This window comes from Elgaria multicarinata, chromosome 6, assembly GCF_023053635.1.
Source record: "Elgaria multicarinata webbii isolate HBS135686 ecotype San Diego chromosome 6, rElgMul1.1.pri, whole genome shotgun sequence".
NCBI lineage: Eukaryota > Metazoa > Chordata > Lepidosauria > Squamata > Anguidae > Elgaria > Elgaria multicarinata.
In genome coordinates this window covers 93,075,926-93,214,000 of record NC_086176.1, presented here as the reverse complement: position 1 = coordinate 93,214,000, position 138,075 = coordinate 93,075,926, and the positions used below count along the sequence as shown (strand labels likewise).

Sequence of the window (138,075 nt, the reverse complement as noted above, 5' to 3'; positions counted from 1 at the left end):
TCGTTCCCTTTTGTTTGAAAGGCAGGCACGGCTCAGTCCTGAAGGGAGGTGAGTTGGTCACAGAACAGCTTTCCCCAAGCTGAAGCCCTCCCCAGATATTTTGGACTTCAGTTCCCATCCTCCCCAGCCAGCATAACTAATGGTCAGGAATGCTGGGAGTTGTAGTAAAAAATATATATCTGGAGGGCTACAGGTTGGGAAAGGTGGTCTTAGAACGACAAAGGTGGAAGGGAACCCAGGCCCATCCCCCTGAGTAATGTGGGAGACGCTTAGCATGCAGAAGGCCCTAGTTCAATTCCTGGCATCTCCAGGGTGACCATATGGAAAGGAGGACGGGGCTCCTATACCTTTAACAATTGTGTAGAAAAGGGAATTTCAGCAGGTGTCATTTGCATGCATGCAGCATCTGGTGAAATTCCCTCTTCATCACAACAGTTAAAAGCTGCTGCAGCCCTGCCCTCTTTTAAATCTGGTCACTCTAGTATAGCTCCTGCAGCTTGAACGGTTGTGATGAAGAAGGAATTTCACCAGGTACTACATGCATACAAATGACACCTGGCCCCCATCTTGATGCCACTGGTTTGGCACCATGAGGCCTCAGGCTCCCACATTTGCGTTCCTTCCCAGTATCAGCACGGGAAGGAACGCAAGTGCGGAGTTGCCACTGCTACTGCCGCCGTGCTGAGCACAGGGGTGGGGGGGAGGCAGCCAGAGGGGGACGAAGAGAGGAACGCATGGCGCCTAAACCACCTCTCCTCCTCTGACCAGTTTCTCCCCCCCCCCCCATGCAGCTTTTTTATTTGCAAAACGCATGGGGCCCATTCCTCTCCCCCCCCCCCCCGTTTTTATTTTATTTTATTTACAGTGATGCATAGGGCTCTGCTGAGCACCCGGAGGTCTGCCCCTTCCCTGTCCAGCCTCTGCAGCCAAAAAAAAAAGTCGGGGTAAGTGCCTGACTTGTTTTCAGCGGAGTTTCTGGGGTTTGCCCTTGCATGGCTTCACAATGGCAGCTGCATCGTGTAGTGAATCCATCCCCGGGGCAAACCCTTGGTCAAGATAAGCCCCTGCTGAAATCCACGTTTCTACACAACTGTTAAAGATATAAGAGTCCTGTCCTCCTTTTCCTATGGTCACCCTACAGGTAGCACCAGGAAGGAATCCTGCATGAAACCCTGGAGAGCCATTGCTGCTAGTCCATGTGGAGAAGACTGGGCTAGATAGACCAATGGTCTGACAGCTTCCTTGGGCATACAGCTACCTGCAACGGTTGAGAAACCTGTGGCCTCTAGATGTTGTAGAACCACAACTCCCATCATCCCCTGTTATTGGCCATGCTGGCTGGAGCTGATAGGAGCCAAGAGTCTAACAATATTCCAAAGGGTCACAGTTCCCCCATCCTTGAGCTACAGCGTTCTTGATGGATGGCTCTCCAGTCTCACCTTAAATACTTCCTTTTATTTTATTTATATTTATGTATTTAGTTCATTCTAATTAGCCCAATAACTAATGTTCTCTGGGCTGATTGCAATCAGTGCAAAAACTAAAACGTCACTTTAAAACACAGTTTAAACTATAAAATACAATACAAATATTTAAAAGACTAGAATGCAATATAAGGCCAAGCAAAAAAAAAAAACACCAGAATTAATAGAAGAGCCATTATAAACTAGACTATTTATTTATACCATCTGTAGAAGAAATCTGCTCTAGTAATAAAGGACGTTGTGCTGAATATGCTATAAGGTAATGATGGGCAATTTGTGGAACTCACGACAGTCATCGTAGCTTTAAGGGCAGTCCCACATTGCAGTAATCCAGTCTTGAGGTTACCAATGCCTGTACCACCATGGCCAAGCAATACCTGTCCAGGAGAGGCCGTAGCTGGCGAACCAGCCAAAGTGGCCACTTGAGCCCCCAGCGACAGATGGATCTAAGAGTACCCCCAAATTACGAACCTGATCTTTCAGAGGGAGTGCAACCCCATCCAGAACAGGCAATGAGCCTATCTCCTGGACTTGGGAACTGCTTACTCACAGGGCTTCCGTCTTGCCAGGATTTAGTTTCTATTTACTGACCCTCACCCAGCCCATTACAGAGTACAGGCACTGGTCCAGGACCTGCCCAGCCTCACCTGATTCATTTGTCACAGGGAGATAGAGCTGTGTATCATCAGCATATTGGTGGCATTTAGCTTCAAAACCCTTAATGACCACTCCCAGCAGCTTCATATAGATGTTAAGTAACTTTGGGGACAAGATGGTGCCCTGCGGCACCCCATAGCTCAATTGCCAAGGGGGCGAAGAATGGTCACCCAATGTTACTCTCTCAAAATGACCCCATAGGTAGGACCGGAACCACTGTAGCACAGTGCCTCTGATGCTCATCCCACGGAGTCAATCCAGGAGGCAACTATGGTTGATGGTATCAAAAGCCGATGAGAGATCAAACAGAATTTACAGGGTTGCACTCCCCCTGTCCCTCTCTCAATAAAGGTCATCCATTAGGGCAACCAAGGCTGATTCAGTCACGTAACCAGATTGAAACCTACACTGGAAAGGGTCTGGATAATTGCTTTTTATGCAAAAAAAACTCCCCCAAAAACCCAACCTGAAAAAGTTCCCGGATTTTGGGAACAACCCCCAGCTCAGATTGCAAATGGCAAGGGCATCACAGGAGCCCATAAAGGGCTTTATTTCCCAGCAGTGGGCATCCCTGGTTCCATTGCACCACTGCTTTTACCAGCTTGATATCTCAGTGCTGCCTACCTTGACCAGCATCTCAAGAGTACAAGCCCGGCTACCTGACCTTCTTTTAAGTAGACTTGCCAGGGATTGAAACTTCTGCGTACAATATACATGCCAACCTGGTGCACTCCAGATGTGTTGTACTACAAATCATATCATCCCCAGCTAGCAAGGCTGGTCATCCTGGCTGGAATTAAAATGTTGCATTCTGACACATCTGGATGGTCCCAGGAAGTTAGAGAAGGCTGGCAGATGCTGTGCCACTGAGTTCCAGCCTAATATGCAGAGTTCATTTCTAAAACGGGCAAGCAGTTTGCTGAATATTGAAAAATGCCCCTGGAAGCCTGTGAGCTGGAGGGCTGCATTTAATTTATGTATTTTATTTAGCAGAATATATTGAGTCTGAATACCAGGGAACTCCCTTCAATCGCAGCTGCAGTTTCTCCACCTGAGTATATGCCTTGTTTTGAGTCCTTATTTTCAAGTTCAGTAATAGGATATGATTCCTGTCATTGGCTGGCTGTTGTGTTTTTTTAAAGAAAACACTTTTTTAAAAAGAAGAAAATAATCAAATTCCTTGCCTTTCTGGAGAGACCGTGATTATCTCAGCTATTGGAATCTGCTGGATTTCTGTTCCTTATTATTTTCCGTTTATTTCATGATTTCATTGGTAGTAGTCTGTACTTAAGAAACAGCTTGAAGAAGCATTTGTCAACAGCTAGATAAAACACTCCTATTCTAAAACAAACCATGGAACAACAGCAGTAGAACAATAAAATATAAGCCAGAAAATGCTTTTAAAAATTAAAAGGATAATTACTTGCTGAAGAAACTGAATATTTTCTTTCCAAACAAACAAATACAAAAGCTGGTTTCATTATTTAAAAAACACGAGTCGTGTAAAGAGGCACCTGTAGTATATTATGGATCCACATGCTATATTATTATTGTTGTTGTTATTTATTGCATTTGTATACCGCCCCATAGTATAAGGAAGCTCTCTGGGTGGTTCACATGTTATATTAAGTGTAAACTGCTCTGAACATTTTCAGACTGACCAGTGGGGGTGGTGGGTGTATAAATCCATATGTTAAGTTTAGAAAGAAAGAAAGAAAGAAAGAAAGAAAGAAAGAAAGAAAGAAAGAAAGAAAGAAAGAAAGAAAGAAAGAAAGAAAGAAACCATGCTGAATTATTAACACATAACTAGTCTGTGTTAAGTAATCCTAAATATGCACTCCTGCTTAAAAGCATAAGGGAACACACCCTTAATAAAAGTTGTATCCCATTGCGGGGGCCCTCTCCACATGTGGCCTCCCCAATCTGCTGTGGAGGATTGGGGGACCCTCTGATTTTGAGAGGGTGAAGGAGAGGAATGGGGAGTCCTTTTGTGCAAGGGGGAGTCTTATGCATCGTTGATTGTAGTTGTGGGTTATTAAACTAAGGTTCACATGGTTAATAAAATAAGAAGAGCCCTGCTGGATCAAACCAAGGGTCCATCTAGTTCAGTGCTCTGTTCACACAGTGGTCAACCAGGACCCACAAGCAGGACACAGTGCAACAGCCCCCTCCCACCCATGTTCCACAGCAACTGGTGTATATAGGCTTAGTTCAGAATTCTTGAACTACAGTCTACCTTCTGTCCCTCCCTGTTCCGAAACATTTAAGAAGCACTAGAAGGGCAAATAAATTCAAATGTTATGTGGCAGCCATAACCTTCATACTTACTTTTACAGTGGCTTTATCCTCCATTATGCTTAAAGAACTGGATATTCTTCCAGTACTTTGCCTCTCTAATTCCATTCTTTCCCTTTTCAAATGTTAAAAATAGGACTGTCACCTGATTAAGTAAATCATAAGTGCTTGACTTGGTTAATGAATATATTAGATGAATATATATAGGCAAGCCAGTGAGGTGTAGCGATTAGAGTGTCCGACTTGGACCCAGGAGATCTAATCCCCACTTAGCCATGAAGTTCACTGGGTCACTTTGGGCCAGTCACTGACTCTCAGCCTAACCTACCTCACAGGGTTGTTGTGAGGATAAAAGGGAAATGAGGAGGACCATGTCAGCCACTATGCACTCTTTATAACAGGAAAAAAGGCAAATGTAATAATAAAATTTTAAAAATATATGCATGTGTTTTTGTGTATTTAAGAAGTTAAAAGTTTTGAAGAATAATGTTCATACTTTGTTTTCTAGATAATTGTTTTCTTGATATCTTTGATGAGGCATTTCCTGCTGTGTGGCGAGGCATGCCCCTGACACGTGCCATCCGTGATTTTCATAAGTACTCGTGTTATTTCTTCTATGCAGACTTCAGCCTGTTTAGAAGCCCTCAGTGCTAGCATGCATGTACACGAAATATAGATTCATAGCAGCATGGAAATCTGGATTCTATGTGCAAAGTCTCCAAGCAAGCTGTTACCTGCATGGTGAGGGTAATGCCCTCCCCTCCACCCCAGTTCAATGTTGTTGCTAAGGATGTTGATTTAGGCGGCTTAGGCTGTGGCCAATTCAGACGTCTGGGACCTGGGGCACCTGGTCTGAGCATATTGCCTATGCATATCAGGGCCTGTTCAGAGTTAACTTGGACCCCACACAGAGTTTGAGATTAATTGCTAATGAGAACTCGTAATTATTCTGGAAACTGAATTAATAACAGATTAGAACTGGCTGGTTCCACCCAGTCCTATTCTAGTTCTTGGTATTCAGAATATTGGTCCTACCTCATAGATAGATAGATAGATAGATAGATAGATAGATAGATAGATAAAATTAAGGTTGCAATCCTATACCTATGTATCTGTGAGTAAGCTCCATTGAACTGAGTGGGACTTACTTCTGAGTAGAAATGTATAAGGATGCACTTCTTTAGAGTATGCTGGAGATTTAATATCATTAGCTTGGATCCAGGTTTACAGGGACCTAGCAGACTGCAGCAGAAGGGCAGAAATTGGTGAAGATCAACTCCCCCATTCAGCAAGTGGAAATGCCCTGCTGGATCAAAAGCCTCTCAGGGACTGTCTGTACATGGGGAAAGCCCTGCAGTGGCTGTGGATCTGCACCACATCAGTTAGACAATGCAAACGTAGGTTCACAGCCACTGCAGTTCACGATGCTGCGTTTTGAAAAAGTCCGGGGTTTACCCCCTACTTTTTCAAAGGGAATGAAAGCAACACAGAGCTTCTGCTGTGTAATTCGCTCCGGGGCCAATCTGGGGACAACCTTGGGGGTGGAGCCTGGTGGAAGGTGACTGGAAATTGGTCACCTTCCACCAGGAAGAGGGTGGGGGAGGCCCAGAAACCTCACACTGCCTCCTTGGCATCGGGATTACCCGATGGCACTCTGGGAGCGGAAAAGCATGGGGTTGAAGAGGGAGGTGGCGCCAGGCTCCATGAAGACAGCCCCCAAGTGTTGGTAAGAAGCAGTACTTTATATGGGAGGTTTTTGCTGGATCCAACTCACTGTCAACTAACAGGATTTCCCACTCCTGTATTAAACCGTTTTCAGTCTTCACTTCCTACCTTACATACAGTCAATCAAAGTTTAAAGACTGGCCTTGCCAATAATCACCTTGATATCTAGGAAAAGTTGATGCTATGCATAAACATTCTCCTATGAGAAATGCAAGGGCAACGTTGGTCAAGAGTTAAAACCAATTCCCAGTGATATAGGGCAATATGACCACTGGAGGGCAACATAAGTCTGAAGACAAAGTTGCAGCATGAAATATTTCTCTGCTGGGGGAAGAAGAAAAAACGAATAGTATGGAAAAGTGCAGCCATGCCTGAATATGCTTTGGACAGCACAGTATTTTAGTTTTTTTTCTCTTTAAATAAGTGTATTTGTAGATTGTACTTGCTGTTTTTAACTTGTTTTATCATGTGAGCAACTCTGAGAATCTTCTGTTCTGGAGCAGCATATAAATGTCATAAATTAAGGGGAGTCAGTGTGGCGTAGTGGCTAAAGTGTCAGACTGGGAGTCGGGAGATCCGGGTTCTAGTCCCCACTCGGCTGTGGAAGCTCACTGGGTGACTTTGGGCCAGTCACAGACTCTCAGCCCAACCCACCTCACAGGGTGGGTGTTGTGAGGATAAAATGGAGAGGAGGATTATGTGTGCTGCCTTGGGTTCCTTAGAGGGGAAAAGGCAGGATATAAACGCAATAATAAATAAATCCCTTTTAGTTATATACAGTTTTCTGAAAAGCGTCGGGAGGGAAGCTTACAGTCCATAATTAATTTGTAGTTCATAATGACCTAGTTTGCACATAACACTAACCTATGGCTTATTTAACCCATGGCTGGTTGCCCTACCCAAGGTTGTCTGGCCGACAATTGAAAAAATTGTGGTTTGTTTCCTCAATCCTTGAGCTGTTTGTTTCCCTCTTCCTTCACCTGCTTTTTCCCTGTATCCAAAATTCCTTTGCAGCGCTGTACTGGCATGTAGAACCACTGTTGTTGTTGTTTTATCACTCCTGCCCACTGCCTTTTATCCCGTCCAATGTCCTTTACAATTCAATCAAATAAATCGTATGAAAAGTCCTCAACTTAACAATGCCTATGCTATATCATTCCTTCATAACTATAATGAAACATGCACAACAGTTTCTAAAGAGTTTTACTGAGTCTATTTTCTCTTAAGCAGTTGTATTCTGTCAATTCAGACATTTCTGCCAGTTCCCACACTTTTCCTATTCACTCCTTTAAAGAAGGTGCCTTAAAATTTCCATTTATTTCATTTCTTTTCCTTTTTCAATTAGGATCTTCAGTGCAATTAATAAATTCCATCTGAGTTTCTCATGGTTTTGTCTACCTTGATTAGTAAGTTGATTAGTAATTAAGGGAGCAATCCTATGGCATCTAGACAATGTCCATAGACAGAGTTCTGACCTCAGAGGAGACCTGGCTACAGATAGATCCCTCTGGCCCCTTCAAGCCCTTCCCATCCACCATAGAAAACTCCACTATGGCCATGGCTGGACCAGGCCTATATCCCGGGATCATCCCTGTACATCCAAATGACACACAGGATACCGGGAGCAAGCAGGGACAACCCCTCCATTTGCCTGGGATAATCCTTAGGTCTAGCTAAGGTCAGAGACTCCCTCTCCTGAGGTCGGATCTACTGCCTCAAGGAAGGCAGGGCAATTGGGAGGGGGTTGCTAGTGGGTGGGCAGATGGGCCTCCATGATCAGATTGCATTGTAAGGGATCTAAATAATTCAGGTATCTAAAGGGATAGTGTACTCAAACATTCAACTAATAGAGTACATAAATTTCCCACCAATACGCTGCTGTCTCTGAACATCTCCACCATATGTGGAGAAAATCCACTTTGCTTTGACTACACTTCAAGTGTTTATCATTATTACTAGTGGGCCTTTAAATGCACTTTGGACCAGGGCAATTTTTCCTTGCTGGTGTTCTTGCATGAATGAAGTTCCTGTTCCATTGGCCAATGGGCCAGAGCATTTTTTGTCCTTCCCTCTGCAGTCCCAGGGCAACTTGGGGCAAAAGGCAGAATACAAATAAATATCATCATCATCATCACAACTTTCACCTGGAGCTGAGTGTTCTTTGTGGCAGAGAGGAGAAAGCAAAAATTTTTTCCCCTCCTTGCCAGAAAGCTCTTTCTCTGGCCAGCTTGGTCTCACAGTTGGACATCCCTGGGAAGCAGTGGGTGCAGCCTCCCAGTTGGCCCAGGGCCCCCTGATAGATGGCAGAAGCCAGCATGCTTTCCTACTGCTCTCCAGTCTCAAAGTCAATTCATATCAATACTTCAACCCAACTTCTTCTGTTGCTGTGAAATGATACTGTGGTGTTCGTTTTTAACGTTCGGCGTGACCAATCCCATGCATTCTTTGGTGTGATATTTCTAACACAGTCATATAGAAACACAAGGCTTTTAAGGCCTATGGCAGTTTTGTACTCTATGTTTTTGAAGTGTAAACTGCATCGCTATTTTTGCTTTGTGTTTGTCTCGGGGGGAAATTTCAAAGCTAATAGTAGGTGTTTCCTCAGTCGAATTTAAACAGGTCTTTATTTCATTATTACAGGCATTTAGCCGTTATATCGTTATAAAAGACATTTTCTGTTTCATCCTATTAAAAAGGCTTTCTATTAGAATAAGTAAATTGCATTTGGCAGAAAACTGCTCATAAAAGAAAAATGAGTTCCTTGGGAAAGAAATCATGTGAATTGGATTGTCTCAATGATTTTATTAAATTACCTTTGATGTGTTCCTTGGTTTCATTTCAATGTACTTGCTGAGAAGATAAGATGGTTTTAGTAAGCTATTTATTTTTAAAATTAACATTGAATATGGTGATAATTAGAATTTGATGTGGGATTATGCAAAACCCACAGGAGAAATTTCATTGGGGAAGGACCACAACTCAGTGGTAGAGTGCCTGTTTTGCACGCAGAAGGTCCCAGGCTCAATTGTTGTTGAACCATTGGGTTGAATGTTGAACGGTGGGTTAGCATGTTGTCTGAATGCAGGGCATTTTCCACAGGGTGTCTTTTTAACCATGTACTGTGATTTTTTTTTACCATCTTGAACAACCCAGTAACAAACCATGGGCTCTCAAGGTAGCTTGCTTGAGAAAAATAAGCCATAGTGCTGGGTTAACAAGCCAACCTGCAGAAAGTGTCCGGGTTCAGACAATACATTAACCCATGGTTCAACAAACAATCCACAGTTTAACAACAACCTACACTCAACCATTATGAGTGGGTTAGCATGTTGTGCAAACCCAGTCAACATAGACAGCTAATCTAACTCTGTATAAAGCAGTTTCCTGTGACCTCAATCTTCTTTTCTAGCCCAGAACAGAAGATTTCTGCAGATAATTTATCTTGTTCAAATTCCACTTTTCTCTCTCTTTCTTTTCTTTTTCTTTTTTCTTTTTGCTCATGGTGACAGTCTGGGGTCCTGTAAGCAGGGCTGGCCTTAGGTGTGGGTGAGATGGGTGCTTGCCCTGGTTGCCAAACTGAAGGGAGTTACACTAAGATGGTGACTGGCCTAAGGATACCCAGTAATTTTCACAGCTGGGTGAGGATTAAAATCCAGGTCTCCCTAGTCCCAGTCCAACACTAACCACTATTATTATGTTTATATAGAAATTTAGTTCCCTTCCTACTAGTGCCTGTGCAGTTTAAAACCACAGTACATTGTAAAGCCATGCATTCAATAAAAACCATACAATACAATAAAGAAAAATACAGGAGGCAAAACACACACAGTTGTAGTGTATTGTGCATCATGTAGTCTTAAATTCTTGCTGGGTAAACAAACGTACACCTGAAGTATTAAAGTAACACAAGAATGAAAACACTAGAATCTTGTGTGACAGGTGAAGATTTCAGCAAATCTGACAGCTGTTTCAGAACATTATTCTACAACCCTCACATATTTCTTCAAAGCGTTGATAGACGTAAGAGGATGCCTTCTACTTTTTAGTCCACGACTGTCAACTCTGGCAGGAAGTGGAGATATTTCCTCTGACTTTTGAACGGTTCTGCATTTGCCTTAGCAAATCCAGGTGTTCACAGCCAATGTTCAGTATACATCCATGGCAAACCGGCTGAAAGTGTAGTGAGAAATTCAAGGACACTCAAGAATTTTTTGATAGACAATTGTAAATATTCCTTTGCAGGTCAGTATCAATTTGGGTAAATTAAGAGAAGTCATCTTTCAATTACTTAAATTGTAACTGAAAACCACTTAGGTGAATATTTGTTATGTGTTTTTCAGTTGCCAATATTTGGCATTCCTTCACAAAATGTTGACTCATTGCTTCAATAGTGATGTGGGGGTTAGGGAGGATGGATTCTGGACTTCTTTGTGTGTAAAACCTGTGAATAAAACAACTCTAATTGCTGACCTGACCCGAGCTTCAAAATCTGACAGCCCAGGCTGGGATTATTTTCTGCACAAGTTATTTTTTCCCAGATTTCTTCACAAAGACTGCATTGTTCCAAGTGGCCTTTACATAACTGCTTGCCTGATTATCTCCAAAATATTTTTGGGAGGGAAGCTGGATAAAGTGGTGATGCAAGTTATTTTTTTAATACTGTTTTTCATACAAACACTCTGGGAACAAAATGACACAGCATAATGCTTGAATGTGTCTTTATTTATTACATTGAGGAAAGGAGGTTTTACTACCTGATGAAGATGGTAATAGATCAACAATGTTTACAAATGACTAAACCTGTTCTTGGTGTTCGGGAAAATAAAATGGCTACCAGGAGGAGGGCCTTCTCTGCTGTGGCACCCCGGCTGTGGAATGAGCTCCCTAAAGAGGTTCGCTTGGCACCTACATTATATGCTTTTAGACGCCAGGTGAAGACCTTTTTATTCTCCCAGCATTTTAACAGTCTACAAATAAATTTTAACTTGGTGTTTTAAATTTGTAATTTTGCATTGTTGCTGTTTTTATCTGGTTGAGCTTTTATATTGTATTTTATATTATGGTTTTATACTGTTGTTTTATACTTTGAATGTTTTTAATTTTTGTGAACCGCCCAGAGAGCTCCGGCTATAGGGCAGTATAGAAATGTAATTAATAAATCAATAACAATAACAATAATAAATTTGTGTAGGGTTTTTGTTTTTTGAGTGCTGAGTGCTTTATGGCCCCTTACTAACACCTATATACCAATAGGCATCCTTATTTGACTTAATCACATAGAAAGCATGGTTGGAGTCCGATGTTTTTAGCAAAAGGGATATGAGGTCAAAGGTAATTTCCGTGGGGCCAGTGGAAGACATACATGGAACTCAACATCTGCACATTAGAGCAAATGTACCTATTTGTTGGAGGATCTCTTTTCCACAAGTGGTTGGGGGGGGGACAGGTGGGGGGGTCACTGCCCCATTTGCCCCCAATATAGAGCCACCTCTGGAATTGAACTCTTTCTGCAACCATGGCTTACCTCCCATACTCCTCTCCCTTAGGCCTCCTTCCTCCCAGCCTAGCTCAGTTCTGTATCATAGCTTGGGTGAGGAGAAAGGTACCTCAGTGACCAGACTCTGGGTAGATAAGGTGCAGGGAGGTGAATGTACCGCTTTTGCTATAAAAATCAGCCACACACAACTATAGACACATGCCACTGGCTTCTATACAGACTTGGATTTAAGCAAACAAATCTGCCACTCATACTGAGTTCATCCCTAACATCATACAGTGAGTCCATGACTGAGGGAGGGTCCGAGGCTGAATTCTCATCAGTTCAAATTTCACACTACGCCAACCACCAATCACTCCTAATAGCAACTCTGATGGGGAATGTCAACAAGGTTGCACTCAAACCAAGGCCACTGATAAACAAGAGGGACATGTTTGAGGGAAATCCAGTTTCTCAAACATATACGCACAAACTTTTCAAAAAACTAAGTGCAATTCTATGCATATTATGACGGGGGGGGGAATCCCAGCATTCCCCAGGGAGCTTTAAGACTTATTTTCTGTTTAAACATGCAAAGGATTGTGCCCTAAAGGTAAAAAAAAAATTGCAACTCAAAACTCCACACTAATCCAATGAGGTCTGAGCATGCTCAGTAGCTACACTATTGCCCCGCTCGTGCTCTTTGCTTCTCTGATGCCATGTTTCTTACCTGCCCAAGGGTCTCTACTTCCCTTGCTCGGCTTCGTCCATTTTCTTCCGCTGCCCCTTACGCCTGGAACACTCTTCCAGAACATTTGCAAACTACAGGTTCAATCGCAGTTTTTAAAGCTCAGCTAAAAACTTTTCTTTTTTCTAAAGCTTTTAAAACTTGATTTTGATCTGACTTTTTTACTGTTAGTTTTACTCTACCCTGTGCCTGTTTGGTGCATTCTCTTCCCCTTCTTATTGTTTTATTACGATTTTATTAGAATGTAAGCCTATGCGGCAAGGTTTTGCTATTTTATTGTTTTACTCTGTACAGCACCATGTACACTGATGGTGCTAGAAGAAGAAGAAGAAGAAGAAGAAGAAGAAGAAGAAGAAGAAGAAGAAGAAGAAGAAGAAGAAGAAGTGATAGTTGGAAAAGAAAAATGTGACGGGGAAGGGGTGAGGGGAAAATGCCCTGCTTGAAGGGAATAGCTACCTGGAACCCTGAACAGCAGTGCTTCTGCTAAGAGGGTTGATAGATGTCAACACTTTGTTGCAGGTTCCCCCTCTTTGTTCCTAAACCTGTCATCACAACTGAGGCCTATCGCCAAATCTCTGTATTTGTTCAGAGCCTGCTTTTCAATCCAGACCCATGACCTAGAAGTTGTTATAAGCATTTACCCTTTGCCCAACATCTTCCCCAGCAAACAAACCACAAGATTCCTACATTGCACTGGGCAGAAAACCAACTACAAGATGGTTATTGGGAAAAGTAGTGTACCAAATGTTAAAACAAACATGGTACATCTCTTGAGAGGGGGCGCTGCAATCTTGTCCATCCTGTCTATGCTTTCGTGCAGTTCAGTCCTTGTGTGCGCACACACAAAAAGATGACTGACCCTCTTCTTAACATTCTGACTTTCTACCATTGATCTTTCTGTTTGGATACATGTATAGCTATCTTGTTGATATGCTGATGGGTTACAATCTGTTTTCAGCAGCTGACCCCAGACATAACATCATCGTTTCCTGATTAGATTGATATGGGTTTCTATTATTTGCTTTTTTTGCGCCTTGAGAAACAATTCTTTTTTGTTGTTGTACGGTAAACAGCGTTGCAAGGCCCATATTAAATCATAATTATTTACCATGCTGTTCATGCACCTTTGTCCCCAAGGAGTGTGGTGACGTGAATTTACAGGAAGGTCGGGGTATTTCTCACCAACAGCTTCCTGTTATTGATATGCTTTTGTTTAGTTGTGATCTTTTTTTTTAGCCTTTCAGATTCTCCAGGGAAAAATAAACCAGCACATTCCATTAATCATAGTAATAGTTTGGTGTTTTAGCAAAAATAGTTTTAATTCACTGGATTCCACACAATGTTATGTCAAAGTTTAAAAATAAATTAGCCATATTTTAAATTGTTTATTTCACAATGTTCAAATCACATAGCTTGGGGTAATTCATCTGAAGTCATTGCAAATGCTCCAGAATAAGATGGATACAATGACTAAAAAGTGGATTGCTTTCATTCCATTGTCCCATTCATTGATGGAATCACTTATTTTTAAAGGAATGTGCAAGAATTTCATTCCTGTGTCCAAATGCGCGTTTGCGCAAATCCCCCCAAAAGTTAAAAAACAATCCAAATCCAAATAATGTTTTTATAGCTATAAACCAGCAGATTAAAAATAGCTACAAATACAGCAATTATAAAAACAACCCAATTAAAAACAGGGAGACATGAGTCACTGACCAACAGATTAAAATAGCTACAATTACAACTATTATAAAAACGATCCAGTTAAAAACGGGAACAAGAGTCACGTATCTGAGACACAAAATGTAAGAAACAATAGAAATGGTACCACTACAAAGGCTTGCTATCCTTGATTATCATAATTTTTCTGCAGGTGATATCATGCTACATTGTATGAAACCTGGGGGTTTCATACAATAAATATTGTATGATAATATTGTATTAAATTATTGTATGATAATATTGTATTAAATATTGTATTGTATACAATAAATATTGTATGATAATAAATATTCTAATCAAAATGTTTCAGATCTCCCTGATTTTTTAAAAAAATATTGGGGTAATGAGATTTTTGTGGAGGTCACATTAAAAAGGCAATGGAATAGTCTTAGTCTGGAAACAAAGCCCAATGAAGAGAGACTGAAAGAACTGGGCATGTTTAGCCTGGAGAAGAGAAGATTGAGGGGAGACATGATAGCACTCTTCAAATACTTAAAAGGTTGTCACACAGAGGAGGGCCAGGATCTCTTCTCGATCCTCCCAGAGTGCAGGACACGGAATAACGGGCTCAAGTTAAAGGAAGCCAGATTCCGGCTGGACATCAGGAAAAACTTCCTAACTGTTAGAGCAGTATGACAATGGAATCAGTTACCTAGGAAGGTTGTGGGCTCTCCCACACTAGAGGCATTCAAGAGGCAGCTGGACAACCATCTGTCAGGGATGCTTTAGGGTGGATTCCTGCATTGAGCAGGGGGTTGGACTCGATGGCCTTGTAGGCCCCTTCCAACTCTGCTATTCTATGACTCTATGTTAGTACATGGGCTTTAGTTTCCACACTTCCCATGTCACATGGGCATAATCGCTCTTGAACAGGGGTCTTATTATATCTGCCTTCCAAGAGTGCAGAGGGTATTATTATTATTATTATTTATTTATATAGCACCATCAATGTACATGGTGCTGTACAGAGTAGAACAGTAAATAGCAAGACCCTGCCGCATAGGCTTACATTCTAATAAAATCATAATGAAACAATAAGGAGGGGAAGAGAATACAAACATGCACAGGGTAGGGTAAACAGGCACTGGGTAGGGTAAAACTAACAGTATAAAGTCAGAACAAAATCAAGTTTTAAAAGCTTTACGAAAAAGAAAAGTTTTTAGCTGAGTTTTAAAAGCTGCAGTTGAACTTGTAGTTCTCAAATGTTCTGGAAGAGCAATCCAGGCATAAGGGGCAGCAGAAGAAAATGGATGAAGCCGAGTAAGGGAAGTAGAGACCCTTGGGCAGGCGAGAAACATGGCATCAGAGGAGCGAAGAGCACGAGCGGGGCAATAGTGTGAGATGAGAGAGGAGAGATAGGGTAGGGCATTTAATCTGGTTAACAAAAGCTTTCTTGTAATTGGGGATTGATAGGTTTGACATATAATTTGGCATTATAAATGCTCCTACATAGTGCTGACAGTTGGATGGCATGCAGTCAGTCTCAGGTGGTTTTGGAAAAACAATCCACGTGACTCAGAAAAAGATGGTCTGCTGCAGAAACTGCAGGTTGGATTAATAAACATCCAAACTCATTTGATTCTGTTGTGGATTTCTCCCCAGTTCCAATACACCAGAATAAACATTAGTATACTTTAGTCAGAGCTACTGTATGCTCAAACAGGAGCAGAATCAGCAGCACAGCAATAGGTCCAGAAGCACACACCCTCGTGTGTCTCTAAAAACTGCTGCTGTGTGCCTGCCAATGATAACATTATGCACTGATGATGCCACCATATTAGCCATGCATGGAAGACACCAGTCAATGGAGGGTGATGGCTGAACAACTCCACTGATGTCACCCAACCCAACAGACACACCTACTAAATGCACTGCACAACCTGGCACCTAGAAAGAGACAACAGTGCATCGTTCTGCACAACACCCCCCACCCCAATGTCTTGTGGCTAGGAGGCCTGCATGAACTTCTGAGCGGAGTCTTTACAGAAACATTGGGTTCTTACAGTGGGACCAGTGCTTCCACACAGACAACCTGTCTAACAAAACGAGTGTGTTTGTATGTGTGAAGCCAGTGCCCATGGGTAGGAAGTTTGGATGCTCTACACATCCATCTCTTGGAGAGTGTAGAGGGAAATTGATGGAGGATGCTAGGAGATATTCTTGGAAAGATGATCTCCACCTTCTTCCCTGGCTTACCTGTGTCATATGCCTTGTCCTTGCAGCCTCCAAGGCAGAAGTAGAGTTTAGAAGATTATAGGAGAGTCTTGGGCTGCAAACTTATACACATTTACCTGGAAATAGGTGCCACTGAACTCAATCAGAGTTATGACTGATATGGACTGGAGGATGCCATCATAAGAAGAGCCATGCTGGATCAGACAAACGGACCATTCAGTCCAGCCCCCTGCCCACACTGTGGCCAACCAGCTGCTGACCAGGGACCCACAAACAGGACAAGGTGCAACAGCACACACGTGCCCCACCCATGTTCCCCAGCAACTGGTGCATACAGGCTCTCTACCTCTGATAATGGAAGACAGCCTTCTGGCAACTCTTCAAATAGAGAACTGCCCTCTGTAAAAGAGGACAAATGGTCAGACGGAAAACACACTGCAGTCCCCATACTAAAGGAGTAGGGTGGGGGGGAAGCCTCTACTAATCCTGCCATCTAGTGTTTGTGGCTGAAGGGACATTTGAACTAGAGACTTCCCAGGTAAAATGCACCAGAGCCAGCCAGATCAAACCCTGTTCCCCAAATCCAGTATGGGTGACTTTTTTTTTTTTTTACATGTTTAGATGTCCTGCTGCTCTTAAAGGTTTATATTTCCCAGGTAGAAGAAGTGAACAAAGTAGGAATGTGTTCGCATTACTGCAAAAGCAAAACATTATCGGTTACAGCTTCAGGTCACACCATTTTCATGTGTAATCAATGCTACATCTGTCATCTTCCTCATTTGGATGGCTATTCATAGGACCTTTGGCTCCATTCTCTTTGAAGGTCACATTGTTTACAGAAGTTGTGGATCAGTTGCGCTTTTCCTGAAGAGAACACATTAAAAAAACACTTCACCCTACATAACGTTGTTGACAAATTACATATTATCAGGCACAACTAGAGTTCATAAGTTCATAAAAATGGGGAAATGGTGCATACATCGCATAAGTATTGTTAAAAAAAAGTAATCATGAGTATGATTTGCTTCTGATTTCCTGCTTCTGAGTGTATTAATTATTAGAATCATAGACTAGAATGTCCATCTAATCATCCTGTCCACTGCTGATGTGGGAAATTACGGTTGTTTTTATCCTAGGTAATGTGATATTTGGTGATAATTCTCAGTCATGTCAATGCTGCATTACTGTACCTTCCTCTCTTGTGACCACTGCCAAGTGTCTCTATAAACAGGAATATATTCCAAACCTAAGGAAAGACTTCTCATACAATGTAGAATGTACAATTCACCTCTAGAGTCTACACTGTAGATAGAAGTTCCCTGATCATCCAAGGTGTATAGCTGCTGCTGCTGCTGCTGCTGCTGCTGCTGCTGTTGCTTCTTCTTCTTCTTCTTCTTCTTCTTCAGCGGGTGACAGGGATGTCATTGTCCTTTTGCTTTTTGGGCGACTGGCAAAAAAACCCAGCCAAGTCAGTATGTTTTTCCTGGTTGCCTGGTAAATCTAAGGGAGAGGAAAAGCGTAATACCTTGAGACCTAGTATGGTGTAGTTGACAAGGTGCCAGACTAGCAGTGGTAAGACATGGGTTCAAATCCCATGTAGCCATAGAGCTCACTGGGTAATGATTTGGCCAGTTGTGCTCTCTCAGCCTAACCCAACTCACAGGATTGTTGCGATGATAAAATGGAGCAGACACCCTGTGTGGTGCCCTGAGCTCCTTAGAGGTAGAGCGATAAAACTGGTGAAAATATATGGATAGTAGCCTTCATTCAAAACACATTTTACAGCTATTCTGACCCTGTTCAGATGTCATGCTAAACCATGGTGGTTAAGCATCTTGAGCTAAACATTATGGCTTAGTGAGTCATGTTATCCATGACTTAGTGTGTCATGTGAACCATTCCTAACCATGATGACTACATAAGCACAGTTTAAACACGCTCACTAACCATTTGTTGCAAAAGGGTTAGTGTCCTAACCATGGTTTAGCATGTTGTCTGAACAGGCTCTCTGTGTCTACAGGAAGAGGAAGCGCAGCGCTCTTGCAATGGCCCTTTGCTTTTAATGGGATAGGTTTAAGCAGGCAGTCCTAGTCCACGAGATGACAATACTGTATAGGCCCTGCCTAAAAAGAAGAGAAGAAGGCAGCACTCTGGTTAGGGTGGCCATCTGCATGTCACCAACAAAGAGAGCATGGATTTGAACAAAATTTGTACATGCTGATGTCTATGTAAAGATGCAAATTTAGAAGTATTCACTACACTTTAAATAGCAATACAGTCTCTCACACCATAGTGTGTCTGGGGGTAGGGCATCTACATGAGTCTGCTTTGCTAGCTGATTCCTCCAAAACCCCACAGCATTCTGCTGTGAAGCAGAATTGATACAGTTACACGGCAAGAGTGAGCACGGGCATCCAGGCAGCAAAAATTGCAGTGCCGTTGTCAGACAGTGGGACCAAATATTGAGACACCCGAAAACTGGGGGGGGGGGAAAAACCCCATAAACTTTCTTCTTCTTCTTCTGGCAACTCTGTACAACTCTGAAAGCCTGTAGCAGCCCAGATGCACTGCTACAGTTCATTTGATTTCTGCATTCATGGTGGCCCTTACTAGGCTTGTCAAGCTCGCCCCCTGCCCTGCATTCTTGTGCCTACCCTGCACTGAAATCTGCCCCTAGCTATGCCCACTTTCTTACACCGAATTGAAGCCACAACTGACAAAGAAACAATGGAAGCAATGGGGAAAGTCGTGGTAAAACAACACTTTGAAAAAGCGCAGTTTCATGGGGGGAAGTCGATGTGGCTGTGAGTTGGCAGCTGCGTCATATAAATAATGGGGCGTAACTGCGCAGTCATGACGGGGTATATAGAGCATATAGACAAGTCCCAGGTAACTTCTGTAACTCGTCAATCTGTTGTCTAGGTGCCAACATTTGATGGGCTACCTCAAAGCCCCTGCACGCTGTTCCCCCCCACCCCAATTCTTTCTCTTTTAAATGCCCTTGGACTGAACAGTCCTTCAGATAGAGGACTACGCTCTGTAAAGTAGTACACATGGCCCCTTCAAATTCTAATATAGAGTAGGAGTCTCTCCTGAGTATAATTTTAGCAGTATCCTTGTGAAGCTCTAGTTATACATGGAAAAGCCAAATATTTTGTTGGTACTGGCATCCAACTCTAAACTCCTCTGGTTTCTTCTGTTGGAACACTATCTATGCTGTGTATAATTTCTGGCCTGAAAGTCTTCTCTAGGCCTCCTTATGGCTATAAAGCCATGAACATTAGAAAGCTGAAACATATAAACAGATTTCCCAAGTAGAATTGACCAAGGATTTCAACTTTGCCAAGACAAACATGTACTTCTAAAGCTGGCAATGAGTGGATGGGTTTCCTCTGGAGGAAAGGAAAGAATGTTTGAAATGCCTTCTATAAGGAAGAGCTATAAAGGAGCTAGGGGAAGCGGCAGGGGAAGCCAAGTGAAATCCAAAATAAAAATCAGGAATAGAAAACTAAAAATAGCCAGGAGGAAAATGTGTCACAGCTGCAAGGACCCTCTTGCATTCTCTTATTCCATTGTACTTCAGACTCCAGGAACATGCTAATATTGTTTTTGGATTTCAATAGCTTTTCATTTGGGTTTGTTGTTGTTGTTATTGTTGTTCTTCAAAAATAGACCTTTCTCTTGTGAGAGTACAGAATGCATTGATATTAATTTCATTCCTGTTGTCCATTTTGAAAGTTCATTTCCTATGTTTGAAGAACACAGAGCTTTTCAAGACTTACATCAGTTTGAAAATAAAAAGGAAATCAAAGTTTATTTCTCTCGTGTTCGTATTGATTGTCAACGAAATGAAGATTCTTAACTTCGATAGAGGCTTCCATAGGTCCTGCTTCTTTAATTAAGAATTCCTTGTTGTTTCTGCACATAACCTCTAAGGTGACTTACAACAAGACTTACAACAAGGGGACCAAAACAACTGACAAATAAATGATATTACTCCCAGTGGATTCTGGTGGCTCTGGTGCAAAACACCTTGGAGAGCTCTTTTAGACTGGTTCTGACTGGTTCTGACTGAAACCCAGAGCGGATTCACCACCTCACTGATATCAAAGCCACCAGTCTTCATAGATTACTCCTAAAAAGTATCAGTGTACAATTCTACGAATTTCACACACACATCACAACGAATGGAGCTGGATCCAGTTTTAAATATGTACAACTGGACTGGCTAAAGCAGACAGAAGGTGACAAAGGAAGGTAGGTAGCTACCAGGAGGAGGGCCTTCTCTGCTGTGGCACCCGGCTGTGGAATGAGCTCCCTAAGGAGGTTCGCCTGGCACCTACACTATATTCTTTTAGATGCCACCTTTTTATTCTCTCAGTATTTTAACAGTCTATAAATTAATTTTAACTTTTCTGTTTTAAATTTATTTATTTATTTATTTATTTATTTATTTATTTATTTATTTATTTATTACATTTCTAAACCACCCAATAGCCGGAGCTTAAAATTTGTATTTTAAATTTGTATTTCTGCACTGCTGCTGATTTTATCCTGGTTGTGCTTTTATACTGTATTTTATAACATGTTTTATACTGTTTGTTTTATACCTTGAATGGTTTTAAATTTTGTGAACCACCCAGAGAGCTTTGGCTATTGGGCAGTATAGAAATGCAATAAATAAATAAATAAATAAATAAATAAATAAATAAATAAATAGTTTTCAGGGACACTCCCCTTCTCTCTCCACCACAGCCTAACCCATTCAGCAGGGTCCTCCAACTCTCTGTGTAGCATTCAGGGGTTGGGGGGGTGGGGGTGGTAGAGTGGCCACTTATGAATCGCCAAAGAAGAGGAAGCGCATCACCAAAAAGAGGACACAAATTTGCACATGTCAATCTATATGTGCAGATGCAAATTTGGAAATAGTTTAATTTAAATAGAAATACAGTACATCCCAGCACAGCGTGGAGACCAGGTGACCTGCCTGTTCAATCTGCTGTCTAGGGGGCTGTCTATACAGGGGAAAACCTCCTCAGTGGCTGTGGATCTGCACCTCATCGGTTAGATGATGCAAGCACAGTTTCTCAGCCATTGGGGGCTTCCCTGTGATAATACGTTTGAAAAAGTCAGGGATTTACCCTGACTTTTTCAAAGGGAGTGATGTCAACATGGCGCTTCCACCGTGTAACGTCACTCCAGGGCCAATCAGGGGTCAACCCGGGGGCAAAGCCTGGTGGAAGGCGACCAGCGATTGGTCGCCTTCCACCAGGAAGAGGACGGGGTGGCTCCGGGACCCAGATGGCCACCAACCCCACATTCCCTCCTCGGCATCGGGATTACCTGACACTGCCCTGGGAGAGGGAAAGTATGGCGTTGAAGAGGGAAATGGCACCAACTCGGTGCCATGCAGACAGCCCCCAGGCACTAACTATTGATGGGCAGCAGTTCTTATAGCTCTTTATCTTTAAACTGGAACTAGATAGTGGCATGGACTTCCAAGTGAGTGTGTTGTAGCCATAGAGAATTAAGAGTTTCAGAGGGGGTGGGGTTGTAGTTTTCCTGTATGAATAGTTAATGGGAACAACACATTCCATACTTTAAAAAGTGTTTCAGTTGTTACAAGTTTCCACTTGTAAACATTTTTAATTACCCTCAAAGTTTAAAACTAATATTCAGTTAGCATAATCATGTTATTCAGTTTCCATTTTGCTGCAGCAGATCATTTAGTCGGAGGATCCAATGGCTTCCTTTTGACATCTGATGGCAAACAAAAAACATTAATAAACACCCAACTTCAGATCATCCAAGAGTCTGTCAAGGAACCAGTTTCAACTTGGTAAAATCCTGTTTTCTCCAGACACAATAAAAACAGGAAATATTTACCAAATTCCCAGGTGTCAGGAAATACTTTCAAAACATCATGGGGATCAAAACAGAGCACTTAGAGAGATACTGATGCTGTGTGCAGGTGTTAATAATAGTATTTTCATTCAAAATATATGCTTTGGCACCACCGGGATGGATTAATCCATCCATGCTCTTTAGCACCCTATAAAAGTGCTATTCATGCTGAACTTCTGATGACAGCAATAAATCTATGAGGTTTTCGTACTTGTTTCATGAACTTTGAGCTATTTGTATTCAGGTTGAACTGCAATTGCTATATTCTTGTAACTTAAAACTTCTTTAGAGTAGCTTTATTAATGTATTTTTATCCTTTCCTTGTGTGGTGCTTCAGTTTGAGGGATTAAACCGAAAGGAGGAACAGCTGAGCCTGGGAGTGTTTGGAGAGTAGCCCTTCACAGTGTCAGTGTACACAGTGTACTCACCATTCCTTACAGTTGTTTACAATGTTATGACCCTTCAGTTTCACTTCTGTTTTTAAAACATCACTCTTGGGAGTTTCCTTTCTTTTTTTAGAGCAGGGAAAATGTGGTATTGTTTAAAGAAATGCTTTTTGTCACTTCTGTAATTGTGCAATTCTGCTATACCTCAGTGCCACCTAAAGATTATATAGGAGAAAAGCAGGAAAGGATATGCTCTTCATGTAGTACTTGAATCTCTGTACTGTGATGAACCTGAAAGTAGGTACAGTGGATTAACAGCCTTGTGTAGAAAAGCTCTACACCGGGGGGGGGGGGGGGGGGAAGGTAGGTGTGATGGAGCTCAAAGCTGCAGGAGCCCTGAGAGTGACCAGATACAAAAGAAGGCAGGGCTACTGCAGCTTTAATTGTTGTGACGAAGTGGGAATTTCACCAGGTGCTACATGCATACAAATGACACCTGCTGAAATTCCCTTTTCTATACAACTGTTAAAGATACAGGAGCCCTGTTCTCCTTTTCATACGGTCACCCTATTATGTGACAATTGCTTACAATGCTTCACTAACACAGAGATATTTTCTCCTGGTTCCTCTCTCCAAATAGATTGCATTAGGTTCTAGGAATACAAAAAAGCATACAGTTCCTCTTGCAGGCCCCACTGTTAGAGCTATGTGGTGTATAATGTCACATCAATTACACTTTGATCCATTCTGCCTAATCATGAATCCCTGTTTTGGCGTCTATACCTATTGCGCCCAGGGCCGGTGCCAGGCTATTTTGCGCCCTAGGCAAGGTGAGCTGTTTTCACCCCCACCCCCCAATGTACCCGCACCCCCACCCCCGGTAGGTGGAGACAGGCGGGGATGGAGGCCACATTACCTTTCCTTTGCCCGAAGTCAGAATGTGCGTCCCGGCTTGGTGGGATACTGGGGTGGGGGTGGGCAGGCAGGTGAACGGCTCCACGTTCTGACGTCCAGCGTGCCCAGACGCCAGAATCTGGAGCTGTCCGTTTGCCCCCCCACCCACCCCAGTGTCCCAGCATGGCTTCGGCTGGGCGCCTGCCCAGCCAAAGCCAAGCCGGGATGCTAGGGGGGCAGGGGGGCAGATGGCTCAACGTTCTGACATCCGGCGCACGCTGGAAGTCAGAACGTGGAGCCATCCGTCCACCTGCCCCCCACCCCCACCCCAGCATCCCGGCTTGGTTTTGGCTAGGCGGGCGCCCAGCCGAAGCCAAGCCAGGGACACTGGGGTGGGGGTGCGGCGGAAGGGCGGCTTCGGAACGGCGTGCTTGGAAGCTGCCCTTGCTTGGCTAGAGCAGCTCTGGGATTGGGAGGATGACTTCCGGGCGCAGCGTTCGGCGTCCCCCTTACCTTGGCGCTCTAGGTGACCGCCTGACTGGCCTCTATGGCAGCGCCGGCCCTGATCGCGCCTTAGGCTACGTATTATTCAGCAAAAATGTTTGTTTTGCATTTATTGGACACTGCAACATCTCTTTAATATGGGATTGTTTAATTCAGCTAATTGCTGGTGGTGCGATGCAGCTAGTGCTTCTTTTAAATATATATTTTGGCAATGTGTATTAGTTGTTTCTTTTGGGGAGGAAGTTATTATATGGATAAAATGTTGTATTGGAATTGTCTTTAACATTCCCCTTTAAGAAATAATATTAATTTATCTGTTCCATGGAAAGTAATAAATAGTTAGCATAAATGGATTCTCCATGCCTTCCTGACAGCTAAAAGGCTATTACAACAATGGAAGGATAAATGTTCACCACCTATAATGCAACGGATCGAGGATCTTCTAACACTTTCAACATTTGAACAGGTGGCATATAGATGCCACCTTCAAATGGATTCTTATTTGGATATCTGGTCCTCTTTTGTTGAAGCCTACGTATACTTCCTATTAAGTTGTGTTTTCCATATATATATATATATATATATATATATATATATATGCATTTCACATATGTACATATGTATATATATTTTTTAAAAAACTCAAAAAGATAAAAAGAAAAGAAATGCCATCTCCTAATTCTACACATGTATGGCTGGGTGTCCTATTTTACAGAGCTCAGTCCTCTGTTTGAAGGGCTGCCAGAAGACTATCCTCTATTTGCAGGCATTGTCTGTTTGAAGGGGTGTCCTGTCCAATTCCAGTGTAAAGACAATGGACCATAAGAACTGTTGCCATCAAGAGTTAGCACCTGGAGAGCAGACTGAAGAGCCAGGCACACACGCCACCTGCTTAAGTCCTCCGCAACATGTACTGTATGTCTATTTAAATTATAATAATTATTTCTAAATATGTATGGGGTTTTTTTTGTTTATTCGTTCAGTCGTTTCCGACTCTTCGTGACTTATACCTGTAAATTAGCATATACAAATTACTCCTCTTTTGTCCTCTTTTTTTTGGGGGGGGGGGGGTGGCGGTGATTCTTAAGTGGCCTGCTTAGTACATCTCAAAGGATTGAAAGACTTTCTAATGTGAAATGATAGGGTTACCTTTTAAGTCTTCACTATGTTGGGTTGGCGGTAAAGGCTCTGCCTTCAAACTGTTCTTGTGCTTTGCTTTCATTTTTCCTATTCAATTCTATTTGCTTTTTCTTTAATAAGCAGCATGTGATTCATACCTATTAAAATGAGTAGATTCTGCTTTCTTTAAAAGTGAGGAATATAGCAGAAGTGGTCATCTTTTCCATTTAAAGTGTTATGTTACTTGTGATTGCCACATCTGCATGGCCGAGGCCTAATATGCCAAGTTCTGTTTGAAACAGTCAGCTATATCGAGTAAGTGAATGAAGCTATTACTCATGTGGGTGCCACATTTCCCTGTAGGCCAGTGGCAAAGGTGTGGGACCGATCATTACTGGTGCGGAGGAGGGCCTAACCATATGGAACTGGCAATCATCCTACAGGGCTAATGAAAGAAATGAATTGGCCCTAAGAAAACATGACATGGGAGTCAGGGTGGGAGGGAGAAGAATGGCAACGTGATCTGGAGGGTGCTGCATTCACCCTGCTGTGTTCTGAAATCCAGTTGAGTCCCCAGGACAGGACATCTGCATTTGCAACGAGCAAAGGACTGGAAATGATTAAGGGATGTTTCCATTGGCTTACATGCATTTTGGATTTTCTCTCATGTTTCTAGTGTCTGTTTGACTCATAAAGGGGAGTACCCCAGAAATGCCCAAAGTGTTAAAAACATGACACACCCAATTTACAGAACTATAGCCTTTCTTATTTTTCTCTGTGAATATGTTATGCAACAAAACTTTGCACAGGTTTGGATTGGGGAGAGAGTGAAGATCCTTGGATCCCATTATTTCAGTGAGAGTCTGAGAGGATTTCTTCTATTCTACCTCAATAAGACCTAAAGGATTTTCTGATCAATTAATTGTATAAAAGACGGATATCTCCACAGCAATAAGGAGTATGACAGAAGAATAAAGCTGCAGCTACTCTCTGGCATCTTGAGCACAGCTGTTCATCAGGTGCAAAATCTTGCAGTTGTTCAGCATTCTCCCCAAAGAAGTATCTTTCCATATCTGTTATGGGACTTCCTTACTTAAACTAGTTTTGTGCTCCCCCCTCCATCCAAGCAAATCTCTATGCTTTCATGTCGGAAGATCTGAACAAACAGAGGGGTAGGATGACAACAAATGGACATTGGTAGGCCCGGCCCTACCATTAGGCAGATGTTGAGGGTCAGGGGTGGTGCTGATGTGGAGGACAGACCTGTATGTGCCATGCTGCCTGCTTCCACCTTCCTAAGCTTCCCTACTGCCATCAGGTGCAGTGGGAGATGCTGTCTCACATTACCAGTGCTCAAGGTTCAACTGCCAGTTCGGTTGGCTTTTGTACATTGAATGGAGAGAGGTGCCATTTTATCTTTGGCCTCAGGCAGCAAAATATCTAGGCTCAGCCCTGTGAACATAACACTGGCTTAATTATATAAAGCAAATTGTGCTTATAGCATTCTTTCCCTTCCTCCAAGGCCTAATCTACACCAAGCAGGATGAAAGTGTTAGGAAAGCAGTATATAAAAGGCAGGAGCCACACCAAGCAGGATATAGCACTATGAAAGTGGCATACGGTATGTGTCAAGGGGCCCCAACAGTTGTCAGTGCACTTCAATACCGCTATAAAGCAGTAGTGTGGCTCCTGCCTTTTATATACCACTTTCATAGTGCAATATCCTGCTTGGTGTAGATTAGGCCCAACTCTGAAGGAAAATGGGCCACTGTTCAAAGTGAAACTGGGTCCCCCAATAATGAGAAGCAGGGAGCTAAAGAAAAGAAATTGATTTTTGAATGCATGTTAAATCCTGTCAAAAAAATAATTGCATTCGATAATCCTTCACCATAGGTAAGGAACATCACTCATGTTTTGAACATAGGAGGTCCCAGATTCAGTCTGTGGTATTTCTAGTTGTTGTTGGGGTTTTTCAAAGATTTCCGCAAATTGACATCATATATTGCTAAGCAGGAGAACAATTATTTAAAGTCTGGTTCAAGTAGCACCTTTGGCACTAATAGCAGCTTAGATCCAGAGAAATTCTGGCAGAAAGAAGTGACTTTCCCACCCTTTCCTTCTCTGGCAGCCCCCTAAGTCCCCCCCCCCCAAAGTTTTCAATGAAGGTCAATTTTCAGAATGGTCCGCTGTCCATTTGAAGAGACTTATCAGGTACCCACTGGAGACAAGAGGGAGTCGGGCAAGTGACCTTCCATCCACCCCTTTGGCCAGATTTTCTTTGTTCATAGCTTATGGTCTACTGCTACATTCTGTTTTTCACACAGCCATCAAATATATATATTTGCTGACTGTGCAAAAATCAGAGTACAGAAGGAAGCCAAACCTACAAAAGTGCAAGGTGCTTGTACGTTACATTAAATTTGATTATCCGAACAAAAATCAGGATGCAGAAACAATATGTTTTAACTGTTTTAATGAGCAATAATAATAATAATAATAATAATAATAATAATAATAATAATATTCTCTTACAATAACTGTTAGTTTATTACATGCACATTCAAGAAGGATCCAGCATGGTCATGAATATTTGGCAAAGAACAAAACGAAAGAGTTAAATTCATGTAAATATTCACAGCGCTATTTAAATAAACTCTCTCATCCTGCCTGTGCCAAACCACATGCCTTTTTATTCAACTTAAAATTTCTTGGAGGGGCATCAGATCTTACTTGCTGCTTTTAAATGATCCATTTACTTATAGAGCAATTGTTTGCACTTCTGTAATGGTGATTGTGTTGGCACTTTCATTGTGAACTCCAGTCTTCAGATTCTCAACTCAACCTTGCAAATTGAAGCAAGCCTAAATTTTGGTCTACTGCAGGAGTGAAAAATTGGTTTAACACCAATAAATACATTATGAGACCCAGGGCCACCCCTAATTTAATTTCCACTCTTTAGTTACCTACAAAGAGAAAAATGGGGGGAATAAAACTGAACCATTTTTAGCATTTAAATTCCATTGATTTCAACAGAAGCAAATTATTCCTCATGTTTCTTAATTTCAACAGAAGAGAATTAATCCTCATCCCATTGTGGTAAAATGGTATGCAGAGACTATGGCCTTAGCTAGACCTAAGGATTATCCCAGGCAAATGGAGGGGTTGTCCCTGCCTGCTCCCTGTGTGGCATTTGGATGCACAGGGATGATCCTGGGACAATCCCGGGATATAGGCCTGGTCTAGCCATGGCCTATCAGGCAACATCTCTGTATTTGCATAGGAATGGCTGAATTTGGGCGGATTATTATCAGTGCTTTTTACCATGTAAGAACTACCCATCTCAGATGAGCCTACCCTCTTGGGCCTTAGCTAGACAGAGCGAAATCCTGGGGCAATCCACTTTAGGCCTGGTTTAGGCCCACTGGGTGCCGCAGTTTGTCCTGGCTCCTCGTGGTTCCTCGTGAGGAGCTGGGACATGCGCACAGGGCACAGAGCTCCTCAGGAGTACTGCGTCCATCAGGGGTGGGGTGGGGGGAGCGGGGGAAATAATTATTTTTTAAAAACACCTACCTTTTGCACACAAGCACTTGTGTGCTGCTGCCTCTTTAAAAAAATGGCGGGCACAACGCCTCTCCCTCTGAGGTCATTGCATGCCATGTGAGATAAAAATATCATAAGATCTTCACCCCTCCTCCCCGCTATGCCAGGTAGGTCTAGCTGAGGCCTTGGTTTCTGCATAAACCACTAATCTGGCCATGCCTCTTGATTGGAAACAATCCCAGGATAAAAACTCATGCAGAGCTGCAACACTCAGCCTCCTCTGAGATCTCTGTCTCTGCATCAAGAAGGAGTGACTGCCCCAATCACATGCAATGCAGAGACAGCCCAAAATTTCCTATTGCTAATGGAGGACTAATTGGAAGGAGACATGCCCAGGGACTTTAATTCAAGCGGAGATGCATGGGTAGTTTGGGCTGATTGTTATTTTGGCCTTTGATTATATAATTAATTGATTTCTTGCAGCACACACTGCCCAGGTACAATACATGCATTAAAAAGTAAGAGTTGGGGAACAACCATTTAAAAGCAACTTTAAAAACAAAACGAAAAACTTGTTTAAGAGTGATCAGATATCTCTGCCCCCTCTCATTTATCCATGTTTTTCTACTGCTGTCGCCCTGATTTTTTCTCCCAGTCACTCAAGTCTACTGGAAAAGTTCCTCCAGCTTCCTTCCTTCAGTTCCCTTGGATGGAAGCATGTATTATTTGCAGCGAGTGTTTGTTATAATGCTTCTACAAAAATCATTGGCCACTACAGACTGTTTCCCCGTGAGAATCTCTCTTTAAAAGCCAGCTGCAATTCTACCTGTGTTTGTTACATTTGAGATGAGTATTATAAACTGTAGACAGTTTGATATAAAGGATACGTTTGTTTATTTAGCTTAACAGAAGTCTGAGGCTGTAATTCTGCACAGGAGACATTTCAATCATATTGATGGGATTTAAGCAGCCCAACTGTAGAAAGGATTGCAGCTTTAGGCTACGATTTGATAACTTTTCAACTGGTTCAAGGCAACAATCCTATGTGTGCTTACCAGAGAGTAAGGCCCATTGGACATAGTAGCACTAACCTTCATATAAACATGCATAGTGTGTTTAGCTTGCATGTTTAGCTATGTGTTGGATTATGGCCATGCATGCACATGCTTAGACAAAAGTAAATCCCATTGACTTACTCCCAAGTAAATATGCATCGGATTGTAATCTTCATTTGCAACGTTAAGAATAATTTTAGTCCTTTATATTATACCCACCTGTTCTGTATATTATTATAAATGCATTGCAGATGTTAGCCAGGGATATCAGATATAAACTTCATATTTCCTATCACCATCCATTTCTTTTTAGGTGAATGAATATTTTGTGTAGGACTTGCAGAAGTGAGATGGTTAACTGTTTGTTTGAAATCCTTGCATTTTTAGAAGTTCCAATAGTATTTTACATTCAACAATTCATAACGCATCCAGTATTCAAATGATTATCAAAACATGTTCCAAAAATCATGTACACTGTACACAAGTCTCATACTGAAAGTTCACGGTTTTCTTGAAGGTACACAGATTGGGTTGGGTTTTTTTTTACACATTACCATTCCCGTTGCTGGAGACTGACTGCCTTTAAAATGGGTTGTTGAACATTCATAAATCTGAAGAAAGCATCGGTTTGAAAGTCCTATACATATAGGCTAATATCAGCGAGGGTTTAGCCATTTCGTTATCGGGGAATGAATGGCTTTTTCTTTGGCAAAATCCTCTTTTACAGAATTACCGTCACCAGATCCCATATAATTCTCTGAAAGTTTAAAAGAGAGAGAGAGAGAGAGAGAGGTTTTTATTACATTGTTTTCTCCCTATACCTGTGCCTTGGTCTATAACAGCCTTCTCCAACACAATGCCATCCAGATGGTTTGGACCAACTCCCATCAACTCCAACAAGCAGGGCCAGTGGTCAGGAAAATGCTGGAAAAGCAAGCCAGGTGGGCCTGTGTGCTCTGCAACCTGGTGCCCCTCACCCAATATTTTCTCGAAGAAATGGCTACCCTTCTGGACTGAGTAAGAGCCAAAGATCATCACTGGAGCTTTTCAGTTTTGTTCTGTTGGAATTTCAGGAATCATTCCTGAGGCGAGGTAAGTTGGTCATAGCACAGCCTTCCCAAGCCAGGTGCCCTTCAGATGTTGTGGACGTCAACTCCCATCAGCCTCAGCCCCATTCATAGGAGTATGGATCATGCCCCAGATTTGCAAGCACACCGACATACCCGTTTCCCAACTAATAGCTATTTTGTTGTGCATTTATCTCTTTGAATTATGTGAAACTGGACCCATATACATCTCACATTAGACCGGGATACAGGTGAACGAATGCACTTTGAAAATGCATTACATGAAGAGCCTGCAAGGAGTGGAGGTTGATGTCAGTGAGTCCATTCCAGGTTACAGGCAGAATCAGTAGGAACTCTAATGGTGCACCTTGGATAGCTCCTTCGGCGTTCCGGCTGAAACCAGGAGCAGATTAACTACCCCACTGTCATCAGAGCCACCAGTCTCCACTCCTTGCACGTCATTGCTGTGTAAGATGGGGAAAGAAGCTAGTTGGTTTCATTTCTCATTTCTGATCCAGATCTCCTAACTTATCATGAGCAAGTTACCTAACCTCTCATGCATTGATGATATTCACCAAGTCATGCCAGATGGCAGAGGTAGGTCTGCTCCCATTTTTGCCTGCCTTAGAGACACCTGTAGTAAACCTCCCATTCCCCCATGGACCTTCCTCCATTGCTGGGCTGCCTGAGTCCAATAATAATAATAATAATAATAATAATAATAATAATAATAATAATAATATTTCTTACCCGCCTCTCCATTTTGATCGAGGCAGGGAACAACAATAAATGATAAAATAGATAATACTCAATTAAAACATAATATGCATTGTTAAAAACATTTTTAAAACATCATAAAATTAGTTTCTTTCCTCAGGGTTGATGGCTGCTGTTGCACCTCATCATCACCATAAGAAGAACATCATAAGAACCATGCTAGATCAGAGCAAAGCAAGATCAGGATAAAGTGTATTAAATTCACCACTTATGTGAAAATGGAGAAAGCTAAATTCTAAGGGTTGAATCCAGCTTTGTTGTTGCTCCTGTGGAAAGATACCACTTGCAGAATTGGACCTCCATGTCCTCTCCATCCCCCAGCATGTCCTTCATATCTGTTCGAGAGGGTCCCTGACCCTCCGGATCAGGTTTGGAGGGCATACGGGGAGTTGCAGAGGGGAGGAAAGGACACAGGAGTCCCATTCCACCAGTGGTATCCATTCCATGGGTACAAAGACAAAGCTGGATCCAACCCTAAATATTTTAAACAAGCTCTCGTCTCTGCTTTTACATTTAAATTATTTATAAAGGTTTTATAAACTGCTTCTCAGCCTTAAAAAGGGGCCCAAAGTGGTTCAAGCTTTCATCTACAATAAGTGTGATCACACTTGCATTAGAAACAAGAATAAAACCCCAGATGTCTACAACGTTATGAAAATATATAACATTATAGTCAGACTATGGCCTAATCTACACTACCAAGCAGGATATTGCACTATGAAAGCAGTATATAAAAGGCAGGAGCCACACTGCTGCTTTGTAGCGGTATTGAAGTGCACTGACAACTGTTGGGGCCCATTGACACAGACCACATACCGCTTTTATACTGCTTTCATAGTGCAATATCCTGCTTGATGTAGATTAGGCCTAAATTAGCTGAACTTTATTCACACTGAAACCAATAGGAGCAAAGTCAGAATAACTTGTCCTGTTGATTTCAATACAAATAAAGTCCCACTAAGTTAGTTTGGCTCCAATCCACGGTGTATCAATTCGGAAACAACCCCAAGCTTGTCTCTTTCAATAGTCTAGTCATTTAATTTGCAAAGTGGTTGTGTAGTGTAATATCTGATCATTATTGACTCCAGAGGGGTAGCCACGTTATGAAAGCAATGAAGACCAACTTAAAAGTTGGCACTTAAAAGACCAACAGATTTATTCTGTCATGACAGTTTTATGGATTAAAGCCTACTTCATCAGCATCACTTCATGCATATGATGAAGAGGACTTTTCGTTCATTAAAACATATGCCACAATAAATCTCTTTGCCACAAGTCTCTCTTATTTTTAATGACGATAATCAATCCACAGGTGCTATATCTGGATGCTTCGGTGAAGAATTTAAATAATGAGCTTCTTTAGACAACCGTTTTATAGCACGTTCATGACTGGCCACTCATGGATGTTCATGGGTCATTTTGATGACACAGTGATCCTCCTGCATGTCTCCCGCTGCTTCTGCTGATTTTTCTTTTCCAAAATAAGACTCCAAAAACCCAACTCTTCTGAACTACAATGATATTTGTTGCAATTTCCTGCCGTGTGCAGGAGAAGTTGCACTATAAAACAACCACTAGAAGGCACTGTCCCACTAAACTGCATGGGCCACGTGATCAATGCTTTCTTCCCCTTGTTATTCTGCTCCTTCCTATTGTGGAAGAGAAGCAGGAAGCAGAGCGACAGTAAGGAAATTACGTTTCCTTAAATCCTCAATTTAAATAGGCACATAGGTAGTTCTTTGATTCCAGTCACTGTAACTACCTTTGCCAATAAAGGAATAACACTATGGGTTACTAGCAATTTTCAGCAGTCCTCTGTGTATACAGATCTAGTTTATAGCATGGTGTTGCTAGCTCAAAATCAATAAAGTATCTGCTCAAATCAAAACCCCTTGAAGTAAGACCCATGGCACAACCCATCAGAAAGTTATCTTGTACAAATATAATAGCATTGAAATGCTCGTGCGTCACTCACATTCAATCAATGCGCAGAATCCCAATGCAGTGTGCATTTTAGAAACGCTATCAGATTTACCTGTATGTGAAATTAATTTTCGCCTGTTGGGGTTTTTTGATGCAGCCAGCTGGAAAAAAGAAAACTTTAAGCACTTTCCAGTTATTCTGTCACAGATGCCGGACGGACAGTTGCATGTTCTTCGGCATTCTAATCCATAGGTACCATATGGGCACTCTGCAAGACAACAAATGAAATAGCACTATATGTTATGAATGTCGTTTCCAAGTACAGAAGTCAGAAAATTCACATTTAACTTACTTAACTTAAGTTGAGTTGAACATGTTAATCCTACACACATGTTCCTAGAAGTAATGTCTTACTATGATTTTAATTTTTGTGAACCGCCCAGAGAGCTTCGGCTATTGGGCGGGATAGAAATGTAATAAATAAAAATAAATAAAATAAAATAAAGCACCATTAACACAGTGGAGGTTACATCTGAGTAAACATGCATAGGATTGCATGGTTAGTAAAAACAAACAAAACCCAGGATAATCCTATCCAGCAGGTTTACTCAGATATAAGTTCCGATATAACTTCAATGCCAAAGGTCTTCCCAATGAAAGAAATTGAAAGCCAATGATATCAGTTACCTAGGGAGGTTGTGGGCTCTCCCACACTAGAGGCATTCAAGAGGCAGCTGGACAACCATCTGTCAGGGATGCTTTAGGTGGATTCCTGCATTGAGCAGGGGGTTGGACTCGATGGCCTTATAGGCCCCTTCCAACTCTGCTATTCTATGATTCTATGATCAGCATTCATATGTATATTGTCATATATTTTCCACAGTTGAAAAGAAATTGAGGGCACAATCCTGTGCATGTTAAGACAGAAAAAATGTCCTAAAACTCCCAGCATTCCCCAGCCAGCATGGCTTTGTGGGCCATGCCGGGAATTGTAAGACTTTTTTCTTTGAAAAAAATGTTTTAATCTGCTGCTGCTACTACTACTACTCTCCATCATCATCATCATCATCATCATCATCATCTTTTTGAATCTTTTTAAATGTTTTAAATATTTAAATATTTTAAATATTCTTAAATATTTAAATATTTTAAATATTTTTAAATACTTAAATATTTTAAATGTTTTGGCTGTTTTAATTTTATTATTTTAATATTTGGTGGGTTTTGTTTTAATTTTTTCAGGATGTTTTTATTTTTAAGCTTATGGTTTTTTATGTTGGCTGTCTTGAGTGGCCAGGTGAGGGTATGAAGGTGTACATATTATGCAGTTAAAATGAAATAATTATTTTCATATATTCCATTTCCTAGAAACTAACAGCTCACAGTCTTTTAAAATATAAAATCAGGAGGAACCAATAGTATTGGCTAGAGATAAAAATCACTGAAAACAGGCATCCTCTTCTTCATTATGAGGGGTGTAAAGATAAATAATATTTCCAAGTTGGTTTATGTCCACAGAGTGATCTTTGTCAGTTCAGTTAGGTACTGGAGTTATTAGAGGTGAGCATAAGTGTGTGGGGTGGGTGGGGATGATACACTAATTCATAGAATCATGGATTTGGAAGGGACCCACAAGGTCCTCTAGTCTAACCCCTTGTTGCTGATGCAGGTAATCTGCTGCTACAGCATTCCTATAAGCAAAAACATCTAATGAAGGAGAATCAGGGGCAACCACTGTGATAAGCAAAACCCTGCACTTTTGCTGCATCAGGGTGGCAGCAGCTAATCCCGACACAGCAGCAAAAGTGCAGGGTTTCCAGCTGTCGGGCCCGCACCCTTCCTTCTGCTCGGACTGATGGTGACCAATCAGGGGTCACCATCCACCTAGCCATGCCTCCGCCACGACTCTGGAGCAAGGATTGATGACGGATACACCACACTCGCCTTGCTTCAGAAAAAAAAAGTCAAGGTAAGTCCCCAACTTTTTTTCTTTGCCGCTTTGCGGAAAAGCCCTACAAGGACCGTGTGGTGGCTGCAGTGTCGTATAATCAATGCAGTGCCACCACATGCTCACCCTAGGGCTTTCCATGTGTATTTGCAGCCCCTCAGACTGTTCTAATATCTTGGACCATCAAGAGGTTCTTCCTAAGGTTTAGCCTGGGGAGGCTGGTGACTCCGATGTCATTGGGGTGTTGAATCCATTTGGGTTTCAGTCAGAAACAGTCAGAATTCTAAAAGAGCTATCCAAGACAGTACAGGGCTCCCCACCTCATTTTATCCTCCCAACAACCCAATAATAATAATAATAATAATAATAATAATAATAATAATAATAATATAATATCTAACCTGCCTCTCCATCCTGATCGAGGCGGGGAACAAAAACAAAGTATACATTGTTAAAACTTCCTAAAAACATACTAAGAACATACTAAAAGCATCCTAAAATTCCACTGGATAGGCCTGCCGGAAGAGATATGACTTTATAGCTTTCTTAAATGCTATGCAGCAGGTTAGGCCAAGAGAGATAGTGAATGGCCCATTGTTACCCAGTAAGCTTCAGAGCTGAGTGGAGTTGGAACCCAAAAGCAGACTGTAAAACGACTGTTCACACTCTGGAGCTTTAAAATTGGATTTATACCGCTGTGCAATGCAAACGTAAAATCTGCAGTGATCAAAATGCCTATTTGAATGGCAGAAACATCTCTTCCATTTGCTATTCATTAGCAATGACCACACAGTCATTTAAACCGTGCAAGGGAGACGCAAAGGCAATTCAAGTGCCTTAATCCAGCTAGGAAGCCAAATACCTGCAGAGGCAGGCTTCTGTTGTATACATATCCTAGCTGGATGGGGAATGATGTATGTGAAGGGAACCTTCATAGTTCCCCAGCCCATTCCAAACCTGCTCATAGGTACTTCAATAAATGAACTGCAATTCAAGCTGTTTGGAGAGAAGTGTGCAAAATTGCATTTATCCATCCACATGCATGCATACATACACACACACACACCTCCTTGTCTCCTCCAAGACAGTCAATTAATAAGATTGCAGCTTTTTTTGCAAGCCCCCGTCTTGACGGCAGTGTTTTGGCGCCGCGAGGTGCCTGGCTCCTGCACTTGCGTTCCTTCCCGGCAGCTGCATGGGAAGGAACCAAGTGCAAACTTTCCCCGCTAAACAATCCCAGCTGTTGTAACCTTCCCTCATAGGGAAAATGCTCCCTTCGATCCTTTTAGTTGCACTTTTCTGCAACTCTGTTGGGCCATCAGGATCCCATTGATATTAATGTCTTTTTTGATGACCAGAAACTGTAAGGATATGTAGAGTGTTGAATTTGAGGAGCCTAAAAAGCCTATATACGCATTATGCAGAATAAGCTGGAAAAATGGATTGGACTGTACCACTTTAGACTGCTAATGGAAGATGACTTGTTTATTTATTTTGGAATACTGGAAAAGCATTCAAAAAGATAAAGATCCTGCCTACATGTGGCATACTAGTTTATCGTAAAAGAAACATACCCTTCTATCTGATGTGCTAGTTTATTATGTGCAGGGGGTGGGGTTATATGGGACAGCATAACAAAATATGGCACTCACCCCACCTGCAGCCTGAAGCGGTACAGCCTAGAATTCCACCACCTTGGTCTGCCATGTTCCACTTAATATGTAAATGGCTTCTCGCAATGCCAGTTCTAATGAAGCCCAACATCAATACCAACATATGTTAGGTGTCAGAGTGGGGGGAAGGCGTAAGGGGACGCTTGCAGAGAATCTGACTCAGAAGTCTCACAACGGTGCAGGGCGTGAAAGGAGCAACTGAAGCTGTGTCTCTGAGATACCATGCCTGGTGTAAGAACACACTATCTGCACCGATGGATGTGTGGGCTTCTTTCCACACCAATCTATTGTACAGCTCTTGCAGATGCAAAATGCAGACTGCATTCTCTTCATTGAAGCAGCTATCATAATATCTATTACACACCTGATCAGAAATGTTAGCCTAAGACCACCCTTCCAGGATTTTTTCCATGAACCTCACAGTCAACAGCGATATTATTATTATTATTATTATTATTATTATTATTTATTTATTTATATAGCACCATCAATGTACATGGTGCTGTACAGAGTAAAACAGTAAATAGCAAGACCCTGCCGCATAGGCTTACAATCTAATAAAATCATAGTAAAACAATAAGGAGGGGAAGAGAATGCAAACAGGTACAGGGAAGGGTAAGCAGGCACAGGGTAGGGAAAAACTAACAGTAGAAAGTAACAGTAGATTTACAGCGATACACTGTTTCTACATTGCGGCAGGGTCTCGCTATTTACTGTTTTACTCTGTACAGCACCATGTACATTGATGGTGCTATATAAATAAATAAATAAATAATAATAATAATAATAATAATAATAATAATAATACATAAAGGCTAGGTTCACACAACACACTAACACACCATGGGTTAGTGTGTTGTCTAAGCACCTCATATTTTCCACAAGGTGGCTTGCTAACCATACCGTGTGGTTTATTTTTCTCCAAAAAGCCACTTTGAGAACCCATGGCTTGTTGTTAGGCTGTTCAGAGTGGTTAACAAGACACACTACATGGTTAACGAGCAACCCTGCAGGAAAACGTGCTGCGTTCAGACAACACGATAATCCACCTTGCAGAAAAAAAACCCACGGCATTCAGAAAACACAATAACCCATGGTTCAACAACAACCCATACTGAGTGGATTAGCATGTTGTGTGACCACGGCCAAAGTGTCCTTTTCCACATGGATAAAGTGGAGGTGGTCTCCAGAAGATACAGTGTTGGCAGAGTTAGGTTTCAGTCCTCAGGCATTGGTTTTCTGGCAGCCTTGGGGGATCCTCTGACTCAGCCTCTGTTCTCCATTTGCAAAACATAAAAAATAGAACCTGCCTTTAAAAATTGTGTAAATTTAAGACACTACTCATATTAATGACATAAATAATAAGAACATAGGAAGAGCCATGCTGTATCAGACCAAGGGTCCATCTTGTCCAGCATTCTCCTCACAAAGTGGCCAACCAGCTGCCCATGGGAAACCCACAAGCAGAACATGAGTGCAACAGCACCCTCCTGTCCATGTTCCCCAGCAACTGGTGTTCAGAGGCATACTGCCTTTGATAGCAGAGGTAGCATATAGCCATCAGGACTAATAGCCATTGATAGCCTTATCCTCTATGAATTTTTCTAATTCCCTTCAAGTCGGTGGCCATCACTACATTTTGTGGTAGCGAATTTCATAGTTTAACTATGCACTGTGTGAAGAAGTACTTCCTTTTACCTGTCCTGAATCTCCCACCAATCATATGTATTTCCACTACCCCCACCACCCACTTTTCAGAGTAATTTCCACCATGCCTGTATGAATCAAATGCTGGAAGGTGTCTAAAACAAGAAATTCTAACAATATATTTTGGGTGCAATCCCCAACCGCTCTACATGGAATATCATCATAACGGTCATAACAGGCATTTTATTCACTGCCCATTTCTTTACCTTTGCAGATACCAAACTCATCACCAAAATCATCCTCTTCGGAAAAAAACTGGCACTTCAGTCCGGGGCCGCATTTGACTCCGTCCATACCTGCGACTGTCCGGTAGCAAGTCTCCCCCAAGGCTGCAGCACACACCCTGCAGCAGCCGCAGTCATCCAATACCACCCGCTTACAGTGTAAAGGGCTTTTGCATTCGCTGCTGTCGCAGGACTCTGGGCAGTCCACAGCGTATTTGATGCTCCAGGTAGCTCCCACAATATGCACAGGTACCAGAAGTAGAATGAAGACTGGAAAACACTCCATGTCTCTTGGTGACAGAAGCACAATATCGCCCAAAGAACAGGTTGCAAAATTCAGTCCTGAGGTTCTTCTGCTCTGGGATGTGGCAGTGAAGAACCCAAAGTAGTAGCTGAAGATCAGCTTACAGGTTTTTGAGCTTTATACAGCCTATTGCCCACAAGGCCTGCCGTCGTCAATTTCCTCAATCTGTCCCTTTGCCAGCCTCCCTTGTTTTACTTTGCGAAATCCAGGATGAAGGTTGGATTAGCACACTGCTGCCATCCAGGAATTGAAAAGCCTGAGCTGATGTAATCTGTTATGTTTAGTTGGGTTGTTTTCCAATGAGGACTGAAATTCTCTCACATCCGTCTCAAATGCTCAAGGACGTCTGCCAGAAAAGTGCACCGGGGATATGTGGGGGGTGGAGAGGTAGGGGGGAAGAGAGAGAGCAGTAGTAGGTTACATACCTTCCTTCAGGACAAGAGTTGATCTAACATTGGCTCTATTCCTTCACAAATCACAGTTTTACTCCCACAAAAGGAGCTCCTAAAGTCAGGAAGACAGAGTGTATATCAAAGTGCATAGCTGCTGCATTCATCCCATTTTTCTAAGCCTTGGTAATAAGGGAATGCATTGTTACTCTGAAGAGGGTTAGGGTGAAGGGTGAGTGGGGTGTGGGAGATGGCAGCACAATTTTTAAAGTTGAAGGAAAGTACTATTTGAAACAAAAAAGAATAATCCTGGCAATATTTAGTTAGGCAGATAACAGAGGTATTGCATTTGAAGACAAAAGTCAAAGACAAAAAAGGGAGATAGATCTCAGGATTTGCAGTTTCATCTTCAGATATATCTCAGACAGTTATGAGTTCAGTATATTTCACCTGAGTTTTATTTATTTATTTATTTATTACATTTTTATACCGCCCAATAGCCGAAGCTCTCTGGGCGGTTCACAAAAATTAAAACCACAGTAAAACACCCAACAGTTTAAAACACAATTATGAAATACAGTATAAAAAGCGCAACCAGGATAAAACCACACAGCAAAGTTGATATAGGATTAAAATACAGAGTTAAAACAGTAAAATTTAAATTTAAGTTAAAATTAAGTGTTAAAATACTGAGTGAATAAAAAGGTCTTCAGCTGGCGACGAAAGCAGTTCTCCTTCCCAGAGGTAGAGGCGCAAATGGCAATCCATTAGGGTGACCATATGAAAAGGAGAAGAGGGATCCCGTATCTTTAACAGTTGTATAGAAAAGGGAATTTCAGCAGGTGTCCTTTGTATGCATGCAGCTATACTAGAGTGACCAGATACCAAAGCGGGCAGGGCTCCTGCAGCTTTAACTGTTGTGATGAAGAGGGAATTTCACCAGGTGCTGCAGGCATACAAACGACACCTGCTGAAATTCCCTTTTCTGTACAACTGTTAAAGATACAGGAGCCCTGTCCTCCTTTCCAGAGGGTCAGCCTAAGACATCTACACTCAATGTGTGGACATCAAGCATGGTGTGGGAGAGCCAGCAGAGAGCAGCCCTACTCCGAATGCAACACATGAGTGTCCGACAGATGTACAACATGCGCACAGGGTCTTCATCTAACTTAGTTTGGAGGAAAAACTTCAGTCACCACTAGAGATTCTTGAATTTAAAATTCTGTTCTGCAGAGGAATTTGGCAGGAGGAACAAGTGGATTCTGGCATATTGTAGAGAGCTGCTTCTTTGTAAAGCTTCCACAGGAATGACAGAGAGCTTAAGGGATGAGGAGCGTTCAAAGCCAAAAACATTCTAGAGGGGTTCTGTGGGTAGTCGTGATCAGGAGCCTAGACATTTATGGTGTCTGCAGATTTCCTACACAAGTGCTCACTGCTCCAGAAAGTAGCATTCTTAAAAGTACCCTCAGCTTTTACTGTTTTCAGTTGGAAGTTATTACCCCATCATAGCTGCAGAGAAAACAGAAAGAAGCTTGCAACGTTTTGGAATGTTAGTGATGACTCAGAAAATGCAACTCATTCTCCCCTCCCTTGGCTACTTTCGCCTGCCAGTCCTGCTTGCCCACCCAGCCTCCACGCCCTTCCTCTCTACCTCTGTTCTTCTCTGCCGTGCATTTCCTAGCCAAAAGTTTCCAAAAATACTGAAATCTTCCAATCGTGTAATAAATGATGCCAAACTGAATATACACAAAATAAACTTTTGTTTATATGCTTTTTCTGACCCAAGAATGTCTACTTCTCCACTTCCTAAGTTGCAGAATCTGACTTCGGCTTGTTGCAAAATGCATATGGTTTGAGGTCTATCGGAATGACTTTTAAGTGTCCTATAGCTGGGGAATATGGTCGGTGATGCACCATGTCCTGCTTGTGGGTCCCTCACTGGCAGCTGGCCATGGAGTGATCAGAGTGCTGGACTAGACAGAGCCTTAGTTTGATCCAGCATGGCTCTTCTTATGTTCTCTTTTCCTCAGAGGATGAGGTTCAGGGAGAGTGTCATGGCCCCATTGGAACACTTCTCCAAGGAGGAAGAGTTCAAGGCCCCAATGGAGGCTAATGCCATGACAGGGCCCTGAGCCTATGGAGTAGCCTGCTGAGGTCCCAGTCCCTCTGGAAAGGGGGAGTCTGCCTCAGAGGAGGAGGCTGAGTCCCCCCCCCCACTCCCAAGTCCCAGGGAGTGCCACCATCAGAGAAGGTAGGCCCAACTCAGAGAACCAATGCAGGGAGAGGCAGAAGGGAGAAGCACCACTGAAGCTGGGCGAGGAAAAAGAGGCTCAGCTCTGGTGCTAGTGTCAAAAGTAAAAATGGCCATAGCCTCGCACAAGAGCACACCAAAAGAATACTTGACAAACATTTTGTGTTACAGCTCCTGAAGAAGGATTCTCAGTAATCTGAAACGTTGAGCACATCCTTGATAAATTGTCAAGAAAAACGTAAAAAAAACCACCCTATATTAAAGCCATTTTTACTTTGGACACCAGCACCAGAGCCTCGCCTCTTTTTCCTCGCCCAACTCAGAAAACCACCATGAAGAGCCAGTTTGCAACAGAGGTTTACTCGGAAGGAAGGGGGCTCCTCATGAGTACAGGGCCCTGCTCATGAGCAGGACTTTCTGCAATTGAAGTGAATGACTGCAGCTGGGGCTTGGGTGGTGCTCTATCAGTGCTAGATAAAAAGCCCAGTAGACGCTTCAGAAGCTGTTGGAAACAATGTCTAGCTCCAGACTGCTATCTGCTTGGCCCCCTCTCTGTTATTGCCATTGGTTTTGGGAACAGAGCAGACCCCTTTAAGGGAGAAAGTCTCTATCAATAAGGAGGTGGGGCTAACCAGCCTAAATAAGGCACACACAAAAACATACTTAAGGCTCAGTCACAATCTGCTGCTTGTTGGAGCTGCATACTAGTATATTTGTCTGGCATTTAGCCCTAGCATCATTATAAGTTCTCCATGTTTATGCTGCTCTGTTTCTTGTCACACTGGAAAACCTGACTCCTGCTTTGTCAGAATCCACAGAACGTGACTTGCCCTATGTTCTTGATGTGAACGAGACCTCATAATTCCCAATGATGCCAGGCCCTCACTACAACAACACAGCTTGCTGGCTCAAACAGAACAGTAAGGCATTTCACAGATAGGGTGACAATATGAAAAGGAGGACAGGGCTCCTGTAGCTTTAACAGGGGATTTCAGTAGGTGTCATTTGTATGCATGCAGCACCTGGTGAAGTTCCCTCTTCATCACAACAGTTAAAGCTGCAAGAGCCCTGCCCTCTTTTGTATCTGGTCACTCTAGTATAGCTCCTGCAACTTTAACTGTTGTGATGAAGAGTGCTACAAATGACAGCTGCTAAAATTCCCTTTTCTATGCAACTGTTAAAGATACAGGAGCCCTGACCTCCTTTTCATATGGTCACCCTAATTTCACGGACCACTTCACACGGCGAAAATTGCTTCCACAGGATGCAGAACCATCAAAAGCCATCTTGCATATTCTTAAAGGCATGTAGAGAATAGCACAAGTAAACTTACCCACCATGGATGCAGCCTCAGTAATTTAGCAGGGACCTCTGTGATCACGGCAGCACTTTTTAGCAATTACAACTTGGTTGCCTGGTCATTGTGACTGTTGCTGCGGATAGACAGATTCACCAGCTCTATTCTGTATGTGAACGGTGTCCTCGGGACAGGCAAGTGACTTTGAATGGAAATGATTTTCACTGCATAAAGCATCCAGAGGCAGTAGAAGTCGCATTCAAAGAACCACATTTCAAAGGATGCATGGTAGCACACATGTAGGTTGGCCCATCTTTGCTTGTGGCCCCCATTTTGGAACTGCTATTCATTTCACAGTTAAGCTATGATTAACGGGAGGTATCATGCCACCTCCAGCTGGGGGCTTTTTGCAATTTGGCATCTCCCTGTAAGCGTTGTATGCAATCCGGTGACTGAAAATAATATCATGTAAATCAAAAAAATGGGACAGCCCTTGGGTGGAAGTACAGATTCACACAAATGGTGCCTCCATGTGAGGATGGCACAGCTGCAAGGGCAGTGGAGCTCAAGCATACCCCAGATGTGCTCATGGGCGTAGGGTGGCCGCTTACCCATTACCAAAAAAGAGAGGATTTGCATACACACACACATTTAGTGATAACAACTATAATTTAAATAGAAATACATCTCACCATAGCAAGATGTGCAACTGCTCAGTTTGCTATCCAGGTGCTGTTTATGGACAAATTCAAGGCCACTGCTGTTCTCCCTTCTGATGTTCTTTATCCTAAAACCAGATTTGAACTGGGCAGCTCATCAAATAGAGGACTGCCTTCTGTGAAGTAGGACACTCCTCTGCCAGCAGCTGTGAGCCACCCCTTAGAGGGAACACGTAAAAAGAAGATAGTACCACAGAGTGTAAAATGGCATAGAGATATCCACATATTCATATAACTTATATGAACATAAACATATACAGTATATGAACATCATTCTGATTTGCATGAGTATACTGTTCCAGCCCTCATCTGTAAATATATTTAGGAAGTACTCGTTGTATAAAATACCAAACAATATCTGATGGGATGAAAGAGATTGCTGGCACTTTTAAGTCTCCTGGAGAAAAATATCCTAACTGAGGTGATAAAAAAAAGAAGTGTTAACATAGCCAAAAAAGAAGAAACCCTCATCTGGAACAGCTCTTGCAGTATTTAAAATGGACAGCTACCCATAATTCAGGCATGTAGGTAGATAGCAAAAGAAATATTATTCAGCATAAACTATGTTAAAGAAAAGCAGGGTAAAATAATGTAAGATGTATAGTTAATTATGCCAGATGAAATAATAGAGAAAGGTGCTACTCATTAAAATGCCTTTGGTTTGGGGTCTCTTTTCTTCCAAACTAATATGATATATAAACTTACATCATATGTGCAATAGTCCAGACTTTCCACACCTTCTTTTGTGAATGAAACATGTGAAGAGGATTTTATCTTCCATCAAGTGCAGATGGTTGGGGAATAGTTGTCTGTGTAGGCTGAAAGGAGCAAGTTCCTTAGTGTTGACAGGAACCTGACCCATTTGATTGTTTACACTGTAACAAGATATAAATCACTTAGGATTCATGGTGAGTTTGAATAACAGTGCCATCCTAAGAATGTTCTCTCAAGAGTAAAGTCCATAGAATTCAATGGGCCCAGAATGTAGCTTTTAAGAGTGTAGCCTTCACATTTCAGCCAACAGAAAACGTACTCACTTCATCAATTCTGAGAAAATTAATTATTACTTTTGATGCTCATATGACCAAATAAATTAATATTTAATATTTATACCACAGTGTTTATTCAGTACATTTAATACGCTTGCTGTGTGTTCTAACTAAAGCATAATACATCTATGTGGACATCTGAAAACTATATTCATTGATTCCTAAACTTAGATGTATTTGAAGAAACCATTCTTCACATTCCAGAACTAGCTAACCCTTCCTGTGGCTTCTTCCATACACAGCTATAAGCACAATACTATATATAAGGAACGGGACTCCCTTTGAGTCTAAGGAAAACTACAATAGGAAGCCAAGCTGTGAATTCCAGAATGATATGCCATGAATAGGAAGCTAAACAGCCTAGGGAAGTTACTACACACTAAACAATCCTTTGAACCCACAGTTTTCAGCACCAACAAAAAACCTATTTTACAGCAATCCCAGCTGCCAGTAAGAAAATGCAATAAAATAATAATAATAATAATAATAATAATAATAATAATAATAATAATAAGTGAAGGGGCAGGTACCAAGTAAGGTGTCCAGAGGTGCACTGGGATCCACCTACCCCTGATTTATTGAATCACATAGGAGAAGTCTTGTCCATGGGGGGCGGGGGGGAATGAAACAAAAGGAAGAGCACTTCGCCTGGCAGGTTTTTAGAAATGTAGTAATTAGGTTTGTATTATGTATTATATGTGTTATATTACGGGATTCTAAAAGAAAATCTAATTGCTTAAGCAAGAAATCCTATGTCCCCTAGACATTGTCAGAGGGGCCTTTGAATGCAACAGATCTCCCCCGTTGAGGCTGGAGATGGAGCTCTGAGCTCTGAGGAGGAGATCCAGTCATGAAACTCCCTTTCCCAGACCCTCATAGCTGCTGTGGACAGCTCTGTGGTGGCTGCCACTTTTTCTTGCCCATAATGCCTCTCAGATTGACGCTGTGTGATACTATGACATCATTCAGAGCAGCACTCTTGGGGGAAATTAAGCGGCTACCAAGAACTATGCTGCTACTATTTCAGTGGAACAGGTAGTGGCAATAAAAGACATGGGCCAATGTCACCCCCCAAAAAACCCTCAAAATTTACCCAAAGGTTCTCAACCTTTCTCTTAGTTTTAGGGTGACCATATAGAAAGGAGGACAGGGCTCCTGCCCTCTTTTGTATCTGGTCACACTAGGCGAGGCTCCTGCAGCTTTAACTGCTGTGAGGAAGAGGGAATGTCACCAGGTTCTCCATATATATAAATGACACCTGCTGAAATTCCTTTTTCAATGTAACTGTTAAAGATACAGGAGCCCTGTCCTCTTTTTCATATGGTCACCCTACTTAGTTATTTTTATTATTTATTTATTTATTTATTTATTGCATTTTTATACCGCCCAATAGCCAACGCTTCCTGGGTGGTTCACATGTCTAGTTGCTCAAAACAATGAAGGATAGGCAGAGACAACATCCAGTCTCACATGTGCATTCCAGAGTACATTCGGAATACTGATGAGCAATCTACACTCAATTTTATTTGGAATGGATCACCAATAATGACTATTTTTAAAGAATTGCTTGGGGATATTTTTAAATATGATCAGCAGTATATAAATCCATTAAATAAATAAATAAACTCAGGGGACAAAAATTGCTTTTCCCCAAGAGTTCTACATTGATGCAGCATCTGGCTTAAAATCACATCTGTCGTTAGTACAAATACAGGATACTAATTTGTGACTCACACAGAGCTACAGTATGCAAACATCCCCAAGGAGGATACCTAAGGCTCTTGGGAACACTGGGAAAAGAAGAAGTTGTGTAACTCCAGTGTTTAGCAATCCAAGCTCTAGGCAGTGTCCTAACCTAGGTCATAACATAACCAAAGGCTTTTGTTTGCTAGCTATCCCACTAGCCTATACTTTCTTGACCTCTTTAATTAGAGGAGGAGAAGGACCTTTTCCTAGATGCTCTACCATTCAGTGCAGATGTTGCAATTTGTGAGCAGGGTCTCTAATAAAAGTATTTTATTTGCTGCAGGAATCTAACAACACAACCTAACACTTTTTCCCCCCAGGAGCATTTCCCACCATTCTCAACAGGCCTTCTCAGAAGTAAGTGTGTATAGGATTGCACTGTAACAGTACAATTCTATACATGCCTTGTCAGAATTAAGCCCCGGTGAGTAGGGTGACCATATGAAAAGGAGGACAGGGCTCCTGTATCTTTAACAGTTGTATTGAAAAGGGAATTTCAGTAGGTGTCATTTGTATATATGAAGAACCTGGGGAAATTTCCTCTTCATCACAACAGTTAAAGCTGCAGGTGCCCTGCCTTCTTTTTAATCTGGTCACTCTAGTATAGCTCCTGCAGCTTTAACTGTTGTGATGAAGAGGGAATTTCACCAGGTTCTCCATATATACAAATGACACCTGCTGAAATTCCCTTTTCAATACAACTGTTAAAGATACAGGAGCCCTGTCCTCCTTTTCATATGGTCACCCTACCGGTGAGTAGATAAGTGTGTATAGGATCCGAGTTAAGACTGCAGTCCTATGCATTCTTTACTGGGAGTAAATCTGATTGAACTCAATGGGGCTAATGGCTGGGTAGACATGAATAGGATTGCAGTGCATGTAGGACTGCAGCCTTAATTTCATTTGAGGGCATTTGGTTAGCTCTGTGTGGCCAGCAACTGGCGTCCAAGGCTTGGATTAAAACATAGACTTAAATTAAAAAACAAAACAAAACTAACACTCTCTGCCTGTGATGCACAATTCTGTTTTCCTATCCACGCTATCAAAGAAATCAAACATTATCATAGAATCATAGAATAGCAGAGTTGGAAGGGGCCTACAAGGCCATCGAGTCCAACCCCCTGCTTATCTCCCTTAAGGTCCTGTTTTTTCCAAATATTACAAGCTAGGCAAATTCTTTTTGAAACAGGTACTTCATGAGTTTAAACAACATCACTCATTTCGACATGCATGGGGCTGTACCTATACGGAGTACCTGTGTGGTCCTTAACACTCTCAGGGATATTGCAGGCCTTTTCTTTGAATTTTAAACTTCCGTTTAAAGCCTCTAGCCCAGACTTTCCCAACTTGGCACCCTCAAGATGTGATGGACTGCAATTCCCATCATTTCCAGCTTATACGGACATTGGTCTGTATTGGCCATGTTGGGAATTGTAGGACTTTTTTCGGTCTAAACATGCATAAGATTGTGCTCTTATTTGTGGAGATGTAAGGAAAACAATGCAGGCAATATTCTAACGATCTGCATTGATCCCACTTAATGAATGATGTTGTCCCTGTGGAATCAGAGAGGCAGAGCCTGTTGCTCGAGTTCTTTTATACTGCATTTGTATAGGTAACCCAGAGATCAGTCAGCCCTATTCAGGCATTCAGCCCTGAACCTATGAGTGCAAAAAGTGGGTAGGAGGGCTGGCTGCATGAGCACTTGCCCCACCCCCAAGGTCCCCACCTGCCCCACTCCCAAACTTTGCACATTCCTTGTGAAAGTCTGAAGGGAGAGTCTAAACATGTTTGGTTGTCAGGTTTTCCAATCATGGAATGGGTTCTAGGTGTGTTCCGTTGAATGCAATTAGAATTTCTCTTCAGACTTTCACACAACGTGCAATACAAAGTGTACAAAGCCCAAAACAACTTGGGACCAGGATACCCGAGAGAGCGCCTTTTCCTTTACCATTCTGCCTGATCCCTGAGGTCATCGGAGGGCATGCTCCTGGTGGTTCCACATGGACCTGTGGCCCGGTTGGAATCCACCAGGAGAAGAGCCTTTAGTGTAGTGGCCCCTCCTCTGTGGAACTCTCTGCCCCTGGAGGTCAGGCAGACACCACTAAGCTGCTTCTGGCACCTCCTGAAAACAACTCTGTTTCAAGAAGCCTTCCTCAACTGACTAGCCACTGGTTCCTTTGTTTTTAAATTGAACAATTTTAATTTGATTTTTTAATCTTCTTTCTTTTACTGTTTATACCTGTGTTCACTGCTCTGGAATCTGTGTTACATAATTGAATGGTATATAAATATTGGAAATAATAACAACAATAACAATAACAACAACAACAACAACAACAACAACCAGGACTGGAGGAGGCAAAGCCAGCCCACCCAGGGATGCTGGGTTATGGCTAGGGAACCCACCTGGCCCCATTTATTTTTTATACCCCCAGATATTCAGGTTCAGCACTTGAATAGGGCAGTTGATTCTCCCTTTATTAAAAACTCTATCCAGAAAACCCAGTGAAATCTGGGATCTTTCTGTTTAGGTGGACTATTTAAAAGATGGCTAAATTCATTCTATCCTTAACACAAATGAGGAAGCCCTTTTGGCTTCTCTGTGGACTTATTTGTATTCTTAGTATGAATTCATCCTGTTTGTATTAAGTTTTACTGGTCTGCGACTGCAATAAATTATTATTTACCTATCTACCTGACAGTTTTTTTTAAAAAAAAATTATGGGACACTACTCTATGCTGGTGTTGCTGTGTTCCCATTGTTTCTTTCGCACCAGCAGGAGCAATCGTTGAGGCAATGGGGATTTTGTGGTTCTAAAAGGAACCCAGGCCATGGCTAGACCTACCTGGTCTAGCACAATGGAGGGGTGAGGATCTCGTGACGTGGTTATCACGAGATCTCCCTCTGTCTACATGCAGGGTGCAACATCCTAGGAGGAACAGGATGTCACACCCGCCATTCGTGCAGAAATTTTTTTTTAAAAAAAAGCATTTCCCCACTCCCTCCACCCCATGCCCGGCTCCCAGCTCCTCGCAGTTACTTGTGAGGAACCAGGATAAACCGCAACTCCCGGCCACACATTCCACGGTCTTGGGATCATCCCAAGACCATGGGAAAAGCAGGCTAAAGACTATGCCAATATCCCGGGGCAAGGGAGGGATCATCCCTCCCTGCTCCCAGGATGCCTTGTGCATCATGTGGACGCACAGGGACAATCCCTGGGCGATCCCAGGGATATCAGCTGGTCTAGCTATGCCCCCAGAAGCAAAAGGAAATGGACAGGTCAGCAGATCTCCATTCTGCGGGCTTCACTGACCTGCCCCATTCCAGAAATGAATATTTCCTCTAATTTTCAGTGTTAGTTTTAGAACCACAAAATCCCCATCGCTCCCACTGGTGCACGGGCACACTAGGATACTGCCCATTGATCCTAGGGTTTATATCTGGCAATTGCATAGATTCTTTCCCCCACTCCCTCTGCACACTTCCTGCTGTAGCCTTTGGCCCCTGACCACAACATCTGTCGCCACAGCACTTCTGGGTGCACATCCAATCTTCACCCGCTGTCTTTGATCTCACAAGTGCTACACATATGGAAGCCTGTTTCAAGGTGTGTAAAGATTCCTTTACCTGGATTGGGGCAACTGATTGCTTATACTTTGTGGCTATTTCACACAGGACATTGCTCCGGTATGTCAACCTTTCTGAACGATCCTTGGCCACTTGTGAATTGCAAGAGAAAATGGAAGTGTGAATTGAATATTATGGTTTCTCTATGTCTGAGGATGGCTACGGCTTACATGTAAGGGATGGATTAAGTGTGAACTGTCCTAGACATCAGGGCCAAGTAGAAGGCAGTTCAATAGGTACAACCGCTTAAAAAAATAAATGACTGGAAGAAACATGGAAAAGATACAATGGTCCTAATAAAATGCTATTGTTTTGTTTCCAGTTGTTTTCTAGGCAGGATCTACACTACTGCTTTAAAATGGTTTATAACAGTAGTGACAAGTGTTGGGGCCTAGGACGTACTCCATATCCAGTTTTCAAAATGTTTTCAAAGTGTCATATCCTGCTTGGTGTAGATCTGGCCCTAGTCTTTTAAAAGATCTCTACAATTGTCACTTAAACTCCCTTTGTATGTCTTAGTAAAATAATCTTTAACCCCCAATCCAGCAATGTTTGTTCTTGAATCCCTGCATTGTAAACATCTCTTACTAACCTCAGATCACATTACCAAAGAGGAAGCATCTTTTGACAATACTTTTACATGGATAAATTACCTTCACTTGGAAAATAAATGAAAGATTTATCCTAGCAAGAGTGGACAGGATCCATTGTCAAAACATCGCTCTTCCAGGAAACAACATTTGAGGTCATCTCTACATTGTCTTTCGCGAGCCAGAAGTGAATTTTCAACAACAAAGAAAGGGAAGAGAATTCAGTCCGAAATGCAATGCGCCTCACGTAAAGCCAAAGAGAGTGAGAGAGATCATGCCATTACCATCCTATTTGCAAAGTACAAAACAAACTTTTCTGCGTCAACTCTTCTATGCCCTGATTCCCACATTCTCCTTTGAATTGGCATGGCCATTAGAAGATTATTTAAAAGAACTGTAATCCTGCATACAAATAGGCTGCTTAAAACCCACTGCAATTAATTAGATTTAAGTACCCTGGCGCAGGATTGCAGTGAAGGTGAGAAGAGAAGATTAAATGAGTGGATTTCCTTGTCATGTTCATATGGTGAACATTTCTTATGAATGTCCTCCAATGGGGTAGTAAAGGTTTGGGAACCAACAGATTCCCCAACTTAGTAAATATTAGCTGCCACCCCAGGTGTGTATGTGTGTGTTTATAAGAAATGTTCACCATATGAAAATAAGAAGGTAAAATAATATTTGGATGACTTACACCATGTCAAAAAGGGGTTACAGGTCTAACCTCAGTACCGATTGACGTGGCTGCTTTTAGGGCTTATTTTCCCATACATACTGAGTTTTTATAAACTGTGTTCAGTTGGCTAGTTTATATTAGATCTTTGCCATATGTGACCTGGTTTACCTTGACATCACATGTATAGAAAAAAAATTGCTATGGCAAATTGAGATCATGGTGGAGCTGACGAAAATGAAGTTGAATTTTGTATCGATATTAGCTGTGAACCAGGAATCTATTAAACAAAACAAAAAAATAGAATAATACTTATAAATATCTTCAGAATGTCTTTCATTCCACACTGACTTTCCATAGCCAAACTCCACATTTTTACATTTAGGGGCTTTGACATAGCTTTAAGCCCCGGGACCTCTTTATTGTTGTGTTTCTTAAGACCTCCGCCCTTCTTGGGAGACAATAAAGAGGTCTACTAAGTAATCCACAAAGCTTTATTCAAGCAATAAACATCTCTTCCCACCTGAAGAGAGTCTAATCCCTAGGAACTTTCCTCTAGGCAAAACTATGCAAACTAAGTGAGACAACTGTCCTTTCAAAAAGAATGGAAAGTCTTTTCCCAGAATGCATTAACTTTAGAGACACTGGTTCGGATGCAGCTTCTGGTGAGATGCTAGCCAGGCCGACTTTCTCTCACCTTCCTTTAGCTCTGCCTGTTTTAGTCTGCAGCATACTCTAGGATCTGCTAACATCTCCGTGCCCTCCCCCTCGGAAGAACACTGACTTCACACTGACTGTGTGTTGTTTACATTTGAGGAGATAACCTCTGGAGAAGGTTCATTCGCAGCTGATGAAGAGCCCTTGAGGCCTGCCCACCACCACTGGTATAATCTGGCCTGTTTCTGGTGTTGTCTCCTCTACTTCAGAGTCTGATTCAGATTGATCACCTGAAACTCCTTCCCACAACCCAAGGGGAGCAAAGCTAGATGTGATATTTATTCAGAAATTAGTTTTTGTTGCAGGCTCCAAAATTTCTCCTAGATTACTGCAAACATGCACCTGAAAAGGCTACCAAGGTAGGGTGGCCACTTAGTCATTAAAGAAAAAAGAGGAAATGCATCATGAAAAAGAGGTCACAAAAATGTATTTGTTGATATATAAATGCAAATGTAGAGAGAATTGCTATAATTTAAATAGAAATACAATACAATAGTGGTAAATACTCTGTGACCTGTGTGCCAGCTCAATCCACTGTCTACGTGCTAACTGTTGATGAGCACCCCTTCTGCTGTCTTGGGATTCTTTATCCTAAAACCCACCAAATAGAGGACTGTCTTCTGTAAAGTAAGGCACATAGGTACTCTAGGTGACAATAGCCTATAGTACTGAGTCAATAATGTTTATGCTGGGAATAAAAAACTGTAATTTTTTAAATAGATCAAATACCAGAACTCTTTGGATACCTGATTACAACAACAGAGCCAGACTTCAGCAGCAGAGAGAGATAAATGAATCTGTCAATTTCAATTTCTCTCAGTTTCTCATTTTTCCAATCTTAAATGTGGTTCATTCATAACTTTGAGAGTTTTAAAAAGTTAGCGGAGGAAATGCATACACATTTCTGTGTGCATTTCCTCCTAATACAGGCATTTTTGCCCAGAATTTTGCCTTATAGATGCATTTTAGTATATTAGGTGTGGTGTAGTGGCTAGAGTGTCAGACTGAGTGTCAGGAGATCTGGGATCTAGTCCCCACTCAGCCATGGAAGCTCATTGGGTGACTTTGGGCCAGGCACAGACTCTCAGCTCAGCCTACAAAAAAGTGGGATGTAAACGTAATTTAAAAAATGGAAGCGTTTAAATGTTATTTTCACTAATAAGCACATTTCCCTAATATATGCATTTCTGTACCATTTTTTGATTGGAGAACTCCATTGCAAAATTCAAAGAATTGCGAATTTCAGCGGACATCTGTGTTTTGGTTTGCATATTGGTTCAAATGTGCACAATCAGGTAATTTCGCATTAAAAGGTGAACTAAACCCATTCCTCCCTGATCTTGAGTACAGAGATACTACAGAAGGACAGCGAACGAGATTCACATAGAGATGAGTGACTGGACTGAATATAATGGAGCATCGGGACTGAATACATGGTCTATAAGTGAGTTTCAGAGCCCTCTAGTGGACAGAAAGGTGTTCTGCCTTATTTCAAATGTTACACTTCATAGAATTTAAGGCCTCAGCTAGACTAGATTTTATGATCATGAGATTGTCGCCCTGGTCTACACGCGGCGCGTGACATCATGCCCACCATTTTGGTTGTTTTTGTTAAAGCGGACGGAGCGCACGAGCATTAGTGCGAAAAAAGGGTAAGGTTTTTTTAAAATATATATATATACTTTCCCCACTCCCCCACCCCACCCCTGATGGGCACAGAGCTCCTGAGGAGCACTGCACTCCATGCGCGGTTCCTGGCTCCTTGCGTTTACTTGTGAGGAGCTGGGACAAACCGTGACGCCTTGGATCAGCCCAAGACCGTGGAAAAAGTGGACTAGAAGTGTAGGGCAAGATCCTGGGGGAAGGGAGGGATCATGCTTCTGGGATCCCCTGTGCATCATAGATTCTTGTTTGTAACTGAAGCTGGTGTTTTATACTGAAATGTTTCACATTTTAAAATCTGTGTGTGTGCGCGCGTGCATGCGCATGCGCACACATTTAAAAATTGTAAAGTTATAACATTTAAAATTTAAAAAAGTTTAGAATTAGAAAAAAATAAAATCTATAAATGTTTATAAACTAGATGCATTATTAGTGGTCATTTGTTTTGTTTTTTACTGCTGTACTTATCCGTATCTCATCACCTGCATATCAGTTGTTTCAAAAACAGGATGACTGAACAGCAACTCCTTGACTTCTACTCATTTTCCTTTTATGGGTGAAGCCTTCTTCTGACTCAGCAAGAAGTCATCATATACCCAAAATGTTCCACTTCGCTCAGTAGTAATAGTCTGTCACATAATTTTTACACAGCAACTTCAGATACACAGATATGACAGGAAATGTTTTCTAAATACCAAACCACACCGTTAGCAAAGCTTCGTCAGACCTGAGAATGCAAGCCAAGTATCTCTTTCACTTCCTATCTCATTGGCCAAGCAGGTTGATTAAAATGTCACATATCCTTCGTGCCTAGAAATGAACAAGAGATGACTTTTAGAGGTCCCTTTGGGGGTGTTTCAAGTTTCTCAGGTTATAAAAGAATTCCCGTAAGGGAAAAAGCCAAAGCCCACTTCCTGTAATATATATATATATATATATTGGATGGTACTTTGATGTTGAGGAACATAAAGCATCCGTCATGTCTCTTTCCTTTGGCGTGTGGTTCTCTACTGTCATTTTTCTCCTCAGGATTCCCAGAGGTAAGTGCTACATTAAGGTCTGTGTTCCTCCCACCCCCTCATGATTACATTCAATTTTTGTTCATTTGTTTCAAATATGTGAATTCTTCTCGGGATTTGGAAAGTGAGGGAGACTACAGAGGGGCAAAAGCCATACTGTAGTTGTGATTCTAAAACACACATTAGTTTGGTCCAGATGAGGTCAAAAACTCATAGCCTCACCATAATTAGTTATTTTTTACTGATAATTTGGCAATTAGTAGTTAATTGTATTAAGGGAGAGGCTGGCAGCTGTAGCTGAGCTATATCAAGTTTATCTCAGCACTAAAACAGAAATATTAACTCATTCCCCTCCCTCCCTCCTCTATTTTATGGATTCCCCCCTTTTTCTCCCTTATTTTATATGAAATTTTGTTTTATTTTGAAACAATCTTACAAAATAAAGGCGGCAACAACAACAATAATAACATACAATAATGCATCAAGATTGCTAAAGAAACAAATTAATTCATTAATTATAATTCTTAGTCTATAGCTGATATGCTTATGGAACATCTACAGTAAAATGGCCTAAGTAGGAACTAATTATGTAAAAAAAAATTAAAAAAGGAAAAATGCAGTTTAAACAGCACATAAAAGGAGTGTGTGAGAGTGCATTTTATGTGCATATGTGAATTAGGGGGGGACAACTGTACTTGCTTGGAATTTGTTAAATGTTTGAAGTGCTTCAACATAGGAAAGAACTGAAAACTATGGTGCAATAATAATTCTTTTTTCCCCTTTTCCACCCCTTTAATTTTTTTGCTAGCTGAACATTCCCATTCCTAGATAAGCAGTCACTTTTATTACAACTCCAGAACGTGAGAGCACATATAGCATTTTTTAAAAATTATTTATTTATTTGGTAAGGATGTTAACTGACTGGCACTACATTGCCATACAGAAGTTTTTAAAGGAAGTGGCTATCTCCTTTGTAGCATGACTTTTCCTCCCATGTGGAACTCACTGAAGATGACATAGGGCCTGGATACTGTAGCAGCTTGTGGAATCCTGCATTTCTTATTCAGATGGAAAAACTCCTCAGTCAATTTAATGTCAGCATTGTTGTTGTTGTAGACTTTCTACTGAAAATGATTCTCATGGTGGCAAACCATAATAAAAATAAAAGGCCAAGTGAAATGTAACATAAAAAACAGATCTATCAAAACAATAACAAAATACAACTTTCCTAAGCAGTTGTATATCATCATAACTCCATATATATATATATATATATATATATATATATATATATATATATATATTCCAAACCTGGAAAATTCTTCATATACTGAAAGGATTTATACACCGTGAGTTATCCAACAAAAAGAGGCTGATTGTTCTGTAATGTTGTTAATTCTTCCTTTCACTGATCCAGTTTGCAGGGGCTGTCTTTTGACAGTTGGTAAAGATATTTGTATCCTGATGGGGCTTCGCCTGCTGTTGTATGTAATTTCTTGTGTTTCATCTATGGTTTCTGCTTTTGTTGTATTTTTATTGTTGCATTTTTAATGTCTGTTTATTGTATGTTAAGTCATTTTGCTTTTACATTGTTGTAAGCCACGCTAAGCTGAGTGTAGGCACAAGAAGAGTAGGATAGAAATCTCTCTATAAATAAAATACATAAATAAAAATTACGAGGGCGATATGGTTGGCAAGACCCCCAGTTCACGTCAGTGAACTGCACATTCAAGACAGGAGTCTAAATTTTCTAGATTTGACACTGCATCAAATCTAGAATTGTTGAAATTATGATTCATTTAGCAACGTCTTGAGTGAAAAGGCATGTAAGGGATAAGGGAGAAAGAGAAACTAAAGAACACAATCCAGAGAATATTAAGCATGTATAAACCTTATTTATTTATACATTTATAACCTAGTTACTTATTATATGTTTAATCCACCCTGTAACAAGCATTCCCTGGCCAGATATATAAATACATTGTAATTATTTATTGCATAAATAAATAAACAATATTCATTGAAACATAAGTACTTAATCAGTGCTTAATTTCATTCATTTCAGTGGGAATCATGCATGCTCAAGACTCCCTAGATAGCACCCAGGATTTATAAGAGTTTAAAATGAAATAATTGGGATTGGTTATAACATTGGTATGTTAAGTATATGGCTGCTATATTTAAAAGTTTTATGCAGCTACTTGGTTCCCAGCTCCTGACCAGCTGGCTGACATATTCAATAACAGTGACACCAAAGATAGAATTTTGATGCAGGTAGCTATTGGCATCACCCTGAGCTAACACTGAGCACAAAGAGAAAATCCATTAATATATTTCCTTATGTGCCTGCATTTATCTTTTAGGGCAGGGGTGTTTGAAGCTCTTTTGGCCCCAGGGCCAAATTCATGAATCATAGAATTGTGGAGTTGGAAGGGACCACAAGGATCATCTAGTCCAACCCTCTGCAATGTACAAGAAAACCAATTAAATCATCCATGAGAGGTGGCTGTCCAGCCTCTTCTTAAAAACCTCCAGAAATGGAGAAACCACAATCTCCATAGGCAGACTGTTCCACTGTTGTACAGATCTTATCTTCAGGAAGTTTTTTCTTATATTTAATTGAAATCTAGGTAGGTGTAACTTATACCCATTATTTTTGGTCCTAATTTCTGTGTCAATGGAAAATAGTTCTTGACCATCTTCCCTGTGTCACCCTTTTATGTATTTGTGCACTGCTAACATGCCTCCCCTCAGTCTTCTTTTCTCCTCATAGAGCAGGTCCTCAAGTCCCTGTATCATTTTTGTTGCCTTCCTCTGAACCTAATCTAACTTGTCAATGTCCTTCTGGAAATGTGGTGCCCAGAATCATACATAATACTCTGGGTGTGGTCTCACTAGTGCAGAGTAGAAAGGAATAAGGACTTCATGCATCTTTGATACAATACTTCTTCTAATACAGCCCAGAAGTGTGTTAGCCCTTCTAGCAGATACCACACACTGCTAACTCATGTTCAGTTTGCTGTCGACGACCACACCCAAATCCTTCTCTGGTGTAGTGCTTTCAAGCCACGAATCCCCCATCTTGTATGTGTACCCTGCATTTTTCTTCCCTACGTGTAATACCTTATATTTCTCCCTGTTAAAGGACATCTTGTTCCTCTCTGCCCAGTCTTCCAACCTGTCCAAATCAGATTGCAGTCACCATGGATGTTGACCACAAGTACCAAGTTTTGTTTCATCTGCAAATCTATTTATTTATTTATTGCATCTCTATACCACCCAATAGCAAAAGCTCTCTGGGCGGCTCACAAAAGTTAAAACCCTCAAGTACAATTCAAAGTATAAAACAAACCACAATATAAAAGCACAACCAAGATCAAACTGAGCAGCAATGCAGAGATTTATACAGATTTAAAATGCAGATTTAAAACAGAAAAGTTAAAAGACTAAGATGGTAAACTGTTAAAATACTGGGAAAATAAAAATGTCTTCACCTGGCATCAAAAAGAATATAATGTAGGTGCCAGGCGATCCTCTCTAAGGAGCAAATTCCACAGCTGAGGTGCCACAGCAGAGAAGGCCCTCCTCTTGGCAGCCATCTGCCTCACTTCCTTTGGCAGGGGCTCATGACGAAGCCCATCAATTCTATTATCCAGATCATTAATAAAAATGTTGAATAATACTGACCCCAAGGGTTCTCCCTGTGGTACCCAACTGGTTACTGCTCTGCAACTCAATTTCAGAGATGCTCTCAGGGGTCAGATTCCAGTGGTGGTGTTGGAGGAGTCGAAGGCAAAAGAGGTTGAAGCCAAAATACAAAAAAGTATCAAAACATCACCATATTTTAGCTTAAAGCTGCTACTACCACTAACTAAGCCTTTTAGGAGGGGCATTTCAACACATTAGAATGGGGAAGGACTGCACAAAAGCTGGGAAACCACCAAACTATTGGTGGTCATGGCAAAGGGGGTGGGGCCAGGAGGTAGGGTGTGGCCATTTGGGGGATCCCAGAGGGCCAGGTTGGCACCGTAGCTGGGCCAACGTTGGCCCACAAGCATTTTCAGTTTGATGGATCGTCAAACTCCCTTTATAGCATTACGCTCTTTCCCCTTGTTTCTAATGGATTAGCATGCAGCACAGTGTTTATGACTTGTTGTGACAAGTGTAGCTTATTCCTCCCACTTAGATCAATGTGCAGATATAATCGGAGGGAAAGAATCAAGACCGCACTCAAGACCGTATATGGCCTTTATCAAAGAACCAGGAACATGTGGAGGAACGCTGATCAAACCAAACTGGGTGTTAACAGCAGCTCACTGTTCTGTGTAAGTTTGGGGAAAGGTTTCTCTTTTGGTTAGAGTTTTTGCAAAGTTAACCAGCATCACATGTCAAGAGTGTTTTAGGAATGAGTAACCTGTGTTTCCAATCCATGAAGCAATTCTCAGTCAAGGAGCAAGGCTCATTTTCCAGTGTATGCTGTGTTCCCTAAACCTTGTCACAGAATTCAAGGGGGCTGAGAGGAGGGCAAAGGAACCCACAGTATTTTGGGCTAGCAGGGACTAAACAGGCTGAGAGTTCCCATTGTAGTGGAGGAGGAAGGAGATGGAATAACGTTTAGACCTGTTTGTTATGGGGCGGGGGAGGAGGCAGCCTGCAATAATGTAGTACAGAGGAGGTTACCAGGGAAAGGTTGAGACACTGAAAAGCATCTTCCCACTTCTCTCACAAACCCCCTTCACAACTTCTCCACACATAGGGCTAGGTATGGAATAGGAGGGGTCCATGTTTCCTGGCCATGCCCCAACATACACACATTAAGCACAGATGTCTGGAAAAGAAAATCAATACACATATGTTGTACATGCAAAGGCTTCCATCAAGAATTCAATATGACTGGAGTTCCCAATAGCTCAGAACACAAGGGAAGAGCTTTGAAGGACCTCTGGTGTAAGCAGTCCCAGGCAATCCAAGACAATGCTCCTAGAAAAAGACCTAAAATCCACAAACAGAGATTTCGTCAAACCTTGAAGTTAGCTCATGAAAGACTACAGAAGAGAAATGCAATGTGTATTCCAGAGAATACAGGTTTTTGTGGATAATGGACTAAAGTTCTCTCTACCCCTCATGCACTTCCTACACACACACACACATGCACACACACATGGAGAGCCGGACATGTGTGTTCCTTTGCTCTCTGTGACAAAGAAGTTGGGGTTTGCTCGTCTGATGAACCTCTATATGAAACTTCTGGATTGGCCATGCCTGGTATAAATAGTAGGAGCTTGGCCTTCTGCTGTTGCCAGGATAGCAAAACCATATTTCTGTTTCTACCTTTCACTCAAGCCTTTCTGTCTAGATTCAGAAATTGCTGACCACAGCATGAAACAGATAATATTTAAAAAAAACCTCAAAGGCAGATACAAGCAAAGAGCTCTGAAACAGGTGAAGAACATGCCATGCTGGATCAGACTGAGGGTCCATCTAGTCCATTCTGTTCACACAGGATATGTCTACACCATGCCTTATCCCAGGAATTGTCCTGGGATCATCCCTGTGCATCCACATGATGCACAGGGGATTCCGGGGGCAGGGAGGGAAGATCCCCCCATTTCCCTGGGATAACCAGGACGGCTTTTAGCCTGATTTTTCCCATGGTCTCAGGATCATCTGAAGACCACGGGAGGTGTAGGTGGCTGTCCTGGCTTCATCCCAGCTCCTTGTGAGGAAACATGAGGAGCCGGGAACCAGGCATGGGGCACAGAGCTCTTCAGGCACTCTGTGCCCATCAGGGGTGGGGTGGGGGGAGCGGGGTTGTTGGGTTTTTTTAAAAAGAAATACCTTCTTGTTGGAGTGCTTGTGTGCTCATCTTCAGTTAAAAAAAAAATGGCGGACGCGACATCCTACTTCCTCCCTGGTTGTCGCACGCTGTATGTGGACAAAGGGAAGGATCTCGTGATCAGCATATCGTGAGACCCTCCCCCCTTCCCTCCCCAGTATTGACATGCCCACAGTGGATAACCAGCTGAGGACCAGGGACCAACAAAGCAGGACACAGTGCAACAGCACCCTCCCACCCCTGTTCCCCAGCAACTGTTGCACACAGGCCTTCTGCCTTGGATACTGTAGGTAGCACATAACAATCAGGGCTAGTAGCCATCGATAGCCTTCTCCTGCAGGAATTTATCCAACCCCCTTTAAAAGCCATTCAAATTGTTGGTCATCGCTACATCTTGTGGTAGGTTATTAGAATGAAGTGTTTTAAGATCCAGAGAAGAGGGCTTCTCTCTGTCCTGCTGTCATCAGATGCACGTTTGATGGGAATGTGTAAGTGGCAGCAATTCCCAAGAACACCTTGGAAGGGAGATGAAACTAGCTCCATCCCTGTTTTTCTTCTACTAACAGAGATTTTTTTATTCAGACAGGCATTTGACTTTTAAGTGATTTGTTTGCTGAAGTAGTTTTTAATGTGATGGATGCTCCTAATTTCTTTCATGGTCTTATAATTCTAATTGTGCTTTAACTTATGCGTTTTTATATTTTAATTGCAATTTTGTGTTTTTACTGGGGAATGCAGGGAGTTATAGGACTTTTTCTCTCTCTAAACATGCACATGATTGCACCCTAAATAAATTAATGTGTACCTACCAGCTCAAGATGTTTTGGGTATAATTACAAATGGTTTATAGTTTATCTTTTTGTGCATGATTTATTGCCCAAGCTGTCTCAGCTCAGACAGTGTAGCCCTCTGTGTTTCAACCTCCATGAGTTTATTTCCTCAGGAGTACCTATTTTCCAACCAACTCATTGGTTCTACGTACTAGTTGATTATTACAAGAAACAATTAGAGGGGCCTGTTTAATAGATACACATTCCGAAGGAAGAAATTGCTTTGGCTCTAATAGAAATTTAGATATGTCTATGACTGATGATAGTATTGCTATTGTTACTTTGAAGTATTTTTTAAAAAAGTAACCACAACAAATGCTGTGTGTGTGTGTGTGTGTGTGTGTGTGTGATAGTTTATCCTTGAAGACAGCCAAGAATGGCTCTTTGAAACTTACAATAACTTGCATCTATTACCCAAAATATCTCTATTTTTGTCCCTAAATCTCCAATCTTAAACATACTTACTAGAGGGTAAGCACCATTAAACACTGTGAGATTTACTTCTGGCTGTTGAGTGAATTCACTGATACAGTGCCAGCTGTTGATGACTGCTCAGCCAACAGAGAGAGAGAGTCCCAAACCTCTCATTATCAGGCAGAGAATATTTGTTTCATTCTTGTTAGAAATGAACTTTGGTCATCCTTTAACTTATCTGTCTTCTTTATCTTTGTAGGGATAAGACAACCAAAGTTATTCTTGGAGCCCATTCGCGAACCAAACGTGAGCCTATGCAACAGTCCTTTACAGTCGTTAAAAGTATTTCTCACCCATGTTTTGACGCGAAGACAAGAGAAAATGACCTTAAGCTTCTGCAGGTACATTTTTAAACTGCATACATATCTAATGTAAACACAGGGGAAAGCAACAGCATTTTTTAATGGGTGTCAGGGGTCTGGTGCTGGTGATGCTCAACGGGGAGCACTCTGAGGTAGTCAAAGACAGGCTCCCCGTCACTGCCATAAGAGGGGTCATGCTCAGTTGAGCGTGAAAGTAATGTGTCTGTAGCCTTGGCAATAGGGCTACCACTGATAGAGGAGTCCATAGGACAGAGAAAAGTGTCTCCATTGCCCAAACATTCTGAGAGATGGGAGAGAGGGCCATCACAACAAGGGCCCGCAATTTCACAGACTCTGCCCTTTTTGTTGAATGAGTAGTGTATTTCAATGCTAAGAACTCCAGTAAAAGCACTGTAATGAAGCAATGCAAGATATTTTGACTATGGCAGGCTTACACTAGAATTAAAAAAACCCAGACAAACCTCAGCTATGCCTGTTGTTTAGCTCAGCTAGTGTAGTAATATGTTACTACACATGTAATAACATGTTCTTTTAAAAATGTAGTTTTTAATGTGGTGTTTTTATTCTGTTTTATTCTTGTATTCGATTTGTTGTTTACTACTCCAAAAAATCTTTGGATGGGTAGCAGTAGATAAATATTCTAAATAAATACATAATTTAACTCAGGTACAGATGTAGTAACATGTAGCTTAGCTCTAACTAATAACAACTTTTTTTCTCTCTCCCACCCACAGCTTAATGAACCAGCAAAGATTAATCACCATGTGAAAACTGCTAAGCTTTCCCAAACTGGCATAGACATCAAGGCAGGAACACAGTGTCTAGTAGCTGGTTGGGGAATTACTCGCAACGGAAAGAAGGAAGCATCTGATGTGCTGCGTGAAGTTAATGTAACAATCATTGACAGACGCATCTGCAATGACAAGAAACACTATAATTCAAACCCTGTCGTGACACTGAGTATGGTGTGCGCTGGTGACAAGAAAGGAGGGAAGGATTCATGCCAGGTGAGTTGATTTACCAATTCTGCCCTTTTGTAGGGCTAAAGTGTGGAATCATTTGTGGTTGATGCCTTGCTGAGTAGCATACAGAATGTAAAGCAGAATAGGTAAGAATTCAAGCAACAAGCTGTAGGTTTGTTTTGTTAAGGCAGTAGTGATGAACTGCTGTTACTGGACTGAAACTCCTATCAGCGAATGGTGAAGGATATTATTATTATTATTATTATTATTATTATTATTATTATTATTATTATTATTATTTTATTTCTTACCCGCCTCTCCATCTGGATAGAGGTGGGGAACAACAGTAAATATAAATATATAAAATTGATTAAAAACATAGTATGCATTATTAAAACATCCTAAAAACATCCTATAATTCCACTGGGTAGACCTAACCGAAGAGATCAGTCTTCATAGCTTTCTTAAATGTTCCAAGTTTCCGTCCAGCAACATCTGGAGGGCCACATGTTCCAATCCCTGTGTTAAGACTTTAAAGTAGAGACGGGGAACTTCTGGCCCACAGGCCTAATCCAGCTCATGGAGGTTGTGCCACCTCACCTGTGGAGCTCCCTTGAAACAGTCTCCAAGCCCCATCTCCCAGAGTAATCCTCACTGTCCTAATTGGGACAATGAGTGATGTGTAAAGTTGGGAACTCAGCTGGAACTTGGAAGAATCAGTCCTCCAGGAACCAGCTGTGTCTGCATAGAGAAAAGCAAAATGAGTGGAGGGTCAAACAGGATAACATATGGGAAGGGGCAGGGCTTTGGGGTACCCCCCTTGACAACATCTGGCCAGATGGATTGCTCCAGGGGGCAGTGAGACAGTCCAGCTACACATGCACTTAAATCATATGCCTGGGACTGAACCATTTCAGATTGTGAGGCACTGCAAATTTCAGTGCTCCCCGGTGTAAAACTGATTGCACATAGAAAACGTCAGGGAGAAGAATGACTGGAGTCCTGACATGATAGTTTCCACAAGTAGGGAAATGCTACAGTTTGAAATGACACAGTCCTGACAATTCTGTGTCATTTAGTTTATCAGAATGTAAGTAATAGATCCTTATTCTTAAAGAGAACATTGACAATGCAGTCATATACATGTCTACTCAGAATTAAGTCCTATTGAGTTTAGTGGGACTTACTCTCACATAAATAAGTATAGGATCACAGCCTAAATCACACACATTCTCTGGCAGTTATATTCAGTTTCCTAAGTTTTCGCTTATGGATTTCAAAATATGTTGCTAATTCAAACTATTAAGAAGTAGCTGCTTTCAGGAATTACATAGTTAACTGCACTCCTATTATTTTCTGTATTTTCCAAATGGAACAACAACAGCAGCAGCCACAACAATTTGAATGGCTCTTTACTGGTACAGAAATGTTGAGATTTATTATTGTTGTTGTTGTTGTTGTTGTTGTTGTTGTTATTTATATACCACTCCATAGCCGAAGCTATTAAATCTTTGAATTATTTTCTGACTTGCAGGTGTTTAATTTTTAAAAAACCAGCCTTATATCAAAGTTGTGACAATATTATTAGAGAAGGGCATATATCAGCTTCTGGCAATAATGTGAAATATCTCCCTTTTTCACTAGGGTGATTCTGGAGGTCCTCTGATGTGCAATGACCAACAAAGAGGCATCGTCTCCTTTGGTGGAACATCAAAATGTGGTGATTCACGTTACCCTGGTGTCTACACGCTTCTCACAAAGACCTACCTACAATGGATATGGAAAACCATAGGGGGAGACTTATAGATTGATGGTTTGGTTTTGTGATTCTCCCTCCTGATATGCATTAATTTCATAATTCTTTAAAACTTGCTGGCAGCTGTAGTTTATGCTTATGTCAATCATCCTTGTAATGGTCTGTCATGTACAGCAGTTCTAGGCTTTTGCCCAGGTTATACCTGGAAATTTTTAGAGAGAAGGCAGAGTGCTCTTTGAGGCAGCACATGGGACATCTATAGGAAGCGTATATCAGAAATCCCAGTCTGGCGTCCCCTGTATGGCTCATTAATCCCAAGTGAAATTGTTTAAGAGTTCTGTAGGATAGGAAGAGAGTGCTTAGTTCTTTGCTGCTCAGGTTGGCCATGTGTTTTCCTTAACAGAGGACTGCTCACTGTTTAAAGGCATCCTCTATTTGAATGGCTACCTAGGTTTAAAGATAAAGAACGCTAAGAAGGCAGAGCATCAGGGACCTTAAAGTTGCCCATCAACAGTAAGCACCTGGACAGCAGCCTGAGCAGATGTACAGGTCACATCTCCCCACTGTGGTGAGATGTATTGTATTTCTACTTAAATTCAAGTAATGCTGCCTAAATTTGCATCATGCAGGGGAGTGCCTCCTGCTAAAGCCAAGACTTCAAAAACTCTTGCTGCACCATTTAGACACCAATTTCCACCTTCATCTATCATGGTGCCACCTAAAGTGGGTTGCTTCATCCTGCTGCATGGCAGGGCCAGCCCTGACTATGGAACCATGATGTTTCTTGTGAATAAGGCATTTAAATAATAGAAAACAGGAGTGGTCAATTTATGGCCCTACCAGATGTTTTGGCCTACAACACCCATCATCCCTAGCCTACATAACTAATGAGGAAGGAAGATGGGAGATGTAAGTGAAAACATCTAGAAGGCTACAAGTTGCACACTTCATAATGTAAAACCTGATCTTGAATTCACATCTTTTGGTAATATAAACTTTAAAACAGGGGTGCAAAAACTCTTTCAGCCCAAAGGCTGTTTTACTCTGTACAGCACCATGTACATTGATGGTGCTATATAAATAAATAAATAAAATAATAATAATAATAATAATAATAATAATAATAATAATAATAATAATAATTGAGAAGTTTCAAGGGCCACTTTCCAGTGGTGAGTGGGACCAAATGCAAAAGAGGTTGGGTCAAACGAAAAGGCAAAAATACTGATTCACCAATTTTCTCATCTGTGAAAATACACAAAAAGTCTTCCCCAAATTTGTCCCCTGAAAATGGGATGGTGAATTGTGGCAAAGATATTTTGCAACACAGTTGATGGGATCAAAAGCCACAGAGAAATCCAGGGAAATTTAGCAAGAATTGTAATTTACCAAGTTCCTAATTGGGCAATAAATGACAATAAATGTGCAAAATTGCCAGAGAAATTCCTCAGGCTGCTGGGCAGCCCGAATTGTTCCTGTACCAGTCGCATTTAGCCTTGTGGACCAGAAAAGACTACAGGGCAAACTACATGTGAATACTATACCTCAGCTTGTTTATGTTATATGTGGGATTCCTTTATCTATACCTGGAAAATATTTTCAGAAAATCAATGCTTTGTTTTGTAAATTTTGAGTGGGGGTTTCCTCTCCACCATGATTACCTTTGAAAAGAATGTAATTTCCAAGTAAAAATGATGGATTTGGTTTTCCAGATCTTGCTCTATATCATCGGGCTTATTTGTTGACTTGTACAGAATTTTGGTCTTTCCCATCTATATCGGATCTTCTGCCTTGGAAAATTTTGAATCTTCATATCTGGTTCCTTTCTCTAAATGGATGGCATTAGGTTCTAGGCATACAAGAACAATAGGATTCCTCTCACAGTTTCTACTGTTACAGATATGTAGTGTACAACGTCATGTCAATTACATTTTGATCCATTTTCTTATGCTAAATTGACTTTATGGGGCAATCCAGATTTAAAAATTGGTAAGAAAATGTTTTTTCTGGTAGAGAATTTTTATTTTGGCAGTTTTTACATTGGACCACTGGTGGGTGCTGATGATGAGTTTTTGTTATTTACTGCCCTGCATGCCAGATGTGGCAATACTTGCAACTGCAGCATTTGTTGGTATCTAGGATTGAGCACTTATTGAGGCTGGTCAGACAAAATGACCCATAATCCATGTCTATAAATACTTGTTATTGGTGAATAAATACAATATACAAGGTTCTAAGCAGAAATGGAATAGGGAACTGCATTGTCCGTTTTGCCTAATCAATGGATTGCCACTTTGGATCGCCACTATACACCTGTCATGTCTATGGATCTTAGGCTTATTCCTGGAGGTGCAATGCAGCTAATGCTTACTTTTAACATATGTTTTGACAATGCCTGGTAGTTGCTCCTGCTTGGGACAAGGTTATTATATGGATATTTTTTGTCTGGGAATAGATTTTAATATTTGTTGATGTACATGGGCATTTAAATTATTTTCTTGCTTCTTGGAAATTAATGAATCGTCAGTGTAAATGGGTTTTCCATGCCATTTGACAGCTAAAAGACTGATACTGGAATGATAAATGCTCACCTCCTTTGGATTGGATTGAGGAATGATTTGGATTGAGGACAAAGCTTTCAATATTTGAACGAGCTGGCGTATAGATGCCACCTTTGAATGAATACTTATTTGGATATTTGGTCTGTTTTTGTTGAAGCCTTTGTGTGACTGCTAGAAAGTTGTACTTTCACATCTCTGCATTTCATATGTATTCATTGATATAGATATATACAAATCTCTGTATGATATGGATATATGAACATCTGTATGTATATTCTTTTTTTCCCTTCCTTTTAAAAAAAATGTTTTTGTTGGAATTTCACAATAAAAATGAATACAAAAATATGCTGTTGGAAATAGAATAGGCAATAGGCAAAATCTTCCGTTATTTGAGATCAGTTATGAAGGGAAGAGATTAAAGAACTTTGTGATGCTTTAGGGGGGAGCCTATTCTCCGAGACTTCAATCCAATAATATTCCCAGGGCCTTGGGCAGTATAGGCAGCCCTTGGTAAAGGGACTTCAAACCCTCTGTCCATGATGTAACCATCCCTCCATTCCAGTCCAACCACCTCTTCCCAACTCAGCAAATGCACCCTCCCCTCCTCTCAACCCACAGGACTGAACCTCACCTCCCCCAATTTTCATCTCCACTGCCAACCCTCCAAGCTAGCCATGCAACCCACCTAATCCAAAAATTATGCTAAATACTACCTTAGTAGATTCAGATCAGTATTAAGCAAGTCCAGTATTAAGCAAGCCAAATAAGCTGCTCTGTGCACCAATAAAAGGTTCTTCTTTTTTTGTGGCTGTTGGTGAAGGTGAGAGTTGGCAGAGGCTTGGGAACTGGGGTAGTGGATAAGGAAGGATGCACGCCAGGTAAGACTGATGCCTTGCTGAGTAGCACATGACATGTAAAGCAGAATATGAAACTCCCGTTAGTTCTAACTAGCATAGCCAATGGCAAAGGATTATCCAAGCTGCAGTCCAACAACATCTGGAGGGGCACATGTTCCATATCCCTGTTTTAAACTTTAAAGCAAGGATGGGGAAACTCTGGCCCATGGGCCTTAACCAGCTCCAGAGGTTCTCACAGCTGGCCTGGCGAGCCCCCTTGGAGTGGTCTCTAAGCCCCACCTCCTGAAGTAATCCTCACTATCCCAATTGGTATAATAAGTGATGTGTAAAGCCGGGGACTCAGCTGGTACCTGGAGGAGGTGTGCCTCTAAGAACCAGGTGAATTTGCACAGAGAAAAGCAAAATGGATGGAGGGTGGGACAGATTGATACATGGCTTGTAGCAAGGCTTTCGGTTAGGGCCCCATCCCCTAAGATCATCCATCCTGCTGGATTGGTCCAGGGGGCTGTGGGGAAATCTATCTGCACATGCATTTAAATCATATATATGGGACTGGACCATTTCAGATTGTGCGGGGCTGCATGTTTGAGTGTTCCCCCATATAAAATTGCTTGCGCATAGGAAAACAGCACCATCAGGGAGAAGAATGATTGGAGTCCTAAGTTCCTAGTTTTTCACAAGCAGGGAGATCCCTCAACTTCAGTTTGAAATGATACAGTCCTGGCAAGTCTGTCTCATTTGGTTTATTAGAATGTATCTATTTTTATGCATCCTTCCTCAGTTTATCAGAATAAGGTTCTTATTTATAAAGATAACTGTGACAGTACAGTGCAGTACGTGTCCACACAGAAATAAGTACCATTGGGTTCAGTGGAGCTTACTCTCAGGTTAATAGGTATAGGATCACACCCTAAATCACACCCAGTCCTGTGTTTTCTCTTATGAATTCCAAAATATGTTGCTAATTCAAACTATTAAGAAGTAACTGGTTCAGGAATTGCATAGTTAGCTACATTCCTGTTGTTTCTTGTATTTTCCAAACAGAAAGAATCTTCTTCTTCTTCTTCTTCTTCTTCTTCTTCTTCTGTACAGATTTTTTATTAGGGAGGTCGTGGGCTCTCCTACACTAGAGGCATTCAAGAGGCAGCTGGGCAGCCATCTGTCAGATATGCTTTAAGGTGGATTTCTGCATTGAGCAGAGGGTTGGACTTGATGGCCTTATAGGCGCTTTCCAACTCAACTATTCTATCATTCTGTACCTAGAGCCTAGCACCAAGAAATTGGTTTACTGGGTTTCCTTTGTGGTTTTAATTCAAAGGGAGTGAAAAATAAAATTGCTTTGATGATGAATACAGAAATGACAAACAAACCAGTTTCTAAGAACAGGAAGTTACTGATTCGGTTTCAGCTATGGTTGTGGATACTGCTATTAAATCTTTAAAGCCTTTTAAATTGACATTAAAATACAGCTTCAGAATAATGATAATTCCCACTTGTAGTAAAGTTGGGGTCACTTGGACTATAAAATGAGGTGAAGCTTCAGATGGTAGATTAGGTGTAGTGATGAACTGAGGGGAAAGAAGGCATACAGCTGTCTCGGTCAGTCCATCAAACAGCTATAAGAATCTTCTGAGGCCTGGTTTACACATGCAGACCAATGAGGTGGTAAAATCCTGGGGGTTTTAGGTAAAGTGGGCTGTACCATTTCAGACTGCAGCTAGGTAATACCATTTTTAATGCTCCTCCATGTAAAAATCATCCTGCAAGTAAACAAACAAGCATGTCATGAAAGGTTCTAGCCAAGGCTGTTCCCTGCTGTGCCAGGGTGTTTTTTTCCTTGTAGGGTATTTTTTTTCCAAATAATTCTCCAGCTGGAGCCTGAAGTGGTACAATCCATTTTGAAACCTCAGAACTTTGCCACCATCAGAGTGACCATATGGAAAGGAGGACAGGGCTCCTGTACCTTTAACAGTTGTATTGAAAAGGGAATTTTCAATTTCACTGCAGTAGCCCTGACCTCTTTTGTATCTGGTCAAGAGGGCAGGGCTCCTGCAGTGACAATCTCTTTACATGGGGAGAAAAAGATGCAGCAGCAACAACCACATGGCCCATTCAGAGGGCATTTTTATTGCACGGCTTTTCCTGCACACAGCAGGAAATGGCGGCAAGTTTCATTTAAAAAAAGTAAGTTGAATTTGCCAGGTCTTTTTTTTTTGCGACAGAAAAACAAGCAGAAGAAATGGGAGGCACATGGGAGGCGGATGGCATCGTCTAAAGGATGCGCAAAAAACCATGAGTGAGCAGTAATGAGTGTGTGATAACATGCTTGTCTGATGATGCTCTGGGCTCCAACACCCAATCCCAAAATTCTGTTGGGTCATCCCCTCCCTCCTGGATGTAATAAGGGTCAAGCAAACAGGTGGCTGGTTGAACTTTACCCAGCACCTTGTCCACATCCTCAGGTCCTAAAAACTGAAAGTCATCCAACAGTATCTGACCAGGGCAGGAACTACACTACTGTTTTATAATGCTATTGAAGTGCACTGATAACTTTTGGGGGCCATCACACATTCCATAGTACTATATCCTGCTTGGTGTAGATCTGGCCCAGATGGTGCTATGGATACCTTCACAGATAGCACTGCCTGAACTGTGGGATCTAAGTCATGATGGATACAAGTGATTTTTGTCCTCAAGATGTTTTGCAAACATGTCACAGTGTGCTGCTGAGGGTTTTGTCAGATCTCCCACAGGGCCAGAAAACAAAAAGCCCTGAACCACATGGAAAAGCTCTGCTGCACAATGCTGAGAAGCTGCAATTGTTATGGAAAAATAACTGATTTCCCACTACTCCCTTCTCCTCTCCTCTTCTCTCCCATTCCTTCTTCCAGGATCCCTCATTTCCCTTTCCCAAAATGCCACCCTTGGGTGATTTCTAAGTGATTTAGATGAGTAGAATAGACCCCTACTCCCAGGTAGGAGAGAAAAGTCCCATTTACCTATTTGGGTAAGGTCGCTAACTCAGGGGTAAGGACGAGCCCTAGCCGCTGTTTAAATCACCAGGCGCTTGGCACACACACACACCTCTTATTTCCTTTCCCCACAGCTCAGTGGGAAACCAGGGAGAAAAATAAGAGGTGGGAAGCTCGCCCATTGAAAGGAATGTCAGGCGCCAAGGGAGGGTGAAGCAGGAAGGCTTCTGCCACGTGGGCAAGGTGGGACAGGAATGTCCCAGGGGACATTGCGAGGGGGGGAACCAGGGAGGGAGTGGTGGACAGGGATTAGTTAAAGACAATGGAATATGTGACAGGAAGGTCCCAGATTCATTACTAAGGGAATCATGTGATAATGGAGTTTGCAAAGTCAATAGGGTCTCTCACCCATCTGGGCATGTCAAGAAAACAGGGAGGAGGATCAGCTGTGACAATCTGAGAAAGCAACAATTATTTGCATACAATGTTCCCCCCCCCCCTGTATAAAATGAAAAGTAAACTTCTGTTCCGGGCCCTTTCCCTTACATTGACAAGGGAGAGGGACCTTTGTCCAAAGAGATTTTTGGTACCTGAGGTGGAAATAAACTTTCCTTTTGAAAACCTGCATCCGGATGTTTTTTTTATTTGGCTCAATTGGTTCGTATTCCACAATATTTATAACACAATGATGAAGGAGGAAAATGGCTTCGTTGCCATTATCATCACCGTAGGAGTAGGCTCAATAATTAATTCTTAGTTGTTGTTTTATTGGATCCAAGATGAGTTTCCTTCCACCTGTGTTCCAAATGTCTTCGAGCTTGCTTCATTACCCTCAACTGAGTTATACAGTGGGAAGCTGAATGGGCTTTGCAAAGTGGTAAAGGACATTCAAGAACTATCGTGTCAACTGCCCTGGTCATATTTGGATTTCACAGAGCAACCACAGGAGTGCCAACCAGAGTAGACAGAAAATCCCTGATAGCCCTCTGAAATCCATTGGAATCCATTAGCCTCTAGGGGTGCACCATCCTAATAGATCCCCACCACTATGGAATGGAGAGTAATAGCTACTTCAAGCCTAAGTCTCAACAGGAAGTGGCCTAAGTCTCAACAGGAAGTGGACTATGACAAAGGAATAGATGTAAGAACCCCCACCATTAAACCATCCTCTTCATGTCCAATAGAAATTCCAAATCCAGAGTGTGAATTGGGCTGATGACATGTTGGGACAGCACCATGGTTGTCATGGCACCCATGAAGTCCTTAGTGGACCTGACATTGATATTGAAGCTCTCCAGAACCATTGTTCTGGGTGTACCCAACGCCAAATCTGAAACCACCTCCATCAATTCGGACAGGAAGACTGTTGGGGAGTGGGGTGAGTAGTACACCAACAGAATCCATAATCTGACCTGAGTGCACAGCATAAAATACAGACACTCAAAACTGGCAATCAGGATTTCTATAGTCTACTTCAACTGCCCCTCTCCAGCCCTTTAAACTGTTCTGGTACTGAACTGAGTACCCAGGAGAGTACTCGGAAGACATCCATCCTACTTTGAAACCAGGGATCACTGAGGCTGAATGCTTTGGGCTTGTTACCTGTCAAAGCACCTGTGTCAGAGAATGCTGAACATCTATCCCATCATATAGTTCTAGCAGTTGCTGGAGGAACAGAACAGTGATGTCATAATCATATCAATAGTGGGTGTTTTCATTCTTTCTCCAGGATTGCAATTTTCAGCCAACTTTAAAGTACTTTTTTTTAATGAACACACTATTACAGCTGCAACAATTATTCTTTCTTTCCTTAATTCTCTATAGCTGATGGCTGAATAGTTAACTGTTGATACATGCTGAAATCTAGGGGAAATCTTCAGACTCTTAACGCCTAGAATTGATGCCTCTCTTCAGAAAAAATCTCATTGTAGAGATTTCACGTTTCTGAGGTGATAAAAGAATGCCTTTAAGAAGAGGAAATAATGAAATCCCAGTTCCTTTAGATGCTCAATCTGTATTAGAGATCTCATTGTGGGGGAACACAAAGAGGCAGCTATGAGGCTTTTCTTTGTTTTGTGCTTTTCCACTGCCATTTTTCTCCTCAGAATTCAGAGAAGTAAGTACTTTCTTGTTTCTATGTATATCCCCCCTCACCCTATCCCCCATGTATGTTGCTAGAAATGCCAAGGAAGGGGAAATCGGTGTGTGAGGATCTCTGGCTGAGGGAGTAGAGAGACTTCTCTGGGGTGGGGTGGGGTAGGGTGGGGTGGGGAGGCCAAATTTGGCAATGAGGGGGGTGAGGACACCCATGGGGATATAATTAAGGCCATGGGAGTTGCAGCTTGTGCATGCTTGCTTTAAACGAATCATCTTAGACTGAACCTTTTGAATTCCATTTCTATTTGACCCCCACATTTGCAACATTTCCCTCCATTTTCTCTACACCCACACACTCATCCACACCCACACGCACCCCAAACACCCCCCACCCACCCCACACACGCACCCATACACATCCACACATCCACACCCATCCACACCCACCCACACACTCACACCCATACACACACCCATACACACCCACACACTCTATCTATCTATCTATATCTGCCAGCTGAGGATAACCCTTCATGCATCTAATGAAGTAGACTCTAGACCAGTGGTTCCCAAACTTTTTCAGGTCACCGCCCCCTTGGTTCCACAAACTCATGCCCCGTGCCCCCTACCCTACACTATAAAAATCATTATTCAGAATAGCGGTTTTCAACAACCCACTAAGGAAGATAATAACAATAAAATTCAAAACAGTAACAATTAATGGAATATTTATTCAAAATCCAATTACATTTTTTTAGTTTATTCAATTAAATATAATTCATCTTGTCAAAGTCTGATAGTCATTTAGCAAGAATATTAGATATCACATTTAGTAACTAGGGTAAGAGTACCTCACTATTCTGTAAATTCTTAATGTGATGGAAGGGCTTGATGAAGTGATACCAGTTTCCCAATGTCTGCTTTAAAGTCACTTAACATGAGTCTTAAATCACCACGTTTAGTAATCTGGAGTCGATTTCTTTGCTTGGAGAGAAGTAGGCAGACCACACTAAAACCACATTCCACCAAATATGATGTTGGAAATGCAACCAGGAGCTTCTGAACCACTCTCCATAGTGCAGGATAGCAGGGCACACCAAACAGGGCATACCTCTTCACTAGCGTTTTGGTGCTTTTGAAACATTTCAATTCCTCATTAAAAGGACTCTTCTTAAATGGTATTAATACATGTGTGGATTCTTCCCCTATATGGCTTGGGACCAAACTACCTTCTCCCATAAAATGTCCCTGGGTTTTAAGACCTTCTAGAGAGGCGCTGACTGACACTATCACACACACAGGAGTCTTTTCACCTAATGTGCAGTATCTTAAAAATGGAAATTGCCTCAGCTGGGGTGGAGTGGGGGGCATTGATAATGAATGGGATCAGAGCAGGGAGGGAGAAAAAAATTAACTTTTTTTTCTCCCTTGCTGCATTGCTAAACTAAATCCCTGTTCTGAAGTTACTATCTGCCTTTGGGGGAAATCTCCCATTGGCCCAAATGATTGGGTCAAAGGCAACCCAGTATAGTGGCAAAACAAAGATTTAAATATAACTTTTCTCAGTTCTAGAATGATACATGAGCCCAAACCTCCAGAACCTCACGGCCAGGAGCCAAATCTAGCCCTCCTCATGTGCCCACGCCCCCTTCCCCTGGCTCCGCCCCCTTCCCCAACCACTGGTCATTTTCTGATTTCCCAGCTTTTGTGCAGCTTTTTTCCCCATTCTAAAAGGTTGAAATGTCTCTCCAAAGGCATTAGCCATGGCTAGATGAGGGGGGTGGAGGAGGAGGATCTCATGATATGACGATCACGAAATTCTCCCCCTCAGTCTACACGTGCGCGCGATGTCCCAGGAGGAAGAGGACATCGCACCCACCATTTGTGTGTGTGTGTGTGTGTGTGTGTGTGTGTGTGTGTGTGTGTTTTATCAGGACTGAGTGCAGGAGCGCTCCTACAAAAAATGTATGTTTATTTTTTAAGGCAAAAACAAAAACCTCCCACTCCCCCGCCCCCAATGCCTAGCTCCTGGTTCCTCGCAGTTACTTGCCAGGAGCTGGGATGAAACCAGGACAGGTGCCACATTGGGAAAAATCGGGACAAAAGTGGTGCCCATTATTCCGGGGCAAGAATGGGGTCATCCCTCCCTGCCCCTGGGATCCCCTGAGCATCATGTGGATGCACAGGGATGATACCAGGGTGATCCCCAAGATAAACAGTCATCTAGACATGCCCTTAGTTTCTGGCAGTAAGAGATGGAAGCAAAAATGTGCACGTACTTGGTGTATTTTTGCCTTCACCCTTTTTGCCTCCAACTCTGCCCCTTTTGCCCTATCCACCACTGGGATGTGGTCCCCGAGAACTTCTTTGAAACCACTCCACCATGCAATCTCAAGTGTTAATCCCTCATGGCCATTCTAGGATCTTATTGTTTTACTCACCGTTTCATTGCCAAACAGTGTCTTTAGATGAACTGATAACGGTAATCTCAATCGTATTGCTGAGGACCACCAGGATGGTTGTTTGGGTGGGGGGACTTGAGTATCAGAACTATCCCAGAATGTCATGGTCCCAACAAATATAGAGCTCCTTTAGATGCGGGGAGGGGGGGGGATTGCGTTCCTTACTGTTGGGTCTGAAGCTGCATCTCTTCTGCTTCTGTAACAAGCTCCAATTACACGGTGGGAGAATGCAGGAAGAGAAGTGTCCACCTGGCTTGTACAGCTTCAATGTGGTTTAATGGAGCAGTGCCCTCTAGTGACCATTTTGTGGCAGAACTTCTCCTGCACATGGCAGGAAATAGCGACATATATCAGAAGTGTTGGCTTTTCTGAGCCTTTTTTTAAAAAAAATCACTAAAACTGGGAAATGGAGCGGGAGACACACAGGACAGGATCCATGAGTGGCCAGTCATGAGCATGTGATAAAATGCTTGTCTGAAGAAGCTCATGGTGAGTTTCTCACTTTTGCTGGATTGCCATGTGATGCAGAATGGAGTGAGGATAAGAAACCCAAAATAGGCAAACCCCAAATCTCCTTGTTTGCACTCAGGGGATATAACACTTCAGAGCTGCCAGGCCAGATCTACACCAATCAAGATATGACACTTTGAAAATGTTTTGAAAACTGTATATGGTAGGGTGACCATATGAAAAGGAGGACAGGGCTCCTGTATCTTTAACGGTTGCATAGAAAAGGGAATTTCAGCAGGTGTCATTTGTATATATGGAGAACCTGGTGAAATTCCCTCTTCATTTAAAGCTGTTTAAAACAGTTAAAGCCGCAGGAGCTATACTAGGCAGGATCTACACTACTGCTTATAACGGTTTATAATGGTTATGACAACTGTTCAGGCCCAGGACACATTACATATACCATTTTCATACCATTTTAAAAGTATTATATCCTGCTTGGTGTAGATCGGCCCCTAGAGTGACCAGATTTAAAAGAAGGCAGGGCACCTGCACCTTTAACTGTTGTGATGAAGACGGAATTTCACCTGGTTCCCCATATATACAAATGACCCCTGCTGAAATTTCCTTTTCTATGCAACAGTTAAAGATACAGGAGTCCTGTCCTCCTTTTCATATGGTCACCCTAGCATATGGAATGTGTCTTGAGTCCCAACAGTTGTCACTACTGTTATAAAATGTTTTAAAGCAGACGTGTAGATCCTGCCATGTTCTCTTCTTTTTTAGTATTGCCTCACAGCAGCCATGCAATTACCCCCTACACACACACATACACACTTGACAAAACCCATGGGTAGCAACCACACCGGAGCCTTTTGCTAATTCTTTATGCAATTATGCTGTTTCTCATGAGCTAACCTGTAGTTCAAAGTAGATGATACAATCCAACCTGATTAGAACGGCTTCTCCACAGGTCAATCTGCAGGTCCATTTGAAAAGGAAGAAAGATTCCCACCGTCAAGACCATTCATGGTTTCCCTCTTCAAAGGAGACCGTTTATTTTGTGGAGGAACTTTGATCAAAAGGGACTGGGTGTTAACAGCAGCCCACTGTTTTCCGTAAGTTTGGAGAAATATTCATGCTTTGTACAAAGTTTTTCCTGCTGTTAGTTCTCAAGAGCCCTTTAGGCAAGCCTGTTAGGCATTCCTCAGTCAGGGACCAGGATTTTTTTCTTCATGTGAGCTGCTGGAAGCAGTTACCTGTCAAAGGAGTCAAGAAGCTTAACTGGACACACACACACACACACACCCCAAAAACCCTATATAAGTAACTTGGGCTGGGATCAAGTGGCACAAGAAATCTAACTGTGGATGGGAAATTTGGATGTCAGGAGATGTCTCCTAAAAACAAAGCAATGTGGAGAAGCTCATCTGCTTCCATCCACAGAAGGGGCAAACTCACAATGATGCACTTTTATTCTTAGCTCTTTGACAAAATCATCTGTCTCTACAGCCTCATTATATTTAAGTTGCCCAAATTGGTATCACTCAAACACAGAATTCTTTCTCGATTCACACTAGGTCATGAATGCTGAAAGAACCGTCTAACATGGTTTTGTTGTTGGGGTTTGCAAACACACCTTGAATTGCATTTTATTATAAACCTCTAGACCAGGGATATGGTCTTCCAGAAGTTTTGGCTACATCATCCCCCACCCTTGGCTATGCTGGCTAGGCCTGATGGGATTTGTGGGTTTAAACTAATGACACTTGCTTATTCCAACAAGAGCATAGTACATGGGCTGCCCTTGAAAACTATTGGAAAAGTTCAGAATATAGCAGCCAAATCTGGTACTGGCTGCTCAGAACATATCTTTCCAATATTAAAATTGGGTTCCAGTTTGAACCCAATTCAAGTCCTGGTTTCAGCCTACAACCCCCTACAGGGATTAGGATCAGAGTATCTGAAGGACTCCCTGCCCTTATATCATATTAACTAGGGTGACCATATGAAAAGGAGGACATGGCTCCTGTATTTTTAACAGTCTCATAGAAAGGGGAAGGTGTCATTTGTATGCATGCAGCACCTGGTGAAATACCCTCTTCATCACAACAGTTAAACCTGCAAGAGCCCTGCCCTCTTTTGTATCTGGTCACTCTAGCATGGTTCCTGCAGCTTTAACTGTTGTGATGAAGAGGGAATTTCACCAGGTGCTGCATGCATACCAATGACACCTCCCTTTTCTATGAGACTGTAAAAGATACAGGAGCCATGTCCTTTTCATATGGTCACCCATTTGTTAAGATCTGCATCAAAAGCTTCTGCAGAAGTGAGCTGGGTGGTAACACCAGCAGGCCTAATCTGCTGATATAAAGACCAGCTGTGGCTGTTCATGTCCAATGAGGAAAGAGATGCAGTGGCACCACTATGCTTATGGTAGGCTTTTTCCAGGGATGCTCAGTTGACACCAGCTCTGTCATCTATTCTCCCAGACGTAAGAGCATTGGAAGAGCCATGCTGGATCAGACTAAGGGTCCGTCTAGCCCAGCATTCTGTTCACACAGTAACCAAACAGCTACCTATGGGAAACCCACAAGATCATACTGCCTCTGATACTAGAGGTAGTATATAGCCATTTTAAAGCCATTCAAATTGGTGGCCATCATTACAACTTGTGGTAACAAATTCCATAGTTTAACTATGCGCTGTGTGAAGAGGTACTTCCTTTTATCTGTCCTGAATCGTCCACCATCAGATTCATGGGATGGCTCCTGGTTCTTGTATTATGAGAGATAATTTAACAGATAATTTATTTAACAGACATATAACAGAAAAAAAATATTCCTGCTGCGTCTTGTTTATATTGCAGTTTTTAGTGCTGGTTTTAGTCTATACGTGTTATCGTTGTATTTGCTGCTCAGTTGAACGTCTCAGCTGAAAGGTGATCTAAGAATCATAGGTTAGATCCAGATTAATGCTAGATCAACTGCAATGGCAGAAGTGGATCCCCCTGGTCCTTCCTTTCGATGGCAACCTCTCCAGCCCACTGGGAAAGCTTCATTGAGAGTAAGGAATCCTGCTAAATGGAGTAAACTGTAATGAGAAGGGACCCCCCCAAAAAAAAATCAGTGGAAAGACATTCCCTTCCTGTTGTGGAAGGCAGATCCTGGATTCAACATCATATTCACAAAATAAAAATAAACTGAGCCAGGTATATATATTTTTAAATTACAAATAAGACATTCGATATCTGGAACTAGAAATGGTGCTTATGTGTTCATAGTTTACTGTGCAATATTCCAAGAGGTTTTGATTTCTTAAGCAATGCAAAAGAATAGTGTATCGGAATCTGTATTGTTCTTTATTGAGGATGTGGTTCAGAAGACATTACCAAAGTTCAGACAATGTATTTTAAAAACACAGGGTGAAGAAGAGTGTGTAAATCCAACAGTTCAGCACAATGGAAAGCAAAGTGCAGTGTGGTAAATTTGTCCATGTTGTTTATCTTTTCAGGAATGAACATACGCATGTTATTGTTGGAGCTTATTCACTAACTAAAAAAGAGGAAGGAAAACATAAGGCAAACATTACTAAAACATTTTCTTACCCAGGCTTTAATCCAAAGACATTCGAAAATGACATTATGCTTTTGAAGGTAATTCTTTTAAGTGAAGATGAATCAGTATTTGTGTATATAAAAAAAATCCTACTCATCAAGTGAGTAGTTTGCTTTAACATGAAGAATACTGGCTGAGACTGAACTAGTTAATTAAATGGAGATAATAATACAGGCTTACCGTTATACTTTCAGTAAAATCTTGGGATTACTTGCTTGATCCTCAAACCACAAATATCTCCAGAATGGCTTGAAACCTTATAGTAAGTGGAAGGGCTACTTCCCTCCATGGATAGCTTCCAATCGAGCGGAGCATGTTTTCATGTGGGGAGGGACTGAAGAGTGTCAGGGGAGAAGGGAATCAACAATGAAATTGTAATGGAAGGGGGAATCGGTAAAGGGTATCACCCGTCTCCCCCATTACCACCAGCACTTTCTGCCAGGGAGCATTCTGAGCAGAACTCACCAGTGGCCTTTCTTCAAGATTCCTGGGGCTGAGAAGGGCTGAGGGAGAATGATTGCAGCACTAGCAAGATTGCAAGAAGTGGCGGGGGGTGGGGGGGTGTTGGCACTAGGCCAGCCCAACAACCAATGGAAAATCACTTGGTTGGGTTCGGAAGTCATACTAAGCCACCCTAAGAATAAGCCACCCTAAACAACCCTACTACAAGCCACTGTTTCTCAGTTTGGCTTGTTTGTGCAAAACAAACCACAATAGGAAAACCACTCTGGGTTCAGACGTCATGCTAAGCCACTCTGTGACCACCCATGAAGACAAGCCCTCATGGTTTAGCATGAAGTGTGAACAGGCTAGATTCACACAACACAATAACCCACACTAGGGTGACCATATGAAAAGGAGGACATGGCTTCTGTATCTTTAACAGTTGCATAGAAAAGGGAATTTCAGTAGGTGTCATTGGTATGCATGCAGCACCTGGTGAAATACCCTCTTCATCACAACAGTTAAACCTGCAAGAGCCCTGCCCTCTTTGGTATCTGGTCACTCTAGTTCCTGCTGCTTTAACTGTTGTGATGAAGAAGGTATTTCACCAGGTGCTGCTTGCATACCAATGACACCTGCTGAAATTCCCTTTTCTATAAGACTGTTAAAGATACAGGAGCCATGTCCTCCTTTTCATATGGTCACCCTAAGGTTGAGCATGGTTTGAAAGTTGTCTTTGAACTGAGGGTGGTTGTTGAAACATGGGTTGCTGTGTTGTGTGAACACAGCCATGCCAATAAACCATGGTTTGTTAACCACAAACAACCCACAATTCTCAACCAAACAATAGAGCATGGGCTCTCTACATAGATTGTTTGTGGATAACAAACCATGTTTTGTTAGCATGGCTAGGTTCAGACAACACAATAACCCATGTTTCAATAACAATCCACACTCAATCCATACTCAACCTTGAGTGTGGGTTTTCATGTGTGAACCTTGGAGGATTGCAGCTAAGCTCAGAGGGAAAAGAAAAGAATGGTAGATATCATCTTTCCTAATCCAAAAGTCCTGGGGCTTCAACACTGTGAGCCCTGGTCCCACTACACCACTAATAAGACTTATGTGTGGACATCTGGGGATGTTGGAGGTATGGCAGGTGCAATGAGTGGGGAGGTGCAATTTCACTCTCCACCACAAGAATGAGATGGAAGAGGGAAATGTATCACCTGACCTGGCCCAATGCGTCAACATAAGAGCAAGTCTGAAACAGCATGCATCAGAATTGGTGGCTGCCTCCTGTTCCTCAGTACCACCTGGTCTTTTTGTCATTCCTTCAGCTTCACACAAAGAAAAATGTTGATCACACTACTGTTCCACTTCCCGAAACAACCGATGACATCAAGGCAGGAACTCAGTGTCTAATAGCTGGATGGGGAACTATTAGTCAGAGAAAGGGGTTTGATCAACTGCGTGAAGCTAATGTCACTGTCATTGAGAGAGATTTGTGCGCTGACAAGAAACACTACAATTCTCAGCCTCCTTTGAAAATGAGTATGGTATGTGCAGGTGACAAGAAAACCAGGAAGGATATATGTTGGGTAAGAGACCTTTTTCATTTTAACCAATTCTGCCCACATGCCGACTCCTCACCAATCAATTAAAGAACTTTTAGTTGACCAATTTATGAAAATCAAATACATTTGTATCTTACCAAAACCTCAATAAAATGTCTTGAGATATTGAATGACGATTGAATGAGATATTGAAGTGTCAAACTGGGAGTCGGGAGATCCGGGTTCTAGTCCCCACTCAGCCATGGAAACCCACTGGGTGACTTTGGGGCAGTCTCAGGCCTTAGCTAGACCTACTGTACCTTTTATCACGCGATAGAGAGAATATCTCGCATTGTGTTTAACGCGAGATCCCTCCTCTGTTTACAATCGACGCGCGATGACCTCAGGAGGAGAGGCATTGTGCCCGCCATTTTAAAAAAATTCTTAAAGAGAAAGAAGCGCATAAATGCTTGTGACCTAAAGGTAAATGTTGTTGTTGTTTTTTAAAAAATAATTACTGCTCCCCCCACCCTACCCCCGATGGGCGTAGCACTCCTCCCGGCTCCATGCAAAGAATCGTGCGGAGCTGGGTCAACCAGCAACAACTAGCCACACGTTATGCCATCTTGGGCTCAACCCAAGACCACAGGAAAACCAGGGCCAAAGTGTAGGGTGAGATCCTGGGGCAAGGGAGGGATCATCCCTCCTGATCCCAGGATCCCCTGTGCGTCATGTGGATGCACAGGAATGATCCTGGGGTTTGCCCTGGGATAAAGCCCTGTCTAGCTAAGGCCACAGACTCTGAACCCAACCCACCTCACAGGGTTGTTGTTGTGAGGATAAAAATGGAGAGGAGGAGGATTATGTACGCCGCCTTGGGTTCCTTGGAGGAAGAAAGGTGGGATATAAATGCAGAAATAAACAAAAGATTGAGATCCCTTGCAATTTAATATAAGCTACCACTCATCATTGGAAGGAACTTCCATCCATCTTTAACTTTTAAAAATGTAAATCCCTATTGTGGTAACACACTAGACCCAAAAGAGCCCTCAAGGGAAATCAAAACAGCCTCAACTTGTAAGCCCACCACATATTTTCTTTTTCTTATTAGAACTGAACTTCTACTGATTTAACAACTAAAATGTTAATCTACTGGTGATTAAGGCATGCAGCCTTGGTCAAAAATGTAACATAAGCTGAACTGCCATGCTTGGGATCTTGTCCAAAAAGACTAAATATTCAGGCTATAGCTGTGTAGCTTTGTTTCGTGAAAGCTTTAAATTCAGATTCGTTCGGATAATTATTGCTAGAACTAAGAGCCTTTGTGATTAATATGTGATATTTCCTGACTTCTAACAATTTTATAGAAGTCTTCTCACTTATTTCAGGCCACCAAAAACATGAATGTTGAATCCATCACTAACTATACTGTAGCATCTTGGTTATGCTGTCTTGCATGCACTCTTTAATTAAAAGGCTTGCTAAAATCAAGAGGTTTTTTTTTAAAGTTCCTTAAAAAGACATCTACACAGAACTTTTACTCTGGTTCTACTCCACCCCCCAAGTCAATTGTGTCAATGACTTTCTTATTTGTGAAGCCCTAAATCCATTCCCCCCCCCAAAAAAAACCCTCTTTTTCTTGTCACTGTGGATTCAGTGCAGTTTGGGAGCCCGTGTGACCTCAGCTGGCTTTGGCATGGGCTCATGGAAACAGGCGCATATGAGCCGAAGGGAAAGTAGTATGGTGTGGGGTTGTAGTGAGCAGAAAGCTAATCATGGCTACCCAGAAGTAACTCATTGCCTTCCATTGCATTTTGCCATGTACAGGAGTGGGGAAGAGAACCAGCCCTGCTGCTTTGAAACTGCAGTGTTGCGAATGTGGGTTGAATTGCTGCTTTCCCACTCTTTACTGCTGAGCTATTCCACAGTTGTGCAGTTGTGGTTGTCGCTTCGCAACTGCGATGCTGTGGGTTTTTGAGGGGGATCAGCAGTGAAGGCAGCATCATGTAGACACCCCCTTTATGACCAAAGAGGGGCATGTGTTAGATATCAGCCTAGGTGAATGGTAACCTCATCCATCTCCTTTCCTTTTTTCCTCCAGGGTGACTCTGGTGGTCCTTTGATATGTGATGGGGAACAAAGAGGCATCATCGCCTTTGTTAAAAACTGTGGTGATCCCAGATACCCTGGTGTTTATATTCGACTCACAAAGGACTATCTCTCCTGGATAAAGACAATCACAAAGAATGACACTAATTGACATTGATTCTATGATACTCTTTTCCTGATATTTCTTGATGAAACTTTTCAGGGTTTTTTAGCTTGCAATTTAGTTTATGGACATCTCATTCATCTCTGCAGCTCCACTCTAACTTCCATTTTCACAGATGGAGAAGAGAAAGATGGAACCTCACCTGAGACCAGCTATGGGATATAAATGCTGAGCTAGGAACTGAACCCCAACCTCTGAAATCCAATTCTAATATTCAATCCATTGGGTCTACAAGAGGCCCATTGACTGGTTCATCATACACACACACACACACACATAGATAAGGTGTGGAATTGAAATTCCAGCCTAGAAAGTTGAACAGCCTCCACTTCAAGTTCATCCTTTAGCCTAGTTGCAATTTAAATTAAGTCAGTTCAAGGATAATGTTTCCATCAAAGTCACTGGAAGCAAAGTAGTTAGCTCAATTTTGAGGATGAAACATTGTCCCTTTGATGTCAGGTTCTTCACTTGCAGAAGCAAAAGGAGATAGTACTTTTTCTCCACAATCCACTGCACCTTTGATATAGCTGGCAGGAACATACAAGACATAATAAGGTTGGATCCAGATGTAGTCATGCTTAGGGTACACCCATTGAAACCCATGGAATAATTTAATCATAATTAATTTCAATATCACTGATTCCAACGAGTCTACTTGAAACACAACTAAGTCTGGACTCAACACTCAGGGAGCAAATCAGAGAAACCTATGTGCACCTAAGCTCTAGTGATATCAGTGGAAGATCAGTGCTTAACAAAGGCCCTATTCAGACAATATGAAACTAAACGTTCTGTCTAGCATGTATTGTGGAGTTATGTGTACTCATTTTCTTTCCTGCCATGCAAGTGCATATGGCCCTGATTCAGATTGGGGCCATGGCACTCTAGGAGGGAGGGGTTAAACCGTTCCCTCTCACCTGTTTTCTTGGCAAATTTCCACCTCTCCTCTGCGAAGGGGGGTTTAAAATAGGGGGAAGCTCCATTGACACAGGGCTTGGAATTTCATGGAGAAAAAACAAGTGTGTTATCGACAGAGCTCTGAATTTCCTTTTCTTCGTATATTTCTAAAATCTCTTCCTTTTTGTTGCACTGGTGTACTTTGCTGGAATAGCTCAATGAAAATAAAACTTACAGTTTGAAGTAATCTGGGAAACTCTGATCTCTTGTACTAAAAAAAAAAAAAGCCGACTTAACCAAATCTGTGTGTGAAGAGAACAATAGAAGTGTTTTTGAAATAGATCCTATTATTATTATTATTATTATTATTATTATTATTATTATTATTTATATAGCACCATCAATGTACATGGTGCTGTACAGATAACACACAAATTCTTAATTAACGTAAAAACTTAATCCATAAAAACTCAATAAAAAATACAAATAAAATAAAATAAAACCAGCACTCCCTCTCTGGAGATCTGAGAGGAGGCACTGGATTTACTTCTTGCAGAAATGCATAGTCTCCATCTATACTAGGGATGTCAGAAATCTGTTTTGGGGTGTGTGGAGTTAGACAGGTTTTCCTCGGCACACACACACACACACACACACCGGACTTTGTTTCTATTACTGCTGTGGCTCCCAACTCAATCTGTAGTGAATTGGGTGAGTTCACAGATTTTCTGGGAATTTTGCACTTTTGCAGGGAGAGGTTTTGCAATTTGCACAAATTCCTGAGCAAATTGCACAAAGTGCAGCCGAATTTGTGTAATTTGTGCAAATTCAGTCATGATTTCACAGAAATTTGCGCAAATTGCAGAACCTTTCCCCAAAATGCACAAAAAGTTTAGGGAACAGCCCACAGCTCAGCCTGCAGATATAAAGCAATTTGCACACATCGTGGAAGCTGCCTTCGGACATTCTCAGCACTCAGGCAAGTGGGGAGCATAAAACAATGGCCCAGTTCACACAACACACCATGTTCATTGGGGGCTGTTTAACCCATGATGAGCTGGGGCACATGCTGGGTGACATTTTGAATATGCAAACCTGGCCACTGTGTTTAACCCTCAAATATCTCTTGGTGGCTGGGCTCACATGACATGGCAACCCCCTGATATTCCCCATTGGGGGTTTCTTATTGAAAATGTCACTTAGCATTTACCACGGGCCATCCTGGGTTAAAAAAAAAAAACACCTGAAAAAACATCAATGAGCCTGACATGTCATGCGAACCAGGTCAATACGTTTGATGCACAGAAGTTTAAGGCTTGGCTTACTAGTACAGTCCATTACTTGTTCTCTCATCAGTTCAATACTTTTCATCACAGGTGTTGTTGTCCCTCATAAAACATGTCCCAGGATTTGAAGATGGACATGCCAACCATTCATCTGCATTCCCTCCCTCCCTGCCTGCCTCTTGTAATCTGCATTTAAACCTGGGGAACATGGGTGGAAGGGTGCAGTTGCACCATGTCCTGCTTGTGGGTTCCTGGTCAACAGCAGGTTGGCCACTGTGTGAACAGTGTGCTGGACTAGATGGGCCCTTGGTCTGATCCAGCAGGGCTCTTCTTATGTTCTTATATCATTTGGAGAGGAGACAATGGCCTTACCTAGACCTAAGGATTATCCCAGGCAAATGGAGGGCTCATCCCTGCCTTGTCCCAGGATCCCCAATGTGTCATTTGGATGCACAGGGATGATTCTGGGACTATCCCGGGATATAGGCCTGGTCTAGCCATGGCCAATGTTTGCAACAACGAAGCCTTGTGCCGGTCCAATTTCAATTCTGGACACTTAGTAAGTAAGGCTGCATCACTTTGGGAAGCACCAGAAATGGTCCAAAGGGTCCCAATTCAGCTCGGGCTTTGGCTGAATCCATTGCACAGCTTATTGAATGCATAATGTTGAGACGTCGTTTGCCAAGCTACGGTTTGCATTAACCAAATTTAACAATAGGCAAAACAGTAAAAAGAAGAGTGGGTGCGTGCTTAATTCATGTCATTTCTCTGTTGCAGGTTAAGTTAATTTCCATACAGACCAATACTTACATGTACCTAAGTAACTCAAGCCTTCTCACTCAGCAGGAAATGATAAACTAACCAAACCACTCCATTTTCACAGCAATACAGGAAATGTTTTAGGTATGACAGACCACACACTTCTTCTCCATCATAACCACATCGATATACCTGGTCAGTTATATGACCTGCACCCTTCAGTTCTTAGAAATTATACCTATTCCTGGACGGCTCTGTGGCCTTGTTGTGAGTGTTAAGTCAGGAATGTGCAACACATATCCTGTAGGCTGCATGAGCTTCCTCACCAACACCCACTGATCATACCACTGAAATTTGGCAGCAAGACTGCAGCAAAAACAATCTGCAATTGTGTGTTAACAAAGTATGCAGCAAGGTCTTGCTTTGTTCTAAACTAAAATGTGCTCCCTGGATGCGTTGGATAGTGTCATTTTAATTTAAAATGACTTGCATGCTCACCATGTGCCTTAATGGCAAAATGTTGTCTTTGCTGCTGCCACATTGCCACATCTCAGCAGCAAATTCAGCAGTCCAGGAAAGGTGCAGCTCCTGCTGAGTTCTGAGGAGGGGGGGATATTGCCCCCAGACCAGTGGTTGTTGCCCACCCTTGTTTTAAGGTGTGGCACATGAAAGCCACAGCCAAATTGTGTCGTAATGTGAGATGAGTTTTTGAAAGCAGAACAAACACAGTTTAATCAGCTTTATAAAAATAATTTCCCATCAATACATGATCATTTCAAAATCCCACATCCTTTCTGTGAAGGAAGGCGCAATCCATACACTCTCCCTGCAAGGTGGACCAGGTGAATCCCCAACCAGACAGCCAGACACCCACCTTCAACCAGCAGACACTGGACTCAGCACCAGGAGTTACCTTGAAGTAAACACACCAGGGCAGGATCTACACTACTGCTTTAAAGTGCTTTATAATAGTTTTGACAACTGTTGGGGCCCAGGACACACTCCATATACAGTTGTCAAAACTGTTATAAAGCACTTTATTTATTTATTTATTTTATTTATTTATTTATTACATTTTTATACCACCCAATAGCCAAAGCTCTAGTGTAGCAGTAGTGTAGATCCAGCCCAGCTTTGAAGCTTTAAAGCAATTTATTAACGAGAAGGAAGTAGAGAAGGTAAAATGGATAAAAAGGGGGGTTAAAAGGAATAAGAACAACAATGCAGTAAAATACAATAAAACAGAGAACCTTTAATGTGACAGAGAGCCTTTATCAAACACACCCAAGCAAAAAATTGCTGACCTGAGCTATATGTTACCACAAACAGGATCTCCCTCCTCAGTTAGCTAGCCAGCCATTCATCCTCCATGCAGCAAAGGACCCCCAGGGAGACAACAAGCATCACTGAGACCCCCCCTCTTTCTTCCTCCCAGCCCCGGCACCCTCGGCTGATTGACATCAGCCAATCACTGGGCAAGCTGCTCCTTCTAGGCCCCCCTCCCAGGCAAGAACTCACATCCCCCTCCAGAACAGCTGGGATCACTCTTCGCAATTAGCCTGGGCAGGCATGGCCTTGGGTCCCAGGTCTGGCGCTAGCAATTTGAGATAACCAATGGCCAGGTGATGCCCTCAAATGTGCTAACTAACAGAGCTCTTTTAGAGAGACCAGGAAGGACAGGGCCCTGTTCTTCACATTTTTATATACAATATGCTGACATTTTAATTTTCTGTATTCACTGAGTCCTATTTCCCAGATGCCACAATGATACGATGCTGTTGTGATGATGTGGTACATTGCTGTCCTGGATTCATCATGATCTCCCTCACCAATGGAGGCAACAGTCCAAATGAGATAGAAAAAGGCCATTCCAGGGCTCCAGAGCCAACTAGGTGCTGGGACAAGTTCAGGACCCTGGACAGAGGCAGAGGTGCTGGTTTAAAGTCCATTAGCTAGCGTTCAAACCAGAGGCAGCAACCCTGTGGCACAGGTGGAAGGAACAAGTGGCCTCAGCACTGGCATGGAGCCACTGCCGGAAGGTTATTGTTTGGTCTCAACTCCAACTAAACTCCAACCTGCACTGCCTTGGTGCTTTGAGCCAACTCCCAGCACTCTCTCCTTGTCTAACTCTAACTGTAAACTGATGGGTTTTTTTCTCCATACACACATACTCCCCTCTTCCCCCTCACCTTGCCTTGGGAGTGTTGGTCACCTTCACAAGCTCTGATGAAGACCCCATTCAAGTACACAGAGAGGCCAAGGCTATCTCCTAACTGAGCCTCTTCCAACCTTGCGCCCGCCAGATGTTTCAAGACAAAAAGTCCTGTTAGTTAACCACTATTTTTGGACTTATTTTCTGGATTCTGCGGACAAAGATAAGTCCCACAAAGTCTGGACCTCCTGTGAGCTAAAACACTGGCTCACAAACGCCAAAGTGGTTTTCTTCTGCACTGCTGGAAACAAGGGGAGATAGAGGAAAGTTGACAATACAAAGTTGAGGATGATATGCCAGTAATGTCATGAGATCAGCCCCAGTGCTAGAAAACATGGAAACATGAAGGTGAAACAAAGCATGGATATGCCTCTCAGCTGAGCTCCATGGAGGCTAGCAATTGTCCCCAGAAGATAATTCTACACCTGGAAAGTTCACAAATTAGAGAGAGAGAGAGAGAGAGAGATTATCTCTGAACTGTTCTTGTCTGGTTATGAAATAATGCAAAACTAATGAGGGTGATGGTTAGCAAAGGAGCAAGTAGGTCAGAGTCAAGTAGTGCTGAGGAGACCCCGAATTTGGAGGCTTCTGAGATTTCTGTGCCATACCAGGCTGAAGCCGGCAGGGTTGTGGAGAGGAGCAGAGGCAAACTTTGCCTCCCTGTACTCCTATCTCCTTTGTTTTCATTACATGGGTTTTCTAGCAAGGGCACTTCAGAGAGGGAGGAAAGGAGGTTGGAAGAGGGTCAGGATAAATCGTATCCTGGCCTCTCCCATCTTATCGCTTCCACACCCACCAGAATCTTGGAGAGGCAGTTGGTGAGGTCCTCTCCATGCTAGCTGTGAGGTGGTGGGGCAGAGGTTGAATCTCTGCCTCCCACTTCTGAGGTCGAAGCATTGTCTCTGACTTCAGAAGGGGGTTCTGAGCCATCGTATGGTCCCTGACCCAGGGACCATGAAATTGCTCCAACCTCAGAAGGGGTTTTCTGGGCCATCCTATGGTCCCTGTCCCAGGGACCACTGGATTGCTTTCTAAATATGTTAGGATCTAACTTTGCATCTTCATTTTCTTTGTTATTTATGGCTTTTCTCAAATAGCTATGTTGAAACTTAAGGCTGTGCCACAGAAGGTTTTCCTTTGGGACAAAGAGAGAGGTGCTTTGATTTTAAACATATTTTGCTTAGGAACTTTTGAAAGTTACCGCTTATTTTCCTAGGTTTTTGATAATAGTCACCAATATTATTGTTGCTTGATTTTAGTAGAAAGGGCAGGTTTCTCCTTCTGCACTTATGGCCTGGTTCATTGTAGTTTTTACTTTTTCAAGCTCCTGACAAGAATTTTGGCAAACACATCTGTGAAATGAAGTATTGCTTTGGCTAGGGGAGGGGCAAAAAGCAGAGTAAGTTCAAAAGAATTAAATGAGAAAAAAAATACCCTAAGAGGAAATAAAACCACAGCTCACTTCCTTCACATAGTCAATACGCATAGATAAGTCATTGTGGGGAGATCTCAGAGCAGCCATTATGGGGCTTTTCCGTGTCTTGTCTTTCTCTGCTGCTATTTTTTTCTTCAGAACACAGAGCGGTAAGTGATGTTTTGTTTGTTTGTTTGTTTAACCACACACTCACCCCTGATACATTCAGTAGCTGGGAAGAAGGGCCGGCTCCAGGTTCAAGGTGGCCTTCAGCAGAGTGCTTGCAGTGGGGCCCCTCTTACTTGGGGGTGGGTGACAGTAAGACTTACCCCCTCCCCTCTCAGCAATTTTGCAAAACATGGTCAACTATCTCCTGGTTAAAAGAATTAGTAATGAATGCTAGAGGGAACAAGTAGAAGTTTTGCTGCTCTTCAAAAATTCCAGATTAAGATTAGATGTTCTTTATTAACTGGAATGTTAGTAAGATGCAGCAAAATATTTAATGGATTAAATGGAATGTCATCTCTTTTATTACACAAGTGATGTTTAATTTCGCCAGTTTGTTTTCATTCTAGTTTTCTGAGCCCCAAATGCATCTGCAGCAACATTATATCTGGATACGAGTAGTAGTAGTAGTAGTAGTAGTAGTAGTAGTAGTAGTATTCATATACTATTTACCATATTTGGCACCTCCAAAATATCAGCAGGGAGAGCATTCCATGAGGTGAGCACCACAAACAGAAGACCCCACTTCCTGGTTGGTGCAGGATGGCAATTTGCAGGTCACAGTACAACCAGCAAGGCCTTCTTTGATTATCTTACTGATTGCATACATGTAGGGAGGGTGATCTGCCAGGTAAAGTGGTCCCAGGCTGTTCAGGGCTTTATATGTCAACAGCAAGACCCTGTCCTTGGCTCAGTAGTTAATAGGTAGCCAGTGCAGTTTCTTCAAGACTAGTATACAATGAGCACAGCCAAGAACCTCACTCAGTATCCTGGCTACTAGCACATTCTACACCAGCTGCAGCTTCTGGACAATGCACAGGGGCAGCCCCACATAAAGCACAGTGTAGCAATCTAAACATGAGGTTTACCAAATTATACCTGCTCTTTCTTTGGGAGAGCAACCCCGTGTAATATAGGCAAAATCTGCACTTCCTGTAACTAGGATCCACCCACCCATAGAGTCTCCATCTTGTCAGGATTTAGTCTCAGTTTGTTGGCCCTCATCCAACCCATCACCACATCCAGACATCCAACCCATCACCACATTCAGATAGGGTGACCATATGAAAAGGAGGACAGGGCTCCTGTATCTTTGAAGTTGTATAGAAAAGGGAATTTCAGCAAGTGTCATTTGAATGCATGTAGCACCTGGTGAAATTTTGTCTTCATCATAACAGCTAAAGCTGCAGGAGTCCTGCCCTCTTGACCAGATACAAAAGAGAGGAGGACAGCTGCAGCTTTAACTATTGTGATGAAGAGGGAATTTCACCAGATGCTGTATGCATAGAAATGACACCTGCTGAAAATCCCTTTTCTCTACAACTGTTAAAGATACAGGAGTCCTGTCCTCTTTTTCATATGGTCACCCTAGTTCAGAACATGCATGGGTACTCCTGATTCAGATGTTACAGAGAAATAAAGCTGGGTTTGGGCATTATTTCCCCAATCCCCTAATGACCATTCCCAGCAGTTTCATATAGATGATTGTGCTCATGCCTTTGTCCAGTTTTATATTACCTGGATGGGAGGGAAATTGAAACGGCCTGAAACAGAAGCCCCAAGTGAAATACACTGGCACACCATCCAGCCCTATCTGGAGATCCCAAGGATTGAAATTGGAGCTTCTGCATGCAAAACATGTGCTCTGTCATGAGACTTTCAGGACCACTATGTCCCAGGGGGTGTGATGCTGACATATGAACGAGCAGCAGCCATGACAAAACTGTTGAACTGGACTCTAGAAACATCTGATGATGTTCTAATTTGGGGCATTCCACTGAGCCAGTGTCAACTGCTATGGAAAGTTGCACTGATATTCCTTCTCTATTATGTATGTATGTATGTGCCTGTTTACCATTTATACCATTACATTATTTTTCCTCTAGTCAATTTGTTAGCCTGATTCACATGACTTATTTCGATTTAGGTCACTGTGCAGATATAATCGGAGGTAAAGAATCAGTTCCGCACTCAAGACCTTATATGGCTGCCCTCGTCAACATGTCTCATCATTCAGATTTATTCTGCGGAGGTACTTTGATAAAAAAGAACTGGGTGTTAACAGCAGCCCATTGTTATCCGTAAGTTTTGAGAAATATTTCTGCTTCGCACATCACTTCTCAAAGTCGTCTAGGCCAGCATATTGGGCCTTGTTTAGCTACCTAGAAGAATTTGCTTCTAAGGCCTAATTTTCACCAAGTAGGATATTGTATTATGAAAGCAATATATAGAAGGCAGGATATAGCACTACGAAAGTGGTATATGGTATGTGTCGATGGACTCCAACAGTTGTCAGTGCACTTCAATAAAAGGATATTGTTGTTTTTATGCTTTTAATGGTTTCAAATTTTGTATATTTGTTTTAATGTTCACTTTTGTAAACCGCCCAGAGAGCTTCGGCTATGGGTCGGTATATAAATGTAATAAATAAATAAATACATACCACTATACAGCAGTAGTGTGGCTCCTGCCTTTTATATACCACATTCATAGTGCAATACCCTGCTTAGTATAGATTAGTGTGAGCTGTTAATAGTAGTTGCCTGGCATAGGATCCATGAAAGTTACAAGGATGGATCCTTGTTCATCATCACTTGTGAAATCTGCCAGAGCTGGGCTGGGTACCCGGACTTCTGCAGTAGTAAACACCACCTTGAAGGATAATGAAGTCCCTGCAGCTTTGAAAGTAAGAATGGTGAGGCCCTTTTTGAAGGAAACTAAACTAGATCTTACGGTTTCAGAAAATTACTGCCCGGTATCAAATTTGCCATTCTTGGGCAAGGTGCTGGAGCATGTGGTGGCCTTTGGCCTTCCCCAACACTGTATTGTTTCTGGCACTTCCTGAAAACAGCTGTTATTCCAGGAAGCCTTCATTGACTGATCAGCCATGTTTTTTATTGTCACTCTGTTTTTTAAAAAGAGTATTTTTAATATGGTGTTATATTCTTTTGAGCCTCTTGTGGCGCAGAGCGGTAAAGCAGCAATTTCTGCAGCCGAAACTCTCCCCACGGCTTGAGTTCGATCCCAGTGGAAGCTGGTTTCAGGCAGCCGGCTCGGGTCAACTCAGCCTTCCATCCTCCCGAGGTCGGTAAAATGAGTACCCAGCTAGCTGGGGGAAAGGTAATAATGGCAAAGAACCCCGCTATAAGGCCTGCCAAGAAAACGTCAACGAAAGCTGGCGTCCCAAAAAGAGTCAGTAATGACTCAGTGCTTGCAAGAGAGGTTCTTTTCCTTCCTTTCCTTATATTCTTTTATTTCTTATCCTTCACTGCTCCAGAATCTGTTTAGATATGGAGCAGTATATAAATGCTGTAAATAAATAAATAAATAAATAAAATGCTTGCTTTTGTTGCTCTTATTGCTAATTTTGTTGCAGGTTTTATTGCTGTTCTCATTGTTGTTTTATTGCTATTTTTAGTGTATTCTTACTGTTTTCATTCTGTTTTTATCATTTTTAATATCTTACCAGTTTTATGAGCTTTGTGCTGTACACCAATTTGGGAGGCTTTCTGCCCTGAAAGGCAGACAAGAAATATTATAAATAAATAAATAAGGAGAAGAAAACGCCGCAAATCATGGGTTGGTGGCCGTGTGGAACGAGAAATCATAATGTTGGAGGGGAATGTGGGTAATAAATATCCGGTCCCAAGATCAAAGCAGTGAGTAAGAATGCAACAGCCAGGAGAGAGGAGGTGACATCATTTGATACTGTACATGATACCAAAATGTGCCTGTGAACTTCTCATGAATCACCAGCGCCATGTCTGAATGCTGTTATAATGCAGAATAAATTGCAGAAAAGAAATGAGATGCACATTCTAACAAATGTAGGTTCATACTTTCTCACAATCAGGCTGACAATCAGTAATAATAATAAAGTGTAATGTCTGATACATGCATCTTAATTACACAGTCATTGTGATTTGACCTTGGATTTTGTGGCTCTGTCTATAATTGGTTTGCCTCCTATCTAGCGGGTCGCTCTTTCAGCGTGTTGGCTAATGGCAGCTCGTCTTCTTCTTTTCCCCTTTCTGTAGGGGTTCCGCAAGGCTCGGTGCTTGGTCCGCTGTTGCTTTCTTTATACATGTTGCCCTTGGGTAATCTTATTCAATCTCATGGCCTCCAATATCATCTGTATGCCGATGATACACAATTATATCTTTCTTCTCTGGATCTTTCTCCTGATGTTCACGATCGTATCTTGGCATGTCTTTCAGATATCTCAGCTTGGTTGCTTCATCGTCGTTTGAAACTTAATATGGCAAAGACTGAATTGCTTGTTTTTCCTCCTAAACCTTCTCCTCATCTCTCTTTCTCTCTTACTGTCAATGATGTTACACTTACTCCAGTCAAGGAAGCTCATAGTCTTGGCTTTATATTTGATTCCTTGCTCTCCTTTATTCCTCATATTGAGGCAGTAGCTAAATCCTGTCGTTTTTTCCTGTATAATATTGCCAGGATTCGATCATTTTTGTCTGTCTCTTCTGCCAAGACTCTTGTTCATGCATTGGTTATTTCTCGGTTGGACTACTGCAACCTTCTTCTCTCTGGCCTTCCTTCTTCTCACATCAGTCCGTTGGTTTCTGTTCACCACTCTGCTGCTAAGATCATCTTCTTGGCTCGCCGCTCTGACCATGTTACTCCACTGCTGAAATCTCTTCATTGGCTTCCAATTCACTTCAGAATCCAATATAAACTTCTCCTGTTGACCTACAAAGCTTTTCACAGTCTAGCTCCTTCCTATCTCTCCTCTCTCATCTCACACTATTGCCCCGCTCGTGCTCTTCGCTCCTCTGATGCCATGTTTCTCGCCTGCCCAAGGGTCTCTACTTCCCTTGCTCAGCTTCGTCCATTTTCTTCTGCTGCCCCTTATGCCTGGAACGCTCTTCCAGAACATTTGAGAACTACAAGTTCAACCGCAGCTTTTAAAGCTCAGCTAAAAACTTTTCTTTTTCCTAAAGCTTTTAAAACTTGATTTTGTTCTGACTTTATACTGTTAGTTTTACCCTACCCAGTGCCTGTTTACCCTACCTTGTGCCTGTTTGCATTCTCTTCCCCTCCTTATTGTTTTATGATTTTATTAGAATGTAAGCCTATGCGGCAGGGTCTTGCTATTTACTGTTTTACTCTGTACAGCACCATGTACATTGATGGTGCTATATAAATTAATAATAATAATAATAATAATAATAATAATAATAATAATACAAAGACAAAAGGTTTTAAAAACTAAAACTCATATTTGCACCAGCTTGCAATTGAGCTTCAAGGCATCCCTCTAAAACTATCTGAAAACAGTAAGCACAGTTTAAATATTGTCACCCCATTTTTCATTGTCAAAACAGCTGTTCCTATAATACATTAGGTATTAAATATCTGGACCCAGAAACTGAAGCTCTCTTCATATTTTACTATGCAGTGCCCCATAGCCTGTGGTTTCCCAACAATAGAGGGAATTATGGGTTAGCGGAAACTTACTATAAAATACAAATGTAATTCCAAATGGATAAATATCAGTGCAATCCTATGCACTTTTACTCAGATCCATTGTATCTAATGGGGCTGGCATGCTAGTAAATTTATCATAAGGATTGTAGCTTAAGTATAAGTAGAAGACAATGTATGAAAAAAACAGGATGAAAACATTGTAAAATCAAAAACAATGCAAAACAAATAGCAGTGTGACACAAATTGACTGAAGAGCGAATATTACTGCTTGATTCACTGTGGTCAAAAGCTTTATGCTTTTTTTATTTTTCCAGGGGAAGAGAAATAGAATTCAGGCTGAAAACAAGAGTTTTTCTTGGTGCTCATTCATGGATTAAAAAAGAAAGAAAGCAACAGCGCTTTAAAATTGTTCAAGTACTTTCTCACCCAGACTATGATAAAGTCACAAGCAAAAATGACATAATGCTTTTAAAGGTACGTTTTTAAACAAGACATGAAAGTTCTGTGGACAAAAGACAAATTTAATATCTCTGCAGCCTATGCTTGACCATGAAATCATTTAACTGAACGTGCTTCCAGATGGATGTTTCCTAATGCTGCCAATGAAAAGAAACTGGGCAGCTATTCCATCTTTCTTTCTTTAATGGGCTTCCTGTGGTAAGAAAAAAAGATGGGAGAAGTGGTGGGAGGACATGGGAGGGTCACAAATAGATGATGACACATCTGGACCACAAGTAAAATTCTGGCCTAATCTACACCAAGCAGGATATTGTGCTTAGAAAGCAGTATAAAAGCGGTATATAAAAGACAGGAGCCACGCCAAGCAGGATATAGCACTATGAAAGCAGTATATGGTATGTGTCATTTGGCCCCAACAGTGGTCTGTACACTTCAATACCACTATAAGGCAGTAGTGTGGCTCCTGCCTTTTATATACCACTTCCATACCACTTTCATAGTGCAATATCCTGCTTGGTGTAGATTAGGCCTCTGTGTATGAATTTCTTTCCAGAGGCTTTGCTCCCCTACCCAGGAAGACTACAGCTTGCTGCTTTGGAAATATGGTGCCCCAGTATCCCCATTTTATTTATTTATTTATTTACAATATTTATATACTGCTCCCCATTCAAAATTTCTGAGCAGTGTACAAGATAAAATAAAATAAAAACAGAATAAAAACCCATTAAAATAGTTTTTTTAAAAGGCAAAAGGCAAAGTGAACCATGGCTGGTCATTAAAGGCAGGCTTCCTGGAATTACATTTTCAGGAGGTGCCAGAATAAATACAAAGTTGGCGCCTGCCTGACTTCCAGAGGCAGGGAATTCCATAGGAGGGGGGCTACCACCCTGAAGGTTCTTCCCCAGGTGGATTCCAATCAGAGGGTAGGTCTATGTGGAATCACCAGGAGCATGCCCTCAGATGACCTCAATGACAGGGCAGGCTTTCATAGGAGGAAGATTTAAATCTTCCCTCCCTGCCATCTCCCACCCCTCATGCTGTTCAGAAACAGTGGAGGAGCAGGGAAAAGGAATGGGTAGAGTGAGGTAGTAGTGCCATGGGCCTGACATTCCCCACCCGTGATCTGTTTTGCTTTATTATATGTACAGCTTCAGGGAAGTGCAAAGATTGGCCGATATGTCAACACCCTTGAGCTTTCCAGCACTACCTCTTCCAAAGATGTCAAGGCAGGAACACAGTGTCTAGTAGCTGGATGGGGAGATACTTACAATGGACAGGAGAAACCAACTAAGAAACTACAGGAAGTTAATGTAACCATCATTGAAAGACGCATCTGCAATGACAAGAAACACTACAATTCTCGGCCTTATGTGACAACCGATATGGTGTGTGCTGGGGACCTGAAAGGAGGAAAGGATTCATGTGGGGTAAGAGTGTTATCAATTGTTTTCCTGTGAGGGGCTGTCAGTGGATTAAATAACTTAATGATATGCCTATTAATTGCTTGGCTGATGAATCAACTAAATAAACTTGCAATTTATCAAAAATCTCATATACAGCCATTTCAGATATTGAAGAAAGTGTAAGGTAACTTACAAGTTAATAAACCAAATCTACCCCTTCTTGTCAGAAAGAAGGTCCATCTTTAATGTGAACTTTTTCATTCCCTATTATGGGAGCACACTAGAATCAAAGGTCCCTCTACAAGTAAACAAACAAACAGAACTGGTTGGGCTGAACATGCAGCCCCACCAATGAAAAACTGCTCTCATTATAAGACCTGAGCCCTCAGTGATTAATCAATTAAAGTTTTAATTGATTGCTCCACTGATTAATCTAATTTAAAGCATGCCATCCTTATTAGAATGTGAAAGAACTTTCATCTTTGGCATTTTGCCCAGAACTGAGAATGCAAACCACAGCAGCATTGGGGGCACCAGGCCTTGAGTTAAGGCTGTAAAATCCATATTTCCTACATGAAATCCTATTATTATTATTATTATTATTATTATTATTATTATTATTATTATTATTTCCTGCCTTTTTCCCAATACTGGGACTCAAGGCAGCTTTAGAAATTAAAACAACAGGAAGACCAATCATTAGAACTTATTTATTTATGTACCACTGTAATTTACATGGTAATTCAACAAAACACTATTTAAAAGAGAAAGAGAGAAGAAAAAACTTACTATCTAACTAAATCTTTACAGTAAAATGAAGCAGCAGAGGAATGGAGAAGAGAGAAAAGTCCTCCAGCTCCCAGGATCTTAAGGCACCAGACCTAAGCCCATTTACTAGAGAGTAAGCCCCACCGATCCTAGTGGGACTTACTTGGTAAACATGCATAGGATAGTTCTCTAAGTTGCTAGAATGCTATACACACACTTAATTGAAGTAAGACCCACTAAATAGGACTTAACTCTGAATAAATACGCATAGGATTGTGTTCTATTTATGCTATGTTACATTTTTTTGTATATTCTGACTTCTAACAAATTTATAGACGTTTGAGACTATACTACCTATACCCCTGGGGGGGTGCTGTGTTGCATTTGTCATTTCAGTTAAAAGCTTTGTTAAAATCAATACATGCTTAATTGTTGCAACATTATGACCAAAGATATTTATTTATATATATATCAGCTTTCGCGAATGATAACACTATCCTGTCTCCCTTGCTTTTCTCCAGGGTGATTCTGGTGGTCCTTTGATCTGCAATGGTGAACAAAGAGGTATTGTCTCCTCTGGTGGACCTTTATGTGGTGATCCCCGATACCCTGGCATCTATACTCGTCTCACGAAAGCCTATCTCACCTGGATAAAGAGACATACAGGAGATGATACAGATTGATTTGTTTGCTCTCTTTCCAGACATTCCTGCATGAAGCTCGCATTTTATAGCTTGTAATTAAGGGGACTTCCAGAACAGGCTTTTATTCTGCAATCACCCTGTTTCATTCATGGAATTCTATAAGGAGGGGGCATGTCCAGACCCTGTCATCTTCCACTCATAGCCTCCCAAGTTTCTTCACAGCACCCTCCATCTTTTTTCCTGTTAGGAGCACTTCATCTGGAAGCATCCTTAATTCAACTCATGCTCATCTCATTCATCTTTGAAGCTTTAATACCTCAGACACAAACCGCTTGGATAGCTGGGGGATGTCAAGCAGTATAGATGCAGCTTAAATAAAATAAATAAATAAATATGTAGCTACTATAACAGATTCTGCTTTATGAAAAATAGCCCCTTGGTGCACAAAACATGTTAACCATTTTCTGTCAGTGCTTTCCTCAACCTTTGTCTCTGTGATTTATATACAGCTCTGAATATCCTAATAACGATACATCTAAAATGCCTTTTATTGCTTTGCCGTATTTTGCTTCAACAATTAAAAAGGAATAAAACTTGTAGCTTGAAGTGATCTGGAAAACTCTTGTCTTTTGTATTATAAGAACTCTGTCTATATTGAAGCTGACAATAAGAAAAGAATGTTCTTTCTAAACTTTAAATAATTGCATTTTTTGTGATAACCTAGAATATTATATAGGACAGAGCAATCTTATGGTCCCTGAAAGACCATCACATGGACCCTCCACCCCACCCCTCACAACTACTGTGATAAGCTCGACAGCTTCTCTTCCAAGGTCGTTCTTGTGATCTTGGAAGAGGGTCAAGGAGGGTACGAAGGGGCAAACCAATGGAGCGGGAAGGGGAAGGAATAGAATGGATGTGTGAGCACAGGATTTCAGAGCCATCTGACCATAGATCAGCAATCCCTTAGAACTGCACTCTAAATTGTAGAAGAACTTGTAGATGCTCAAGCGAGGGAGAGAGAGAAAAGAAAGGTGCCCAAAGAGTGTTTGCTGTTCCTTATTTTACTAGGCTTATCAGGACACTATAAAATAAGTTCAGTTTAAAACATAATCCTAAAAGATTCCCACTTCATGAACAGAAAATCTCCTACATCCAATGGGAGTGTCTCCTCAGGTCTTAGACTGTATAGAACTCACAGAATCATTTGAGAATGATATTTTGGAATTAAATCCTAGTTCACTGAAATCAAGGGTACCACAAATTTTGATACAAAACATGCACATATCCTAAATTTAAACCCTAGGTGTGTGTTTATTCGTTCAGTCACTTCCAACTCTTCGTGACTTCATGGACCAGCCCACGCCAGAGCTTTCTGTCGACCGTCGCCACCCCCAGCTCCCCCAAGGTCGAGTCCGTCACCTCCAGAATATCATCCATCCATCTTGCCCTTGGTCTTCCTTTTGCCTTCCACTTTCCCTAGCATCAGCATCTTCTCCAGGGTATCCTGTCTTCTCATTATGTGGCCAAAGTACTTCAGTTTTCCCTTTAATATCATTCCCTCAAGTGAGCAGTATGGATTTATTTCCTGGAGTATGGACTGGTTTGATCTTCTTGCAGTCCAAGGCACTTTCAGAATTTTCCTCCAACACCACAGTTCAAAAGCATCTATCTTCCTTCGCTCAGCCTTCCTTATGGTCCAGCTCTCGCAGCCATAGGTAGCCTAGGTAGAACTCTAGAAATAACCAAACCATTGTTTAGTGACTGAAGAAGCTGTGTTGCCTTTTCCAGGCTATTGAAGAGTAGACTGCATTTGTTTTCTTCTTTCCAAGAATATTCTATTATTTCTTTAATTCAGAGACTCACGACAGCCCTGTGAGGTAGGTTTAAGCTGAGAGAGAGCACAACCTGAAAGCTGATGAGAAATTTGAACCTGGGTTTTCCACAGCCAGTTATAATCACCTGTGCCATATTTGATTCAAGAATGACTGATTGAAGAGCCATTAGAGGGAATGGGAACTATTTTCTTTCTGAAGATAACACTGTGCTTGCTTACAGCCTGCACTTCCACACATAGGCCGTCCCATCAGCTGCAGCAGTAAAGATCCTGTTTCCTTCTGGGCTCACTGCCATATGCAAAACTCTTCCTTTGTGATCTACATTTGGAGGAGGGAAGACACAGATGTGGAATATCAATGTCTTGATATTGCTATTTTGCTATTTTGGGGTTATTTTGGGGTTAGAGGGAGTACAATATTGCCAACTGCAAAAACACCACATTTACTAAAAATACAACTCAAGGGAGTTCACCACAGTGCTTCATCCCTAGTATCTCATTCAAACACACAGAGATTCCAAGGCTATCTTCTAACCGAGCCCACTGCAACTTGGCACCATCCAGATGTTTTAGACAACTCCCATCAGCCCCTGCCAGCAGGGTAGGGATAATTGGGATTGTAGTGCAAAACATCTGGAGGGGGGCAGGTTGGAGACATCTACTCTAAGCATTAGCTCCTATTGACATCTTGGGCTTTTAACTATCTATTTAACTAATAGGGACAGTCAACCAGCCTCTATAATGAGATGCTTAGAGAACAAACGTCTGGTGAGATGCTTAGAGAACAAAAATCAAATGCATGTGATTTGATCTCTCATCACTTAAATGTGCACTCTTGTTCTCCACAGGATATCTCTGGGAAATGTCCATCATGACCATTAGGCAGTTTTCGTGTGAGTGAAGCTGTACATTATTATTTTTTATTAGACCAAAATGTACCTCAGCCAGGGCTTCAATGTTTGCACCAAGGTTTCTCCATTACTTAGGTTAGATCTACACTACTTCTTTATAGCAGTATTGAAGTGCACTGATGACACAATCCACATTCACATATCACTTTCATAGTGTTATTTCCTGCTTTTTATTCCACATTCATAATGACTTGACATGAGGTGTAGACACCTCTGAGGTTCCTCTGAGGTTTGGGGATGGTTTGACTATCTATGTGGGAAGGGTTTCTTGAAGCTTATCATGTGCAGCCCTCTGAGTCACAGCCATTGACATTACTCTCTTCCCCCAAACCCCACACAAAAATGAGCTACCTTTCTGAGAAAGCAGCTTGTGGTTTTAATCCTTTATCTTTTTCTATGATCAACAAAGTATTTGTTTCAAATGACCAATGTATCTTATGTCTGAGTTAAATGTGATAGCTGTCTACAAAACATCAAGAAAACTTAGATAAAGAATCAAACGTCAAGAATCTTGTGGCACCTTAAAGACTAACACATTTGTTATGGCATATATTTTTGTGTACTATGCATGATGAAATGGAATGTAGTCCACAAAAGCTTATTTAGTTAGTTTTTATACCGCCCAATAGACGAAGCTCCCTGGGCAGTTCACAATAATACGTCATAATAAATGTCCTCATGTTTAAGGTCCCACAAGATTCTGTTGCTTTTTTTTTTTTTTTTGCATGCAACAGACTGACACAGCTTACGCTCTAGAAAGGAAATTCAGGTTTCATTTTCAAATGTAACCATTTTTTCTTTGCTACTTTTTTATTTATGAAATCTTTTTTTCATTTTTCAACACCAATTTTCAAAAAGGGATCCAGGGAGGATCCAGTAAATTACAGGTTGGATAGCTTGACAACTGTTCCAGGTAAATTGGTTGAAAACATTATTAAAGACAAAATTAGTAAGCATATAGAATGGCAGGTCCTGCTGAAGAAGAACCAACACGGCTTCCACAATGGCAAGTCCTGTCTCACTAATCTTCTAGAATTCTTTGAGAGTGTCAACAAACATATACACAGGGGTGATCCGGTGGACACTGTTTACTTGGACTTCCAAAAGGCTTTTGATAAAGTCCCCCACCAAAGACTCCTGAATAAACTTAGTAGTCATGGAATAATAGGAGAGGTAAAGCAGTGTACAGGCTCTCACTACTCAAATGAAAAGGTGTTGAGCAAAAGTGTAAGTCAACAAACTGACTGTGGTTATCAACATGCTTACCATAATACTCTGCTGAATTTGAAAGCACAGGATACTTCCAGATATTCATCTTATTGTAAGGGTGGCCTTGCCCCGTCACTATATCTTCAGTCTTTGGTAACCAGACCAGGGAACATATCTGGAGTAGATATATTTTTTCAAAGGCTCATTTCATTTTTGCAAAATGACCACACATATTTCAGTGGCTTTTAGATGAAGCTAAAATCTCCATTTAAATTCTGGTCACTCACTTATGGAATATATAATGCAGGCTTCTCCAACCGGGTGCCCTCCAGATGTTTTGGATTAGAACTCCCAGCATCCCTGACCATTGGCCATGCTGGCTGTGGCTGATGGTGTGGAAAATATACTAGGACCCTGAAAGGTCACCAGGAGATGTCTGCAAACCCTCCCAGTCAGCTAAAACCACTAGTAACCAATTCTTGTTACTGATTAGATAGAAGTGCAAAGTGCGTAGGTGACAAGAAAACCACAGCCCCAAGGTGGAAGGTGAGTGGAATTTTCCAGTTGCTTGCTTCACAGAAGCAAGGAGCACCACTTGATGTACCCTGGATATCTGCACAAAACCCTAAGAAAGCTTTGCACACAAAACTAAGAAGCTTTGCACCCCACCACGTACTGTGATGTAGTAACAGGTTGTGGACTTTGAAAGTTCTATGCCTATAATGTGTATAAATAACTGCTGTAACCACAGAATGCTCTCTCACTCCTTTGCTTGTGGGAGCTTGATGCACGGCCCTAGAAGTAGGGAAAATCCGGCTAAAGGAGCTGGTTCCTAGATTCGGAATACCTTTAACAATTGAGAGCCATAGAGGCCATCATTCAATAAAATGAGGGCCTTTATCACTCTCAATTGTTGAAGGTATTCCAAATCTAGGAACCAGCTCCTTTAGCCGGATTTTCCCTACTTCTAGGGCCGTGTTTCTTTGGGAAGGCTTCAGGCCATCCCGTCAATTGGTCTATTATGACATGGCCATATCTGCAAAGTCAATCTGTAGGGCTTGGAACAGCATTTGGAACCATGGTCTAATACTAATCCATAGTACCTGTGAGGTTAACTACACTGTACATGCAAATGCATGTAACAGAGACATGGCACCTTTTCTTTTCTTTTTCTTAAGAAGCAAAGCAGGTTTGGAAGAGGCAATATGAGTGGAGAAACAGTAGTGAGGATATGTCCTGCCTTTTGTTCCTCTACTTCAATTGCTCACGAGTAGCTCCCCAACACACTGAGTCCCAAGTGCAAGTTTACCCATGTTTTGCCCCTCTGCCATCTATTGCCACTGCGGAGCGAGGCGGAGGCATGGCTAGGCAAATGACAAGCCCTGATTGATTGCCATCTGCTGGGCAGGGGGAAGGAGGTGGGGTGGCGAGCCGAATGGTGTGGGGAGAAGTTTCCCTTTTGCTGGGGGTAGTCTCTGTTCCCTTGGCTTCAATGCCCACGAGGTTGGGGGTGGGGGAAGCCTGGGAGGGTCAGGCATCAGCGGCTCCCCCGATGATCCATATAAACCCCACGCTCACTCCTTGGCATGGGGATAATGAGGCGCAGCCCTGCAGGAGTGAAACCATGGGGTTTGGGGGGGTTCGCAGTGCCAATGCGCCATTGTCAAGACAGATCCTAAGATGCACAAAGGGGAGGAAGGGAAGCCAAGAGTATGAATGGCCTGGACTGCAAAGGGCTTCAGCAACCTACAGGACCAGGATGAATGAGAGATGAAGAAGCCGTTGGGGCCAGGAGATGTGGAATCAAGCGAGAATTTTAATCATTCACCATGTGGGACGAAATGTATGAGACCAGCAATCAGCATGTGCCATCACGCAAGAACTGAGTTTGCCAGGTGTGATAAAGATGAATACCTATGAGGTTGTCTATTCATAAGAATTTGTTCCACATGAATCCCTATTACATCATTCTGATAACAACACCCACACAACGTGACAATTCTTCCTCATCTCTCATTTCATTCAACCATGGTTTTAAGTAACAAGGAGGCTTTTCTCTTTTGGTATATGGAGCTATTAAAGTAAATGAATATGTGAGTGCAGAAAGCTGAAATTTGCCGTAGAGACACATTAAGATTTCACCTGAGATTCTGTATTTACAGTTTTGAGGTCTTCTGGGCTGCTTATGTTCCAGATGTGCAAAGATCTGTCCTTCATTCCACCTCCTGTGGCTATTACTGCAGATTGCCATGGACACCACAACATTGCCTAATGAAGGGGGAAGTAGAGGCATTGGGGATTTTAAAAGCGATGGTTCTCTGGTGCTGGACAACTGCATCAGGCAACTTGCAAATCAGTTTGACAAGATCTAAATCTGATTTTCCAGAGCAAATAGGTAACTTGCTAGTATATTTCCTGCTTTATACAACAGGAATTTTCCAGAGGCAGTATGCCTATATACACTAGTTGCTGGGGAACATGGGTGGGAGGGTGCTGTTGCACCGTGTTCTGCTTGTGGGCCCCTGGCCACTGTGTAAACAGAGTGCTGGACTATTTATTTATTTATTACATTTTTATACCGCCCAATAGCCGAAGCTCTCTGGGCGGTTCACAAAAATTAAAACCACAATAAAACAACCAACAGGTTAAAAGCACAATTACGACTAGATGTACCCTTGGTCTGATCCAGCATGGCTCTTCTTATGTTCTTATGGTCCAGATGCCCACTCCAAGGCACCAGTGATATAAAGTTTAACTGGACTACCATGAATGTGTTAATGAAAATGTCAGACTCTACTGTCGTCCTACCTTTACTGCTGAGGAATGGAGTATGGAGGTCACTGGCTTACACTGTATTGTTCCACATTGATGATTAGACCAAATATTCAGTAGACCATCACTAGAACCACAAGCCAGTAGTTTGTTGTCTGGGGACCACTGGAGGCCGCAAACACTCTGCTTGCTTTGCCGCGCCATCCCAATGTGACGTTGAGCCACCCGGACATCATGATGATAAACATATCCTAGCCTTGAACCACTGTGGACAATAGGAGACAGTGCTCTTGAATGCAACAGAATGTCTTACCTAACAATGGGCGAGTGAGTGATTTTTGAGCTCGCCGAGGCGCTCCTCCACCCCCACCCCAACCAATTTTCATTTTGCCTCATTCTCACTCACATACACGAGTGTGATTATTTTTCAAACAGGAAAAGTATGCATTTTCGAACAGAAAAAAGCACACTTTTCCAAGCAGGCATCCAAATGTATGCTTTCCTCTACTGATTAATACGTGGAAATGCATCCTTTGGGAGAAAATGCACATTTAAAAGTGTGCGTTTTCCAAAATGGACCCATTTTGCAATGGAGGTGGCAAGTTCCGGAACATGTGAGTTTCTTACAAAAATTTTCAGGGTTGCGAATGGTCCTTTTCGACAATTTTTCAAGCATCAACTAAATTCTCGTACATCTCTAATCATACCCAATATCGTAAATTTACAAGCTAGTAGTTACCTCAATAGTTACATTACATACATGCAACAAGGGCATTTAATAAGATAAAAAGCCAGTTCATAATATTCTGTCACTCTTTCCCAAAATTCGATCACATTTTGCACAAACATTAAAAGTTTTCACATCTGGGATCATCTTATCGTGTGGCTGGGGGCTGCTTCTAAATGACCCAACCACATTGCTGTGCCCAATCATTTATATCTTTCCTACAGAACTGACACCCAACCAGGAGAGGAACATTTAGATATTCTCCATGGCATATGGAATTACTTCACAGATAAGCAGTTTATTTCACAGATAAGCAGCTCAGAGGTTTCTCCTCAGGCCAAAGTGCACAAGAGCACCATGGGAAGAAAGGTGGGATAGAAGGCATAATGCTAGAGGAAAGTAAGAAAGGAGAAAGAGCTGAGAAAAACAGAGAAGGGTCTCTATAGCAACAGGAAGAGGTGGCCCATGAAGAATTTCAACTGAATTGGAAAAGGTAACAGATCACCCCTTTCAGTTATTATTTATTTATTTATTTGTTTATTTATTTACATAGCACCATCAATGTACATGGTGCTGTACAGAGTAAAACAGTAAATAGTTCACACAGATCTGTGGGTGATAAATTTCAGCTGCATCAGAATTCACGGAACAAAAGCTAACACCAAACCAGAAAATAAAACTAACATTAAGAGTCACTGTATGAGTTAATGGCACGTGGACTCAGATAATGACAAATGGAAAGTTAAAAACCACTCTGAAAGATCTTAGCAACAAATTCTGTGATCAAGGCAGCAGTATTTCCAGGCAACCAAATAATGGGAATTGTCACTGCCCTGTAACTATCCAGTTTGTATGTTACTAAGGAGTTCTTGTAGGACGTAAAATCATGTGAAGACTTAACTTTCATCCCAAGACTCAGCTTAAGCATGTGCAACTGAAACAACCACACTTGGCTTCCATTTCCCATCCCTTCCTCTATTGTTTCCCCATGTTGATTTTTACACTGTAAGCTCCTCAGGGCAAGGACCTGCGCTCTTGTACTCTGCAAAGTGTCATGCACACTAATGATGAAATACACATACGTGATTCTGAATGTGCCTAGAACGTGTTTCATTTGCTGAATATCCCCTGACTTGCCCTGAAACTTGCTCCTATTTTGTCTAAACTGTCCTCTTGATCTCGCTATGGTGCCCACATTCTGGCATGGATGGCCTCAGAGATGAGCCAAGCAAGGTGTTTACCCACAGCACCAAGCTGACCTTAGAGACTCGGTCTTTGTTGCATGTCTTGTCTGCCATGTCAGGTTGGGAGGGGAAAGCAGTCTATGGCCCTTTCTACACCTAAGGGTTATCCCAGGAAAATGGAGGGATCATCCCTGCCTGCTCCTGGGATCCCGTGTGGCATTTGGATGCACAGGAACAATTATTATTATTATTATTATTTATTTATATAGCACCATCAATGTACATGGTGCTGTACAGAGTAAAACAGTAAATAGCAAGACTCTGCCGCATAGGATATAGGGCTGGTGTAGACATGCCCCAAGTCTTTAATGTAGTTCCTCCACCTCCTGCAAGTTTCTACAGGTTGTTTGGGTTCTAACTACAGAAATGAACTTCCTTCGGTTAGCTTTAAAGTATATTTCTTTTTCAATTTCCACTGTGATGACATTTGTTCTAGACAAAAATCAGCAGAACATGACATTACCAAGCTCTACAAATAGTAAAAGTAAGATAGATTTGGATCTCCCAATAGAACTTTGGAGTAGATCTGCAAGGATGTCTGATGTTAAACAACAGCAGCAACAAAAATTACACTACCTTCCTCTAAATTATACTACTAAAATGAAGAACGCATGGGATAACCAGGAGTGGATTTTTCTGGGGAAGGGCTGTGAGTTCTGCTCAACTCTGGTAGTCAAAACAAAATTCCTGGGCCAGGAAGTCTTTAATTCCAAGTGTATATTTTTTGGGACCTGCCTTTGGTTGGAAGATTTCAGGGTAAAAAAGAGTTTTAAAAAAACACCCCAAAGTAGAACACACAAATGTGAAGTCTGGGTATTCCTGCTATAAATTCTGTAAGCATTGGAACCATTTTAAAAGGAAAGCTATAAGTTGATGGTTGGGGTGGTGATGGTGAAGGTGCTCCTCATGCAGGGTACCTTTTACCTTGGGATGGTGCCGCATACTGATTTGAACCCTGACAATGGGGCTGTTCACATGTAACAGCAGCATTCGACAGCAAGCCACGGGTTAATTCATTAATCCATGTTTTGCGGCGAAGCAAGTTGCATATGAGCTGCTTCCAGTTTGTAGCATCAATCTATAAAAGGCCCATTCATAGGTTGTTAGTGTAACATCCAAACCCAGACACTTTGGGTTATTTGTGGATTAAACAACCCAAAGTTAACCTATGTATAAAGCATGGGTTAGACAGACAGACAGAATTATCTGTAACTGACACTAACAGCATCTCGTATTTTTAAAAGCTGGGTGTGGTTTTTTTTTAAAGGAATAAAAAGCCACATCTGATAACATTCTCTCTTCTTCTATGCAAGGTAAGATGTACAGGAGTCCTCTCAAGATCTGGAATGACAACCTTACATCAAATCAACATAGGTTTTCCACAAGCTTCCACAGAGGCTGAGTAATCCATTGAACGGAATGGGAATCTAACCTGAATAAAAACTGTAAGACTAGTATATGAGACAGATGAATATATTACTTTGCTCACCTGCTAAGCATATACCCATTCCAACTCATGGCTCCAACTACAGACATGTGGCCATACATATTTTGCAGCCTCTTTTGAGTTTCAATGTCCCACAACTGAGAAATAAATAAATAAATAAATAAATAAAATAATGATACCCTCAGTCACTGGCACACCTTGTTCTCCATTTAATTTCAAGTTGATTATTTATGTCAACTAACTTGTTTGCTCTGGTGAAAGTTTTGAATAAAACTGTGTGAATGAGGAAAAATGAGGATGGTAGCCTAGGTGTTCATTCTATTTGACTAACAGAAGAGTTAAGCCAATATAGGACTCACCAAGCTATGCCATATATATAAAATCACACCCTTTTAATCACAGGTTATTTACTGCAGAATAAATAATGAAAGTTATTTACATGCTCACACAGACACTGTTGCTAATTAAAATCTTCATTTTCATTTTAAGGCATTACAATCACAAACACCATGATCCAGCAAGGAAAAGCCATGAGTTCAATCCAACTTCTAGTTCATTTCCTTGTTAGACAGAACTGCACACATTGGATTGGATCTCAACTCAGTTATGCTTAGATCAGACCCATAAAAATCAATGACACGTTAGTCATGACTAATTTTAAATTTATTAATTTCAATGGATCTACTCTAAGCATGAATAAATCCGGAGCCAACCTATAGAAAAGATTTTAATAGAAGGCATTGGTGCAATCCCCATTAACACTGCAAAGTATAGACATTGTTGCACAGTATCAACCATCTTGCATACTGATTGGGAATGAATTTTGCCATGCACGTGGATCATGACCCTGAACCTTGTCCTCAGAAGATCCTCTCCCCTTGTCCTCAGAATAAGAGGCTCCTTTGTTAACTATTCAGTGAGAGGATTTAGTTACAGAAAGACTAGATCACAAGGTTTCCCCTTCCCCAGCACTCAATTCTCCAGGAACTGCCCAGTGAACAACTCAATGTGTCCAGAGGAGGTCACATTGCCATCTTTGGACTCTGACCATTCCACCCATGAAGGCACCAGCAAGCCATGGCCACTCCTGTGTTATCAAACTCTGGATCTGCTAAAACGTTCTGGGCCCCTTTAAGAGGAAAGGCCTTAGTCAACTAGACTTAAGGCTCAGTCACAACCTGCTGTTGTTGGAGCAACATACAGACAAACTTGCCTGGCCTCCTCTCTATGGTGCAGTCCTTTTCCCATTTCTGCCTCCCTGGGAAAACTGACTTGCCCAAGTCCCTGGTAAAGACTTGATCCAAAGTAGAATCCTGTCACTCAGACCTCACCAGCGACCAAGATACTAAGCCCTCACTACAACGGAGACACAACAGAACAGCCATCTACTTTCATGGACCACAACGTAAACTAAGCAGCCTTGTCTCACAGGGTACATAGGAAGCTGCCTTAAGGCAAGCAGACCTGTGGTATTATAGGGAGATGCCAGGGATTGAACCTGGGACCTACTCCATGCAAAGCATGTGCTCTTCCCCAAAGGTGTATCCCCCACTTCTCCCATTGCAAGACCTTGTCTGGAAGCTAAACGTATGTCTTCTCACATCCAAAGTAAGAACTGTGTCATGAGAGAACACAAGCATAGTGCAACTATACCTGGGCCAAGGCCATAGCCTCTAATAAAATCATAATGTATATATTTTTACTAATTCAAGTTCAGCATGAGATATCAGTGGCACCATATGTGCTTTATTTAAACTGAGACTAGGGAAGTAAGTACCCAGTACCTGCACTTCTCCATCACTTGTGCCGAATGCAAGATAAGCATTTTCTTTCATCCACGCTACAGAAGCGATATATTTGTAACGGGAACATAAATCTAGGCTTTCCATATTTTGGTTTCTTTCTCCATTCCAGATGTGTACAGCAGATCCTAGAGCAAGAGCAATGAGATTCCCTTGGCTCCAATCCAATAGGTTTAGGTCTGGGGAGAAATATATATATATATATATATATAAAAATAATACTAGTGCTAAACGTACAAGAAATAGTTTTAAATTAAGCTGTTTGTTCATATTATTGTAACAGATTGAAAGACATTACTGTTTTAATGGTAGTTATTTGCGATCATTTAATGGTAGTAAATAAGGTTTAAATATATCACTCATTATGAAAAGGTAAGAAAGGGACTCACACGGTGACTACTCTATTTGACTTGCAGGGTACTGAAGAAAAGAAGAGTAAAGTTCAGGGAAGGATTTTTTTTTTTACCTGAACCTCACTCTCTCTGAAGAGCTGAGAATGGTTTGTTTGTTTGTTTGTTTGTTTATTGCATTTCTATACCACTTAGTAGCCAAAGGTTTATATGCCTTATATTTATTTTTTATATTTATTTCCCATCCAGAGAGTTCAGGATGGTGTGCATAGTTCTTTTCTTCCAACTCTCCTTGTATCCTCACAACTCCATGAGGCAGGTTAGGCTGAGAGGTTGTGATTGAGCCCAAGGTTACCTAATGCATTTCATGGCTGAGTGGGGATTTGAACCCGGATATGCCAGATATGTTTCCATCCTGGCAACTTATACACCTGCTTAGTTGCAGCTGCAGGGCTGCATCTTGTCCCTTCAGACCCCTGCCTGGGTATGATCTGAATCCATCTAGTTCAGAATACACAGGAATCGAGTGTTGGAGAAATCTGCAATGGAATCAAATGAGTTCAGTTTTCTATGGATCTGACCCACAGATTACACAATGGACTGGCTTTCATTTTGCAGGGTTGCACAGCATCCTTTTTTATTTTATTTATTTTTATTTATTTATTTATTACATTTTTATACCGCCCAATAGCCGAAGCTCTCTGGGCGGTTCTCAAAAATTAAAACCACAAAAAACATTTTCTGGGATTTTATGCAAATTTTGCCAGAGAAAAAGACATAAAATGAAGAAACACCAGCCAAAAATGTGCATTTTCCCCAAAGTCTACAGAAAAATGCACATGGAGGCGGGGGGGGGGGTATTTGCGCAAATTCGGGAACTGTAAAAAGTCATCTGATTATGCCAATGAGCAGACCTGATAATCTGCAGAGATTTTTTAAAAATCCCCAAATCCCTAGTTTTTATATCCAGTGAGACCTGTGCAAAGAAGTGGATTTATAGAACTCGCTGCCACAAGATCTGATAATGGGTACTAGCTTAGCTCACTTTCAAGGGGAATTGAACAAATGCATGGTAGATAAGTCATGGCTAGTAGTCATGATGGCGATATGTAACGGCCATGTTCACAGTCAACATGCCTCTGAATTCCAGTTGCTGGGGAACAACAGGCCTGGGCTGTAGGCTTCCCACTGGTTGGCCACTGTATTTTCGTCTAGGACAAGGTGAGTATAAATTGGACCATGGACCACACAAATTTGTCCTCCCCTGAACTAGATGGACCAATAGTCTGATTCAGGGAAAGTGGGGTGCTTTCAAACTTAGGGTGCTTTTATCACACAAAATCTTGCAAAGATTTATTAATCAACAATCTATTAGCCTAAACATTCCCATTTCTCTGCCCCCATCCCCAATACAGAAATCTCAAAATTGAGTAACTATAAGAATGTCCCTAATTTGCATTATTTGTTCTAACTGCAGAATATGAAGCCTATGGTGTGTTTTTAATGCAGTTCACAGAATCCATAATCATACTAGATAGATAGATAGAGATAGATAGATAGATAGATAGATAGATAGATAGATAGATAGATAGATACGAACTCCACTTGAATTGTGCCTGTCTGAAGGCATAAGACTTAAGAGTTCCTACTTTCACATATAAATATAATGTTTTAGGAAACTAAGCACAAACCTACAGTAGTCATTGCGTAAACCAGTGATGTGAAACCGAATCTGTGGCTCCAGTAGTGAAAAGCCATTCGCATGAGCTGAAATGCTCTGAATACCACATTCAGCCTTGCTTGCATCCTTGCAACCTGTAGGTATGAGGTCACAGTATAACTACTCATTTGTTAAAACTGCATAGTAACTTTTCTTAAGACATTATCTTCTCTTAGTCCTATGCATGTTTACATAGAAAAAAGTCCTACAACTTCCAGTATTCTCCAGCCAGTCATGCTGGCTAGGGAATGCTGGTTGTTATAGGACTTTTCTTGACAAAACATGCATAGGATTGCAACCTTAAGGTGGCTATTAAAAACCCTGAGGAAGGTTCAAGAGATCCATGCACAAGGCACAGCCAGTTCAATTCATAATCATATCTAAAATGAAAAAACACAATATACACACTCAAAAGACAAGCCATCTACTATACAATGGATTCTTCATCTACTCTCCAATGGACATCCACTCTTCAATGGCTGGCCAATTCACTAGAATGGAGGGGAACATGCCCAGACACAAAGGACTTTCAAAGTGCTGGTATTAACATTCAGAGCGCTAAACAGCTTGGAGCCAGGTTATCTGAAAGAATGCCTCCTCCCATATGTACTTGCCCGGACCCTAAGATCAACTTCAGGGGACCTTCTCTATGAACTCTTGCAAAAGGAATTGAAGCAGATGGCTACTAGGAGGAGGGCCTTCTCTGCTGTGGCACCCCAGCTGTGGCTTGAGTGCCCTAGAGAGGTTTGTCTGGCACCCACATTATATTCTTTTCAACGCCAGGTGAAGATCTTTTTATTTTCCCACTATTTTAACAGTTCATCTAGTCTTTTAACTTTGCTATTTTAAATCTGTATAAATCTCTGCATTTCTGCTCAGTTTTACCCTGGTTGTGCTTTTATATTGCACTTTTTACACTGTGTTTTTATATTGTGGGTTGTTTTATACCTTGAATTGTATTTGATAGTTTTAATTTTGGTGAACCACCCAGAGAGCGTCGGCTATTGGGCGGTATAGAAATGCCATGAATAATGAATGAATGAATGAATGAATGAATGAATGAATGAATGTTTCCCTGGTCGCTCTCCCGAGTCTCTTATGATTATTTTACTTCAGGGCACCAATAAGCTATTACTGAGCAAATGGCCAAATTTTTGAATCTGGCTATTCTCATTAAACCACTCACAGAGGTCTGATCATTATTTTAAACCTACTGATTAGCATTTTTACAGATTTTGTATCCTTTCTTTTTACCATCATGTATTTTTATTAATGTCTGTGTACCTATATGCTATAATAATGGTCTGTTGACTGTAAATAAAGATTGATGGATTGAAAAATAATTAAAGCACTAATTTTGAAATGTCACTGGATTTTGAAGTTCAGTATACTGTCAGAAAGGAAGCCTGTCCATTTGGTTGCATTTTTGCAGCATCACTGGTTGTAAAGTTTTTGAAAGTTTGCTTCTCGATGCAATATCTGTCAAACCACCTCGTCTTCTCAAGACGTTTCTCAAGAAGACGCTCAGTAACCACAGAAGCCCCAAGCGAAGAAGTAAACTCCTTTGCTAACCAGATGCTGCTTTTGGTTTAAGTTCCCATCAAAACGACCCCCAAAAAGCAAAACCTCCGATAATGGCTTCCCACATCACACGGACCTTTCTTAGCTCTGATCTACACAGCCTGCATGTAGATCGAAAATGACCGTGACTAACTGAAAAAAAGAAACTGGGAACAAATTGCAGAGCCAGCTCTGAGATGGCACTTGGTTGGCAATTTGCTGTTAAAAAACTATGACTAAAACCCCGTTGTTTCTTTAGGGAGGCGCCTGGTTACATTAATTATCCACTCTTTGGTTTGAAGAAATGATTGTATTGAGCAGCCTGCCCCAAACCTGGTGCCCTTCAGGTGTGTTTGATTACAACTCCCATTATTCTTGGGCTAATGGGAGTTGTAGTCTAACACATCTGAAGGATGGCAGGTTTGGAAAGGCTGGTGTAGAGCATTTAAGAGTTATCTTTTTTGTGGAGCTCACATGATATATTTTACTTATTTATTTTTATTACATTTATATCCCACCTTTTTTCAGCCAAGAGAAATCCAAGGGAAAACCCTAAGGGAACCCAAGATAATGTACATAGTCCTCCTCCTCTCCATTTTATCCTCACAACAACAACCCTGTGAAGTAGGTTGGGCTGAGAGTCTGTGACTGGCCCAAAGTCACCCAGTGCGCTTCTGTGGCTGAGTGGGGACTAGAACCCAGATCTCCTGACTCCCAGTCCAGCACTCTAACCACTACACCATATGATGTGAGAGCCAGTGTGGTGTAGTGGACTGAGACTTGGGAGTGTTGGACTGGGACTTGGGAGATCTGGGTTCAAGTCCCCACTTGAACAAGAAGGTCACTGGGTGACTTTGGGCCAGTCATGAACTCTCAGCCTAACCTACCTCACAAGGTCATTGTGAGGATAAAATGGAGCAGAGGAGGACCATGTAAACTGCCTTGGATTTCTTGTACGAGGAAAAAAAGTGGGATATAAATGTAGTAGTAGTAATAATAATGGTTAATCCCATGGGTTGACCCTTACTGCCGAATGTATGCACATCACTAGCATTAACTGGACTTGTTCCATACCTTTCCAAAGGCACTTGGGTTTTCCACAGATCCTGATGTTTCCTTTTTCTGAAAAGCCACGATTCCCATTCCCTTCAGTGGAAGGGAACATCTGATGGAGCCATTCCTGAAAGAAAGAGGACATGAAGAAATATGACAGGCAGAAATTAAGCTTTGGCTTCTACCTTTTGTACCTATCTTAGGCTGCGTCTTATTCTGCAAAAACTTTTGCTTCAAGACTATTGGACACCGCAACATCTCTTTAATAAAAGGTTGTCTAATCCAGCTAATTGCTGGCAGCTAATGCTTCTTTTAAACGCATGTTTTGGCAATGTTCCATAGTTGTTTCTTTTAGCAGGGAGATTACATGGGAAAATAGAAATGTAATTAATTAATTAATATTTACTGATGTATACGCTCTTTTAAATTATTTACCTACTTCATGGCAACAGTCAGGGTAAATGGATTGTCTGTGCCCTTTTGGCAGCTAAAAATCTGATATTACAACATTGGAAGGATAAACACTCACCTCCTATCATGCAATAGGTTGAAGGCCTTACAACACTTTCAATATTTGAAAGGCATCACCTTCAAATGGATACTTATTTGGATATTTGGTCCATTTTTGATGCAGTCGATGCTACAAAGTTATAAGCATTTCATACAAATCCACATCTGTATATTAAAAAACTGGGGGGGGGGGTTGGGGGGCCCTGGACACCATGTTGTGGTCCCATTTGCAAGCACCATAGCCCCTGTGAGTGCTGCATTGGGGACCCCTGAGGTAGCAGGTCATCACCTGCCTGAACTCCTGAGGAGCCACTATCAGCCAGCGACCAACCTTTCCCAAGCTGGTGCCCTCCCAAGGCGTTGGACTATAACTTGCATCTTCCCCCACCCATCACAGCAATGCTGCCTGGGAGTGATGGGAATTGTAGTCCAACATATCTGGAGGACAGCAGGTTGAAAAAGGCTGAAGTAGACAATAATGAGCTAGATAGACCAACAGATAGGGCATTCATATGTTGCTTCTAGACATCAATTGCTGTAGTGCTATGGTGCACTGATTCAGAGCTTTTCTACACGAGGCTGCTGTATCTATTTTTAGTTTCATCGCAGAATTGAGATCCAAGCTCTTCACAAAGAGCTTTTGCTTTTCCACTTTTCTGCTATATAACCTCTAAGTGGAGCTGTACACTAGCAGAATAGTACAAACACACCAGCTGAAACAGCACTTTGAGAAATAATACCTCGTTTTCCCCGTTCTAAAAGAACCTGGGAAAGTGCTCTGAAAAAAAGAAGATCAAAACTGGAGAATCACGATGTCAACTAAAGTACCAGTGTGGTGTAGTGGCTAAAGTGTTGGACTGGGAGTCGGGAGATCTGGGTTCTAGCCCCCACTGAGCCATAGAACCCCACTGGGTGACTTTGGGCCAGTCACAGACTCTCAGCTCAACCTACCTCACAGAGTTGTTGTTGTGAGGATAAAACAGAGAGGAGGAGGATTATGTACACTGCCTTGGGTTCCTTGGAGGAAAAAAGGAGGGATATAAATGCAATAATAAATAAATACCCGCATAATACCGCATGAGGTATCACACGTGCAAAATAAATGCCTCATGTAGAAAAGCTTTCAGAGCTGATAACCCAAAAGCGACACATTCAGATGGGGGAAAGAGGGAAATCAATTCCCGATTCAAATCACTTCTAGTTACACAGATTAGCAGGACTGGCATAAGGGAGGAAGAGTTATCATTGCACCCCATACAACAATGTCACCATAAAACCCATGCAGTAGCAAGTACCTCTTTCAACATGCAGTTTTGGTTTCAGGGGACATTTTCCAGCTATTCCTCCCAGCAGCAACAATTGAAAGCCTCTTTGTAGACTCCCAATTCAAATACTTCTTGGAGAAGTGACTGAGAATCGATGCTTATGAAAACTCTCTGAGAACAGGCTTAACGCCATCAGGAATATTTTGTTACATACCTGTTTCTGTGTTTTGTTTCTTTCATACAATTTAGTGTTACTAGTAAATGTTATGGATTCATTGCCAGTGGTTTCAAGAAGTATCTTAGAAGACACTGAAAGATGGATATATAATACAGACACACTATAACATTATATATAAATGATAAATCTTTCATTACACGTATTATTAATTATATAATAAATAAGAGAGACTGTGGCATAGTGGTTAAAGTGTTGGACTGGGACTCAGGAAATCTAGGTTCTGTTCCCCACTTGGCCATGAAGCTCACTGGGTGATTTTGGCCAGTCATTGATTCTCAACCTATCCTGCCTCACAGGGTTGTTGTGGGGATAAAATGGAGAGGAGGATAATTATGTAATCCGCCTTGAGTTCCATGGAGGAAGAAAAGGCAGGGTATGGATGTAATAAATAAATAAATAAATAAATAGCAAGGAGGTGTTTAGAAGGACCAATCAAAGCAGGAGGCCTCTGACGTTTTCAAGGGACAGGTGCCATCTTTAGGTAAAGATTTGGCAGGCATAACATCCAGGCAGTTTGCTATGCATTCAAGTATTCATGTTCCAATGCATGCCCAATTCACAGCTCGACCCACATGTACCATGTTATTTATTGCAGTGACTTTCAGTGGCTTTGAGGTTCTACTTAAGTATACTTCCAGTTCTTCTCAGATCAACTGGGCCCACGTTTCCCACACACCAATTTGTCTTGTTTCTGCCCTGAGAGTAAATAAGGTGGGTAAAGGCTCAAGGTGACCATATGAAAAGGAGGACAGGGCTCCTGTATCTTCAGCAGTTGCATAGAAAAGGGAATTTTTGCAGATATCATTTATATGCGTGCAGCACCAGGTAAACTTCCCTCTTCATCCCAACAGTTAAAGCTGTAGGAGCCCTGCCCTCTTGACCAGATACAAAAGGTGCTGCATGCCTTCAAATGACACCTACTGAAATTCCCTTTTCTATACAACTGTTAAAGATACAGGAGCCCTGTCCTCCTCTCCATGTGGGCAACCCTGGAGGGCCAGATTGGGACCTAAGGAGGGAAAGATTTGCCCCCCCTCCCCCCCAGGCCTGAGGTTCTGTACCTCTAATCTAAATTTATGGGGCAATGGTTAGCAGACTTCCTTCACTTTGGTAACAGCATCCAGCACTGTACACTGACCTGGAATTGCTGTGATCCTCCCAAAGGGCCCTGTCAGGTCAGACCCATCACCTGAGGTGGAAAGCTCTGTTGGAGGAGATTCTGCAAAGGACTGCTCTGCTTGGTTTCTGACACACACCTGCTGCCATCTTGTGGAAATTGGGCTACTAGCAACTGGAATTTGGGATGCCAGCTTCTTCACAATATAGCTTTTAAAATGTGAATATGAAGTCTTGCCTGGAGTCTGTTTTCAACAAACATACAAACAAACAAACAAAATAAATAACAACAATAAAACTTTCTTGTGATATTTAAGAGTTTAAAATCTCTTAGGTTTATTAAATTCGCTATGAAATTACTGCATGAATATACTGGATGCTATTATTATTATTATTATTATTATTATTATTATTATTATTATTATTATTATTAAGACTTACTGGATTGGATCCAGACTACATCTGCAGTTCTATGCACACTTGCCTTGAAATAAGGCCGATTGAACTCAATGGGACTTACTTGTGAGTAGACATGTGCAGAATTTTGCTATATGTTAATTGCTCTTAGGCCCCATTGAAGTCAATGTGAAAAGTTAGTTTGGACTTTTCCAATTGATTTCAATGGCAACTGGGTACAATTAACTTAATTTGAGGGTCCAAATGAAAGCAAGTATTAGTACCTTCCAGACTGGACAGGCTTAAGGTTACCCAATAACAACACTGAGTGAGTTTCTGACTCAGGACTTTTGATGCTCCTAGAGAATCAGATTGCTGGAACTCGAAAAGATTTGCAGGTTGGCTTGTGGATGACTTGTGAGCCGTATGCAGCCCACAGAAGCTGCTATGGGTGCCCCATTGCTGCAATTTTCCGGGGGGGGGAGTGCACAATGGGGAGGGGTTCATCCTGGCACACCATTTTCACCAGTAGAATCGTGCTCAGAACATCCCGCCAAAGAGTTAATTGGCAAGCTGTGGATAGGTTTCAGTTTCTTCCACTGGGCCTGTGGAGTCTAGAAGACAAGGGTGCCATCCTGTTGCATGTGTAGACAGAAAAGAAAACTCTTACAACCCCCAGCATGCCCCATGGCTGGCTGGGGCATACTGGGACTTGTAAGACTTTTTTCTGTCTAAACCTGCATAGGATTGCACCCTAAATCTCTGAATAAGGGATGGGCAGGAAGCAGTACTTTCTCATCATATGTCTGTGCAATGTGTCAATACAGATGTGTTACTGGAGTAATCACGAAAGTAATCACTTTCAGAGGATGCAGTTTGTTGATTATTTCACAAAACGGAGATAAGTCTAATCTAGCTGCATCTCAGAAATGTTGCTTAAAAGAGAGGCTTTTTGGATAGATCCAGGCCTGAATGAAAAGATAGACTTATCTCCGTTTCTTTAAGGTGCTTCATTGAAATAATCAACAAACTGCATCCTCTAAAAGTGATTACGTTTGTGTTCTTCAGCCGCTTATTAGGTCCTCCTTTTCTTTGCTATCAGTTTCCTCGTGAGAGTCTCTCTCCCCCTTTTTTGGCCATTAACTAGAGTAATCACACCTGTAGTAGCGTATAAGAACATACGAAGAGCCATGCTAGGTCAGACCAAGGGTCCATCTAGTACAGCATTCTGCTTGCACACTGGCCAACCGGGGTCTTCATGGCACCAGGTCCCTCAGAAACCCCGCAGCTCCCCTCCCCCGGGCTGAGGTTGGGCAATCCCAATGCCCAGGAGGGAGCGCAGAGGTTCTGGGTGGCTATCTGGGACTGGAGCCCCCCGCAACCTCTTCCTGGTGGAAGGCAACCAATCGCAGGTCGCCTTCCACCAGGCACCACCCAGCCACGCCTCCGCTGCGACTCCGGAGCACAGCAAGGGGCTGCCTTGACGTTGTCTTCCGCATCCTCGCCTCACTCCAGAGAAAAAAGTTGGGGTAAGTCCCTGACTTTTTTTCTCCGCAGCTTCAGCGGAAAGCCCCGGGGTGAGCGGGCGATGGCAGCCTCACCACACACACACCCCAGGGCTTTCTGAGTGTTTAGACATCCCCCAGCTCTTTACAGGAAATCCACAAGCAGAACAAGCAGCAACTGGTGTACATAGGCTTATTGCCTATGATACTGGAGGTGGCATAGAGGCATCACGACCAGCAGCCATATCTACACTGTGAATAATCCACGGGGCCTGTCTTGACAACGGTGCATTGGAGCCACAAGCCGTCAAAACCCAGCAGTTTCACTCCTGCGGGGTTGTGCCATGTTATCCCCACTTGCAGGAGCGAGCGTGGGGTTTATATTGATCATTGGGGCGGGGGGGGAGCCGCCACTGCTGCTGCCTTCCTCTCTAGCCATCAGGCTCGTTCTTCCAAACGGGCCTCACGTTCTCTTTGCACACAAGGAGGAAGCAAGTGAGCACTGGCCACCCATACTGATACAGCCAACGGGCAGCGGAGCCCCAGTGCCTCTGCCCTGGCCCGCTTTCCTCAGCACGCCACTGCCGCCCGTCCCTCCCTGGAACTTTCCAAAAGGGAAACTCTTCTCTGCACTCCATTCAGCCCACCAGGCTGCCCACCCTCTGCCCGGCCGGACAGCAACCAATCAGGGGTCGTCATTTGCCCTGCCACGCCTCCACCATGACTCCGGAACGCAGCGACAGGCAGGGATGCGCCGTCCTCACTGCGCTCCGGACAAAAAAGTCAGGGCAAGTCCTGAACTTTTTTATTTTGGAGCTTCAGGGGGAAGCCCTGGGATGGCTCCGCAATGGTTTCTGCATCATATAAACAACACAACGCCACTGCGGAGCCACCCCGGGAGCTTTCCCCACATGTAGACAGCCCCATGGACAAAAGATAGCAGTGCTTCTCACCCTAACTGCTGGCTGAGGATAGTGGTTTCATAAGGTTGGGGGAGACTCATATATGCAATATACATTAACAAACTGATTTCTGAAAAACGTATTGTTGTTCCTTATTTGTGAGGTGACTAGAGATTGTAGGAGCAGCTCTCAGTCCTTAGATCTTTTGGCAAAGTCTGGGCTGGGAGGGAAAACACACCCAGGCCGTGTGTTTCCCCTTCCTCTTCCCACTTCCAAGCTGCTGTGTGTTTCATATTTCAGCTCCTCCTCACATTCCAGGCCTGCTGAGACTTCCCTTAAAATCCTCCAAAATGGAGCCGACTCTGCCTCTTCTTGCAACGTATCCTTTAAAGCCCTCGAAGCTGAAAACGAAGGTTTTAATCGTTTTCTTCTCTATAGTTTTGTTTACAGCCTTGCTGGTCCTGCTGCAGCTTAAGTTCTTAAGGCCTAAAGTCAAAGACTTCTATTCCTTCGAAGTGAAGGATTTGAAAGGGAGGACCGTTTCCTTGGAGAAGTACAGAGGCAAAGTAAGTGGCATCTTTTGTGTCTGAAACCTCTTAGACAGTATGGAGCGACTGCACCATTCGTGCATAATGATGACATTTTATATCTTTTGCAGGGGAGGGGATGGTAGAATTATGTTACTTTTGGTAGGGGAGGTATGAAACTAAGCATGGGAATCTAAGCTTCTGAAGTAGAAGAATCACTCAAGAATATTTGCTAATGTAAACTGATGAACTCCAGTAAAGCAATTTTTCAGTGGCTATATCTATCCCTCGGAGTAGCAAATGTACGACAGAAGGTTCTTGCCTTCAGATCCTGTTTTTAAAGGTTTGCAGAGACATTTGGCTTTTGGAGACACCGCATCTGATCCAACATCTGCATGATCGAATGACTGTTGTGAAATGTGAACAATAAATGAATTGGACTCTTGGATGTTTGGCTTAATAGTTCTTTTTTTAAAAAAAAAATGCATATTTTACTGCGATTATTTTCAGTATTGAAAACATTTAGTACCTCTCAGCCCCATTTATTTCAGGGAGAAAGTGCTTAATTCACTCCCATTGAAAAAAATTAAAGTTGTATGCTTCACTTGATCTCAGTTGTACAGTCTGTTTCTTTACAATCCCTGTGATTTTAATAGAAAGGAACATTCTTAAGCAATAGGTTAATTGCTGGCCCTGTTGAAGAATCTTATTTTGTGTTAGCCTACAACAATACTGAATAGATTTTTTTTTCTTTTGTCCTGGACGGAAACTAAGCTGAACGGACATATATTTCCCTATATTTAAGCAGTTGGATGGAAAGGTATTTTGTTACTATCAATGTGAGTAGCTGCTCATCCTTTCTAATTGTCCCATTTTCCATCTATCTGAAGGCAACTCTGGTTGTAAACGTGGCTAGTTACTGCCAACACACAGAAAAAAATTACATCATGCTGCAAGAACTCTATAAAGAGCTTGGACCATACCACTTCACAGTGCTGGCCTTCCCCTGCAATCAGTTTGGGGAAACGGAGCCAGGCACAAGCCAGGAGATCAGTTTATTTGCAAAATCAAACTATGGAGTAACTTTCCCTATTTTCAACAAGATAAAGATTTTCGGATCTGAAGCATCACCAGTATTTAAATTTCTAATAGGTAAGCATGTCTCTCTTGTATACTGTATGCTGTGCACAATCTGGTCTGCAACTTTATTTTTGGGATGAAGTGGACAGAAATCACACAAAGATTCTTAGGATCCTTAGCTTTCATTAAAATTGCACCTGCAAGTTTCTAGTCCCTTAGAAAATATGCTTGAAAAATGCAAATGCAATGCCTATCTTCTGAAATTCCGTAAGAACAGGAGATGTCTAAACAGATTTTGATTGGGGCATGCTGGGAATTGTAGGACTTTTTTCATTTTAAACATGCGTAGGATTGCGTCCTTTCAGTATTGGGTTGGGTGGGTGTGTTCAGTGACCTGCATAGCTCCTTTGCACCTTCATATGATTAAAAAAACAAAAACAAAAATTCTTCAGAATAATAATGAAATGTAAGAGAGTTTTTATGCAATAATTGCTTAATTTGCATAATTTATGCAGGTTGCAGAATCGTGCTTTTCTTGATGCAGAACTTTGATTTCCTCGGTGCAGAACTTTGGATTTTGTTAGCAAAGACTCCAATAAGCCTGAGAAGAAGGCAATTCTTGCCAGAGGCACTTCTGTGCATTCCAGGTGGCTTTCTCGGACTCTTCAGAAGACTAGCATTCCTTTTTAAAACAGTTGTGGGGGTGTCTTAACAGTGCCGAGCTGGCACCGCATTCCCCCCAACCCCTGCACTTTTGCTCCTGCAGGGCTGCACCTGTTAATCCCCGTGCCATGGAGCAAGCATGGGGTTTATGGCTGTCATCTGCTCCCTCCCTCCTTGAGACATGGCAAGGAGGAGAAAGAGGAGGAGGAGGAGGCAGCAGCTGTGGGGGAGAAAATATTACAGGAGGAGGAGGCAGTGGCAACAGCGGTGGTAGCAGCAGCTTGAGGGAGGGATAAAATATATATTTTTAGGAGAAGGCAGTGGCGGCTCTGGGGAAGAAAATTAACTCTTCTCCCCACAAGGCGCTCCGGCATCCATTCTGCTCGCTGGCCAACCCCCCTTCATCTGCCCAGGTGGATGGCAACCAATTAGGGGTTGCCATCCACCGGGAACACCCCCTGAGTGACTCCAGAGCAGCTTCTGAGCAAGAACAGACTGGCGGAAGAGCCAGGCTGCCCTTGTTCTGGCTGGAAAAGTCAGGCAAAGTCCCCGACTTTTCAGCTGCACATTTTTCTCTCTTTGCCCCGGGGCGGCTTTGAATCTGTGTCTGCGTCATCTAACCGATGCCACGCAGATGCGCCACCACCCCAGGGCAAAGAAGACATCAAGACAGCCCCTTGGTTTGCAGTAGTAGCCATGCATGCAGAGATTAATATGTGGAAAGAGGTATATGAATGGGGAAGCTTTTGTGAGCAAGAAAAGTCCAATATGTTAATTAAAGCCCCAGAATATGCAAGAGATTTGGATCGGGAGGACGATATTTTCCCATGACTTCTGCATCCCTCCCTCAAGAGTTTTCAGGGCTGACCAGAACAAATTCAAAAGAAGAAGAAAAAGAGAAATAGACCCACTGACTTGAGTTTGCTTGTTATGCTTGCAGCAATGTGTAAACTACAGCAGTCAGGCAAATAATCATGCATGCGAGATTTCACACTTTATCTTGCAATACGGCAGCCTACAGATTGTTAGGCATTATATGACCAATTCCTCATATGCCAGACTAAGCACTGATCCACTCTTGTTAGGGTGACCATATGACCGGATTTGCCCGGGTTTTTTTATGGCAAATCCGGGAGGGGAAATCCGGATTTTTTTTTCAAAGAGCAGCTCTAATGGGAATTAACAAAAATGCTTATAACTCCGTCATTTTTTAAGATAAAGACATGAAACATGGCACAATGGTAGCTCTTAGGAAGGGCTTTAGTCATACCAAATTTGAAACAGATCCGTTCATCCATTGATTTTTTAGGAATTTTTTAAAAATTGAGGTTTTAAAATTATTAGTTTTTAAATCGTCATTTTTAAAGATAAAGAGATGAAACTTTGCACCATGAAAGGGTTTAGGTAGAGCTTTAGCCGTACCAAATTTGAAACAGATTTGGGGGCAGTAGCAAACCCTGTTAACAACAACAGCAGCGTGCAATGAGTGAAGATACAGTCAGAAAAGATATTTGAGGGAAGGGGAGAATGTAACACACAGAGTATAGCAAAAGCTTCAAAGTACAGCAAAACCTACAAAAGTAGGAGTGAGTGAAGTTAATTTCAGATACATTGAATCTCTCACTTGTTCTTTATTTCAGTGATTTTAACATTAAGATGTTATGTAGAACAGATTTGTCTTAAATGTGTGCTGTAAAATCAGACTTGTGACCAAGGCTATGTTCGGGTGGGCACACCCCCTTGGTACTGGACACGCCCCCTTGGGGGCGACCATGTTGTCCTCCTTTTTGGTTTCCAAAATATGGTCACCCTAACTCTTGTAAATGCTCCAAGTATTTCAGCATTTGATTAAAATTTCAGTGGTAAATTTGGCAAGACAGGTAAGCAGAAAGCAATGGGTTTTTTCCAGCAAATCTGCAAAATTTCCCCTCAAAATAACATATTTAGTCACTCTTTTGGTGCCCTTTAGTAAAAATAGTGAGATTTGTCCCATTAATCTTTTTCTTGTGAATGGAAGAGGTATAACAAACAGGACTAAGCAGTTATTATCTGTATAAATTACAGAACTTCTTCAGATGAGCATTTTATCGCAATCTCGCGGCTGGCCACTCACGGATCTGTGTGGGTCATTTTGACGACACAGTGATCTTCCTGCACATCCCCTGCTCTACTTCCCAGTTTTAGCATTGTAAATTAATCCACAGAAAAGCCAGGGAGGGTGAGGCTTGAAAATAAGACTGTGGCCATAGCTAGACCTAAGGTTTATCCCTGGATTGTCCAGTGGTCAAACCTGTTCATCTAGGTGACACACAGGGGATCCAGTGCTCAGGCAGGGACGAACCCTGGATGATCCCAGGATAAACCTTAGGTCTAGCTGTGGCCTGTATTTCCTGCCATGAGCAGGAAAGTTCCACTATAAAATGCCCACTAGAGGGTGCTGTTGATCTGTATGGGCCACATGGTCTCTGCTCTCTTTCAGTGTAATTTCAGCTCTTTCCCAACATGGAAGGAAGTAGGAAGCAAGACAACAGTCTGAAGACGTTCACAATGCCCTCTGTAATTGTATGCAGCAATAAAGCTTCTGGATTGGTTGAGTTGCCTTAATGTCACAGAAGCTAGGGGTGGCAGAGGCTGCCTTTGGTAGAGCTTCTTAGATCCTAGAGCACCCATCCACAACCTGGTCCTTCCCCAGAGGTTTTGGACAACTTCTATCATCCCTGAACATTGGCTATGTTGATGGAGACAGATGGGAGTTGTAGTACAAAACATCTGGGAGGCACCAAGTTGGAGAAGGCTGCCCTAGAGAGAGGCAGGAAAGGATAGCCATAGGGAAGGAAGAAGTAGACAAATCCAAAACTAGGAGGGCCAAGAGAAGAAGTTCAGGGCTGAGAAAGTGGAATAGAAAGACGGAGTGGTCTCTTGAAATGAGGGGAAGGAGAAAGGGCTAGTAGACATTTCAGAGGGGAAGGAAAATTGAGAGCAGAGAGAATATTGATTGAGAATCATTTGAAGCTCATATTAATTAATCTAAAAGGGAAAAGTGTAGCAATATGTGAATCGATATGAAATGACCACGTTGTGACCAAAATGTGTCTTGTGTTGTCCATACAGAGTCCTCCAAGAAAGAGCCTAACTGGAATTTCTGGAAGTATCTCATCAGTCCTGAAGGTAAAGTCATGAAGTTTTGGAGGCCTGAAGAGCCCATAGAAAACATCAGACCAGATATCACTGCTTTGGTTGCACGGATCATTGTGAAAAAGAAAGTAGACCTCTGATGGGATGTCTTGTGAATGCTATATGGCAGCAACGCTAGTACATTCCTGCTCAATAATTGTAAAATCAAAAGAAAACTGGACACTCGGGGGTATCGCTTGCTGGCTAGTTTCATGATAACCTTTGACAGGGCCACTCTTCGGTTTAGGACCAGCTATTCAACATGCTGCGTGCAAGTGAAGCAACAAAGAGCACCAATGCACTAAGCCCTTTGCCCAACTGAGCCTTGGGTACAATCCCTGTAAAAATGCATGACTGGCCTATCAGGTGAATGTGTATTTAAAACGAAGGGGAAAGTTTACAATGGATATAATCCTGAAAAAAAGTAGTTTGGGTGCTTTCTCAAGTCAGTTCCTGCTGTGTTTATGCACAAAAGTAAATACTTTTCACATCCACTACAGGTAACAAAGGGACGTTCTAGAAATCTGGCCTTCTTCTTGGGTCAAAGAGATGAGTGCTTAGCAGTTAGCTGGCTGCCCTTGAGAGCCATTTCCATAGTGCTCTCACAATGCCCAATGGCTTTGTTGCACTTTGCCTGACCTCGAATATTCATGGGTCAGGTGGAACTGCTGGGAATAACACAAGCAACAGGCTAGATGTCTGCATAAACAACTACTCAGCATTTATGAGTGTTGCAATACAGTCCATGATTTCAATCCGGGAAGCAAGTGGTACATCTGACAATCCTCCTGACACATGCTCACTGTGTATCAGTCTCAACTGTTCAGAAACAACCATAAACTGGCATGGTTTTCCATGCTGCCATGGAAAGAGATAAAGGGCAATATTAATCTCCTAGGCGTGCAATCCTATGCATGTTTAGATGGGGAGGAAAGTCCTACAACTTCCAGCATTCCCCATCCAGCACCGCCGGGAGTTGTAGGACTTTTTTCCATCTAAACATGCATAGGATTGCGCCCAAAATCAGCCTCTGCCAATCTGGTGCTCTCCAGATGTATTGGACTACAATGCCCACCATCCCCAGCCATGAGCTCCACTGGCTATGTTGGGTGGGGATGATGGCCATTGTAGCCCAACTTTTCTAGAGGACACCAGATCAGGGAAGGCTTTTTAAAATGGCAAGTCACACTCTGTTCTGGCAGTAGGTTCAAATGGAGATGGAAAGCAAAAGCAGTCCATTTCTAATAGGGGCCCATTCTTTAAAGGGCCACTGGCTAATGCCTGAATGCAGCGAGGGTTTTGTGTAGATCTACTTCATGAATAGTAACGGAGGCTGTTGCAGAACAGTCCCCTTATCAGCTGCTATTCTAACAGAGCCCCAGTTACTGTCCACATGATGGAGAAGCAGGTTAGGCTTCAAATAGTTGTGTATCATTGGGTGAGTTTGCATGATTGCAAAGGGGAAATAAGCCACGGTAGCTTATTTTCCCTCCACACACATGCCGGTCGCCAGCTGCCTTACACTCGCTGGGCGTGGATTGTCATGATATCCCAATCCAGCACGAGTGGATGGGTTGGGGATTTTCTAATCACCCAGCAACCCTAGAATAAGTCATGGGTTTCAGGGTAGTCTGTAAACCATCCCAGCCAGCCACCCTCACTGGGTTCAGATATCACAGCAACCTGCATCCAGTGTGAGTAATTCTGCTATTTAGGCAGCTCATGACCAGCATGTGTGGAGAGAGAAAATAACCAACCCGAGTGAACCACTGAGGCCCTTTCTACACCTAAGGATTATCCCAGGAAAATGAAGGGATCATCCGTGCCTGCTCCCGGGATCCCATGTGGCATTTGGATGCACAGGAATGATCCTGGGATGATCCCAAGATATAGGGCTGGTGTAGACATGCCCCAAGTCTCAAAAGTTCCCAGTTGCTTGTTCCTTAACCAATCTAAAAAGTATTCTTTCAAGTTACTTAAAATACCATTTGCCAAGCATAAAAGTTCAGTGAGAAATTTTCTAGTCATTGAATCATTCTGTTGAAAACTATACTATTAAATAAATCCAGCTTTGTATCAACAACAGCATGAAATGGATGCATGGTGGAAAAAAAGGAACAAAAATGTAAATAGTTTTATGAAGATGTTTTATTTTTAAAAGAGAAAGAAAAACCCAAGCTTGTGTTTTGATACATTGGTTTACAAACAAAAAAAATGTTATATTGTGCTCTATTGATTTCGCTGAATACATTCTGGGAGGATACTGCTTGAGTAAAAAGGGCAAATGTTATAATTTTATATACTAAAGATGAACTCATTCTCCAAGTGTGGATCCTTATATAGCTAAAACAGCACCATCCTCACTCAAGAGAGAGGAATCAGCAGGCCTGGGAAACCCCAACGTTTGCAAAAGTAAAAAAATAATAATCCTAAGGGATCCAATGAGGACTTAGCATGGAGGACATGAAAAGTTGGCTGTCGGAGGGGAAAATGGGAAACTTGGGACAGGTGTGGAATGTAATGGAGTACCCTAGAAAAGGGCAATGACACCTGGCTGGCACTCTGAACAGGAGCACACCGAACAGCAATATTTTGTTTTAGTCCCACTTGTATATCAAGTAAGTCAGTTCCAAACATTCTGTCTCACTATAGCATCACCAATAAACAGAATCCGGGACAGGGGCCCTGCAGATATGAGCTGGTTTGATTTGTAATAGTTCAGATCACCAAGGGAAGAAAGTAGACTTAGCTCCCAGTCCAGTGATGTCCTCAAGGGCACCGTTTTTATTTTATTCCATACAAGTGAAATCCAAATGCAGCACTTCTTACTTGCCAGAATACAGGGCCGGCCCTACCATTAGCCAGAATAAGGCACTTGCCTCAGGCAGCAGATACCAAGAGGCATTAGCAAGATGTTCAAGGAGAGAACTCTTCTGCATGCTCAAAACAAAAAACAACCCATCCACCCACAAACCCTATATAATCGTATTTCTCAACATTATTTTGTCTTGAACCTAGAATGTTACCAACACCATTCATAATGTGAGCCCCATACAAAGGAATCCTCCTTATTTGTACCTCGGTTATTGGAAACTCCCGATTATCCACTTGCGATGTGTGTTCGTCAGGCAGAAGCTCTGTATCAACGATGCCCTGTGTAAATAGATTTATTTGCATTTGCGGTAAACTCAGTATTTTCTTTAGTATTCCCCTACACCCTGTACGTTTTCAACAGATGAAGTTACTGTGGCTCAATATCACATCACAATAAGGCTGGGACCAAGTTTATAAGCTTGCCACTAACTTGCGCAGGGCCGGCAGCAAAGGCTGGCATAGTCGGGGCCCTGCCACAGCAGGGGCCCACTGAAAAGAGTCACCGTTGCACCTTGGATTGCTCCTTTAGAGTTCTGGATGGTTCTGAGTGAAACCCGGAGGGGATTCACAGCCCCACTGACATTGAGCCACCAGCCTCCACTGCCACTCCATCAGATAGACTTGTTCCAGAGGTCTTGAGAAATATAATCTGGCTGAGTTTTCACCTTAGATGTTATATTTATTTACTTATTTATTGCATTTCTCTACTGCCCAATAGCTGAAGCTCTCTGGGCTGCCTTCCCCTGGTGCCCTTCCAGATGCTTTGGACTACAACTCCCAGAATTCTTCGCCATTAGTCATGCTGGGTGGGGTAGATGGAAGTTGTAGTCCAAAACATCTGGAAGGCAACAGGTTAGGGAAGGGTGTATTACAGGATCAAAAGTGTCCACCCCATTCAGGTAGTTCTGAAGCCCATATTTCTAAAATCCCCTGCTTCTTTTGAATGTCTTGGTGTTAAAGAGAGACTATCCAAGTCTACTTAACCCACAGGGGCTATGTCTAATTTTTATACAGAGGATTTCAGCTACCAAAACCCAAGGTCCTGTCCCTGCCACCAGTATTGGCATAGGACTCTCAAACCCATATATTCTCTTCCACCATCTGGCAGTAAATTCATCCAGCAGACAAACTAGTTTGGAAGAGATGAGTCAACCAGCTAAGCAAAGTTGGGAAATCTGAGAACAATTGCATATAAAACCACTGGTCTGAGCAGAAATACAATGACCATCTAATGCAAATTTTTGCAGAACTGCAGACGTTGGAGGGGTTTACACAGTGACAGCTGTTGCAATTCTCTCTCACAGAGACTAATTTAAGGCATTAGCCTCCACAGCGATGCAAAGTCATATAATAATATGGAAGTGTATTTAGTTGCTGGAATACAGACAGCAGCAAACTAAGAGTACACTGCCAAACCATCACACCACAGGGAATACTACATATGACACAATTAGGTGAGTACATTAGGATGAAGGGCATTACATGAAATAATATCTTTTATTGAAATAAACAATTGAAATCATTGCAAGCTTTCAGACCATGCATTGTCTGGCTTAAAAGGTCCTTATTATGAATGTCCAGTGCAGAAATAAATCAAAGCAGGACGTGTAAAGGAATGTGCTTAGATGGCAGCAATATTAGCAGATACCCTACATATAGAGCAATGGATTTATTGTTAAATATGCACCCACTTAAATTAGGTAAGTTGAGTTCTTTCATCACAGAGCTAAGCATATAATCAGATAGGTCCTACTTCTCAGAATCTTTCAAGCACTTCAGGTGACTAAACCCAGTCATACAAAAACTGACTATATTCCTTTGTTTTACTAAAGAACTATGCCTGACGAAGAATGTTGTGACGTTCAGACATCTGCAACATGACAGCAGTTGAAGAAATAGCTACAACAGCCTTTCCCAACCTGTGGGTTCCCAGATTTATATTTATTTATTTAAAACATTTCTTGACTTTTCAGGACCGGAACCCAATGCGGCATTTAAAAACTGTAAAAACACAATGAAAACAGCAACAGGAGCATAAAACAAAACTAACAACAGACAACTGCAGTAAATAAATAAAATAAAATAAAATCAGGGGAAGGCCAGAGTAAAGTAGATATGTTGGACTACAACTCCCATAATCCCCCAGTTCTAGTCCAACAGATCCGGAGGGCACCAGGTAGACGATGGCTGAGCTACACATGAAAATGTGTTCTCAAATAATGGCAGAAAGTCTTTGAAGATCTTGTTATACAAAACCCTGCAGTGGAACGATGGATCAAAATATGTGCCGTAGGCTGGCAGCTGAATGTCAGCTGGTGTCATTCAAATATTCATCCAGCTAACAATACACTGCCATTCCACCACACACACAACTTCGTGGCACCCTCTCTCCGACCATAAACAATTCCTGCAGCGGGTAACAGTGCAGTAGCGACTGCTGGAGTGAGACAAAGCAGCCAGCTAATTCTACACTGCCTACCAGTTACAGGTAGCCAAAAGCCAAAGGATGCTGCCATTTTAGTCACATTAGCCAAAAATCTCAAGACTGATGGTGCAGTCCCAAAGATGTGATACTTGCCTTTATGTACTGAAAAAACTAGGATTCGGTCACTTCATTTAGCTCCAAATTACCCTGGGGTTGACAATAATAAATTGCTAGAATTAGAAAAATTGGAAAACTGATCTTACAAAGGAATGTCAAGTGAAAAACGTAAGGAAACCATTTGAGATGAACACTTTTCTTCCTATCTGACTAGGTTGCAATCCTAAACTAACTTAGGCTGCTTCAGTCCCATTAAAACCAATGGAGTTTAAACAGCCTAAATATGTAGAGAATTGCAGTCCTGGCCTCTTTCCACTAATCCCCAGAAGTGTTTTGTACCACTTGACGTAATGTTTGTTAAATATGAGTCAGCTCTTAATAATCTTTGCAAAACACCACAGAGAGTATAGAATATAAAGGGAAGTTTATCATATTAAAATCAAGTCTGTTTTAATAGTGGAAATGGTGGGAAATGATAGTTCATACCAAATTTATACTGTTGATCCATTTTTGAAATTTGATATTCTGCTATAGATACCTTACAACACAAAATCCAAGGCAGTTTATTTATGTATGTATTTATTATTGCATTTTTATACCACCCAACCGCTCCCTGGGCAGTTCACAAAAATTAAAACCATTCAGTATAAAACAAACAGTATAAAAACATGATATAAAATAAGTTTGCAACATGAGTAACATATACTAATTAAAAAAACATAAAACCAATTACTCATTTTCCTAGTGACATAATCCCAATGATGTAACACATCTTTATGGGGAAGGGAGGGGGACACCCATTGACTGTCAAATCACTTAAAGGGAATTTTAAAACTCTAAACAACCAGGATTGCACATGCAAGATCATTTAATGTGGGTTAGTTCCCTTTTACCATCATTTAACTACCCTGTGTCAGGATGGGGTACAATGATAAAATACCCTAATTTTGAGGTATATATGTTAATAGAATGAGGGATTCTGAGTACAGTGCCAGGATCATTAATCTGCAATTTTTAAATGTCCAAGAAGTCTCCAGATGAACATCCCTGTAGTGTCCACAAGGGGACACACTTCCATTACTTTTGCAGTTCTTTGAATGCAGCAGTGTGGCGTGCAACCAGCAGCTGTAAAACACTTACATTCAAACAGCCAGCTAGTATTGCACTGCCAAAGTGACACATTCCTGTTCCTTCTCATTTGCAACACAAAATTAGTTCAGATCTCTGACTCTTTCCCATAATAAATGCCCATATCTTTTGTGCTGTTAACACACTCAATTGTACGTCTTCTCCCAAAATGCCAGGTCTACAGTGTTCCTTTAATTTGACTCCCCTTTGCTTATAATGTCTGAATTGCACTTAAAAATTGGAGCAAATGATTTTGAAATTGGTCGGAGCAAATGCAATTTTCAAAACAAATGTGATTTTCACAGAGAAACGTTTGAGAAATGCCTGCTGATACTCCAATACATCTTGCATGTAATGAGAAACATTATTAACCTCTTTCAAGTAAATATCATACTCAAAATATCCACTGTTTCATTAGGTTTCCCTCTTGGATAATTTATTTCTCTCCCTTAAGGGTTTTGGAGCAGACTGGTCTTAATGGAACATGATATGTCATAAGAGGGAGATAGCAAAGTTTTATAAAATTATGCATGGTATAACTAGAGGATTGTTAATCTAACTTAAGTTCCATTCAGTTCAATGGGTTTACTCTTAAGTAGAACTAACATTGGATACAACCCAGAGAAACTTCTTTCTCCCTCTTTCATAATATTAGGATTACGGGTGATACTGTAGAATTGGTTGGCTGGAAATTCAGAACAGACAAAAGGAAGAACTTCTTCACACAACATACATTTAACATTTTGGAGTTCACGACCACAAGATGCAGTGAGGGCCACCAGTTTACACACCACTAAAATGGGATTAGATAAATTCATGGAGGAGATCCGTGGCTCCATGATGGCTATTTATATATCAAAGCTTCTCGTGCCCTGCTTTTTGGCTTCCCAAAGGGATCTGACTGGCCCCTGTCGGAAACAGGATACGAGACTAGTCAGACCTTTGATCTGGTCCAGCAGGGCTCTCCTTTATGTTCACACCAGTGCGATCTGAAGTGGTGAGATGTAACTGAGAAAATGGCTCCTGTAACACCAATAATTGTATCAGCAAAAGCAGCTTGTCTTGTGAGGAAAGGAGCAGGAAAGCTTCAGCTGCTGATATAATGCCCTGCTCTACACAGCAATTCAAGGGACAGGAGCCATGTTTGCCTTTGCACCTGGTCACCCCACTATGATACAGTCTATTATCTGTATATAATAGGGACAGTAGCTCTCCAGAACCCCTATCAGGCTCACGCCAATAGCAGGAGTGCTAATTACCTCTGCTTTCTACTATTTTCGTTCTCTGTGTTCTCTTCATGAGGACATAAAGTTTTGCAGACAAGTTTTGCAGCTTCAAGGGGCAATTCTGCAGTCTCGTAAACACTCACCTTAGTCAGCGTCTGTAGATGTGGTTTCCTGATCTTTCTGAGATCTGTTCCAAGCGCTTTCATGATTTTTGCCTTTAAAGCAAACATACAGAGATATTCAATTATGTCGTTCGATCTCTAAGAATCAGATGTGAACCAAACAAAAGTCAATCTATATTCTTAATGACTCATCGTGACAAACCAGATTCCATAGTTGTTCAGATCCAAAAACTGCCCAGTCCTTCTACACTTCCCATGGTTCCAGCTCAGAAAAAGCTGGAACCATGGGAAAAAGAAGGCCTGTAAAGGCCTTTTGCAATCTTACACAAATAAATGTCCTACATAACTAACTGGGAAAGATGCCTAGATCAGGAAGGAGAAATAAGTTCCTCCATATGCAGGGTATTACCTGCATTGATACTTTTTTATATATCCTGGTGCTTATTTTGAAGGATTGAGACAGACACCCTGATAACGCTCACTCATCAAAACAGTTAATTGGCACAGCCATTTATTTTCCCCCATCCTGATCTCCAAAGTGTTTCTGACACCACAAAGATCCAATTGCCTGTTTACTCAGAAGTAAGCCCCACTATACTGAATGGAGTTAAAATATGTATGCCCAGGATTGCAGCCTTAAGGACTGGAGTTTTCATCTGGCCACCTTCCTGGGCACGGTGCTAACATGACACACTCAGATCACTCTCTATCTACTCCCGGGGTGTGTTTTGGTTTAAAAGACAGCCCGGCTGTGATGGTGAGCGGGAGAGCAGGACTGAACAGGGGGTGGATTTACCCACAACACATCTTCATCCGTCTTGACCTTCTGGGCTGCGGATCTTTCTAACTTCCACTCCATGCCTGAAGAGGGTCTGGTGGCTTGTTATTTAGTTCGTTTTGCTGGAGTTGAACAATCACTTCTCTTTCCTGATGATCCGCCCCCACTAGATGGAATCCTGCCCCTTAGGCTGCGATGAAGGAATGTTTTTTCCAGACAGCTGGAGCCTCGGGTTTTGCCTGCTGTTCCTCCATATGCCTTCGCTGGGGTGTCGTGTTCTGCGCCGCCCCCCGCCCCTACATCTAGCTTCAAGCCCCGTCTGCTAGCTTGCTGTCTCCCCACAGCAGGCGACGGCTCCGTAGGGAATCCCCCCGCTGCGTTCCCCTCTTGCCAGACCCCACTGAAGACTCTCCTCGACGGAATCATTTAAAGAGACCGAACAAGCGGCAAGTGGAGCGGGAATCCCTGGCCCCGGCGCCTGATTGGCCGCCTGACCCTCTGACGAAAGCAGGTTTCCCTTCGTTGGAACGCGGCGGCGCGCAACGTTCGGCGGGGTCTTCCCCCATCGGCTGTTGGGAGGCCGCGGAGCCCGGGCAAAAGCCCCGCTTCGGCCCCGCAATAGGGAGACTCCTCCATTGTCCGCCGCGGGGCAGCGCGGGTAGAGCCGTGAATAACAGCGCCAAAGAGCGCGCTGGCGGGCCGAGAAGCGGGGAAGGGAGGGAGGAAGGGACCGGCTGCCTCGGCCGCTTCCCTAACGGATCCTAGGTGAAGCTTTCTTCCCGTGGGCCGGGGGTGTCGTTAGACGGGCGGCTGGAGAGAGAGCCCAAAGCGCCCGTTCTAGGTCAAACGTGGGAAAGTGCGTTGTACTTTAAGAGCATTTATTTATTTATTTATTGGTCATGATGCTCCCTTTTCATATTTCCTACAATTATATCAACAACAAACTGGCAGATTGATTTGACAACAGGGGCCTGCAACAAAATGTTGCCGCGTGGAGGGCTCCTGTTCAGGGTTCCAGCATGCCAGCCATGCCCACTTCCAGAACACTCCGTTCCATCCCCAATCCCACTCAGTTTTCAGGACCCCAGCAATCCATCCCCGCTGGTTATGCTCAGTCCTCATGGGATTATTTCCACCCCCACCCTGCTTTTTGTATTTCTGCAAACCTTGGGATTTCCCCAAGCTTGCTCCTGTCTCCCCTCTTGTGTGTGGTTGGCTACCTAAAGTGCACCCTCAGAGAATGTGCAATAGCTAAGGGCACGATCCTATACACGTTTAGGCAGAAAAAAATCCTACAACTCCCGGCATACCCCAGCCAGTAAGAGAGTTGTCGGCCAAAGCATCTGGAGGGTCATAAATT

At 42.1% G+C, this 138,075-nt stretch overlaps 5 protein-coding genes across 5 annotated transcripts; 3 read left to right on the top strand and 2 right to left on the bottom strand.

Moving 5' to 3' along the window:
* Positions 1 to 29,323: 29,323 nt before the first annotated feature.
* Positions 29,324 to 39,637, bottom strand: ESM1 (endothelial cell specific molecule 1). The gene is made up of 3 exons (XM_063128661.1): positions 38,986 to 39,637; positions 33,564 to 33,719; positions 29,324 to 30,441 (listed from the first exon to the last, which is right to left on the bottom strand). Exons 1-3 carry the CDS (start codon positions 39,287 to 39,289, stop codon positions 30,341 to 30,343), a joined length of 561 nt encoding a protein of 186 aa, XP_062984731.1. The 5' UTR covers positions 39,290 to 39,637; the 3' UTR covers positions 29,324 to 30,340.
* Positions 39,638 to 55,013: 15,376 nt separating this feature from the next.
* LOC134400454 (granzyme A-like) lies at positions 55,014 to 65,284 on the top strand. Its single transcript, XM_063128786.1, has 5 exons — positions 55,014 to 55,074; positions 59,240 to 59,378; positions 62,393 to 62,534; positions 63,251 to 63,523; positions 65,123 to 65,284. Exons 1-5 carry the CDS (start codon positions 55,014 to 55,016, stop codon positions 65,282 to 65,284), a joined length of 777 nt encoding a protein of 258 aa, XP_062984856.1.
* A 7,576-nt stretch (positions 65,285 to 72,860) lies between these two features.
* On the top strand, positions 72,861 to 100,552 carry LOC134400453 (mite allergen Der p 3-like). The gene is made up of 8 exons (XM_063128785.1): positions 72,861 to 73,002; positions 77,619 to 77,751; positions 80,147 to 80,288; positions 82,035 to 82,295; positions 84,352 to 84,500; positions 97,078 to 97,237; positions 98,371 to 98,649; positions 99,915 to 100,552. The coding sequence occupies exons 1-8, from the start codon at positions 72,861 to 72,863 to the stop codon at positions 100,074 to 100,076; spliced, it is 1,428 nt and encodes a 475-aa protein (XP_062984855.1). The 3' UTR covers positions 100,077 to 100,552.
* A 1,480-nt stretch (positions 100,553 to 102,032) lies between these two features.
* CDC20B (cell division cycle 20B) lies at positions 102,033 to 136,796 on the bottom strand. The gene is made up of 13 exons (XM_063128784.1): positions 136,734 to 136,796; positions 135,959 to 136,030; positions 131,124 to 131,198; positions 119,821 to 120,043; positions 118,659 to 118,753; positions 116,691 to 116,796; positions 114,032 to 114,151; positions 111,969 to 112,165; positions 110,227 to 110,321; positions 106,803 to 107,031; positions 106,137 to 106,262; positions 104,052 to 104,169; positions 102,033 to 102,193 (listed from the first exon to the last, which is right to left on the bottom strand). The coding sequence occupies exons 1-13, from the start codon at positions 136,794 to 136,796 to the stop codon at positions 102,090 to 102,092; spliced, it is 1,623 nt and encodes a 540-aa protein (XP_062984854.1). The 3' UTR covers positions 102,033 to 102,089.
* On the top strand, positions 122,947 to 129,601 carry GPX8 (glutathione peroxidase 8 (putative)). Its single transcript, XM_063128072.1, has 3 exons — positions 122,947 to 123,167; positions 124,019 to 124,280; positions 127,983 to 129,601. Exons 1-3 carry the CDS (start codon positions 122,952 to 122,954, stop codon positions 128,144 to 128,146), a joined length of 642 nt encoding a protein of 213 aa, XP_062984142.1. The 5' UTR covers positions 122,947 to 122,951; the 3' UTR covers positions 128,147 to 129,601.
* Positions 136,797 to 138,075: the final 1,279 nt, after the last annotated feature.

Bases quoted from the DNA above. Each gene is read 5' to 3' on its own strand.
- ESM1 (XM_063128661.1), bottom strand. From the start codon at position 39,289: ATGGAGTGTTTTCCAGTCTTCATTCTACTTCTGGTACCTGTGCATATT. The intron at 33,720-38,985 runs GTAAAGAAATGG...GTTGTCTTGCAG, and splicing joins TGAGTTTGGTATCTGCAAAG to AGTGCCCATATGGTACCTAT. The intron at 30,442-33,563 runs GTAAATCTGATA...TTAAACTTTCAG, and splicing joins AAAATTAATTTCACATACAG to AGAATTATATGGGATCTGGT.
- LOC134400454 (XM_063128786.1), top strand. From the start codon at position 55,014: ATGTCTCTTTCCTTTGGCGTGTGGTTCTCTACTGTCATTTTTCTCCTC. The intron at 55,075-59,239 runs GTAAGTGCTACA...CCTCCCACTTAG, and splicing joins TCTCCTCAGGATTCCCAGAG to ATCAATGTGCAGATATAATC. The intron at 62,535-63,250 runs GTACATTTTTAA...TCCCACCCACAG, and splicing joins ATGACCTTAAGCTTCTGCAG to CTTAATGAACCAGCAAAGAT.
- LOC134400453 (XM_063128785.1), top strand. From the start codon at position 72,861: ATGGTTGTCATGGCACCCATGAAGTCCTTAGTGGACCTGACATTGATA. The intron at 77,752-80,146 runs GTAAGTTTGGAG...TTATCTTTTCAG, and splicing joins ACAGCAGCCCACTGTTTTCC to GAATGAACATACGCATGTTA. The intron at 84,501-97,077 runs CACTAATTGACA...TTATTTTTCCAG, and splicing joins AAGACAATCACAAAGAATGA to GGGAAGAGAAATAGAATTCA.
- GPX8 (XM_063128072.1), top strand. From the start codon at position 122,952: ATGGAGCCGACTCTGCCTCTTCTTGCAACGTATCCTTTAAAGCCCTCG. The intron at 123,168-124,018 runs GTAAGTGGCATC...ATCTATCTGAAG, and splicing joins TGGAGAAGTACAGAGGCAAA to GCAACTCTGGTTGTAAACGT. The intron at 124,281-127,982 runs GTAAGCATGTCT...TTGTCCATACAG, and splicing joins AGTATTTAAATTTCTAATAG to AGTCCTCCAAGAAAGAGCCT.
- CDC20B (XM_063128784.1), bottom strand. From the start codon at position 136,796: ATGGAGTGGAAGTTAGAAAGATCCGCAGCCCAGAAGGTCAAGACGGAT. The intron at 136,031-136,733 runs GTAAATCCACCC...TTTGCTTTAAAG, and splicing joins CGGATGAAGATGTGTTGTGG to GCAAAAATCATGAAAGCGCT. The intron at 104,170-106,136 runs GTGAAATCTTAA...TATCTACTCCAG, and splicing joins CTGTAAATACAGAATCTCAG to ATATGTTCCCTGGTCTGGTT.